Raw genomic sequence first — 121,896 nt, forward strand, 5'->3', positions numbered from 1 at the left:
CACAAATGTAATATATGACTTATAAGTCCCTATATCAAGAGTGATGTGTTGCCATATATGACATCTATGTTATTATCACATATTTACATCTTCTGGATATGTGAAACATGTAAGATAACATGTATGAAATACCCATAATAAAATGTGTATATGTACATAAATATATATATAATGAATTTTCATACTGTATAACTTTTTTGGTAACAATATATATTTAATTCATATACTGTATGTACATTTATTAAAACAACATACATATACACATCCTTTAAGCTTATATATGTTTTTCTTAATAATTTCTCATAATTTTTTAATTTTCTTACATGTTTTACATGTTCAAAATTCATATATGGAAATTCAATATATTATATTTGCCCTACAGTCAAGTGTGCATAAGTTTTAAGTACAGTGTGGGATTCTGTTGGTTGAATTATATTGAACATATAATATATTTACACTGTGTAAGAAGTGTACACTGTGACAAGCGATCTGTTTTTATTTGTTTTTATTTGTAAAAACAACTTTTGCATTTGGATATTGAGACAATATTACATTTAAATAGCAACAACATATCCAGCCTTTTCTTCTCCGTCTAAATGCAGCGTGATCCTGTGTCTGCCACAGAAAACCTGACACTTGTTAGAAGGCACCAGAAAATAACAGCACTGTGACCAGGTCTGAAGTTAAAATGAGCACTGAGTGCAATGGATACAGTACCAAGGACATGAGCTAAATATAGATCTAACGTCGTGGATTTAGGCCCAGATATCTACAGTATAGTTTATTATTACCTTGTACCTCGTGCTTGAAAACTGCTTTACATTAGAATTCAATGAGCCCACAGCGATATGAGTCTCTCAGCTGCTTTTAGTCGACACTCCACCAAACCACAACCTGAGTGTACTGGACATGGATATGAAAACAACACCCAGGCTATAAGACAACAGAACTGTTTTAGACACACATCAACTGATCTTTTTGGCAACTTGGGAGCAGAGGAATCAAGCTGTAAACACAAAGTTTACATATCATCTTACAAAAGCATTTTATTTTAGCAAACAAGCTTAATTGAACGTCCAGCAAATTCCAAGCAACATTAGCATTTATTTGGAGTCATGTTTCTGCCAACGTAGATACTCAAAGTCAAATATTCAGTGTTCAGGTCTTCACTAACTCGTGAGGGAAATCTGTGGCTAAAATGCTCCACTATGTGATCACTACCATATTGTCTTTCATTTGGTGCTGGGCAGGTTGTCTGCTGTGGGCTCATCAGAGCCTTTTTCAAAATGACTCTAATATGAGCAGGTGGCCTTCAGCTAGAAAAGTGAAGTCCCAGGTGTAAAACCAAAATAAAGAATTGAAAGATTCTTTTAAAAAAAACACACAGATGTAAGAGGAACTGCAGAATCCGGTGCTGATTCTCTTTGGGGTTTCCCTCCAAACACCTTTCACATTACACACACTCCATGTTTCCATGGTACTGTATCCAAGACACGATAGAAAGAACATCAGTGCTTTTGTCAAGTGCTCATTTACAGGCATACTTTTTTTCGAGTTATTATTATTATGAAATTTCCCCCCTTGATACACATAAATACACAGTTTAAATCTTACCCTCCCCCCCCCCACCACCACCACCACCACCACCACCTTCACCCCACAAGTGCTGAATGACAGAAGACACATGGTGACACTGGCCTGGCTGGTCTGAGATCTCCTGGGCCAATTTATAACCTTATTTCCTACAAGACATGAGTGTTATTCACTTGTTAGGGGGCCCACAGCCATTTTTCAAACATGGCAATAATTTGGTAAAATTACACAGAGTCACAGTAAAGCTTTTCAGGTCCAGATTAATGCATCAGCCAAACTCTTCAAAACAATCTAAGAATCTTTAAAGAAAGGTTTGACATTTTGGTTCATAACCTTGCTCACTTTCTTTCTGAGAGTTAGATAAAGAGGATCAATATCACTCTCATAAAAGCTACAGACAGAAGATGGTTAGATTAGCTTAGCATTAAAGACTGGGAGCAGAGGAAAGCAGCTAGCCAAGCTCAGTTCAATGGTAACAAATCCACCTACTGCACCTCTAAAGCTCTTTAAACAACATGTTATATCTTTGTTCGTTACGTATAAAAAGAGTGTAAAAATAATAAGCTGTCATTTCATGAGGGGTTCTGACGTCGTGGAGTCTTGTTGTTTTCATGCTGTTTAGACATGATGCTTGGAATTTTTTTTTTTTTTTCACATTGGGACAGAGCCGGTCTTTACGCTGAGCATCAAATATGCCATCGAGTATCATGCTAAAAGTACATTTTGTAAAAGATAAAATACACCGTATGTTATTGAAATATAGACATATCACCAGTTTGGCAGTGCTCTGTGAATAAATGTAGTTAGGCATAAATAGTGTCAGTGCTTTAGACTTGAACATTATTATTCTTGTCTGTTCGAAGGCTCTTTGTGTTTTTGACAGAGTAACAAAAGTTCAAAGGCACAAATGTGAAGCAGAATCAAATCAGACAACGACTTTCATCACCATCAGAAAATGATCCATTTGCTACTTAGTGTTTTATGGCTTTTTGCCATTTATTTAAGTGTCTGAATTATATGTGTAAACTTTACGCACAATGTAGTTCAAAACTTCTCACAAGGGAACCAAAATTATAGCATCTAAAAAAATACCACAATGCAAAAGGGTGATTTTCCTCGAGATGACACGTGTAAAATTGGTGAAATGAGGAAGAACTGACATTCAGTGAAAATCTTCTCGTCTAAATCTGATCTACTTATGTGAATCTAATTATTTTTTTTTTTTACAAAAGTGCAAGTGGGCGAGAAGTTGAGGAAAGCTTCCCAGTCCTGTGCAACATTTATTTGAAACACTACAAGAATAAATGTCTCATAGAAACGCGATCAGAAACAACTCATTGGTAAGCTCACGATCTGACTTCTGCCACTAAATAGATCTCAGTCGTAACTCCTCACCAACTCTTCAAAATGTCTGAATAAGAAAGGCAGTACCCAAGCAGCAAACACACACAACAACTTCTAAACTGTTCAAAACTTCAGAGCTGCAGAACGAAAAGCATTCAGAGCCTCCACCGCTGTTCGCAACAGGTCGGTGTTCACGGTGTGAGTAAACACACAATCCAGGTTTAAACCAGTGATGTATTAGTAAAGCTATGTGTGAAAAATACGCTTCACCTCATTTACATTTAGAGTAAGTCAAATAAAAAAGAATGTACACAGTACAATACATCAGTTCCAATCTAAGGAGAGGAAAGGTGTAAAAAACACTGGTGAGTCTAAAACTGCTCAGAGAGGAGATCACACAGTCTCTGAGACACAGAGTTCCTGCTGGTCCGGAGGGTGAGGCGGTACATCTGAGTAGGAAACACACACACACAGTTACACAGGCTGTATGATGAGGGGTGAGTCTGTGTGTGTGTGTGTGTGTGCGTGTGTTTGTCTTTACCTGTGCTTGTGAGTTGGGCTCCAGTCTGAGGAGGCAGCCCACCTGAGAGTTCTTACTGTGAATGACTCCAGCTCCCACAAAGTTTTCAGGGTTTGGATCCACTCCGTCGAGCAGAGCGACACCAAAACCTATTATCTACAACAGAATTTACAGAAGAGAAAAGGAAATGAAACAAAACGAAACGAAACAAAGTTTATGAAAACAATTTAAATTCTCAGAGTTGGTGATTGAATTTCCTGGAGACACCTACTGTAGAGGGAACTACCACAGAGGTGGTTTTGAGTAGTTTGCAGGTGTCTGTCTGTCTGTCTGTCTGTCTGTCTGTCTGTCTGCCTGTCTGCCTGCCTGCCTGCCTGCCTGCCTGCCTGCCTGCCTGCCTGCCTGCCTGCCTGCCTGCCTGCCTGCCTGCCTGCCTGCCTGCCTGCCTGTCTGCCTGCCTGCCTGTCTGCCTGTCTGTCTGCCTGTCTGCCTGTCTGTCTGTCTGTCTGTCTGTGGGCAGATTTTGTCAGTGACGGCAGATGTTTAAGAGCTGAGCAGTTTCTCTTGAAGAACTGAGCAGTTTCTCTTGAAGAACTGATATTTTTACCTTGGCCTTGGTAACATCTGTGTCCATTGGGTGTTTGGATTTGAAGATTTTCTGAACCTCTTGCTGAGGACTGAGGAGACAGAGAAGTGAGAGAAGATAATTACTCATCTCCAGAATGAGAAGGGGCAGGGGAAAAATAACATGTAACTGTAGACTACTGTCCACTGCAAGACTTGCAATATACACAACCTATTTGAACCTCATTCTGTTAATATTACCAATATTTCTACCTAAGAGCGAAGAGCAGTCTACAGCAGTTCATGCTCTGTGTCACAAATGAGCATTACACTTTTAAAACATTTGACTGAGTGTGAATCCAGAACCAAAGTCAAATAGATGATTCCACTAGTGAGGATGGGCCACACCATGAACTACAAAAACACAACATTCATGAGTTCTGGTGTTGCAGAGTGATGCTTCTTTTACCTTACATATGATCTCTGGTCAAGTACAGGGAGTCTTTTACTTATTTTATATATATATATATATAAATAAAGCTACTGAATATACCAGTGAATGTGACACTCTGCAGCTGATAATAAAACAGCCTGCTACCAGACTGTGATGCTCAGTCTCAAGGAGACGAAAAACAGATTTGGATAAACCAGGTATTTTATCAACTTGGAACCACATCTGAAATAGAACCAACTTCAACATCTAAAATTAATTTGTAGTTAATATGTTGATTATTTTTTCGATTAATCGATGACTCCATAAATGGTCTATAAAGTGTCAAAAAAAATGAAGAAAAGTTAACTTATTTAAATAGTTGGATATGTCAAACCCCAAGAGACTTTGTTTCATATCATGAGATTTGAATATATTCACATTTTAGAAGCAGGCATCAGTGAACTGTTGATATTCTTTGTGCACATTACATTAACACCGACTTTCTGATTTGACCGTTAGTCATAAAACAGACGTGTTAGTGACATTCAGATTAATATTGATCCAAAAAAAAAAAAGATAAAAAAATTAAAGGAATCTGCCTGCAAACATCAGAGACAAACAGCAGCTGTTTTCTGCCTTTTCTGATAGAGACGTAGGCCCTGTTCAGACCTGGTATTAACCTCTGTCTCAGGTGGTCCGATCACACACACAAACACAAGCACATTGACAACACACCTGTCTGTCTGATTGGCTAATAACAACAACACATACCTGTTTATTTGCATATAGAGCGGGAAGTGAGATCTGCTCACAAGTGGTCAGATACACGTTAACACCAGGTTTGAACAGGGCCAAATATCAGTTCCTGCTGATAACGAATTGATAATGCAAAGTGAATCTTACGCTCCGAGCTGTTTCCAGCGCTGGAAGAAGTCCTGGGACGTCATCTCTGTGGGCTGGAAAAACTTGTTCAGCATCACAGGGAGTTTCACTGCGAGGTTCTGCAGAGTTCCACCGTATCTGTTCACACACACGCGCACGCACACACACAGTCAGAAAGGAGCAGATTTTTAACTAAACACCCCTAAAGAAAAAAAATAAGTCTGGATTCAGACACCAACCTGAACTGGACATTGAGAACCGGTGCATCTGTGAAATCTGACACACACTCGATGTTGAGGATCTGCTGCACCTGAGCCCCACCTTCTATTATGGGGTCTACTGTCTTCGCATGGACATTCAGCTGTGGAGACAACAATCAAGGAGTCTACAAATACCAGAACTGAAGTGAAAAATATCCTAAACTGCGAAGCAGTAGCAGTACTTGTTGATTTAGTTGTGTTAAATAAACTCTACCACTCCCTGTGGCAGAGCTGCAGAGCAGTAGAAAGGATATGAGTATTGAGTGAGTCAGGACTCGTCACTGATGAGGAGAAGCTGAGGAACTGGGTAGAGGTTTTGTTGCCGTAGAAAACATACATTCGACCTGGGGGACAACAGAAGAAAAACTGTTGACTTTTCACATCCACTACATTTAAAATGATATCCAATTACTAATCCCATTTCACATCTGATTCTTCTCATCATCGTCTCTAACACTTGATGCCTGTCAGAAGTGTCCTTTCAAAATAAACTTAAAACTGATGAAGGCTGATGAGAAGAACTCAAGTAAGTATGAGACAGCCGCTCACCCAGGTTCTGTCTGTACTCAGACTTCAGTCCAATCTGCAGAAGCTGGTTCTCAAAGATCACACCGTTGTTCTTACAAACAAACCTGGAATTTACAACCACACAGTTACAAATGTACAGAGAATTATGAGAACTTCTATTTCTGCTTAATTAAAAATATTTTTAAGTTTTCACTTCGTCAACCCATTCAAAGACACGGAAAAAAGTGGAGATACAGTGTTTTTGCAGTGTGAACCATACAAGAAATTAAAAGTCACCTCGGCCTCTGCAGTTGTTAAAGTATTTATAGAATTCTTTAATAAAACAATTTCGGAACTTGAACTTAACTCTGTATTTGCAGAAAGATTTTAATCTATTTTTTCAAATTTAATTAATGAAGTTGCTAGTGTGATATTTTCAGTTTTATGCCTCGTCCTTTCCTCATGCAGACATATCATACACAACAAAACAAAAGGTTAAATGCAAATTTAACGTGGCTGAATTAAATCCCCCTTTCAGAACCATGGACAGCGGCACTCGGCTGAAACACTGATTTGTAAACTTTAGTATTTTATAGTAGTGAAGTATTTAATCTTAAATGTACATTGCTATTTTATTGCTTGCACTATAGACTGTTCTTACACTGCAGTGCTTCACTTAGGCCCTGTTCAGACCTGTTCAGACCTGTTCAGACCTGCAGCAACATCCGTCTCTGATCACAGGTGGACAGCTCTAAATTCAGGTGTGAACCTACCCAAGACACATTGAGGACACATTTGAGATCTGATCACGCAGACCACATTCTGACGTGGTCTGGACCACGTGTCCACATTCTTTTAGTAGTATGAACACAAGTGTGTCCTGGTACACATTGAAGGACTGACCTCTCCACTGACGACTTCTGACACTGATTAGTCCCAACACAGTCTATAATGAACCAAAAATACTTTACCATTTCAAATGGATAAAACCTGATTTCATTGTAGAGCTGTGTGCTCTCTCTCTCTCCTTTTCTTTCACTCTCTCTCTAAGACACATTGACAACGCACCCTTCTGTCTGATTGGCTAAAAACATCAACACATACCTGTTTATTTGAATATAAAGCAGGAAGTGAGATCCGATCACAAGTGTTTAGAGCTGTCCACTTGTGATCAGATCCCCTGAGACGGATGTTAATGCCAGGTCTGACCGGGCTTTACATATCCCCACTGGAGATAAAAATAATTAAGCAGAGGCTGGGATATATAGATCAGAGGGAGGGGGGGGAAAATCAAATCGCATCCAGTGTGTAACTATTTCCAAACAGCTTAATTTCATCAACCAAGCTCACAGTTTCTTCCCACCTGAAAAAGTTTTCCTCAGACACGTCAGTGGATGCGAGTGTAGAGCTGTCAGAAAAGACATCGACCAGAAGACTGGCACCTGTTGAGGGGGCTGAGTTTAGATTCAGCAGGTCTGTGAAGGACTGAGTTGAACCCTGAGAGAGAAACATCAGCAAACACCAGCTTTAACATACAGTATCTACATACAAAGCACACTAAGTGTATAGTGTTTTTATATATAAATATTTGATATCAATACTTAAATACAAAATAATTAAGTATGAGGCCACAGTGTCAGACCAAATACGCAGCTAATCACTGAGGGCCCTATTTAATTCTCTGCTTTCTAAAGCATGGACATTAAAGTCAAACTGAAACTTATATATGAATATGAACCATAATAACACCACAGCTACTGTGTGTTTGAGCATTTCACATGCTGGTGGTTGACAGTAAACAGAGAGTCGTAACTCTTAGGAAACACACTGTCAACTTCTGTGAGGGGCTGCTGATTGAAGAAGTTAACGGCCTATGAGTGCTGATAGATAGAGTTAGCTATCAACTGCAATTTGAGGTGTCTGTCTCTTTAAGACATCCAGCGTCTGTGATTTCTGCTAAAGGTTTTATTTCAACAACTGCTGGATCACCTGAAGCTCCAGCTCACTCACATGTTGTGTTCACCCCCCATCAGGATGAGCAGCACTGTTGGTGATTTAACAAACTATTTTTAGTGCCCACCCACACAGATTCTGAACCAATCAAATTACAGTACCAATGAAATTTAATTTCTGTTTGACTTTAATACAGCATAGTGTGATTATGGTTATATGTGGGATGATTTGATTGATGGATATCTGCTCACAGAACCCAGACCTCTTCAATTCCTACATAAGAATCACTTGGTTTAATCATGCAATAATGGTAATGGTGTGTGGCACACAGAGACATTTCCAAAAGATCAAGCCACATAATTAGACAATATGAGACAAGAGCAACTGCCACTTCAGTGGTATTAAATAATGATGTAATTCACTGTGTGTTGTTTCTAGCTATCAATATACCATGGTCCCAGCAGAGAGTATGATGGGGCTAGAGGAGGCAGGGCGAGGTCTGTTGGTAGGAAGAAGGTCTGCCAACAGTGAAAGAGAAGACTGACGGAGAAAGACAAGGAGCAGAAAGAGGAGAAGAACGACAGGGGGTGGAGATAAAAGGGAAGGAAGGAGAAAGAACAAGTGAAGGTGAACATCAAGGAAATACTGAGAATGAAAGAAAGTGAAAGCAAAGACCATAAAGCTGTAAGCCAGTTATGAATAATATACAACAATATGTAGAATACAACTGTTACAATGTTTGTGTCACGCAGGCTTGTTCAAGAGATCAGAGATGAATGTCGCAGTAGAAATTCTGAGGTGACATTTCTTCACTTGTTAAGAATAAAAGTTTTTCCTGGGTGGTGTTTGTATAAAAAAACCACTCAAGCTTCTCCTGACCAGATTTCTACCTGTTCCAACCCTCCTCTGGAGTTACCTTGTTTGTGGGTTCAGTTTTCTCACTGTGCTCAATGTTGCCATTGACATTCCTCCGGGCGTCGTTGATGTCAGGCAGGTTGCCTGGGCCCTTCTTCCTCTTCAGTTTGGCCAGGATCGAAGACTCTCTCTCTGGGAACGGAGGCATCTCTTCTAAGACTGTGGCCTGAGGAGGGACAGAGAGAGCGAGACTATGATATAAAGCCTTAGGCCTGGGGAACATAGCTACCGGTCCACTGTACAATCAGCAATGATTTTGGTATTAGATATGATATGATACAGTATACGATACAAAGGGTTTTGTTCTCACTGTGACTTGTGAAGATACGGCACATAACCCTTAAGTATAGAATAGCACAGCAGATCCCAATTTAGGGTTATGCAGGATAATAATGCTCAGTACTACACTGTGCAGGCTCAAAATGCTCCAAACAAACTAGCAGGTTGTGCGTATTTGTTTGGCAAGTAAATGTAAAACAACTGACGAATCAACTCTGACTGCAGCCAAGCTCAGGTACAAACACAAAGACCTGATTCAGACTCTGTGTAGTGTGCAGTGTCTGACCTGCATTTTATTTCATCCTGACATCCTTGTGGCTGATCAAGTCATTTTCACAGAAGCTTCTGTTGAGCTCATTTAAACAGAACATGACGAAGCTTATCTGATGATCGATTTATTTACTAGATGACAGCATTAACAACTAAAAACTATGTCATTAAATGTGTGACATTTGCTGTGTGATGAGGAAAATCAGCTGTTTCTCCCTGAAAGTTAAAGTTTTATAAATATGTAGTAACTTTTTAATCCTGACGTTTGCAGAGGTGGTCTTCATTTGGGGCAAGACTGAGGGTTACCATGACAATATGACTGTTTATTATTCACTATGGATGTGAGTTAATATTACAAATATCAAGTGATTCCAATTGAAATGTGGACAAAACTTCAGAAAAGATGATGTGATGTTACTTTACCATCACTGTAATCATATCAGATGATACATCAGATTTACTGTATGGAGGAGGTTACAGTAAAGGGCATGAGTTTATATGGGTATATGTTGGGAGGCAGCCACTGTGATCTTTGTCTGCAGCGCTTTAAAATCATGAGTGAGTGAGACGAATAGACGAGAAAAGGTGTTATCAGTATTCTGTCCACTTTCTGCATAATTCACGAACCAAAATGTCAGTGCTGGCAATGCAGCTGAGCCTCAAGTACTCCACAGCTCTCTGCTGAAGCTCTACGTCGGCATTGCGGAGCTGGCTGTCCGACCGCAGGACATCTTGGATTGTGGCCTTCACTTCCGGAAACAAGTTAATGAACTTGATGTAGGCCGAAAGCAGCAGGGCCCGAGTCGGCACAGAGCAGAGATGAAACTTGGAGTGAAGGAGGTTGAACTGGACCAGAGGGCTGAAGGAGAAAACCCAAATGAAACAGTAACAATAAAACCTCTTAACAGGTCAGCTCGAGAGCTGTCACAAAATTAAACACACAAGACAATACTAAACCAATATACCCAGTTTTAGACAACATTTGTTTATAGGTTTGGTTCACCCAGATTACAAAAATATTTTGCTGTGCTGTGAATATCACAAAAAAAATCTCTAATCAGATACATGAAAACCTGGGAAACCATCTGTAGGACTAGACACAACTTGAGGCAGGTAAGAAAATATTTGCTTTTATAAACTGGGGGAACAAACAGGAAAGACTTGAGCTGAAACATCAGCTGAACTGAATGATATGATTGTCAGAACAGTGGACTGCACTGTGTGGATGCTGTTTCTACCTGGAGCGTGAGTCACCAGCAATTAGGTTACCAAACTCTCCCAGGATGTAACCCCCGACCTTCACCAGGTTCTCGTGGCAGGCGGGAGCCTGTAGTGCCTACAAGTGTTCACAAAGCAGGACATTAGGAACAATATGGAAGAAAGCACAAACTGCCATCTACTGCAAGTAAGATTTTGAATGCAATAGGTGGCAACCACTCAGCCAACATGTACAAGTGGACCTCACATAGTGCAGCTACAAGAATACAATCCCTCATTGGCTTCCCACTGTGTATTCTTTGGTTATTTCTTATCTGTGATGGTATAAATCTCCATGCTCACCTCAAAGACAGTCTTGGCAGCATAGCCTTGGACATCATCTCGATTTATGACTATCTGGATGACGCGATACCACACCTCCTCACTGACGTAGTCACCTGCGATGCGGATGAGGTTTAGGATGGTGTCCACGTACCATGTGTAGTCCACAGCATATTTCTCTGCCAGGATCGCCACCTTGAGCACCTGAGGAACAGAAGCAACTGGCTGAGGGCGAGAGCAGCACACAGAGAGGAACTACATGGTGTACAGGCCTGGACTGAGGACCCACTATCTCCTCTCTGATCGAGTAGTCGGCGGTCTCCAGATAGCTCAGCATCTCTGCCACAATCTGCTTGGCGTTGCTGCGGTCACACATGGCGTAGAGCAGATCCACAGCCCGCTGACGGACACTCACATCTCGCTCTGTCTGCACAGAAAATACACATGGACAGAAGATATGAAATGACAGACGTCTCATTACCATAGTTAATCAATTTGACCAAACCACAACATGAGAACCAGGCTGTCGCAAGTTGTGGTTTGTTATGCACAGCCAAACAGAGACAGAAACATCCCTGTCTATGTTTTGCTATTAATATTTAGTACCCAAATATTGAAATGAACAGAATCTTTTGACTATAAGAAGTGCAGTGATCTCTTGATGTTGATCAAGTTCACAGTCATTAACTGAGTAAATATATAGGCACTTATCCTACCACCATCTTATCCTTATCACTGAAGTTCCTTGCAGAGTCTCCTCTGAAGAGTTATTCACAAAGCTGCTCAGAGCAACTAAAAGAACATCTGAGCTAAAAGATGATGTGTTTAATGAATGACTGACAATATCTACAGTGAGTGGCAGACAGGTGAACTGACAGGTGAACAGTCTGTCAGTGAAAATGAAGAAAAATTAATTGAATTGATTGAGAAAAGGATCAAATTAAATTAGACAGATGATGGATGGTTAATTTATTTAATTGCCTGAATATTTTATAAACTGTGTCACAGATTTAACATGTAACAAAAAAATCCACATATATTTGTCAAGTAGATTGTATCTTAAATCAAACACCATCTGCATGCTGACACAATGATACTTCTCTTCAAAATACAAAAACATATCTTCATCCCTACAAGTAGAACCAATTTGACCAAGTGATCCAGCAAAGGTCAAGGAATCAGTTTTTTATTATTACAGTTAGTGTACAACAGTCTAGTCCGTAAGTATTAGGACAGTGACACAGTTTTTATGATTTGTTCTATCTGCACAACAATGGCGCTGAAGGGTAAATTTCAGCTTTAATTCAGGGGGGTTAACAGTCCCTCCATTTTCAAAGGTTCAAAAGTCTCAGGCTCAATGTGGCCTGTCCCCTTGTTGTTTCATGACAAATTAAGCAGAATTATGCAAAATTACAAAAATCTTGTCACTGTCTAAATACTTATGGACCTGACCTGTATATTCAATGTTGCCTACATTTAACAAACTGAAACTTAGGTCTAAAAAGCCAAAAGCCTGACAAATGGCTATAGTACTTCAACTTCCACAGCGCTGTAAACTGTATTTTTCCAGTGTCCAAGTTGTGGAGAGTCATCATCTTCAACATTATTGTTTTGTTTTAATTTGTTGGCAAGCTGTTCTCATTAATTTACCTGCCTGTCTTATGAACAATTAACAATTCATTTTCTTCCACCCTTATGGAAGATAATTAATAATTAATTCATAACCACTGAAAAAGAGCATAATAATTCAAGTGTCACATTTCAAACTCACTGATCAGATGTTTAAAAAAAACATTCAAGAGAAACCATCAGGTTCTAGAAGAAGTTATCCAAGCTCTACACCTCATCATCACTTTCACATTAATCTCCAAAAGCGTATATAAAGGCACAGAGCTGGTGAAGGACTCACCTTTAGAGCATTGATCACAGTTTCTATGTGCGTCTTCACTGCCTCATGAGAAAACTCAGAGCTGGCCAGCGTGCACATACTCTCCAAAGCCAAATAACGGAGGTTGGTTTCCCTGTGCTGCAGAAACTGGCCCAGCTGGTTACAGGCTCGTACCAACAGGGTGGGTTCGCTTAGAGACAAGAGAGAGAATCTAGCTTTAACATCCACAGACCCACGAGTGTCCCACAACACAGGAATGTGAACTAATGACAGAATATGAACCTGTCGTGGTGGATGATGAGGGAGATGGCTTCGAACAGAACTGCGTTCTTGGCGTTGGAGTGCTGGACCTTCTTGGACTTGGGCGGCTCCTGGGCTTTGTTGAGGATGGTCTCCAGACACTCGGTGAGACGACTTCGCAGCGCTGCATCCTCTGCAACAACACAGGCTTTGTTCTTAACACTCTGCCAACCTTCACTTTAACTATTGTCAACATCCCCGCTTCCCAAAACTCTCAGTATGAGGGCTTCATTATACATTTACTATAATACTATAATAATGATGAATCAGATCACTCTATGTAATGTCACTTTACAAAGAGAGACATTACAGACGTCAATGGGAAGCCCACGTGGCTGGCTTTCTGCTGAATGTCTGAGTGAGCACAGGAAATGTTTTTGACAATTAGATGATTAGATAATTATATAAACAACAAAGTGAAAAACGCACGCCTACCTACACCTCTACAGCTGTCTTACTTATATGATGTATCTTGTTTATTCAATCTGTGCATGGCCAGAAATGTAAAGGGACAATTTGTCCAGCTTCAGGTCGTCCAATAACAGAGGTGCACAGAAGGGAAAAACGAATACAAAGCAGACTGGATTCAGAATGATGTGTGGCAAACTGTAGAGAGATAAATTATACAGTTATCATCATGGGGCAGAGATGTGTTCTAAAAAAATGTGATAAAGAGTTAAAGAGGAGGCAAAGTGGCAAGTCTCCCAGATTTCCATCCAATAAAATAAATCAACCGGAACTCTGGCTACGAGTCGACACCTTTAAGTGCAACACACATCAGTGCTCACACAACTGATGCTGATAGACTGCAGCTGGGATATGCACATCTGGAAAGAAAAGGTCATGAAATAGATTAAAATGAATTATATCTATGAATGTAAGCTCCGGAGAAATATTATATCTCTGTATTGGAGGCAGGATTTCTGGAAGAGGATATGATTCAAGCTTCTCCAAAACTACACTTAGACATCTCTGCAGAGGGGTGTGATGAGTAATGGTAGGTCAGAGGTAGAGGTTCATTGGGGAGCCGACATACACACCTCCCATATCTCAACTGTGTGTTGTGCAAACCTGTGTGTGCATGTTGACTGATATATTCAACTCCTGGCGGGAGGCGGGTTCAAAACGGAATGAATGAAAACAATCGATAACATATAACATATGTGTGTAAAAAAAACAGCCACCAGAACAGGCACACGGGGTCACCTGGATATGTGGAACCTGAGGAAGCCTTATTCTGGCTCAACTGTCAATCTAGGGACTCCCACAACAGCTGGGTGTCCACTATCCTGCTGACTACTGCACTGGTATTGGCAAGCTGTGGTTGCACAAAGCATAAGGGTGATGCTAGAGCAGTGGTTCCCAACCTGTGGGCTGTGGCCCCCTGGTGGGATGATAGGAACTTTTATGTTGTTGTCAGCTGGACACTTTGCTGCCGGAGCACATTGTATACTTGCTTGCTATCTTCATTCTGATTGAGCGCTAAAAGTGGAGGATCAAAGTGGAGAGCAGCAAGGGGAAGAATTAAAAGGAAAGAGTGAAGAGACAGATGGTGAATCAACAAGTGATCCACGAACATGTTTGCCTGCTTTCAGTTCAGTCCTGAATGTTCGATCGTTATCATTGAAGTAAAAATTGCTATAAATCACATTATTTGGCCTCTGTATTGTTTCTGAAATTTTCAAGTGAGTTGGAAAAGGTTGGAAACCGCTGCTCTAGAGAAAAGGTAATAATGAAATTATCAAAATGGGTCTCCTATACCTACAGTAAATTTGATGAAAATGTGGCCATTAGTTACCTGGTGGAGGAAGCTGATAAATTGACCTGGCAGTAGGAGAAAAGGCAAAAACAAGAAACGACACAAAGTAGAATAATCAAATCAGGAACGATCATCTGGGGACCATGAATATCCATAATAGTATTATTATTTTTAATCTGGCTGGTGGTTGTTGAAATGTTTTGCTGTTGGAAAAAATAAAAATGTCTGTTGCAAAATTTTAGAACAACTAGATGTAGGTGATGGAACTGTATGTTTCCACGCTGGATCATTATTTCCCCTCCACAAACACAGGACTGTACTGTACCACACCTGGTGGAGGGTAGCACTGTAGGAGGCGCAGCAGTTTGACAGACAACCACGGTGCAGCAACAAAGTAGTATGTATAGTCCTGTAGGTCGATGGATGCAGAGGTCACGATCTGGACAGGAGAGAACAAGATAACACAGGTCAGATTTTTATCTCTGACCTCAGAGAAATGAAGTCAATGTGTGAAGTTAGAGAAACACACTCACCCTACTGAGCCGGGCCACAGCCAGTGAGATGGAGGTTTTGAAGTCGTCTGGACTCTTCTGTGCCAGAGTGGTGATAAGGCTGGTGGCTGCTGTGACCACTCCCTGAAAACAGAGCGACAGCATTTATACAAAACACTGTGTACCAAATCTAAATGCCAATTCTAAACAGTATGTACTACAAACTGATTGTTATAGCAGTTAATACACTAAAAACAAATCAACACACTTTTTATACTTTATTTTGTTGAGCTGCTTCACCGCCGGCAATAATTTATTTCATTTTTTTCCAGCTGTAGGCATCTCCATTTCCTTTGTGCTTTCAGTATTCTGCTTTCTGATACTAAACGCTGAAAATCTGCATAGAATCAGCACGTTATATGGAAATGGGACATAAGTACAGTCTTACCAGGTGCTGATCATTAAGCAGATGGACCACTCGTGCTGTCCATTCGCCCATGGGCACCAGGTCAGGAGACGTCCTGTTGAGTCGTAGCAGACATAATGCTGCACTCTGTTTCACGCTGTCCATGGTGTCCCTGATAGAAGCACAATACATCATCACACATCATCATGACCCGATACATACACAACATACAGTACAATTCAAAACGTCACCGTCACATTGGGAATCCTTAAGATTTCAGCCCCGGTTGATTTGCGGTTACCAGTGGCAACAGTAAGTGCATAATCTTAAGGATTACAGCTTGAAGTCAAAAATTGATTTTTGTAATTGCCTTTGCAGTGCAAGATGTTTATCAAATACAACAAAGAGCTACTGGAGTCCAAGACCGATATGAAACCACTGACAAACATTTATCATTTTCCATTGATGAACGTTTACAGTGAACGAATACAACACAAACAGTTTATACTGATCAACCACTTACATTATAAGGATCAAACAGCTTGGGACAGACTCATTACTATACAAATGCTGTTTAATAATTAGCTTATATCTCCTATATCTGCTTACAGTTTATTTTGGTCTTTTCATACATGTTAGTATATGGAAAAATACATTTTAAACTGTTGTAGCCCTGTACTACAAGCTGTCATATGCTGAGGCTCTCTTCTCACTTCTGTGTACGAGGTTTTTGGCGCCACTGAATAATGATCTGCCTGCTAGGGCAATGAACTGAAAAAGTATCAGCCAACATTTACAATTTCTCACCTCCTTAATCTTGCTCATGTTGGTTAATACTTCCCCCAATATGTGCGTTCATGAACTTGTCTTCAGTCACATGCCTCAGCCTCGTCTAACTAACATTAGTGCGCGTTCACTCAGAGCAACGCTGACGATATGGATGACACAAGCACAAACACTGAGCCTCAACCTGAGCAGCTTCTACCTTACAAAGAATAACGTGTCTGTCGTTTGGAGACGTTTTGACTTCAGTGAAGATGACACCAAACAAAAACTCAAATGCAAACACTGCAGAAAAATGTCAACGATGACAGGTAACACAATCAATTTGTTTAACACGATCACATTCCTGAATACAAAGAGTGCGTGGCACAAAATAAGAGAGACACCAATAAGCGCCAAAGTAATTGTTCATCAATCGTAATCAAGTTTGTGATTTTGAAGCCATAACACCCAGCTCTGCTGCCTGCTCTCCCAGCAAACGTTCATCCTCACCGCCACGGCTCACTGAGTTCTTTTACCTCCTGCTCTGTGTTTTCACCCTGAACACTCAGACCAGGCTTGGAGCAGGAGAGGGCCACAGCACAGTTTATGTTAATATATCAGTAAATAGCAAAGCTGACCATTGACATTACTTTATATTCATGTAGTAATTACACAAATGTCAATGGTAATCTGCATGAGAGATAAAGAAGAAGGAAAAGAATCTGGTTAAAATAATCATCCGCTTATAGTGATCAATTTGACCCAGATAAAAGTGATCACTGTGAGCAGTTTCCACTGTATTTTGTTTGAGACTTTAATTTAATGTGAAACATAAATTAATGTGTATGTACAAACCCTGCCACCAAAATGCCAGGAATTTCAGAAGCAAAAGCTTCAGCCATTTCTCTGCTGCCCACGTTAGCGATGCAGTGCAGAGCCAGGTTCATGAAGGTTGGATTGCGGCTGGCCAGGTCATTCTTAATGGCGTTGTTGATGAGACGGATCAGGTCGCTGTTAGAGTTCACCAGCACTGAGATGAACAGGTACCCCTGAGAGGAGACAAAGGAAAATGGTTTTTAGCGCCATTCTACCAAATAGCGGTCAACAAGCTCTCAGCTTCAGACACTTGATGAACATGAAGATAAACGTACAATTTGTTTCTCTGTGTACTTGTTGGAGCTGAGGAGGTTGACGGCCTCCATGTGTCCAAAGTCGATGTCATGGCCCAGAAGAAAGATGAAGAGCAGCTTGCAGACATACTTTTTTTTACTGTAGCCATCGAGAGCCTTGTCCCCTGTCCACACACGTGCAAATATACACACGCACATCCACACCCACACACACACACACACAAAGATGGATTTGAATGTCTACATGAACTTACAAACACAGGGATGTTGGTGGTCTGTCATTTTCTTATGAGCATGTTCATTTTAGACCAAACAGGTGAGTAACAGAGGAAAAGAGAGAGGGAAGTTCAGCTGAACCCAACTTTCATAGTCAAATAATCCATGGCTGGAATGCTCTAAGTATTGTTTAGGATATTTAGAGTTCATTCAGAGTCGGCACCAGTTTTTTATCAACACTAAAGATTATTCCTCTTGTTTTCCTTCAATACACCCTGCCTAGAATTGTAAGAAATGTGTTGTTGTTATTGTACTGTAACAAGGTGGAGGCCTGTAATCTGTAAAGTTACTCCTTGGCGCTTTCAAAAAAAGCTCCACAGGATATAATGTATTAGAAGTTTATTTTTCACAACTTTAAAAATGGTAACTCTGTAACCAGACGCTTGGTCAGAGTGAGTCAGAAACTGAATGCAGGGAAATTACACAAGTTGAAGGGAAGCCCAACAAACTACAAAGGACACTAAATTTCACTATAGACACAAGGATGTTTCTTTATACAGATTGAGGTTTCCCTTCTATTTTGACTTTGGCTAATGAAAGCAAGTCTGAATTGGATTATTTCTATTAATAAAACAGCGGTAAAATTAGAAAAACATTCTTTCAAAGTTTTTTTTCTGCTAAAAAACTGATCTGACATTGATCTGTTGCAGTGATTGGTCACATTTCTGCTAATTCTTGTGATCGTATGCAAGCTAAATCCTGGAGGGACTTGACCACGGCTGTGTTTTTGTCAGTGTTTTACTTCCTCAGTTTTCTAATTTTCAGTTAGACTGTAGCCTCTGATGTCCAGAGAAATGCTACTACTGTAGCTGTAAAAGCTGTTGCTCTTTATAATCACATCAGACCCTGTACCACACTTGAAACTGTTCAGCACATGCATTAACAGAAGTCTGAACTGGATTATTTTTTATGTGTGATTCCCCATGAGGCACTAAAACACAATAGCCCATGAGTCTTTATGTTTGAAGTGAAAGTGCTTGTTGAATTGCCAAAAAGCATCTGCAACCTCTTCCCTCCAAACCTTTCCAGTGTTGTATTTGGTGCGACTGTGGATGGCAATCTTTATAATTTTAATAATCGTTTATGTAGAAGGAAAAGTCAAGCTCACAGGACAAATAATCATCATCAGGGAAAAACATTCTTGACATAATGCAGGGCGGGGGAGCACATAGGGAATATATTAGAGAGAACACAGGGCAGAAGGCTGGGCACTGTGAGCAGAGGAGACAGCTTCATTCTGGAGCAAACTAATTATAGGCAGCTTGGAACAGGTGGCAGGAGAAACAACACCAACAGGAGATTTAGACAGACACATTCACAGTGAGGTGTGTGAACCTCTAACACTGCAGATGTAAAAACAGCCATTAAAAAAATAGGGACAAAGTCAAGACACAGTCACGACATGAGTTGGCGAAACAGCAGCAGCAAACAGCAACAGGAAAACTGATGTCATAGAAAACCAAGGTTTTTAGACCAATCAAAAAAAAATCCACCAGGTTTTTTTACGTATCAGTCTTTGAATGGAATGAGAACATCGACTCGTGGCCTGTCAGAATTGTTCACCTACCTTTAAATTTGGACCGGATGTTCGCCAGTTCTTTGTTTATCCTCTTAATCTCTGCTTCTTTACTTTTACCTGCAAGACATTTTGCATGTTATGTAGTGAGAGGAACAAACTACACTTCCTGTGTACATCATTCGTAAAAATTGACATCACTCAATGCAACCTCTATGTGTTCTGTATAGGGCACTGGAGCTCCATTATACACAAACATAATAGCTACACTCATTGGACACTTTATTAGGTACACCCACAGACTCAATTCTTCATAGCGTGGATTCAACAAGAAGCTGGCAATATTCTTTAGAGATTCTGGTCCATGTTGACATGATAGCATCATGTTGCTGCAGATTTGTCAGCTGCACATTAATGCTGCAAATCTCCCATTCAACCACAACCCCAACATGAAGTGGAAGCCATTAGAGAGCCCTGAACTCATTGTCATATTCATGGGACCAGCTTGAGATGACATATGCTTTATAACATGGTGCTGGAAGTAGCTGCTAAAAGACGGTAAATTATGGCCATAAAGGAATGCGCATGGTCAGCAACATTTTTAACGATGCTCAATTGGTATTAAGGGGTCTAATGTATGGCAAGGGAACATACCGCACTCAATCACACCACCATCAGCAATCATTTAGTTTATAACAAATTCTAACCCTACAATCTCTGTATTCCAGCAGAAATCCAGATTCATCAGACCAGGCTGCATTTTTTCAGTCTTCAACTGTCCAGTGTTGGTGAGCGTGTGTCCACTGCAGCCTAACAAACACTGGATGTTTTTTGTTTTACACTATGTAAACTTTACAGACTGTTGTGCATGAAAATCCGAAAAGATTATCAGTTCAGCAGGTCTGAACAACAACTGAACCTCTCCACCATGTCTGCATGCATGTATGCCACACGATTAGCTGATTATATATTTGCAATAACAAGCAGGTGTACAGGTGTACCTAATAAAGTGGCCACTAAGTGTATAACACACATTGAAATACATAAAAGTCATAACAACATCTCATTTGCAACAATGCATTTAATAAAGAATTAAAACTTTTTCCTGTAATTATGACACCTGTATCTCATAACCACGAGATCTGTATGAGAATATCATCTCATAATTACAAGAAAGGGTTCTCCTATGAGACATAGGCATTGAAGTTATCAAATGTTGTGGGTCAGATTTTTAGAAAAACTTTAACACCTATGTCTTGGTTTTGAGGAAACAGATGTGTCCTCCACTTTTTGTCTTTTATCAGAGTGAGTCTTCATACACCACCCTCTCCAGCCCTGATGCTACATAAGTATCAAGCAATAGTAAAGTGATAAAGACCTGTGGTGACTATATACTGAATCCATTTTACTGGAATTTCATAGCTATGGAAACAGTTTGGGACAAAGTGTACTTGCTGATAGCTGCTGACAGCTTTCATACACTGAAACAGCAGAACTTCTGAACAAAGCTGTGACATTATCTTACAGGAGCTGAGACTGGGGAACTGACAAGACGAGCAGATCAGTAAGAGCTTTAAGTGTGGTTGTGATTAGACATTCCCAACAAATACAATGCCTAAGCAGTGTTGGCATTGACATGTCACTCACTATCTGATAACTGTTCATGCTGTCCTCAAATAATTCTCTCACAGTTTTCAAACACATATGTCATGATTACAAGAAGTCAGTTTTCTCTTAATTGTTAGACACAGACAATAAAATTGCAAGACCTTTATAAAACAATGAAACAGTTTTGTGCTGATTACTATTACTACCACTAATTTCAGAATCGTAACCCCAGTATGTAAAAGTCAACTAATAATGATTTATTTTTTCATTTTGTTAGTGTCAAATTCTCAGAACAGTTCTAGTGAGTGACTCTTAACTTCTTGACAAACAGATCAAGGCAGTAGCTTTATCAGACCATAACAAAGGGGACAGTGGAAATGACAACTTGTTTTTGCAACAGTACCGCCCTGCAGAAATACACTTGAATGCACAATGAATATGTGATATTTATGTATGTGACCATAATGGAGTCTTTAATTATGTATAATTCTTCTCAGACAGACACCAGCGTCTGTAAAGGTCTCCATCTTGAAAATATTGGGAACGTTAAAGCTCCAGTTGGGCGGTTTTTTAAGAGGCAAACCGGGGGAGTCTAAAAGTAAAACACACCAGAGCTGTCCTTAGTTGTAGCTGTGTACGTCCTATAGACGTTACCTTAAATATCCCTCAGAAAGTCTAGTGCCACCGTCAGCTATAACGTTGTACAGAAATGTGTAAATGGTGTTAAGGAGAAGTCGTTATATTTCTGGTAGGAAACTGTTTAAAAACTGTAGAAGTAGCAAGATAAACCCGAAAAGCCACAGACTAACAAAAATGCCAGTTTGGCGTTATCTCCACTGAGCGGTGCGGTCCACGCCCTTTGACATGACGTTAGCAGCTGGAAGCTAGCAGCTAACAGACGCTAGTCTATGCTAGCCAGCTGAGCGGTTGACTCAGTCCACTTTGACAAGTTAAAGTTACCAAATGTGTGGGTACCGTTAGAAATGGCAACAGACACGGTTCTTGGCATGTTCAAGAAACCACCTGCCAGATCGATAATGCTGGTCAACGTTACACCGGCTAACTTATAACTAGCAAATCAAGAACTGTCTATGGATGTGATAAACAAACTTACAGTTCCTGATGTCAGAGATGAACACGGCCAGGCCACGCATCCCATCCCCTTTAGACACTGCAGGCATTTTGTTCGATCCCTGTTAACGTTTCTTCAGTTTTTAAAACAGCCCGACAATATAAAGTAACTTTGTTTCAGAGTTGTTTTGCTCAGCAGCTAGGAAGCACTGTTTAGTACAGGGATCCCCGATATGTGACGAAGACAGGACCAAGGCACGCTGCGGCTGCGTTCAATGACTCCCGAGTTACGCCTACACCCTCGCAGGGCCGCGTTCCATACATGTGGAGTCACCAACTCAACCGAGGCTGCGATTCCTCCAGGTGGATCTATCTGATGAGAGATTGTTGTGTTGCAGACATAACCTCAGCAGCCATAATTATTTTGTTGCTGGATGTAATCAACAATCAATAAACGGTTAAAAAGGTTTGACCTACACCCTCTTACCAAGAGGTTAAACTCCTTGTAAAACATTAATTGCAATGTAACAAAATAAATTGTGATTAAAATGGTCATGGGGCTTTTCATAATTATAGTAATTTAGTAACAACAAAAATGAAATGAGCCAAATGCTCTGTAAATATCTATATTGGCCTTTTAATATGCTGTCTCAACTTAAAATTGCATTTATACTGATCTTCTACTTAATAATAAAAATATTTGCATCTTTAACAAAACAAAAGCTTCCTTTGATATATTTGATTCAGTTGCTATACTGTATGTTACACTGAACAGGGGATTCATTTCTTGGCAGCAACAAAATCAGTTAAGTTTATCTGCGGAAACTTGAGCCCTTTTCAGACATGGAAGTGGCATTGTTAGCTTTACCCATCATTGGGTGATCATTGATGATTTCATGTTATTGAGGTGTCGATCACATGTCTGAAGTGTCTTTTAGTGTGTCTGTCACTGCTTTATTAATCAAATGGCTTTACTAGCACATATTTTTGGCTTGCTTTAACTTAACAGTGTGTATTTCAGACATGTAACATTGACCTTGGCTAAAATAATAAGGCATGCAATTCTCAGCAGGTGCAAAATTTGGGTTGCCAAATACTGCTTCAGTTTCTCTATGGAGGCCAAGTAATCAAATAGGGTACCCAACCCTACCAGTAAATTTCATTCATGTAACATTCACCAGCAGTTGCTGAGCCCCACCCCTTATGTTTCTATACAAGAAATCCCTGGTGAGCAATTGCAGCATTAAGTCTTCCTGGGTAACTCTCTACCAGCTTTGCACACCTGAATTTGGGAATTTGTCCCATTCTTCCTGAAAGATCCTCTCAAGCTCTATCAGATTGGATGGGAAGACTCTGAACGGCCATCATCAGGTCCCCTCACAGATGTTCTATGGGGTTTCAAGGTCCCATATTATATAAAAGTAGATGTCCATGGGTTGTTTGATTATAAAGCAGGTCTAGTTTCTATATTAATACTGTGAAAGTATCAAAAAGCTCAGTCAACAGAGAAATTCACACAGCCTATATTCAGAAACTGAGCGTGAAAATAAGCCATCAGGACTTCTGTAACTTTGTGATGTCACAACAAACAGTCACTTCCCTAAGCTGTGCCCCCAGCACAGCCCACCTGGACCCACCATCCAACCTTGCAGGATTTGGTTTCTCTGAGTGTTTACCTGAAATCTGCTATGTTTGGCCTCTCCAATGATCTTTTCATCTTTAAATCTTTTTAACGCTAATTTTCTATTTGAGTTACACTATTACAGTTAGACTGAAAACCAGCTATTATTGGTGGTGTGTGTGTTGACTGCAAACTTGCTTACTCACAGTTAAGGGATGAACCACCACCTGGAGTCACAGCCCCCAAGAAAGAAAAAGCTGCTTGATGACTTTGTCTCCATAGCTGATCACCCTGATGTCCCCAGTGACCACACTCCCCTGGCTGGTCTCCACACACACTGGCACTGTACAGGTCTGCCCTGAGGGTCATGCAGCTGACAAAAATGAGCTGGTGGCTCAACTTCTCTGGATGTACATTAGTCAGGTGGTGTAGTATTTTGTATTTTCTTCATCTGACAACCAATGACCTTCCAGGGTACAAATTTGATGGGTTACATGTTAGAGTTCAGCAATTGATATGAATTTAAATGCTAATAAATATATATAATAATATGTTACAGATAATGTTACAGCCTGGCTCAACGACTGTGACAAGACAGGGGAGACAACACAAGCTGGCAGCTACATTTAAGCAATTTATTAAAAAAAAAAAAAAAAAAAGAAGATTCAGGTTGACCAATATAACAAAAGTATCAGTACACAAAAGAAAGGCCACAGCTATCATATAGTTTGCCATGGAGAGGGAATCTCCAATAGAGCGCCAGAGACCTGGGCTGCAGAATGAGGGATGTTTTTATAGCTGAGCAGGTGTGGCTCATGAGACTGGACCATGGACAACAGGAAAAAGAAACAGGGACACCTAGTGCCCGGGTGGAGGGGTCGTCACATGTCATACTGAGGATGTAATGTGATGGTGCATTCCACAAAGTGACAAGCGTATAGACGACAATGGACACAGAGTTACAAACACATAGAGATCACAGAAAATCAAACACAAAAGAAGAGGTTATCAGGTGTTCGCATAGAGTAGACACAGACCAAGGTGCATCTGTTCAGTACATCCTGGGATGAAATGTCCATTAATAGTCTTTCAGAGAGCAAAATGATTGAAGTGGGGGAATACAGTATATCAAGTGTGTATCTGTGTGGCAAAAAGACTGTGAGTGTGTGTGGCTATGCTTGTTTGAGTCCACAGTATGTTCCTTTAAAGAGTTTTGCCTGCTGCTGGACTAGTTCTTCATGTCCTGTTGTTGAGATTTTTTTCCTCTAAGAGGATGCACGCAGTAAAAGGTGATGATGGTGTCAAATGGTATTTTGAGCTGGCTGACAATGACTTCCTTTATTGTCTTTCCTGGATCATCTGGGTTGTTTTTTTCTTGGATTCCAGAAAAGACGAGATAGTGTCTCCGCTCGCATGCTTGACTCTTTCATTCATTTATTTCTGTGGATTCATAAGCTCACCGCTGTTTGTGATTGAATCCATGTTCATTTCTCTAAAGGCATCTGAATATTGTTCATGCTCAAAGGTGGCAATGTTTGTCCTGAATTTCAGCAGACTCTTCCCTCAAAACCTCAGCCTCTTTTTTTCAAACCCTCCACCTGCTGTAGCAAAGCAGACACTCTGTGTCTGCCTTCCTTTTATAGTAACTGTTACAGAGGGAGTCATTGCTCTCCTCTAATTGAATCTTTTCTAAGTGCTCAAACATCCTGGACTCTGCTTTCTGTCTGAATTACTGCCTGTTCTAGAGCCATGTCCTGTCTTCTAAGATTCTCAGTTTGTCTGAAATATATATTTCTGTATTATACAGTTGTTTATTTGCTAGCTATATATATATAATCAGAGGTTGTGGTCAGTATTCAATGTAACCAATCAAAGGTGTCCCCGCCTCCAAAGTCTCAAAAGGCAACTTGACCGGAGAGTGAGTGTTGACCATTTTCTTCCTTGCCAGGATTTCATGAGCATTGAGACCTATATACTATGAATGCCGAAAAATAACATAATTATAAATAGATAAATAAATAAATAAATACATACATACATACATACATAAAAAATGCTATTTCTTCTTTCTTTCTTTTTACATTTATTTATCTATTTATTTATACTTGTCCTTTTTTGTCCTTTTAATAAAAGCAGATTGTAGCACTGTAGCTTTTTACATATATTTTGCTTATTTTGTTTAGGTCTAATATATATTTTTAGAATTGAAATCAAATTAATTACTTTTGGGATGTGTTTAGGAAGAGAAGTCAGTGAGAGGGAAACAGCTGAAAAAGATGGACTCTCAATGTCAATGTTAAGAGAAAGCAGACGAGGAGCAACGTTGTGCAGAGTAACAGACATGAGAGCAGAGTGAGTGAGTAACAAGATAAAGGCAAGAATAATGAAGGAGGAGAGCTTTCCGATGTAAATACAGAACAGACCCCAACCGGTGGAGAAGACAGACAGCACACAGGGTGATCAGGTGTAGCCACAGTCTGAGTGTCAGACACAAACATAAGAAAACAGTGGGACAGAGAAAAGGAAAAGGACAACAGTGCACAACAACAGAACACACTGACTACAGAAAGAAGCAGGGCCAAAAGTGTGCAAAAATTGTGATGACAAGAAAACAATGGAACAAAATGAAAACTAAATATGGGAAGAAAAAACTCACTCCCCATCCCATGGACTCATAGCATGATTGACATCAAAATAATTCTCAATTTTTCTATCCCTCAGCACACTGCATTTGACAGATGTAGGGCTGTTTATAGTATCTCAAAAAAGAAGGGGAAAATCAAAGGATAAAAAATGTGTTATAAAGTGATTCACTGTGGTGAAGTTACATGCCATGAAAATCAAAGGTGATTAAGACCATTCAGTGAAAGACTTGTAAACAGGAAAGACTCCTCTAACCAATGGTGTCAACAATTATTATTATCAAAGACACCTGTTGAAGAGATGGTGGCTGGTTTCGAAGAAAATATCCCCCAAGGTGAAGAAGAGTGCGAGGCTCCGTAATGACATGATGCTTGAGCTCATGCTGACTGAAAAAGTAGTGAAAGAGAGTAGCAGCCATGCATCATGTAAAGGCAATCTTCATCAAGAGGCGATCTTCAGCACTTAGATCCTTCTGTTGTACATTTACACACAGACGCTGGAATAAAGATTTTAGCTGAACATTTGAGAAAATCATAAGCCATCACCTTCTAGACTGATGCTACAGGGGGTGTGGTGCAGAAAATCCCCGATCAAAAGAAACAGGTCTTAAGTTATGCTCTAGTTTTGCCAGACATGGGCAAAGATAAACCTCCCCTGCCTGTCGCAGAGCTGATCTCCATCAGCCGTTCTACTCTATGTATTTCCATCATGAAATTCAAGAGGAAGTTATCTTATACAGCACAAAGACAAATGGCACAGGTTGAGACTGATTATAGGGGCTCGTATTAACAGTGTGTTTATATCCTTCACCTTGCCAGAGCATTTGAAATAGTATCTGCACAAACCGATCTGTTTCCCAACTTCACTGTGCTGTGTCTGTGCTCTGCCCATATCACAAAGGCTGTGTCACAAAAACAGACAGAGGCACACGAGAGTATACAATAGAGCTGAACAGTTAATCGGAATATAATTGAAATCGCAATAGTGCAATATCCAAATCGCAAGAGCAACAACTTTTTTTACAGAAGACAGAAGAGAACATGTTTGTTCAGTACAAGACCCAACAAAAATCACATCATCGTTATTTTTATCTATTTTTCAGTGAAGATTAAATGCAAAAACTGACCATTCCAACTGAAATTGTGACACATATCATAATCGCAGTATCTGCCAAAATAATCTCAATAGGACTTTTTTTTTTGCATATCGTTAACAACATTCAGTTTCACACACCTCCTCAACTGCATGTGTGCACATATAGGAGTACCTACACTACATTTGGTAAGAAAACAGAGCAAAACATGAGTTTTGCAAAGCCAGCACTGGAAGAAAGAGGACATGTAATGAAAGAGGAGGAAAACTCCAGTGAGAAAACTGCTGCCAGTGTTTACATGTGCTTTTTAAATCAGATGGGACCAAGCAGAGTGTGACATGCTGTCAGAACCATTACCTCTGTCCTGGTGGAAGGGAGAAAGTGGGAGACCACATCATGAATTATAGTAAATATATCACTGTCATTTTCATATTAATGAGTTAAAGTTTTTTTTTATCATAAAAGAGGTTAATACTTCTAGGCAATGGGAGTACGACGTTCTAATAAATATGAACATTTTCTTTTATTTTAAGTTATTTAAACATTACAATTTAAAATGACCACTCTGCTATGGAAGAAGAGGGACACAGAGGTGGTCACTGCAGTTCCTTCACAGATTAAAGGGCGTAGCTTCTTTATCCACTGTGAACTATAACTATCTGAAGTTTCACTCTTCACTGTGACATTAACTTTATCTAGCTTTTTAAGATTCATAACAAGAAACCCTCAGACACTTAGATTCACTCAGTTTCTGGACAGGATAGTTCGGCAAATTCTGGTGTATGTATTAATTGGCCAATGATTTATGTTGTTTTTGCTGGTTTCATGTTGCTGCTCATACGTTCATTGCGGTGCACACCAATAAATCATTACACAGCAGGTGGGATTTTGAACTCAGCTTCCTCGTCACAAGACCATTTTAAACAGAGATCCCATTATATTGCTGTTAAAAAAACCCTCATTATACCAACTTTGCTTGTTTACACTGAACCAAACAATCCTGCATAATGTCGCCCCCGTGTGTGGAGAGACAGCATGTCAGTCTTCATTCAACATGTAACACAACAGTGTCAGTGTCTGTCCTTCCATGCCAGCTCTCAGATGTGGGTCTGGCTCTGTGGCTGCCTCTGCTGCTGGTTTAAAGGTGGTGCTGCAATGTGATGGTGGGGGGTGTGGTTGGGTTGATGAAGGGGGTTGGACTCATACATTAACGACATGGAGTAACAAATGCACTCAAAAAATCATCACTCATTGGATGAACTCAATTAAATTGTGGGCAGGATTTCCATCCAATAAATATATGTAGCCCAAACTCAAAACAAGTACATCTATGCAGTATAATGTATTTGAGTTAATCTAAGTCACTTCTTTATGTTGGTCCAACTCAAACTAAAAACATCCATGTAATATAATTTCATTGAGTTACTTCTACTCATTTGTGTCAAAGACAGCTAAAATAAAGTAACTACATTAAAGTAGATAAAATGATTTGTGTTTGTTCAACCTAAAAAATTATAATTAATTGGAAATGAAAGTAGGTGAGATAAATGAATTTGATTCCCCCCTCCCTTAGGAAACACATGAGACCATTCAGTGCCTGAACACACATGAACTTTTGTAACTTTTGTTAAGAAGGGTGTTATAATCAAGTACCTGCCACAACATTTTCAAAACTTCCCAAGCCCAACTATCCCAAATGCCCCACAGCTGCAAACAGTGATACTACAGAGGTGGACGCTTTGCACCATTCTCAAAACAGGATGTCATTGGGTGGTTTTGATACCACAATTGATACAATTACATGGATAACAAACCCTTCATTTTTAACAAATCGGAATACTAACTGAAGTACAGTTAAGATATGAAAAACTCTGTACAATTCAACGATAAAAGTCCATAAACATTTTTGCAAAATGACTCCCTATTTTACAAATGCAGTTCAAAATTCAACAGGCTTAGACAACTGCTCCAGGCAATAAAACATCAGGGAGGAGCAATTACAGAAGAATGCTCTACTCCCTATGGCTCGCTGTCCAACCAAAACCACATATCTCCAAATTTAATGTTTTTGAATTTTTTTGACCAGGTTTGGTTCAGACTCAGTTCAGTTCAGACTCAGTTCAGTGCAGACCAGGTTCGGTTCGGCTCAGTTCAGACCAGGTTCAGGTAAAGCTCAGTTCAGACAATGACAAAACAAAAACAAGTCCCCAGTATCAGTGTTATTTGTCACCTGTGCCTCATTTTACACAAACAGCTTGATTTTCAGATGCTGTATTTTGGTGTTGAGCCTGTTTCCATCCAGATTCATAAGGACGTTCTGGACAAACTCAAAAGTGTATTTCAGGCTGTCTGGGAAACTAAGAGCCAGGGCATAAATTAGCCCAAACAGTAAGATGAAAGCAGTCATGGCACTTCCCACATTGGTGAGGACTTTCACGCCTTCAATGACAACCCCTACATCGCCTGGCTCCCCGAACTCATATCTTTGGAATGTGCAAATGCCCATAACTGTGGTGGCAATATCATTCTCTGCATCCTCAGCAGCAGAGGGCTGAAAAACAGAAACACACAACACTCATGTTACATACAAAACTCTATTTATTTGCACAGAGCCAAGTTGCAAATAACATTGAAAATACAAACATTGAAATATTGATGAATACAGTGAATATTGATGCATATTGCAGAGGTCCATGCTGTAGAGGCAGAAAAATGGTGAATATGGGTGCAGAGGCGAATGTTGTGAGACTCAGCTCGTGTGTGCAGGAGAGCTGAGAGACATTCTTGGAAGTGTCTGTGTGTGTTAATCTCATTTCTTTAGAATATAATTCAGATTCTGTATTGTGTCGCTGTTTTCACATTCAGGTATCTGCTGTGTTCTACTGTCATGTTCGCTTCGAGCTGTATACAGGTGCATCTCAAAAAACTAGAATATCATGCAAAAGTTATTTTATATCCTCAGTAATTTCATTTTAAAAATGCAACTTTCATATATTCTAGATTCATTACACATAAAGTAATATTTCAAACATTTTTGTTTTAATTTTGATGATTATGACTATTGAAAATTATAATACAAATATACAGTATCTGAATGTTTAGTGAGTGACATTTAGTTACATTCATCTACACAAACAACAGTGAAAACTGTTGGAATTATGAAGAGTTGGTACTGCTAAATGTAGATGTCAGTATTCAGTCAGTCATATTTAAGGCTCATCTATCCCCATTATTCATGCATTAGTGATGATAAGGTAAATTTACTGGTGGTACTAAATGTCTGTGAGCTGACATTATAATTTCACATCACCTACATAACAATGTAAAGTGTATTGACATTAATCTAATTCAGGGAAGACTTCTAGGATGAGGAGGACCTGCCGTGGCCAAACAGACTGAGTGTTGTGCCACCCAGTTCAACAGGATGGAAGCAGCTGTGATGTAATTGTTGTCAAGGTAAGCTGAGGAGATTTTGTAAGATATGTTTGTGTGAAAAACAATTTAATTCGAACCAATTTAGGCAAATGTGAAGGGAAATTACAAATCTGTTAAAGGTTTTGTGAGGCTGTTTTGTCAGGGTCAATGTCATTTATATGGGGTCTCAGTGACTATCCAATGAAGAAGAAACACCCACTGTAACAGGAGTGTGGTTTGTTTTGATGGCCAAAGCAGTGATGGAGGACTTCCCTCTGATTCCAGATGTTAAATTTGAGACATCCAACAAGGACATGAAAAGGGAGAGGAAAGATCTGTCTCTCCAAATCCTAGAGGCATGTACATATACTGTAAATCACAGTGTATACTTAAGAATCCATTAACATAATATATGAAAATAGAGCTGCACAAACCAAACCAAATCTTTCTTTTCACTGTTTATTTCCTATTTTATCACGTATTTTCAGGTTGTGGTTGATGAGGGTGTGAGGGATGAGAGTGTGGGTGGGGTGGGGGGCTAATTTAGTTGTTTGATAAACTTATCAAGAACGATTGTGATCCGTGGTTCACTGTGCATGCAGAGCCTGTATGTCATTCTCTAGCAACAAACTCCATGTGTTCAAGAACCCTTAAAGTGGAGTAAATTACTTTATTTAAGTTAAATAGTAACTTTATTTACCTCAACTGCAGAAGGTTAAACATCTTTATTATAGGCGGGTTTTTATTTCTAATTCCCTCTGTTATATAATTGGTCATATCTTAGCTGGAAGTCTTGTTTTGAGCCACTCCCGTTTGCCCTGTTGAAATCGCTGCGTTACACTGAAAAACTCAACACTCCCTGTAACAGTTTCAAATTAAAAGCCTTCTACCATTTCTTAACAGTGCTTTTATTGTGAAACATTTGCAGACATACCATATGCAACAACAGCTGGACAGGATTAAATAATGACAAAGCTTAGTGGATCAGAATGAATTAATCATATACTCGAGATGAGTAATCTAGAACAACAGAGTGTTTGAACATAGCCTGATTATACTGTTGAATCTATTGTCAATGATGGCCCAAAGCTATAGAACACACCATCTCTGTCAGGGGTCCCGGACTTATTTTACCCTGAGAGCTGCTTTGACAAAATAAAAGGGTCTGAGAGCTCCTCATGGATTATATTAGAGGTTACATTTATATACATATCGTATCAAAACACTCAAACTGATGTCCAAAACAAATCAGATGAATAAGATCGTGTCATGTTTCAGTCAGACCTGAACACACAGACAAGAACACCCCTATAACAAACCTCCATAAATCAGATTAGAAACCGGAGAAAAAAAAGTAACAGTGGTTAGTACATGAATGGTATATAACGAACAGGAACTTAAAATAAATAATTCACTGCACTTCGTTTTCCAAAATGTAAACAAACATGGGCTAAAAAAAGCTTCTACGCTTTTTCTCCGCCCTGTATCTAGGAACTAGTTTGTGTCGACCATTATTGGACACTCTTTGAATTACTAAAATAATAAGCAGCAAGAAAGTTGTAGCATGACTTGTTTGAGTTAACTCGCCTTACTTTACATTGCACGTACTGTGATGTGACAGTTTCTCATGCTCATATCGTGATGACAATGCTGAAACGATATATTGTGCAGCCCTAATTGATAATATCTTGTAATTTATTGATGGTCCCTAAGTGAAACTGTAGTTGAGAACAAGGTCTCGGAGTTGAGCCAACCATCCAGTGAAACTGAGTAGGAAGACAGTAACCATGGGCCAAACTAAAACGTCAAATTACACGTCATGTAAAGTTTTCACAAAGATGGTTTCTGTCATTTTAGGAAGTTGTTATCATGCTTACATACGTTTGTTTTAATTTGATGCTAAAGAGGTGTGACATCATGTTTGACAGCACTCATTGATACTGATACCTCGGCTCCACTGCCTGATCACTACTGTTCTAGACTCTGGCTCCAAATGACATCACCAGTGTCTGTATCTGAGATATTTTGGCTTCATTTTTGTACAGTGGGAGGAAGTGGAGACGTGTCATCCAACTTTATGTCATTGGTCTGGTTCAAACACCCAACCTAAAACTAACTTCACTGCACTCTATTTTCACCCTGGTTCATTTCTTTCAGTAAAGACGTCAGAAGACATTAATTATTTACTTACATAAATTTATTTCCTCTGTGACAGCAAACAGTTACTGTCCGCAAGTCTTCAGAAACTGCTGGAGAAACTGGGCTGACAAAACATTTTCACTTTTGAAACAAACTGAAAACACTCACAAGCTTAGCAAAAGTGAGGCCACAAACAACCCTTCATGCAACACCCTCTCTAAATGACGGTCGTTACAATAGCACTGGCTCCATTTTCAATTTCTTTTCTTTCTCTACTGGCGGTTGGAAAACCAGCTCAAAGGTTTATTACCAACTCTTTCTATTCTAAAATGATATCTGATGTTGTCAACACAACTTGTCTGGTCCTTTAATGCAACCAAACAACCGTACATGATCTCCAGAAAATATATTCTCATATATTCTGGCCAGCACAGTAAATGTCTGCAAAAAGACATCTGTCCTCTTTCATTCATGCTTACAGTTCCCTGATATATCCTGTATGCACATGGATTTTGGTGTAATTTGGAAAAGTATTTTTAAATTAGGAGGAAACCTCTGAATCAATTTTCAAGTATTAAGTATTGGAATGTGCAATGAATGGTCATACCGAATGCTTTCATATTTATCATTGCGCCCTCCTATGGTCGACATGGGTCTTTTTTTTCTGGAGCTTTTTTGCGTGCACTACAACCTTCCCCTTTAAATGTCACCTTTGCACTGTTTATAATTTATCCTGCATAATCTTATTTTGATCAAGAATAATAATAATAATTATGCTTGGACCCCTGGAAAGCAACCTTGATGCTTGGACCCCTAATAAGAATAGAAATGCAAACCAAAAACAATATGGTGAAAGATTGTTGGCGGTGCACTCAGGCACACCTGTGGGGCTCTGTCATCCAGCTGCACTCAATGTTGTTTGAGATCTGGGAGTGAGGAGGAGGGCGAGTCAGACAGTCTACAGTTTCAGATGTTCTGTGTTCCACATAAGCGACACCAGTAGCGGCTTCTGTGGTACTTTACTGTGCCGCTGATAATGTAACTTTATCACATACTTTACCACAGGATCTGCAGTACTTTATAAGATGTTCTGTGATACATTCCTATAGAAGATGTGGTAAAGTATTTAGATTATTTTTGGTACGACTGAGTACAGATTAGTATATAATAGTTATTTACAGGAGACAGTACAACAAAAAGATGTGTTATGTGTCGTTACAACCAAACAGTATATGGATTAGTTCATATTAGCTCAGCTAGACATACGCATGTAATCTATAATAGCATAACTACAAGTTTTTCAAACTCTAAAATCTCAGCCTGCTTCTAAATGTATCCATTTGATAGCAAGTACATTTCATTATTTTAGTCACTCGGTGACAGTTATTTTTCTAAATATAATATTTCTTTTTGCTTCGGTATCAATCAGAATTGAGAGTCCTACTGGTAATTATTATAGAGAGGACAGAACATAAATAATAATTTTAGTAAGATTGAATAGAAAATATATACATTTCCAATAGGACTGTGAAAGTTCAAATAAAACCAAAAACATTTCCTATTAAGTGGATAGAATATCCTATAGGATTTGCAGACTTTTATAGGAATACTAATGGATTCTATTGGGGAAGATAAAAATCCTAAATGACTTTTTGACTTGGGATATGTGATGTCGAACATCATATAAAATCAACCTTAAGTTAAAACAGTCATTAAGTGACAGTATCAAGTGTAAGAAATAGATATGCCTCACACATAATTTCACATACATATATTAAAAAAATGCTTTTTTAAATAATCTAAATAGATGTACAATTTTAATAAAAAGGTTACATATGCATCATAAATGTATTATTCTATGGTTTATGTTCTAGCACATTAACTTATAGTCAGCAGTGTGTGGTACATGTATGCTCTGTGGCAGCACATGGTGCATTATGGTAGATGTTAAAACCAAGAGCTGTATTTGTGATGCATGTGTGGCACATCACCACCGGGCCTGTGGTACATCACCAAAGCGTTTACTTTATCACACTGCATATCAAACAACAGGAAAACGACAACAATATTTTTCAGTATCACAAGAAAAAAAAAAATTTGGGGTGGGTCCTGGGCTCTGATTGGGCTGTCAGTCAAATCTGGCGTCACTGAGTGGACAACGGCGGGGTGCTGAAACCGTGAGGGAGGGAGGAGTTGGGTGTTGCCTCGGTCTCTGAGCTAAAGTCCAGGATTCCCAGTTGAGATTCAGCCCCGTTACACGTCGAGGAACCCGGTCTGCCGTCTCCACCTTCTCCTGAACTCTGCGCCGAGTATATCTATCTGTCTGACGAACCATGGGAGTCGAAGGCTGCAGCAAATGCATCAAGTACATGCTTTTCTTCTTCAACTTCATCTTCTGGGTAAGGAGCGTGTGTTTTTTTTTTTTGTTGTTTTTTTCTTCTCACTCATTGTGTTTGTTCACGTCGCTGCGCCGCCGCCGCCTCTTCTTCTTCTTCTTTTGTCGGTGGCGGTTTAAGGTTTGGCTGCCGAGCCCTTGATGAATGAACGTTGCTGGATAAATGAACATCGTCACATCTCAACACGCTGTGGCCGCGTTGCCGTTATTATCTGCTGGTTAATCGTGTTACAGCTTCTTCGCCACTAGGGGAGACTATGTCGAAATTAAGGGGAACCAATACGAAGTGCTACAAAGGCATGTGTTAATTACTACAGTGAAAAAAAAACACAAAGTACCAGAGGAGAGTCACCTCAGGTTCTCAGATAGAATAGAATTAAATGGGGAAAATATCGTTTGTATACCAACAATGATTCAAGTCTACAGAATAGTTTTAGTTTGTTGTGACACAAACACGCGGTTCAGCAGTTCTGGATCAGGTTTTAGGCCCCGGACAGAAGCTCAGAGACCAAATAAGTAAGACTGATAAGTGGACAAATTTGTCAGATTTTTAGGCTGCTGTTTTGAAGGTTTGGAAGATTGCTTTGTTTGAATTAAATCCTCCACCCAACGTGTGTGTGCGTGTGTAAAGGGGGAAACTCTTGGTGGTTTTCATTTGGTGAGTCAGGGCTCGGTGTTGAGTGATGGCTCATGGAAACATTTGAGGGTGTTTAGTTTTTACCTTCTTATGTAACAGCGGCTGTTTAGTTTTTTCTAAAACAACACCTTCACTGATCTCCTTCTATTTTGCTTCTTTACTTTTATTTCTTTGGTTGTTTAACATCAAACTGTCTTCGCCTAAACAGAAAAAATTGACTCATATTTGCTTATATTTTGTAATGGCGTAATTAACAATGAGCTCAGTGTAAAGCAATCTGATTGGAGGCTGCTGGTTCAAAACAGGGAAGAATAAAACAAGCTTAATTTGGGATTCAGACCAAGTGCTGTTGTTCTTGAGACAATAAAATATGTTGCAGACACTCTAGTTGGAGGAACAGATCAATGAATTTAACGGCTCCCAGATGACAAAGCAGCGCTGCACAGTGGTTTAGATAATGGTCTGACACAGGATTGTACATCTTTGGAGATTTATCACAGCGACAACAATTTTATTTTTTGTTCCTTGCAGGTATGCTTAGTCATTAGAAACACGGTGTTCAAGTTACAAATGAATACACCAGGAATGTGTGCTTGCATGAATTGATTGACCATTGCAGCACTTTGCCAGATGATATTGCATTGCCCTGTAGCAGTAGTTGAGCTTAGTTCAACTTTTTTGGCAGATGACACTGTGTTGTTTTGTTTTACCACCTGCTGCCACACCAGACAGGCTCCATTCAAATAAATGAGGGGTCTGCACCAAATAGTGAGTTCTAACTCAGGGTGTCCACCAAAAGGTTGTTAGGCGTGGCAGCTGCCAGACAATAAACAACTTTTCTGCACCCTAGGGTGCTCAGATTTGTTACTGGTGTCAGGGCCGTATGGCACATGTCCCGATCTGCCCAATGACCACTCCACCCGTGGCTGTTCTTGTTCTAATGGCATTACCAAGGATGGGCTGCTTGCAGCCTCCGTGTTTGGCTCCACCCATAAAGACAGTTCAGCTGATGCTGATGGGATTGTTGTTAGTTTAGCAGGTATTTGGTCATAAACCAAAGTCCTGGACAAATATGAATTTTGAACAAATGTTGGCTCTAGATGAAAACTTCACCAATTATATGATCATATATTCTATAGGGATGAGAATGTCTGAACCACGTTTCATATCAATCCATCCAATAGTTGTCAAGACGTTCAACTAAAAGCATTTGGATCACTACAGTCAAAGGGATTATGCGTACCATTAATGTCTGAACCACATTTCACAGCAGTTAACTCAATTATTATTTATGCATGAAATACCAAAGTGCTCGGCAGATATCCAAACACTGCCATCCACAAACCCATGCCACTAGCATGGATAAAATCATGAATGTTGTACAACATACAATTGTAAAAGAATGACCCTCTATTCTCTTATTTACTCTGACAGTCCAATCAGAACAAGATTACAACATTTTGTATTTGCAACTATTTACCTACATGAAATCATCTGGATCAAATTAACGTGCATACATCATCATTGTGTACAAAATGGGTAGAGTCACTTCACAACACTTCGGTGTTATAGTGCTGGAAGCTCTACAGGCTGACATGTTACAGACAGTTTAGAAGGAAGCCAGTGATGATAGTTTCACAGTGTTGCAGTCACCATGTTGTACAATTTTAACATGCTGCATTCTGGTGCGTTCATCAAAAATTTGTGTTTTCCAGTTATACATGCATAACATTTGCTTTGTCATTGTGAGTCAGACAGCTGCAGACGTAGCTGTGAAATTCTCAAAAACTAGTGAAAGCTCAAGTACAACCACAAACTCTCAGAGCCCAAGGTCACTCCTCATAACCCAAAGATATCAACAGAATATTTCCCGTTTTTTCTTGATTAAGTAACTGTACATCATCGTTTCATCATTTATTTGTGAAATGACTCATTCATTTGTCCTGTCTTTTTTTTTTTTTGTTATATTTTGTATGTCTCCACGTTTGCATGGGCTTTTCAGGTTAATAAATATTCTTAAACCACATTGTTTTGCATCTATTTGTAAGAACATTTCTATAAAAATGTTCTTGATACCATGAATAAATATAAGATGGTATTCAGAAACTACACTAAGTATTGTAGGGTACATTATAATATTGATTATTTGGCTATAAGGGTTTCTTTAAATTGCAGTATTTCCTGGAGGCATGTGAAAGCAAAATAGGTTAGCCACAGTTCTAGCCCCAAGAGCCCAACAGGAAACGCTGTTACTCCTGATGACCATCCAACACTAATAGCCATTATCAGTGATGAATGGCAGCTAAAGTGCTGGTGTGGAAAAGTGAGGTTCTTTATTCCACACTGCTGCACTTTTCTTCAGTCTCACTGTTCAGGGACCAGAGAGTTAATAATAAAGCTACAACACCATGGTTATCTAGTGTAGATAGTAAAAGAGAAACCACCCAGGAATCTTTAGACTTTAGACCGTCCACTCTTGTGTTTGGGCTCACAGTGTCGTTGCACGTCTGGCTCCTTGAAGAAAAATGGCTGTCAGACTTGCCCCAAAGTGTAATGTGCTGGATTATGCCAGCACTTTCCGAGAACGTCCCCATTACATGTCATTTGGCTGAAGCAAAGTGCCATTACAACAAAATGTCTGTGCTGAGAACTTTTCAACAAGGTGGAAAAGTTTTGGTGCTGCTCCTGTCACCTGGATCCGGCCTTCAAGCCCAGTGGTCCATCCTGTGAGTGGTTGAACGAACAATCACTGACGCAGACTATGTGTTTCCACTCCTGACAGAAAAACCAAAATCCATGTCAGTATGCTCAAATGCTACTTTTCCAGAGAGAGTAAATGTCGGTCTGCTGGCTCCTGCTGAGCCGGTGGTGTTCATGTGTGGCGTTGTGTTCATTGTCAGCTCTCCCTGTCTCAGCTCTCCAGTGTGATAGCTCCTAAATCCACCAGCACTCCTTGTTTTTGCATAGCTGATTCGTTTGCAGTCCCTAAGAGGGAGGGCGACATAGACTGAACAACTAGACTTAGCTAAATTTGTAACAAAGCTGGGTGTGTTGTTAAAAGAGCACTGGCAAGTCCTTTCCCCGCTTCAGGCATCATCACACTCGATCATTTCCTCCATGCTGTTTGGGCTGTCAGCTAAGCTAATACCACTGAAAAGGACCAGCTCCCCCTGCTATGTATACGGAAGTCTTGATCACCACAATACGTCAGACTTCCTTTGTCAGATAGTGTAATCATAGATGCATGCGCTGATCTCTCCTTCTGTAGAACTCTATATGAATTACAAAATAGATTCAGGAAGTCACGTTGAACGGAGACCTGTTTGTACATGACTGATCATAGAAGTAAACGAGCAGATTGAGGAAGGTTATGTGGTTTGATTTTCTCATATCTACAGAAAGCATTCGACACAGTGCACTGTAGGATCTTTTTTTGATGAAGCTTAAGGCTCTGGGTCCAGTTGCACAAAACACTTTAAGTTTTCTATTTTAGTATGACACTTAAGGTTTAATCTCTACTTTACTGAGGGAGTTACTTACAGGTGTCACACAGAAACTCTTAAAAGGTAGATTTTCTTTATTTATTGCCATAAACTTGTTGCAGTTAAGATGGAGTAAGAGGTACCTTAAGTTTTGTTTACTTTTGTTGGCTAAGGTCTTTTGTACAACAGTTTAACTGACTTTAAGCGAGTTCTTAATTTGAAGACTAAGATGAGGAGAAAGCCTTAAATACTTAAGTGAACATTTTAAGGAAACTTGGAAGCCCATGGGATATAATAATTGAGCTGTTTTACTACAGTCTCATAAAGATAAATTGGTGTTCGAGCAGTCTGGTCGGTGTTATGCTAATCAGTTGGTCTTGTTTTATAAAAATCAATAATGGAGAACTGGAAAAGATCATTTCATTTTCTAGAATAGTATTTTTTTGTCATTAGAAAATTATGATTTTGGATTCTGTTTTTTCAGTTGAATGTTGGATAGAAAAATGGAAAATAGAAAATTAGAAATCTCAGTACTTTTATCTCATTTCATGCCTCAGGTTGCTGGTTCCAAGTTAGTCAGCACAGTAATCACAAGTCACTTGCTGGTGGTTGTTGCAACATCGTAATGCGTACTGTGTGAACGGCTCCACAGTTCTGCAGTTGACTGTTTTGTGGGAGTTTTCAGCTGAGGTAGTTGTTTCTGGATTTAAGATGTTTAGAGCGTCCATCAGCTTTTAGAAGTCGTGGCGCCTCTTTCCGTTTCTCCAGCTACGGCCACAACAGCCAAAGGCCAAGCTTTTCCAGGAGAGTGTGTTTGTGAGATCTTCTGGCTCCACAGTTTGGAAATCTGGCTTGGAAAATTACTTGTGCATTCATAAAGTGGTAGTTGCAATAGATTAATTATGTGAAATACAATTCCCTCATTAGTCCCAATTTCTCTTGGGACTGCCATCCGGACTCATCTTGACCATTGTGTCATACAGAGCTATGTATGCGCTCTGAGTGGCTCTGTCATTCTCATGCTGCAGATCTGCTTTTAAATGATCTGATTATTGCATAGAACTAATTCCTCAGGTAAATCATCTAAAGTTGCAAAGAAAAGAAAATGTTGCTGCTTTGGGAAACTCCTGCAGCCAACCTCCACTGTAAATAGCCAGGCCTGCCACCCTTTGTCTCAACATTGTTGGACCAGGTCCTGGTACTTCATGTCCATCCCCTCTGAGGACTCTTTGCATCCGTGGTCCCATGGTTCAGTCAGTTCAATGAGGGTGATCCTCTTCGCCTTCTTGTACATATGACACTGTCAGGCCTTAGGGATGACTTGGGAAAGTGTAGTTTTCTTCCCAAATCCACCCTCATCTCCCACGATTGTGCCGGCTACAAGAAGCTCCTCTCGGTCTTCTTGGAGGAGAGTTGCTTCTTCATGTGGGTCTGACAGCTTTGAGAGAGTGTCTCAGTACAGCTCTATTACAGGTTATCCCTCCATCTTGGAAAGACTGAACCTATTCCGTTTTGATCTAAAAGAACACTTGGACAGACCCAAGAGTTTTGTAGTGAAAGTTGGAGAAAGAAGAAAGAAAGATTTTGTAGAATTAAGAGTTCTTTTAAAAAAGATATTTAAAGGATTATGGATTTTTTGTAATTGATGGTATGTATGTATTTGTCCGATGTTGTTCTTGTCATGCTGCTAAAGCCAACACAGTGATGCATATTTGATCATTTTCAGGAATTCTCCAGTTAACCTTTCATTTATCGTATAATTACTTTAAAGTTATGAACTTCATATTTTTGAACCAGGACTTTCAGTATTTGGATTAAGTAGCTTGTGAAAAATAAGGTGTGTCAGATGAAGTAGGCCACATCTGTTTCTTTAATGTGTCAGATCCATATTTACTCAGCATGCTGAGTATGAATATTAGAATGAACTCTGTATCAGAAGATACTCACTGTTGAAGGACCTGGATTGAGACTGGGGCCAAAAAAAACTTAATCAGGACATCCCGAGGAAATACTATATTTTGTTTGGAAGCCATGTTCATTTGGACAGCGTTGGCGTACATCACTTTTTGGTCATATGTGGGTTGTGTGAGTCACAAAGAAGTCTAGACACTGATAAGAAGTGCTAGTAAAAAGTGCCTTTACTGTGATTGTGTTGCAGCATCCCTCTGGCTCCTGCTCTTTTTAACACATTAGCCTGTTTAGTGTTATTGGCTGCCCTAAAGAGCTTTTCAGAACGGATCTGTCAGGGCGGACAAGTCCAGTCCATCTGTAAAGATACTCTGACCGGGCTGTGCGGTTACTGAGCGGCTCACCATGGAGGCCGGCTCTTTAAAGAGGAGACCTCCTGTTTCCATAAATCACACTGGACACTGAGAGGGTTAAGAAATGAGATGGGTTGGGGGGAGGGGAGCGTCTGTGTGGTGGTAGAGGAGTTTTATGGGAACACCCACCCCCCCACTCCCTCTCCTCCAGCATGCCCAGCATTCTACAACCCCCTGTCCTCTGGGCTGGTGGCAGAAATAGTCTCTGAGGGGAAAAGCTGGCAGGGAAACTTGGGCTTTGCTGATCTAACACGTGGTGATATCTGAATCAACTTCAGAGTTTCACTCTCATATCTTTGTTGCACTTATTCCAACTTGAGAGTGACTCAGTGTGAGGACTCAATATGAAGAAGCAGCCTTAGTAACGCCCACACTGTTAGCAGACTGTGGTGAACATGATGATAATGGCCCAGGTGTTTAGACACTTTACTTAGTGTGAAATGTGTCAGAACAAATGCAGTGGGTGAATGAACAGATGGTTGGATAATGTCTTTGACATCTGAGACCAAAGTGATTGTAAAAAGAGAGCAGGTAGTCTATCTGCTGTGTTAGTGGGTGTTAGCCTTTAAGTAAACCCATTAACTACCTGCCATAGACAACTTATAATATTAATGATTAAGTTTATTTATACAGCACTTAACAAAATAAGTTTGGAAAGTGCTTCGTAAGGATAAAATAAAACAAGCAACAAACACGTGGAGGCAAATTACTCAAAATAAAAGAGATTAATCAAACTCCTTGTGTGTTTTGTGATTGTCCTCTTGTCTCTCAGTTGTAATTTCCTGACAAAAGACATGATGATTGTCTGAATGAGCTTCCACCATCATTTTACTTTTCTCACTGTGTACATGTTCATTTCTAATATTTTCCACTGGCAAAATAATCCATCCTTTATTACCAGTTCTAGTTGTTTTGAAATGCAATGATCAGACATTAGCTTTGGGGTTAGCATTAATAGTGAAAAGGGGCTGTGACTCAACCTCAGACTTTTCTGAGAAACTACTGTTGTAATAAAAGACGAGTATTTCCACTGTATTGACTGAAACTGTAAACATGCGAGACACGAATATATCGACTTTTACATCATTTAGGCGGAATGAATGCAACACCGTACGTTACTGGCTCATTGGCTGTCTTCCACTGTCAAGCTATGGCGTTAGCTAGCACTGTGGCTAATTAATTTAGCAGATAAACAGCAAGTGTGCATGTTATTGTTCATTCACTTGCTGGCACAACTCTGCTTACACAACTGCTGTCAGGTTTATTTAGGTTATACAGAAGGACAAATGAACTGCCATTAGTTTATTATCATTCAAATGATATATTGCACTTGGAAAAGAGCACACAGATCCACTAACACTCAGCAAATCACGCAAGCACCCGTTTTTACCCCTTTTTTGTACAACCTGTTCAGAGCGGGAATGTTGTGCTGATACTCCTCTGTCTTGTCGCTCTGTATGAAAGGTCCCAACACGGAATGGGGGGTGGGCCATCTGTGTAAAAGGGAGGGCTGGCATGGTGGACAGACGCTGACAGTGTTGCGTAAGTTCACTCGCCGAAGGAGCTCAAAGTTCAGTTCACACAGATTAAAATGGCCTAGTTTACATTCATTTCTACTGTTTCTTTAAATGAGCTGGTCAGAGCGATTCTTTTTCTGTAGAAACTCCTCCTGCCCATCCAACCCCAGCTCCCGATCACTGCCACGTTACTGTAGATTACTATAAAATCATGTGTCATAACTGGCCCACTCTATATACCATTTTCTTTATTATGCAGAAAGTGAAAAGAAGAGGGGCAGTTAAGGTAAACTGTAGATGCAATGGAAAGCTTATTTAGCCATCAGCAGTTCAAAAACGATCACAGGCTGGTTAAGGCTCCACCATTGGCTTCATGACAGTCACTCTGTTCTGTTCGGTTCTGTTTGCATACCGAATGCCATAAGTCCTCAGGTGCCGCAACAAGACGCAGTTCTTCTACTGATGTTTTTTGTTTGTGAGAGAGAGCGCGAGAGCGAGGCTAGGAGGGGCTGAGCAAATCCATGTGCTGTGCACAGCTCTACAATTAAATAAGATATTAACAATTAGAAATAGAAAATCAGTATATGGCGGTCAACGTAAGAAAAATAATGTATGGGAAACATACACTTATGTGTAGGAATATGGTCGTTCAACACTTCACAAGATGTAATTCCAAAGGAAAGGGCTGTTTGACATCAAGATAAAGTGGTGAAAATTTCAAAATGAAGTGTGCACTTCAACTGATATTAGCTTTTTCAGTAGGCATTATTTTAAAGGGGCTAAATGTGTTTTTGTGGCTGACCCCGCCCACATCAGTACATCACTCCGCCGGTACTTCTGCTGCTTCTCTAAACTGACAGCACGCCGATCTCAATCTATGAATAATTACCTCACATACTCCCCACGTCAAATCAGACTATCCCTTTAATGCCTGGTCTGAACAGGGCCTCTGACACAAACACCACAGATACCTTGATTATGTCTCAAAGGCAATCTCATGGATTTGTGATTAACTCGTTTATTAGTGTCTCACAGAAACAAGTGCCCAGTGGATATATTTGTAAGCCACACCCTAGTAAGTGTGGAGCTAGCTTGGGCTGGTTTTCACACCAGTTACTTGAAACCAGTTGTTGAAATCATGGATTTGAACAATGCTCTGTCTGGGTTCTCCCTCTATTCATCATCTATACAGATGCTGTAAATTAAAGCCTCTCAGAAATCTGTTTAAATCCGAGTTAACCACCATCAAGCATTTCAGTGACTCATCTTAGTGGTAATTCACGTGGTAGGGAGGTGGGGAGTTCTCTTAAAGTCAGTAAGTTACTCTGTGGTATGTGGTGTGGGTGGGTGTGTGTGTATGTGTGTGTGTTGTGCACTCTCTCCAGTTATGGTGTTTATCTGGTTGCTAGGCAGCGGCTGGCCTTCGCTCTGGAATGGACCTCACTTAGAGAGGAGAGGGATGGGGAAGGAATGGGATGGCAGAGCCTGTTTTGGTTCAGACCTTTTCACAGAAACTCGTTTTGGGCAAGTTTAATTTAGATATAGACATTGTATATTTTGAATGTACTGAAGCATGAGTCTTATAAAAATCCAAAGCCATGTGAAGTGGGAGGCTTTCTGTTGTGTCTGTGGGTGGTTTATTTCACTGCTGCTGTGTGTGGCGATGCTTGTTCCTGTGTGTCTGCTGTGGTATATGCTAACTCTGGTTATATTTAGGATTTCTTTTTCCTTGGCCAAACAAATGTGCTCAGGAAGGCTCATGTCAGTGTAAACCTCCCTAAAGAACAATACATTTGAGTAACAAACGTTACATGTTGAAAAATGTGCCAAGTTTCCCCTTGGAAACTGGTCAGCAGATAAAGTAAGAATGAAACTGAACAAAGAGTTTCTCAGACGTTAACTTGTAGCTTGTGTGTTCTAAAATATTCACTTAGATAAAGGAATTGTCAGATATTTTTGGGAAATACCCTTAGTCACTTTCCTGCTGAGAGCTAGGCCAAGCTGAACTGAGAGGGTTCCCTGACATTTGCCTTTTAAATAGTTTGGCTTCAAATGATAGTTCTGCATTTGAGGAAGCATTAGCTTTCCTGTTCACCAGGAAATAGATAAAGCAGATATCTTTCCCTGAAACAAGTTGTTGTTTTTATGTCACTGAAAAAATGTAAACTAAGAAAAAAATATGTATATGTATATATACACACACACACACACACACACACACACACACACACAAACACACACACACACAAATCCACATGTATAGGAACATACTTGTTTGATACAAGACAAAACAAAATGATCATTCAGCCCTAATTTCCATGAAGGCCAGACAAGTTATTATTGTCATCTACTGAGCAGGGTCTGACATCTTCTAATCTCCAATGATCAGCTAAACAGTAAACTCACTCATTAAATGTGTGAAATCCCACCTCTCTGCTGTTTTTCCCTAAATGAAAAACAAAGTGAAAGTATTTTATGTTGTAAAAGCCTATTCTTTCAATATTTTGGGAAATGCCCTCAATCACTTTCTACCAGAGAGTCAGGCGTTTTCCAAAATGTTGAACATCACCTTTAATGGAGGTTTCAGCAAAGACAAGGCTTTCTTTGCATTAACTAGCAGCAGGCAGCTCTGTTTCATCCATAGTGTCCATAGTGTCCCTCAGTGACTTTGTTGTGATGATGCACATCATAAAACTGTTGACGTCCTTGGATGTGGATGTGGCTTAGGACCTCACTGTGTGTCACTCGGTGCCCAGCAAATGTGAAATTGAAAAAGAAAACATTAAAAACAGATTCAGTGTATTGAAATCTACTGAAAGAATTACACTGTGTTGTGCTGTATGTTGCAGCTTGCCGGAGGAGTGATCCTGGGTGTGGCCCTTTGGTTGAGACATGATCCCAAGACAAGCAACCTGCTGGGGCTGGAACTTGATGGAGCCCAAGCCCCCAACACCTTCTACATTAGTATGTATCTCATCTGTACTGTCTCCATCTGTCTCTGTGTCCGTCTTCACACTGTCTGCATCTTATGGAAAATCTCCTGCCGAACCCAGTGGACACAGTCCAGTGCGACACTCGGAAAATGTTGGTGTTTCTGGCATTTGTGTTCATTTGCTTTACTTCCACATGAAGACACCGCTGTTTGTCCGCCAACCAGCCCCAGTTAACTGTTACTAAGTGCATTCATTCAGATGAAAGTGCTCTCTTTTTTTTTTTATCCTTTTAATTACTCTAAATTTGTAGACTTATAAACACTGTTTTATGGTCAAAATGATCGTATCTGTTATAAAACTGCATGGATGCAGGACACCATCTGATAATGAAAACTCTGGTGTTTGCCATTTTATTTTACTGATAATATTTAATATAATAATATAATAATATTTATTTAATATAATATTTCATCACCGTAACCTCACAGATAAGTTACCTAAAAGAAATACCGTGGAACCAGAAAGAAGTGTCATTGAAACAGCACAGCTATGTCTTGAAACAAGTATTGATATATCCCTTCCGTTAATATTATCAAATACAATATGACAACAAGTGCAACAAGTAACAGTGTAATGATAGGTCTACATTAACTATTAATGACAAGAATAGGTGGATCTCCTATTGATTAACTTGAAGATAATATTCATTATGAATAAAGTAAAGATAAAAGCTTACATTTATAAGACCTAATAAATAGTTTAAACAGTAGTTGCACTCCTGTAAACACATAAAGAGTCTGATGGGTAGGTTTATTACTTTGGGACACATTATTTAGGGATTAAATTAATTACATATATAAACATCAGCCAGTGGGTTACATGATAGTCATAATGAATTGTGAACACTCAAACAAACTCTCGTGGACACTCAAGGAAAATGGTGTTGTGTACGAAAAACAGTAGTTTTTTTTTTTTTTTGATAACATTTTACTTTTCAGACACAAAGCATTTATTTTTGTCAGTGAATGTGTTGAATAGTACCTTTGTGATTCATTTGAATTCAAGCAAATATCTTAATTGTAAAAATCAAGTTATTCCAGGGTCAATAAAAACAACCAGGTCTTGAGCTGATGGCTGGGTATGTCAGTTATCTCCAGGGACAACACTCTGGTAAACCGTGATGGGAATAGTTTACACTGTATGTGCACCTGCCACAGTTTGTGGGACTATGGTGACTTCAGATGACTCATAATGAACAGATGCATAGATGTGAAGAGCACATTGAAAAGTTACTTTTGACAGTTATGTGAGTTTGTTGGCGAGGTGTCATCTGGTTTTCAGAGAGCAGGCTGGTGTTTCTGCTCTGTCCAGTTAAAACTCATTCTTTCTTAAACGTGATATCTGTGCTTTACTGAGTGTCCGGTGGTGACGGCCCATAGCTGTGTGGGATAACCTGGATTTTTTGGTGGGGCCACCCCCATAAATGCGAATGTCTGTGGCTGACAGAGTGAGTGATCAAGTTACACCACTGGTTGGCCAGCCAAGTGTTGGAGTTTCCCCATTGGCTGTTGCTTTTTCAAAATGATTTAGCACAAACAGTTTCTATTAGGGGTGTTGTCAACTTAGAGCATTTGTCGCTGGATTTAGAGACTTTTTTTTTTTTTTTTCAAAAAAGTTCAACACCCAAATAAAAGTTTCTGTGAGAAAAGGATCAAATCCTCACATTCGAGAATTCATAAGAGATTGATCAGTAATAATTTTCTGTTGATCAACTCATTGATAAATTGACTTGTCTCAGCTCTACTGATGCATTCACACATACAGTGTACAGAGCTGACCCTCAGTAACCTGGATGTGAGAATATTAGACTGGCGTCAAATACATTATGATGAAGTGGAGGCTACCCCGCCCCACCCAGGTCACCGTCGACTTGTGACCAGGTCTAACAGAGGACACACAGCTCATCATATGACTCTATAAAAAGCTGGCACTCCCACACGAAGTCAGCCGCTGTCATGTCTCCAAGTCTGGAAACCAGCATCAACATCCAACATTAGTCCAATGAGCTCCTCCCGTCTGTATTCACAGCCCGAGTTGTGAGGAAGAAGAGGGATAGGAGAGGTCAACAGGACAACAATAGGAAAATTAAATTACAAAATCTGGGAGAGAAAGAGTGTGTTATATAAAAAGTGAGGAGGTTTGAATCGTTGTCGTCCTCTGGGGCAGCAGAGCTGTGTTCAGTGTAAAAAAAGAGGAACTACTTGGGGACTTTCTCTCAAACAGCCTCAATGATTACATCCTACCCATTACATAAAGCCTCCCTCTCATTCCAAAGGAGGGGAGAAAAAGTTGGTTCAGGAAAAAATTCCTCACCAACCCCCCTCCCCACTTCTCCTCCTCCGTCTTCCCCCGGCCCCACCCCTCTCCCTCCCTCCTCTTTGAAAGTTTTCCTCTCCTTCACTCCGCTCAGTTTCTTTCCACTGTCGCTCCCCATTACTTCCCCATCTGGTTGTGGTTAGTGTTCGAGTCGCGCTGTCTCAATTCTCCTTATTTCTCCCTCCGTCTTTCCCTCCCTCCCTCCCTCCCTCCCTCTATCTCTGTCTGCCCTTTTTTCCTCCCCTCCTCCCCTCCTGTTTTCGTCTCCTGCTGCCAGGAACTTTTCAATATGAGGTCCTACATCTGCTGCTCTCCTTTCTCTCACCCCAACCCACACACACACACACACACACACACACACACACACACACACACACACACACACACACACGCAGAGTGGTGACCAGCCTCCAGCTTTTCTACAGAATTAAACACACACTTTTTAAATACCCTGAAAATCACTTAAATCTGTTCTGTCCCTACTTCAAAACAACAGAAATGAACTGAACTACAGCAGGATAATCAGTTAAGGTTAATCAGATAGGAGGTTTAAGTGAAACTTTGTTTGAAAAAAGTGTTTGTGTTAAAACTTAATGTGTCAGTTCCCGTAACGTCATATTATTTTCCAGTTAAATCAGTTTTCTCAGTAGAACAGGAGTTGAGGGGTCAGTTCCTTCAAGGTTACATAATCATTACAGCAATTGTTGCATAGCTAGCAACTGTCACAAGAATGCTGGTTGGGACGAGTTAGAAATGCTTTTTATCTGAGAAAAGGTCAAAGAAAACACACACTGAGCCTCAATCATGAAGCTTTTTATTTCAGACTAGAATGAAAGATTTCAGGGAGTTAACATCAATAGGATATAAGCTGCTCACACTAATGAGCTAAGGATAGGGTGTCACTGATCTTAACTTTCCACTTTGATAACACAAACCTAAGTATCCAATAAAACAGAAAACCCTACACAACAGCCTGCCACTGAATCCCTTATAGTTTTGTCAGGGCTATGGCAGAACGGTGTTGTTGTTCAGGTCTTATTGGTAGTGTTTTATTAGACTGTTATACTCATATAGTTAGTGTTTAATATAGGTTGTACACTACAATTTAGATAATGTTGTGAAGAAAGTACTTGGAAGCTCTTTGCATACAACCCAGTGGCAGACAGTAGTTGTGCAATAAGAAGGCATTTATACATTTGAAAATTGATTTATAAATCTATAATTAAATAAACAAAATCTGTAACCTTTCTAAATTTGAAAAATTTATTGATGATTAATATTTAATTTATGAATTATTTTTAAACCTCTTTTTATTGCTCAATAAAATATCAAATAATGAATTACTTATTTACTACTACACACTTATTTATAGATTAATACATTTATTTGTAAACAACAAATTTATCAATCCCCTTTTTTTATTGTAGAATTTGACGCTCAGCTTTAAAAGTAATGTAATGTTATTCATCATCTTATAATGTTACATTTAAATGTCACCTCGGTTTGTTTGTGATTCCGTCGGGTTTGTGATTTTATAACAGTTTTAAAAGAAAGAAATTCAATATTGGACATGTGTAAAAAAGACTTGTATTTGTAAGAATAAAAAAGAGACGGTGTGGCTAAAATATGTGAACATATGATATAAATAATGTGAAGAAGAATGGAACTGGCTGTTTGTCTTCCTGCTTGGATGCATTTTGTGCAGGTGAAGAGTCTGGACTTCACTGCTGCATCTCTAATGAAAAACGCGGTTTTGTTTGCCGTTCAGTTTAGACACAAATATTTTTCCTTTGGAGTTCAAGCGACACACAGCGGCTTCAGCTCCACTGCCAGCAGCAGCCTCTTCTGGTCAACGGGTCCATCAGCTTCGTAAAGTAAGTCTTCTTTTCTAAGGTTTGCAAACTTCCAAATTATTCAGCATAATGATTTAAAAATGAGAGGCAAAGTGTAAGTATTAATTGTTGTAAGCTAGTGTATCTATCCTGTAAAAACCCACCAGCCAATAAAGCATAATGGCTGACATTAGCTAGCATTAGCATGCTCTTCTGTAAAACATACCATTTAATAAGGTAAGTTCAGTTTGCTATCAATAGAACCCTTAAGTCATAGTTTGGTAACTTGTTTGCACAGCTAATACATTTGTAATATATGTGGTTTTATTAGGTTTCTGGAGACACTGCAGATCATTGTATTTATTAGTGTATATTTGGTATATTTTTGTTGTATATTTCCATAGATGTTTATCCTATAGATGTTTATCTTTCTGCTGTGGTAAATGAATTTCCCAGTTGTGGGATAAATAAAGTTAATCTAATCTAATCATATAGAAACAGTGTTAATGATAGTGCTGCAGTGCTAGGCTTCCTCTCCACCACCATCTGTGCTTCACTGCAGCTCACAGTGCAACCCCCCAGCCTCCCATCATCCATCAGGTGATGTAAATTTACTCTTATATCCAGCATTACCATGTATGAGGGAGGTGGTAAAAATAAAGCATGACATAATGTCTACAGTATGTGGCTGAAAATACTAGTATTCCAGTCATCAGTGTGCTGGTTGGTGCTTAGATTATTTTGGTTTCAGTGCACTCAGCCATAAATATTCTGGTGGTTAATATAAACCAGGCAAAGAACTCCTCGTGTCATTATGTTATAGATGAGATACATAGATGAGTAATTGTACAGCCATGCATTATCAGTGCATGTCTTAAATGCATATAGACAATTCAACTAGAACAGCATCGGTGAACAATGTTCAGCAGTAACTACCACAGCATCAGAGCTTTTCACCGGAGGCATTTCACTCCCTCATCCTCCATTTTGCAGCGCAGCACACTGGGTTCTCCTTCCTTAGGATTTATCGCCTGTAAATATAATGGGAGTGTGGCTAAAAGTGAAGCTGTCTAACACAGCAGCCCAAACCTTGGAATAAATGGGACGGCGAAAACAGGAAGACCTCTCTGTGTTAGACAATACAGTACTGCAGAGCCACAAACTACGCATTCAAAAACGGCCAAGTTGGCGCCTCTTTAAAACAGGTTTAATAAAGATGCACATCATTCATGTAAGATTTATTGCTGGGCTTTTGTATTGGACTGCATTAGTTTCAGTTAGGTTTATAAGTATTTATTGGATTTGAATATTTCTTCCTATCAGCAGCTAATGGCACTTTTTAGTCACATGGCAGTGGTCGCTCAGTACTTCATAATACAAAAAAAACTGGCTTTACACATTTTGCACATTGTTTTTTTTGTACCCACATCTTAAAACTTGTGAACTACATAATCTGCTTTTCATTTCAAACATAACAGCAACAGAGTTGTTCAAACCAGTGATGGTGAGCTCTCACTCTCTAAGTCTGCCTTTATCAAGGGGAAGCCGTCATTTGGTTTCTGAGTCAGTCAGTCCCTGTGTATCATGTGTTACATGAATCAACTATATTATCACTGAATTTAATCTCAGCATTTTTTTCTTTACAACAGCATTTGCCTCGGCCCCTTAATGGAGTCTTTGAGAGAGGGCTACTCCAGGTCACCGGAGGCTCTGGTGCTGTATCCTCCTCTGCATCGACTCCCCCTCTGCAGATCACAAAGAATGAAGCAGCTGCCTTTATCTTGCACAGCATTCATGGTTCAACACAGGACATTAGTGTGAAACCAGCAGAGATGTGCTGCCCAGTGTCCAGGAGGAGAATATTATAAGTCAACACAAAGTCGGACCAATTCTACTATTGATATGCAATTTAACCGAACTGAAAGAGGTTAAATATTCACTCGCATTTGTTTATTTGTGATACATCAAAAACCTTGTAGGAGACTTTGGTGAAATCTGGTGCATCTACCATTTCTTCTTAGTTTCTGTTTATGATAGAACTGCATGATGTGAAGCTTCTCTCTTTTTGTCAACATTGAGGACATGGTTGTCTTGTTTGAATAAACAGGACCAAGAAGAAAGTGAACTGTTATATTCTTCTCAATGTTGAAGGATCGTTGCTCGGTTAATCTTTCTGTTTATCAGATGGAAAAAACATCTGGCATGTCTCTCATGGTTGTGTATATTTTGATGTGGAGCCAAGATGCCTTTTTAAACAGCTTGTTGGGGTTTCCACAACTTCAGTTACTTATATTTGTACTACAGGATGTGCCTCATTGCCTGAACAGCAATTCATCAATATAACAGTACAGTTTGTATTTATATAGGATGTTTGTTATTAGTTTGAGGCTGCTGCTGCACGTCCAGCTATTAAACCGCTATCTGTTTCATATACTATGTCTGATCTGAACTGCATAAAATGGTCTTATATGACATGACGCGTTTGTGATTAATGTCATCACCAAATTGAGGCCTTCCTTTTAACAAACCTTTGTAAACTCCTCTTCAAACATCAGGCCAGACAACCTGCCTGTAAGTGGTTTTGCTTAGGGGGTTGTGACACAATATTTAAGTTAAACTGTTTAAATTAAAGTGCGGTTATAGGTATTCTTTGTGTAAATATAGCCAACTTGTGTAGAATAACACGAAATTACTAATTCAGTTTTAATATTGTCTCCAATATACCGTTTAGCAACATATGAATACTTCTACTATTTGAAAGTTGCAAGTGTGTGATTTAGAAGCAGTGAGGTCTGGGATTAAACTGCTGAACACTCAGCATCAATACATACTTAATAACCTTTGTCAACTAGGCTTTTATTCTAATTGCAGAGGAAGGGTAATTGGAAGAACTCAATATGATTATTTATTATATTATTACTGCCGTCCCCTCTGTTTCAGTATGCCCATTTCTCATCTCTCTCTGAATCTGGCTCCCTCCCCCTTCTCTCTCTCTCTCTCTCTCTCTCAGTCTAGCATATAATAAGCAGATCATTCCCTCTATACAAATACAACTCCTGATGTTACTGTAATATATACAGTTACATTTCTACATTATTTCCCCACACATTGATTCAACTATAGGGTCCCCAACCTGCAAGTCCCTTGCTCTTTGAAAAATAGCAAATGCGCCGCTCCACCCTGTTTGCAAACTGCTAACCATGATGATGGAAATATTCTGCCTCAGGGTTGTGTCGCAGCCAACGACACAGGAAACACTGCACAGACAGAGGGAGAAATGGATTCCACTAAATATCAGCAAATCTCAAACAGTCTGTCAAACAGTCAAACAGTCAAGAAACTGAAAAGAAGCTGAAACTACTGAAAACATTGATCCAAACTACTGAACCAAACTACATTACTTGAACTACTTCAACAGGCGGAAACCGTCACAGTCCCCTGACTAAAACATCTCTGACCATCTGAGGGTAGGTCTTAAACATGCAGCATGTGGAGGACAGACTTAAAATATCTCAGAACTTGAAGCGAAGAGTGGGTGAAAATTCCTGAATCAAGAATAGAAAGACTTTTACACTTTTACCGGCTACAAGTGTTTACAAGCTGTTTTATCAATCGGGGGATTACTCAGCACTAACTCACCACATACTGACTGACCTTTGCACAAACCGCAATAAACAGTTTATAAAATAAAAAAGTAACAATTCATTAACAGGGAGGTTTAATATCACAAGAATTTCAAATTTACAGATGAAACCCTGAAAGAAAAATCACAGGTTGACCAACAAAAATGTTTTCAGATATTTTCATGAAGTGTGCACGTGTGTGTTGTGCAGTGCATTTATTGCAACTGCATCCTCGATTTTACAACATATCACCTCCAGAATCGAAATAATCTCTGAACCGATGTTGGTAACATTGGAACAAATAGTTTGGGAGTTAATTCTAAAGGAGTTTTAAATTGAAAAGACAACCGGACTTGATTATTTGTCTGGGAAGACGTTTCACCTCTCATCCAAGAGGCTTCATCAGTTCATGTACGCATCTGACCAGGCTGGGACTGGTCCAACTTTCTGGTGTGGAGACCCAGGTATTTAACCTCTTGTGGGCGTTCACAAGGCTGATGATGTCACTGGTTCCCTTTTGTGCTCCAAGTGTCAACGACAGTCGTTTGCATGTATGTCGTTGGTGGAAAGTTGGTTTCGACTTCGTTAGTGCTCTATTGTGTTATAACGACAGTCGTTGGAGTCACTTGGGATCAACGTTCATCGTCCACACCAGAAAGTTGGACCAGTCCCAGCCTGGTCAGATGCGTACATGAACTGATGAAGCCTCTTGGATGAGAGGTGAAACGTCTTCCCAGACAAATAATCAAGTCCGGTTGTTTTTTCGATTTAAAACTCCTTTAGGATACTATGACCTGGACAAATGAGAATATGCACATGCTAAGGAGTTAATTGATACTATAGATTTCGATGAAGCAAAGATGAATCACTTACAGCAGGATGTCTTGCAAAAAAACTGATTTTTGAAAATTTGATCAGCCCAATTTCACCTGCTGAAGGGAACATGACCAGAGATCAATTCATATTAATTTCAGAAAGAAAATGTGCCGTCAGTAATGAAAGACTGTGGAACGAGCATCTGAAAATGTGCACCAGATTCATCAGTGACGCTTTCTGAGAGTTTATTTATCAAATGGACTTTAACAACACAATTTTATAAAATGTGTAACTGAAAATAAAAAGTAATAACTTTAATGAGGCTTGGTCCAGACTTTATGTGTGAACCTTTGTGAAAAATCTAATTAGAAATCCTCCATGAAACACCACACAGAGTTTCTCATGTCGTACATGTCTGGACCGGTGAATAAATAGTAACCTTCCGAAATAAAACAGGGAACAGGAAGCAGCAGAAAGGAAGGCTTCGCTGTATAATAAACAATAGTCAGATGACATCAGCAGCTAAAGTAAATGCGTGTGGATAAAACATGTGGAGACACATTGTTTCATTGGCTTAATCATCTGAGGGAAATTCCACCTGTCCATTCAGTATGTTGTTTGCAGGAGATGAACTAACACAGTTGGCTGAATTTCAAGGACATAGGTGGCGGTAGTTAGTGTACAGTATGTAAAGCTCATTGTAAAGGACAAGTAGGATTTGATCAATCTCTAGTAAATAAAAATATACAACAAAATTAATTAAATTAAATGACATTAATCGCCCTCAATATCTGACCACTTGTAAACATGTGACTGAAGCGCCATACTTAGGTCACATGATGAAAACCAGTCATATCCATGACGACTGGGCAAACTGCATCCCCCCAGGAAGACTGTGACGTGCAGTAAGAGTGGACCTTGAGTTAAGATTTTCTTTCTTTTTTTTAAATGAAACGCAGTAAATTTGTGGTTCATTATATATTGCAAGTGAAAATATAAATTTTCCACCTCTTCAGTATTGTGATTTTAACCATGCCAGCAGCATCGTGGCTCTGGGGAAATCAGAAATCAGAAATCTGTTGTTTTCCCACTTCAGGTCAGAGTGCAATATCTTCATATTTTGAAATATTCCAAAATGTTGAATAAACTGATTTGGAGCTTTGTACAGACATTCATGGCATCTAGATTGGTTGGTTTGGTTAATGCCACCAGCAAGTCAAAGCTGGAGTGGAACCAAATGTGGTCCAGACATTTTGGTTCCCAGAGGATAAACTGTAATAACTCTGTTGATCTCTTGACTAATGTTAGTGCCAACAGGTCAGAATTTCAAAACGTGTGTCTGATACTTTAGTTTATGACTAAAATACCTGCAAAATTATTGACTTCAGCTGTACTTTTGTTTATCTGCTAAATCTAGAAGGTGGGCATATTACCTGCTTTACAGCAGCATGCCATTGTGAGCATGTTAGCATGCTGTCACCACTGCGCCTGAGTGTATTCTAGCCTCAAAGAGCTGATAGCATGGCTCACAGTTTAGTTTGTTTCCAGCCTCAGTGAAGATCAGGGTGTACAACAGACAAACAAACAAGTTCATGTGATGTTTGTGTTTTAAACAGCGATGCACTAAAAGGCAGGGTGAGACGTCTGCAGTAATAGGGAGGGGCAAGAAGTGATGAGTAATACAAAGATAATTCTAGCAAACTTCTGCAGTTTTTTTTATTTGTCCGTATCACACGTGTCTGATGGAGCCAGTATGCTCCTAGTCTAATAACTTACGCTTGATTAAACACAACCTGCAAGTCTGTTTTCCTTCGTTTTAAGTGTGTAACTTCATTAATTATGTACTGGGCTCTATAATCCTAAAACACTGGTGACCTACGCTTAGTCCAGTGCCTGAACGAGCACAGATGAGACAGTGACACTCCTGTTGCTTTCACTACGTCTCCTGATGATGCTGCACTCGCTGGGAGAAAAGTCCAACCTCAGGATGGTGTAGTGAGCGAGAGTTTAAAGCTTACCACAAGAACACTTACACCTTAAGGAGGAATAAAGATTAAAACCTAACACTAATAGCAATGTAATGCTAAGTAGTTTAGGATTTCTTATTGCTACCTTTTATTACATGAAATAGCACATCATGTTGTCTTTATATTTGTAGCGTCTCATGGCAAAGCTGTAACAGGGAGAGTCTTGTAATCAATCAGACGAATAAAAGCAGGAGAAAATGAAATCAAGACAGACAGGAGGAGAGATTTAAGTAAATGAAATTATTGAGAGCATAATTTTGAAGGAGCAAATGTATTACACAGAGAGGACAGATGGGTGGTGGTGTAGCAAGAGAAGGAGACACTGAGATTGCCAAACAGCGTCGCAGGATGACTGTGTCAGACCAGAGAGCCACAATACCAGAGATTGAGAGAGCACTTGGTCAGTCGCCAACATATCAATTTAGAAATTAGCTTTAGTGTGTGTGTGTGTGTGTGTGTGTGTGTGGGTAGAAGAGGGGTGGGGGATGGGGTATACGAAGTACAGGACCAGTTAGTGGTCCAGAATCAAATTATGTCTGAAGCTACATTATGTCTGAGCCTGAATACAGAGAGCCGCATTCTCAACCTGATACGGCACAGTCAGACCGTGGGAGACTGACCCGCTTCTCACTGACATCAGTGTGTACTTCAGGTTTTCCGTGTTTGTCCTGGTGACATCAGTGTTTGTCTGGCAAAAAATTATTTAGTCTGATAAAGTAGAGGTGTGTATTTTGTTATTCATGTAGAACAAAAATGCTTAATGATATTAGATAACCAATTTTTCCTCTGTCGCAGAGTCATGTGCATCTCTGAGGAACGTCTTAAGAATCAATAGTGAAGATGTAACTCGGAAATTAACCAGTTAGATGTTGCTATTAATGCTAAGTAAGCATGATAATCCCAACTCACGATCCAAACCAGACAGTCAGCTGGCTAGATAGGTAGCATGTGAGGCCAAACCATGTGTTACACTGAATAAAAGATGAGGCTAGTTATTGTGCCTGTCTACTTTGTTCATAGCAGCAGCCTCTAGCTGCTTGATCCAGAATTACCATGACACTGTTGTTCCTCTGGCCAACAGGAGTTACCTGGATAAACTTAGTAGTGTTGTAGAGTGTGTTTGCTTTAATAGAGGCAGAAAACGTGATGTGGTGATGACTAGTGACGATACCACTATCAGTATTGTCAGGAAAAATGCAATTATTAAAAAAAAAAACAGACTTTTGAGGGCATAAAATGAATATATTATTATAAAAATATATTTTATGCAATTCATCCATGTGATAATATGTGTCATAATTACTTGTTTATCTAATATTGAACACTTACGGGTGTGTGAGCGACTGAGTGAGCGTTGAACGACAACTTTCCCCATTGGTATTTCAAAATGTATTGACGCAAACAAGCAGTGTTGACAACATAGTGCTTTTGTTGTTAGATTTCAGAGCACTTTAATGGCTTTTTTCAAAAAAGTATCTAACGTTAAATCTAGAGACATTTTTGACAAACCTTAGCTACTTCCCACAGAAGAGCGAGAGTCCCGCCTCTCTGTGTGTCTACCCTGGTAAATGAGGCGGAGCAGCAGTTTGTTACCCACACAGTGGCTGTGCACCACCTGAGATACAAAGCAAGAAAGATAGTCCGTCTCTTCTAACTTTCTCTCTGAGTGATGATTTTACAGTAAATGCAGCTGAAGTCACAGCTCAGTCTTTGTCTTTGACTAGTGTGTCCTGTGATTTTGTCAGATGACGTCGTGGATTTTAGCAACAGCTCGAAGGGGGCCGCTGCGTAACATGTAGTCTTAATGAGCCACATTTCAGCCACCTTTTCAAACTTGTTGCGTTGCCGTGACAACAGAAACAGAAAAACATGTCAATAAGAACAGCTTTATTGGGAATTCAGCTGTAAATACGACCTGACTGACCTGATGTTAGTTGTTTACGATGGTTCCACAACAGTTTTCAACTACATCGTCAATCACTGACCGTACGCCGCCCAGTCATATACTGAGTTTTGACCTGGTCTTGTTTGTATATTGTTGAGGTGTTGTTAAAGCATCACTTGTTAGAGTAACGGAGCATGAAAATTAGCCCCAACATTTTAGTTCAAGAAGCTCTTAGATTCACATTTCTGTTTTCATCATGGGCGTGTTTGTTTATTTAGTTTGTGGAAGCATCACTAGTCTTCAGCTAATGCTAATATCTCACATTCCTGAGCCTTTGATCTGCACATGAATGCACCACCAATTGGCAGTTTACTTCTCAAATGTGTCCTCACATTAAACAGCATTAGCACAGTGTTAAAAACCAGAGTAATCACTGTAATAAATGATCTCACGCAAACACTCTGCTTGTAGATCTTTTCTTCATGTTGACTGCAGTGAATGGAAACTAAACAGCTTTAAACCCAGTTAACAATGTAGGAGCGCAGTCATTTATATTTATAGGAGTAAAACCTGCAGAAACAGCAGATTGGTCTTCAGAGAAAGAACAAACCAGAAGTGATTTTCTGTGGATTTCTCAATAAAGTTTCTACTGAACAAATTCAGAGAGAATAAATATTTTATGACTTCTCTATTTGTGCTTTGAATTTATATTTAAAACCACCAAATATTTCAAGTATAATAATGTTCCTCCTCTATAATCCCATCTTTCCATCCTGCTTTAAAAAAAAAAAAAAAAAAAAAGAAAAAGTAAACTGCTCAGCTTGGGGTTTACAACCACACACCTCCTGCGATTAACACAAAGCAGACAAATGACTGTCCCTGAAGAGACCGTTGAGCACATTAACACACATCTTTCTTTCCACGCTGCACCCCTGCCTCCATCCTCCATAAAGTCAAATATTTATCTCCAGACAGTTTAACCAAGAAAACATGGACGTCTCTACAGATACTGTGATGTAAGTGTGTGTGTGTGCGAGGAAAGGAGGGAGCAAATGCAGGATCTGTTTCACGCCCTGGATGAAAAACAGCGTTGTTGAATTATGGAGCAGGAGCTTTGTACAAGAAAACAAAAAACATCTTCCTGTGAACATGACTCATTGCTTTCTACTGGCATTGCACCCCCTGTTGCCCATCAGATGTTATTGCATGCATGTAGCTCTTAAAGGGAAACTACAAAATGAAGTGATTTGTTATTCATTGTTTGTATTAAGTATGCTGAGTATCCATGCAGCTCTCTTATTTAAACCTGTTAATGTATGTGTGTTGCCATGGATACTAATCAATCAATCTATACTGTCTGTCTGTTTTTCCAGGTGTCCACATCCTGATTGCTGTCGGCGCTGTGATGATGGTGGTCGGTTTCCTCGGTTGCTATGGTGCCATCCAGGAGTCTCAGTGTCTGTTGGGAACTGTGAGTCACAGTCACATTTAAAGGCCCCTGTGGGGTTTGAGACCTCTGTGGAGCTGTATGACGATGAGTGGGTCATGATTCTGTTTATGTCATGGCCATGACACGATACGCAGTCCTGCCAGTGATTTCACACCGTTACACTGATCAACATGTGACGGCGCTGTGTCGAGATTAGCTGCAGTACATCAGCAAAGGCAGAGAAGAATGAGACTGTGAGACAGTGAACACTGATGTAAACAATGTAGGGTTTAATTACTTGAAATGACACATTTGTTAGACCTCAAAGATACACAGAGCGTTTTGTTGAGTAACACGTGACTTTTGTTTGTTTACAAGACACAGGGCTCCTATAACTTATAAAACCTTGTTCTGTCTCATTATGTAATCATGTAGATCCTCAGTAAGCTAAATCCTTAAATGGAGCAGTTATCTGATGTCTCTGTCCTCTCCTGCAGTTCTTCGCCTGCCTGGTCATCCTGTTCGCCTGCGAAGTGGCAGCTGGAATCTGGGGCTTCATGCACAGAGACACAGTAAGACTGCAAACATACACTAGAGGAGATAGACATGTAACATTGAGCCTAAAAGTACAGTAAATACAGTGGCTTCAGAAAGTATTCAGACTCTTTTTACATTTAAATGTGTTCTACATTTACATTTGAATGGATAAAATTGCCATTTTGTCCACCGGTCTACACTCAGTGATCCACAGTGAAAACATGTTTTTAAGACATTTATTAAAATCAAAAACTGAAATTTCATTCAGTACTTTGTAGATACCTCTTTTATGCTGCATTCATCCTTCCCACAAAGCCCTCATTCTCCCGGTCCCTGCTGCTGACTTTAGCTTTAGAAATGGTTTTATACCCTCACCCTGATCTATGCCTTGACACAATCTTATCATGGAGGTCTACAGAGAGTTCCTCGGACTTAATGGTTTAGGATTTCGCCTGACATACAGTGTGAATTGTGGGACCTTGTATACACAGCTGTGTGCCTGTCTGAACTATGTCCAATCTGTGCAGGTTGCCACAGGTGGACTAGAATCAAGTTCTAGACACATCACATTAATTTAATTAATTAAAGCAAACAGGAAGCACATGGTCAATTTACTTTTGTAAATGTGAGGTTTCAGTAAAAAACATGTTTTCACTTCTTTGTGGGTTATTGAGTGCAGACTGATTTTATCCATGTAAAATTAAATCTACAACACAGTAAAGTGCAATAAGAGAAAAGGTGTGAATAGTCTGAAGCCATTTTAAATCTACAGGATATGTGTAGGTCCTGAAGTTGAGGTTAGATATCGTATTATAAAACAAAGGCTTCAAAAAGTCTGGTTTGTATATGGTGTTTTCAGATATCCTGGATTATTATGCCTGAATTATGAAAGAACCCTTAATCAGACTTTTATGATATCAGACAGACTTGTCTGGAAGATTAGTCATGGAAAATGACATTCTGTATCAAGCAGGAAAAAAGTTGTTGAATGATATGTTTGGGTTGATTTATCATATTGGACGCTGCATCGCCTTGACGATGCTGAAATGATATATTGTCTGAATGCCCTGTTACTCTTTCTTGAAAGTCATTTGATGTTTGTCATTTTTTTCTGAGCAGACACGTATGATTTTGAGCTTGTACTCAGTTTGAAGTTTGTTAAGTTCATAGAAACCTCCTTGTTACTGTTCCAGGTGTCAAAGGAGATGATCACCTTCTATGACACTGCATATGACAAGGCCATGACACAAAGCCTCGCTGACCCGAACAACAAGCAGCCTGCTACCGCTGTGCTCAAGGTCTTCCATGAGACGGTATGAACAAACACTATACATTTATATTTTTTAAAGATATAACTTATGATAAATTATATTAAATTAAATATATATTTTCATTAATTTACAAAACCATCAACTCAGGTCTTGAGGTCTATTTTATGTGTCTAAATATAAATAGCAAAAACCCTGCAAGACTTGTAAGGGCTGGGACCCTTCAGCAGAGCAGCAGGTGTGCAAGTGACCTAGATATATATCAAGTGTAATACATGCACCTTACCACAAGGCAGAGCTGTGCTGAATACAGACACTCGCTGTCGCGACAATAGTTACACGGTCAAGATTTCGTGTTTCAATGTGGCACGAGTTTTTCCCACATTAACATAATTAACCTTTTTACTTGTGAATATATGTATATCTAACACTGGTATTGATCTGTACCTCAGGGCTCCATTTATTTTCAGGGGCACTATTTTTCTCTAAAGAAATTACATTGATGTATTAGAATTTTAGCGTAATATCCAACATAAATCCAGTATCCACTATCTGAGGTCTTTCAAAGCTCCTGGTGAACCTCTCTATGTTCTTGCTGCTTTTTTTTCTAAAATTACAAACAACAAAAAATGAAAAATATCTACAACTCTAAATAAGCTGAAATCTGTAGGTTGTGAAGACAGAAACAAGTGGCGGCCTGATCAATGTTCAAAGACATAAGACAGGACTTTAAGGTCCATATTTTCCTTTTCTCCTGTGTTGTATTTGAAGTGTTGATCCATAAGAAGATATATTTGTGGTTTTAAGAACCAAAAACCATCTGAATGTAGTTTTACATCTCCTCTCTCAGGCTTCTCTCTCGAGCTCTAGTAATAACAGGTTGCTGAGCCAATCAGAAGAGAGGAGGCTCTGAGCCTCTTCTCTTAATGATAATTTAATTGGCTCACAGTTTTCTGAGTGGTCCAATAAAAATATAGCAGATATCACTCAGAGAAACCAAATCCTGCAAGGTTGGATGGTGGGTCCAGCTGGGCAGGGCTTGGGGCATGCAGCCTCTGATAAATAAGCAGGCATAAAAGTTGTAATGGTTAAAAACGATGAATGTTGGAGTGAAATTATCAAGGATCACATGTACAGCATGTTCACTGTGTTGTTTTTGTATTTCAGCTGAACTGCTGTGGTAAAGGCCTGGGGACCTCTTTTATAACAAAGATCACGGACACATTAGGCATGACCGACCTCTGCCCCAGCGGCTCACAAAAAGTTGTAAGTGTGATCGTCCATCTCGACAGTGTTGTCACCACTTTCATGCAACAACAGCCCTGGCCAGACTGTGGACAGAAAGCAACACTGGCATTTCAGATTAAATATTAAAGGTGAAGGAGGGTTGTACAGCACCACGTCATCACGGTGGTGTGTTCCTCAACCTTTCCATTGGGAGCCTGATATGCAGATGCAGATAAAAAAAACAAATGGATTTGAAATTCAGCTGAATTTGTTCATTATTTGGAACCAACATAATGCTCTTAAAAATACAATAAATGCTCACCTTTCACATAAACACCGGACACCTTTACAGCTCTCAGTGGTCATCAACCTTTTGTGAAGAACGGACCTTCCACAAAGCAGACATCTTGTCTTGTCAAAGCACAGCTGGAGCGAATAACAGCAAAGACTGCTCCGTTCCTTTTAGATGTACCAGTAAGTTATGTCAGAAACAATAGTTCAACAGGGAAATTCACATTCTTGCTGAGAACCAGATGAGGAAATTGATACCACTCCCATCAGTACAGAGCTGGAGCCATGAGACGAATCATTACTGATTTCCTGTGGATTAAACTAACGAGATAAAAAGTGTTAATCAGTGTGAACGATGCTGTTGAGGTACAGCTGATGCATTTTGTAACTTTGGACAGAACCAAGCTGCTTCCCTTGACTTCCAGTCTTTATGCTAAGATAAAATCTGGCTCCAGCTCCACACTTAAAGCACCAGAATGAAAGTGGTTTCAATCTTCTCATCTAACTCTCAGCAAGAAAGAGGAAAAACATAATGTCAAACTGTGTAATGTTGTCAGTTACACATGTTTGACAACTCAAAAATGTCTGCTATGAGAAAGGTCTACAGGGTCAGGGGCCTGAAAAGGTTGAGAAACAGTGATGAAAATAAGTGGAGTGTATAATCCAACAAAATGTGTGATGTAGATGAATAGATAACTTAAGTTTCTTCTTACTCATCAAATTAAACAAACTAGCCAGAGAATATTTGTCTTCATTTATAGATTTATTGTAAATGATGAAATTACTTTTATCAGTGATAAGAAATATCATGCTTGTCTTGGCAGCCATCTTTATCCCAATTTTACACAGGAAAAGCTGAAAGAAAAATCGCATTTTTCATTTATTGTCACTGTGTGTTCAGTTTTAAACAGATTTCCAAACTTTTACATCATTTCATCTGCAGACTCCGTACAATTTTCACACCATTTGAACAATCACTGCAGGTGTTTTGAGATTGAATTGATTCATAATTTATCATTGTTTACACTGAAGCAAAGATTATAAAAGCTTATAAACCCTCGACCCATGAGACCAAACTTCACATGCCTGATCTTAGTTTCAGAGAAAAAAACAGTCAATTACGAGATATAAACTTAACTTTTAGCAGCACGTAGAGACTGAATGACCCAAGACTCAGAACTAACATCCAAACAGGTTCAGCAAATTTGCTTACAGTAGCTTAAACTGAGTTTAATTTACAAGTATTCATGTGAAATTGACCTGAACAACACAACTATACAAAATGTTTAATTCCAAACTGGAAGAGTATCAAAAAAAGAAGTGCTCACCTTCCCGTGGCGCAGTCCAGACTTTTCATGTGTGAACTTTTGTGAAGTTTAAAGGAGCTATTTGTAAGTTTTGCTAGTGTTACACACAACATTAGCATTAGCAGCTGTTTACTTACCAGACTAGAAGAAACGTTGTGAGTTCAGCATCAAACTTCATTCCTTTACTCACCAACAGCTGTCTCCAGAGGTGGAAATCAAACCTATTGTTTTGCCTCTATTTCTATCACTTTTTTTCTTCAACTGAAGTTAGCATGCTAACCAGCTAGCCCTGATGCAGCCGGACCATCTTGTCTTTCTAATACCAAGTGACTGTAGTGTCCAGAGTGCTTGGGTTCCAGCGGCTGTGGTGCTTGGAACACTAATAATAATATTGATAATAACAATCATTTCTTCTATTCTATACCTCGGTCTGACATCAACACTCAAAAATTACCAGAATTCTTAAGTGGTGAATCTGCCTTCATGGTCAGTGTAAACTACATATGTCCTGTGTGAGAATAGAACAGGCATAGCAACAGTTACTAATGTGACAGGGCTTTGTAAACAGTCTGTTAAAGATGTCAACAATTATGGTGCTGTGCTCTTGCCCTAAACTCTGATTATAGCCCCTAGTGAAAACTGGTCACTGGAATAACTGTGGAATATAGCTTAGATAGTAATTAGCCAAAGTCAGATATGGAACATCAACATGATACTGTTGTTCTGAGCTGATTTAAATTAATGTCTTGATGTTTTTTCCTTTGCAGAATTGCCACCACAGGATCAACGAGTTGTTCTCAGATAAGATTTATCTGATTGGTATCGCCGCTCTGGTGGTTGCAGTTATTATGGTGAGAATTTGAAGCAGCACATCACAGAAGTAACAAACCCTTCAATAACACAGTGTATTTCTTCCTTTAATTTATCCAAAAGCAAACAGGTACATACTGCATACCATAACACAGGGCACAAGATATTGTGTGTGAGATTGTGTGCCATGGCAACGTTGAATCCTTAAATCTGTTGTATTTAACCACCACCACGTGCTGTGTAGTCATGGCAGTGGATGTGTGCAATAAATAAGTGATTATTAGTAAAATGTATAGAACAGATAATATGTATACATTCATGCTGGTTCAGCTGCATCACTTACCTAAAAGACACAAGTATAGTTAATGACTCATATTTCTTTATAGTACAGCTGAGTAACTGTTGTTCAGTCGTTTGTTTACAATTTCTAAGTAATGTTACCAAGACTGCATTTTAAAGAAAAAAACATGGCAGCAAAAGAGAGCGACCAACAGGTAATTCAGAGCTGCCAGGCCCAAGTTTGTCTTCGTAAAGAGCAACAGTTTAAATATAACGTTATTAACTGAATCATTTAGACTGTGTGAGCCTTCACATCTGTAATGTGTTCAGAGCACCAAAGTAGTCAATTTAAGTACTTTAGTATTAACTTAAGTCATCTTCTATGGAACATTTAACATATTTATTCCTCAACTGGAGAACAAATGTTTTGTGTTTGGTGTCTGTCTGTCTATTATGACATATGATGTTATGGCTCTATATTAAAGGATGAGACTCGTGCTATTCTAAATCTTTAGCGTTGTCAACAGATCCCACAAAAAGATCAAAACCAACGTGTTAGTCATTAATCAATACTTTCTGACTTCTCTACCCTGTCAATGACACTCAGCCTCATGCCAAGTGGTTCCTATGAAAGAGGTCACAAATAGTTTGACATTTCTTCCTAAAACAGCTGGTCACTGAGTTTTTAGCTAGCGTCACTGAAACAGGAGGAAATGGTACGTTTAGTTGTGACTAATTTCAGTACACATTTACATGTTTCTGGTAGCAGTGTGTGTGGGACTGAGTCAGAATAAACCACTTTTACAGGGAATTATGTGGTTTGACTGTTTCTTGCCAAACACCAGCTGGGTACAGTCAGTCACTGAGTCATTGAGTTCCTCAATAAATAGTTCCAGCATGTAACTCCCTCTAAAACCACACATTGTCATTTTTACATAACTGTTTGTGTACAGATTAAAACAAATAAGTGTTAATTAGTGAGTTGGTAGGTGTATTTTTAAAACATGCCTCCAGTCTTTATGCAAGAAATGCCAAAATTAGAGAGATGTCAACCTGTTTCTTTAACTGTTAACTATTTCTTTGGATAGACCCCAAGCTGGTCTGGGGTAAAGGGGAGTAACAAAAGAGTAGTTTAGGAGCTCGAGGAGTCATATTATATTATATGTATATATATGTTCTCAAAGATTTATTGCCAAAACATGAAGCACAGTATAATTTCAGGAAGAGCCAAGGCCAAAATAACAAATGTAACAACCCTAACTAGAAACAAAACCACAATACTGAAACTAAAACAAAAGAAAAGTTCACAGTACTAATCTCCCTAACAAAAAAAAAAGGGTTGAAATAAAATGGCAGCTCTCCCCTACAGGGCTCCTTGGCAGGGTTTACCAACTACAGTCAAATGAAATCATACAAACGGTAACCAATAACTGAAATTCAACAAACAAAATGGTAACAAACAGCATGTGGCAGAGGGAGTGACCTCAGAGGGCTGGACCAATTAGCTGCAGGTCCTGAGATGCAACTAATAATCATGAGCTGAGGCCTACAGAGCCTGAGGAGCAGCCCAGTAAATCAGTTATGTAATCATCCTTCATGTCTGTGTCCACCCTCAGATCTTTGAGATGATCTTCAGCATGGTGTTGTGCTGTGGGATCCGCAACAGCCCCGTGTACTGAGGCGCCGGGCTGCCAGCGTCCTCGCCAATGAAGGAAGGACGACCTCTCCGTCTCGCTCACTTTTCTTTTCTTTTATAAGCAGGAACCGTCACATATTATTGCTTGCTGGATTTTAGTCGGCTCGTTGAGAAGACAACATAAACCATCCTCCATTGAGCGTTTTAATTACACTGTCAATGATTTTGTTTTTGTTCGTCACAGATGCTGTTATGCATAATTGACCAGTACTATCCTAACCTGATATGTAGATATTATATTACACTGTCACATTGAATTACTTCCACCAGTCCTGGTGCTCTAATCCTTTAGGGATTCATTAGTTGTTTACTGCCTCCTTGCCTATGAACATGCTCTTATATTCTTGGTTTTAAGGATGTTTTTTTTCACTGTTTTATGTATAAACTGTATATAAATATATATTAACAGTGCTTTATGACTGCATGAGCATGGATACTACAGTAAATTCTTGTATTCTTCCTGCACTATGCTTATATGTCTTGCCCTAGACCGAACCAGATGATGGTGTATAAGACCGGCACTAGTGTTGGCCTCACCATGCTGCATAGAGGTGAACATACACAAACACACTTCCCCGTCCGACAGATCATTGTCTCGGTTCACATCCACATCAATGAGAGGATTTATACCATCTCTCATGTCTTTAGGCTAAATATGAAGCTACAGCTAGCAGGTGATTAGCTTAGTTTAGCAGAAAGACTAGAACAAAGGGGAAATGAGTGCTGGAAGTATTTTTCTCCAGGTGCAGTGACGTCTGGAGTCTTGTCATCGTGAGTTGGCAGGTGGAAAGTCGCACCGGGCCGAGAAATAGTTCCAGCAAGTCGCTCCCCTTAAGTGTTACCCATAATAATGCCAAACAGTCATATTCAACTCCCCATATTGTTACATTTGTCAGATTCACAAATGAATGGTGTTTTTCAGGGCTGTTGTATTAGATTAGATATTTCAAGTGTTCATGCTTTTGTATCTGCTCCCTTCAACTTTATTGTGTAATAGTCTCAGACTACTAACTGCAGTGCTAATATTTGTGGTAGTAGAGGGCAGTGCAGTCACATGAAAACTGTTGATCTAAAATCAGACTTAAAGGTGCCATATTTTACACTTTTCCTGTGTTGTATTTGAAGTGTCGATCCATAAGAAGATATATTTGTGGTTTTAAGCCAAAAACCATCTGAATGTAGTTTTACATCTCCTCTCTCAGGCTTCTCTCTGGAGCTCTAGCAACAACAGGTCGGTGAACCAATCAGAAGAGCGGAGGCTCTGACAGCTGAGAGCAGTGACTGTTTTGTTGTGACATCATAAAGTTACAGAAGTCCTGACAGCTCATTATAAAGCTCATTTCTCAATTTCTATGTGGACTGAGCGCTTTGATACTTTCACAGTATTAGTAACCTAGACCTGCTTTATAATCAAAACACACATGGAAATCTGACTTCATACAATATGGGACCTTTAACTGCTGCTTTAAGTTCCACCAATTAGAGAACTGCCATCTGGCAACTGAACATCCAGTGGAATTTTTTATTCCACTACAAAGGCTTGAAGTATTTGGTCCTGAGGTCTGTTCCTGCTAGATGCATCTGCCACTGACACTAACTCTTCAGCACTGCAACGCATCATCAACTCACACACTCACCGAAAATCTTGCCATCTTGTGTAACCTCCCATATTATCACAGTGTGTGTCAACCAACTAAAAACCTTGTATTGTTAACATCTCTTACTTAAACTGAGAAACCGTAAAAGTGTCTTGTAATAGTTACAGCTCTGAAGTATTGTACTAATGAAAATAATGAAGGCTGTAAAAAGACAATGTATGCCTTTTTTTCTCTTTGTATTGTGATATCTTTGTCTGGTACGTCATCACAGGAGTCTGAACAGGAAGGGTGGAAGACTGTGCAAGTGGCAACTGAGAGGAAGTCGAACTGTCAATATATGTCAGTACATCAGCTGGTTTCTCCCCAGAAATCATTAACTAAAATATGACACCCATCAGTCCAGAATTCCCCAGTGATAAGGGCGATAGCTGTGTTTCTCTGTCCGTGTTGCTGCCTTTTCAATTTTGGTAACTGACAGTCAGGAGCCACTGCCATTTAGATCTCAACCCATCGCTACTCTCTAGACTTCGGTTTGCCCAAATATAAAGGGATTAAATGTATTTTACAAATAAACAGTCAGGTGGTCTCGTCTTTTTCTTTGGGAATCCTAACCGAAACGAATGAAATGTAAACCTACAGACCTACTTCTTGCACCTCAAGGTGATGGGGATAAAAGAAACAGAGCAAAAAGTAACTGAACTCATGTCGAGCTTCATCACTACAGTAGTGATACCTGCCTTACAAATATTACAGACTGGATGTGCAACAACTAAATGAGGAAACGGAACTGACAGACTAACAGATTAATTAAACTTCAACAAGTTTTTTTAACTATGTTACGTTCCCAGAAAGAGTAAAGGGATAAAGGGAAGTAACAATAAAAGATAAAGAACCGGGGAAAACAGAAACGAAACAGGAAACCAGATTCCAGAAATAAACAAGGAGGAACTTAATTCACAGTAAGGGAAAACTATAACGAAAAACTGGCAGTAGAGCACTGGGTAACAACAACCAACGTCAAACACACAAAAGTAAGACTGTATTTATGCCACGAGGGGAGTGATGCAAAAGTGAGACCATATGTCGCTCTTCCATTTGTAAAGAAACTGACTCATATTGTGATTTCTACTTGACTGTTTTAACTTGACTAAGCAAAGTACACACTTTGTCTTTTCCTGTTAACAGTGACTCACGTAATTGAACTGTTCATCATGAGTGATGAGTACAGTGTACAGTGGCTTCAGAAAGTATCCACACCCCCTTCACTTTTTACTGTTATTTTTTATTTTAAATTGATGAAATTATCATCAATCCACATTCATTAACCCTTATTAACAAAGTAAAAACATGTTTTTAGAAAATTCAGCAAATTTAAAAAAAAATCATAAAGTGAAATCTCATTTACAGAAGTATTCAGAACTGGGTGGGGGGTCCTCATGCAGAGGTTCTCCATGGAATTTAGAGGATCTTTAAGCCACTATACAATTAATGTGGCCCGATAAGTTCATAATAACGATATTATTGTGATATCTTCAGAAAATTAGAAAATAAAAGTAAAATAATCAGTCAAATTAATTTTTTAACTTTATTTATTGTGTGTGTTTTTTTTGGCAAATGAATTGGACATAAATATGAGTGTAGGGAGGTGGAGAGAGTTTGTAGAAATAACTCTACAAAAAGAACAATTAGACTTAATGGAGAGTAAAAAGGAAACAAGATGAACGGATCAACAAAAGATCATCAAGGCTGAACATCTGCCATTGTATCAGTATATTAAAGTTTTTAAAATAACTTCTATTGCTGTTGACAAAATAACAGTGTCATCAATTAGTATTAAAACATGAAGTCCGATGAGGAGACCATGTTCCCCACAGTCTTGGTTAAGCCTTCTTATTACTTTATCTACAAATAGCAGAAAGAAGAAATATAACTGAGACACTTGTTGCATATCTTTCATAAAACAATCAATCTTGATCTTTTAATGTCTCACTCAGAATCATCTGTGATTTGATATAAAAGAAGAGACAGAGTGCCAGACTAAATGGACAGCACTTGGTAAATGGAGAGCACTTATATAGCTCTTTTCTATTCTTATCGACCGCTCAAAGTGCTTTACAACACTTGCCACATTCACTCACACATTCATACACACACTCACACACTGGTGTAACAGCCATCGGGGGCAATTTGTGATTCAGTATCTCGCTGACAGCTGAATTTAAATCAGCATCAACTCACCCATACAGAAATGCAATATATGACACGTATGCCCCTGTATCAACAGTGATGTTGCCATATATGTTAACTATAAGGGGATATATTATTATCACATATATACATCCTCTGGATATATGAAGGTAGTTTATAAAGTTTACATACATGAAATACACATAGAAAAACCTGTATATGTACATATTAAAAATATATATGATGATGTTTTATATGGTATCTATAGGCTTTTATATGTTTTTCTTATTCATTTCTCATTAATTTTAACATTCAAGGAAAGTGGTCTGAGACTTTTGGACCCTACTGTTTATAATATCAGTATATATCAACTGGCTTTAGAATGGATATATATATTAACATAACATATGCCTACAATATAAGCATACATACATAAACATACATATTTGTATGGCCTAGACATATATGTCAATATATGAAATTGTTGCAATTTCTAAAAGGTTTTATAATTTTATTTTATATGTACATGACATGTACTTTACATACCTATGTTTGGAAATTCAATATATGTACATATATTACATTACATACAGTACATGCGTTTGGACTAAGTGGAGTCACAGGGTGTCCAGATACTGAAGGTGCTGTAGATTCATCCTGTTTACCCAAATAAAGCTTATCTGTCAGTGTGGTCACAGGTGAGAAATATTCACACAGAATGTGTCTAATCCAAACGAAACAGGAGAGCAAGTTTCCAACGAGCAACAGCACAAGTAATAATAATGATAATGATAACTTATATTTTTATAGCACCTTTCAAGGTACCCAAGGCCGCTTTACAGAGTAAGAAACACAAAGTAGATAAATAAAACAAATAAATAAAAACAAGACGAGAGAGAATAAGGATGGCAGTGATTTGAGGAGATGAGTGAGAGAGACTCCGGAGGCCTCGGTGAACAGATGGGTTTTCAGCAGTTTTTTGTAAATGTCCAGAGAGGAGGCTGTGCCAATTTCTTCCGGGAGAGAGTTCCAGAGGGTGGGGGCTGCCACACTGCATGCTCTGTCACCGAGAGATCGCAGTAATTCTGCACTTTGCCACCAGGGGGTGCACCAACCAAGCATACAATAAAGTACTGGTAAGATCATGTTCCACCACCTTCTGGTTGAGATCTGGTGTATAACATATGATTCACATTATTTTCATCAACCCACTGACCTCTCGTGTATGAAAGCATCTGGATTTGTTGTTCCTCTCCTCTCATTTACTCAGGTTTTCCCTTTAATTTAACACCAGTTTGTAGAAATGCTTGTACCACCCCTCTCAGAGAGCTGTAAAGTTACAATGTTCATTTGAGGCAGATATACAGTTGTACTTACTCACTGTATAGTATTGCAGTAGGCTCTATGTCAATAATGATTATACAGATTGATATATTTCAAATATATTCATAATTTTGTAAATATAAAATATCATAAAAATGTAATAGTTTTAGAAAACTACATATCAAGTGAAGCCACCTGAGGTTGCAACACCAGGGATGAGGAGCATGAATTTAGTTTTTCAGTTTGATCTCTGCAGGCATGACAACACTGCCAAACAGCAGCACAGAGGGAGGCCTCCTCCTCTTTGCTAGGAAAAATGAAAATAAAACAACATCTCTTCGTCAGGATTCCTAGGAACTCCTGGGAACATTTCCCCCCTTGTTGAATTTCAACCAAGGACAAAGTTCTACAGATTTTTCTATCAACCAGACAGAATTTCAGGCTTTAAAACCCCAGATTTTGAATCTGTTGCCTTTTTCTGCTGCTATTTGGAGCTGGCAGGAGATTATAACGGAGATTTAAGTTGGACATATTGTAACCACACGTTTTCCCTTTTCTATTGTTTAGTTGTGTCGCTCGCTGAAAACCTCACATCGCTCAAAAATAGGATAAAGCTGCAAATATAAACACTAAGCAGCAAACATTCATTAGACTATGAGGCAAAACAAAGACTGCGTTCACCACGGTGCCCTGCACAGTGAAGTCTGTTGTCAAAATTATGAGCCCAAATTACACAATCATTGAGAGCAAATCATATAAGCAAAACTCCACAGAAGCTTAATGGAAAATTGTATAGTTTTGCATCAGCAGAGCAGGACCCTCTAAACTTAATTGAAGGAATAGGTCAACAATTTGAGAAAATACCCCTCTTCATGTTATTTGTGTTCTTGCCTTTTTATATATTCTATGGCTCTTGCCAAGAGTGAAACTGATACCACCGTCACGTATGAAGCTGCAGCAGGATGTGGCCACACTCTTTCACCTGGCAACCAATCAGGACAAGAGTTAGCAGCTTTGTCCCTCATTAAACATATCCCTACCTCCGGTAGCTGCAGCATGCTACATATAAACTGCACTAATCAATATTTGTATTTTAGCAATAGATCAAATGACTCTGTGTAATGTGAAAGGAGTTGCTTGTGGTGGGGGCGCAGGATATTTTGGTCTGACTCTCAGACGTTTGGGGTCGACCCATGTCCATCTTTGGTTTTAGAGTTTCATTGCTATTGATGTAAGGAGATTTCAACAGGGTGTGAGCACAGCACCTTGAACACCAGTATTCATATGCAAAATACACCTTCGTAGTTCTATTTCCATGTTGTATGTTATGTTGCATGTATGCATGTCTGTGTATGTGCTGTTTTTTGCACTTTGGTCCATGAGAAACAACATTTTGTTCAGCGTTATACTTTGTATGTGGATGAATGACGATAAAAGTTGACTTGACTTGACTTCAGTGCCTTTATGTCTTTATTGTCATTGCACAGTTTACAATGAAAACAAGTTTTTCCAGTGGAACATACAGTAAACATAACTATATTCAGTAACATAACCTACAGACAACTAATAAATAGTACATGTGCTCAGTTCTATCGCACATAGGTAAATTGCACAGATAATATTGCACATGTTTAGGGTATTACTGTACAGGATACCACTTGTTTATGTATTTATTAGCCCGATTGTTCAGCAGATTAGTTCTCTATGGCACTTGGATAAAAACTCTGAGTGTGTGTGTGTGTGTGTGTGTGTGTGTGTGTGTGTGTGTGTGTGTGTGTGTGTGTGTGTGTGTGTGTGTGTGTGTGTGAGACTTTTTAAGGGCCTGTATCTCCTTCCAGAGGGCAGCAGGGTGAAAAGCTGGTGACCTGGGTGGGATGAGTCTCTGATGATGAAGACAGCTGTTCTGTAAATGTTTTCTAGTGATGGTAACTGAGAACCAGTGATTTGTTGTACCAATTTTAATTTTATGAGTCTTTGAAGAGCTTTTCTGAGTGATGCAGCGCAGCTGGCAAACAGCACCTGCATGCCATAGGTGAGAATAACTTGAACTTGACTTGAACTTGTCTCTCTTCTGCTCCACTGCACAGAAAGACAAGAGCATAGAAATGTGAACATATGACAGCAAAATGCAGTAGAGACTCACACACTGAGCTAAAATGAAATGAGTGAACATAAATTAGCTAAATAACATAAATAAAGTGCTTTTTATTTAAATATTTTTCTTTGGTTTCTTGGGGTTGGGGTGGGGGTCCCACTGGGGGGACAGGCTGCCCCTCAACGCAGGGGTTGGTGGGGGAAACACTACAGACCACAGAGAATGATCACCTGAGTCAGCACTTCCTCTCTGCTCAATGTAGAGTTTTCAAGTCTTTCAGCTCGTTGTTTTAAAGCCTCAGCTTTACTGCTTTGTTCACTCTCATGACTCCTTTGGCTTGTATTGGTTGTGTTTCAATAGGCCTGTATAAGCCAAGTTTCGCTGTGTACTGCTCCTTTATCTCTGCACATCATTTCTCTGCCAGCTTGTGTGATTAATGGCTGACAGTATTAGTCCTGCATGCTCTGGATTCTAACACCCACTCTCTGTCCTAATGAAAAACATCTCTCCCCCATCAGCAGTGAAAACAGGAAGAGCTATGTTTGAGAGAAAAGGGATTTAAAAATAACTCAAAAAATGTTGGAATACCTCAAAGATGCCATGTCTAATTTAAATGTGTTAAGTAGGCTGACTCCAATAATGTAAGATATTGCTGTTCATTTTAGCATGACACAGGAGATCTCTGATTTAAAGCACTCAGCATCAGCTAATATCTTTTTTTACAACCCCAGGTTGTTTATGAGAGAGGGGAGTAACAAATATAGATGATGAACTAGCAGTCAGCTCAGTATTTTAGTCTTTTACTGTCAGAAGCTTTGTTACTTCAGGGAGTTCTGGCCAAAATAACAAACGGAGTCTGCCCAATGTCAGTAGTAAATAAACTGTCAAAAAAATAAAAGTTATAATCCTGAGCCTGACTCTCTATCAACATGAAACACAGGAGAAAAGGGGATGAAAGAAAACATGGCACCTCTCCCCTATGGGGCTTCCTGACAAGGAGTCAAAGGTAGTTAAAATACAAAACATGTGAAACAGTAACTTATAAATAATAAACAACTGATGATTGATTATTGAAGAAACACTGAGTGGTTATACTCACTGGGTGAAAGCAGACAGCAGAAGTGGCCGAGAGGCCTGGAAGTGCAGCCCCTCAGCATTTATTAAGGCTACCATCAGATTGGCTTCATCTCCCCAGAGCCACCAACCAATAGTAGTGTGGAAGAGGAACTAGAGCTGAGGCCCAGAGTATAAGGAGCAACACAACACATATTAACACACCTTATCAGCTTCATATTCACCTATGAATGATTTAACAAATATATAAATATTACTAACTCATACCACCCTGTATAAATAAACCCAAAACTGTCCCTTTAATTTGTTAAATTTGTTTGCCAAAAGCATCTTGGCTGAGACAATCTTAGCTCATAGACTTTCAATAAAATTTTTGTTGCCTTTTAAGCTTTTCAGAAATGGCCGTGGTTCTGGTGAGTAGAGAACATGTTGTAGTAGAATTGTACGGAAGCCTGTAACTGCCAATTTTAAAATGAAATCACTTAATCAGTTTGACATTCTATTTTCAGTATATCTACATTTTATAATCTTAATTCAAATAAAATCTAACTAAAACTAACTCATCATTTTGAGTGCCACTAAACCTAACACTGCCACAATGATAATAACATAGAATGTAACTTTGACTTTTTATTTTCATTTTCAACTGGTCAGACAATATACAACCTAAACTAAACATCGCAAAGTATTGCATTAAACAAAAATGAAATTTTTCATAGCAAAGTCAACCATATGAAATTTACCTTGATGGAAATTACCATGAAAATTACAGTGTGAAAGTCCAGTTTGCCAATAATGCATGCATTTTTAAAAATAGTAGTAGTAGTATACAATAATATACTCTTTTTAATACCGTTGGAAGTAACCCAAAAAGTCAAAATAATCAAATAAGTGAAAATTCAACTGGACTGAATCTACTAATCTACTTTACGTTTACATTTTTGTGTCGCTTTATGTTACTGAAACAAAATAATGTCCGTTTTTACATCACAGATCTTGTCGCACACATGCTTGTGTTTATGCAGTAAATTGACCTCCCTGTGTTAGTGAGTGTGTATGTGTGTCTTTCTAAAATTACCAGTTAGATGCAATCCTCATCACATCCACACCCAAACTGAGAGTCAGTGGTTTCTCTGTAAGTTTGTGTGAAAGCCTCATGGTCTTAGTACTGACAGGCTTGTTTGTGAGACAGGCTGCAGCACTCCCTCCCTGAGCCTCTCCGTTCCCGACATATTACTACTCCTCAGACTCAGACTTCGTTTCCCACACCTCCCCAAAGAATTTCTCATGTTAGCTCTGGGTGATGAGTTTATTTCCACATTCCTGGGCCCTTAAATAACCAGCCCATTAACAGGAAGAGTGTGCTTATTTTGTAATGCTACCATTACTCTCATTTATTGGCATTTGAAATGTTGGGGAAATAGCTACATAACATCACTCATAGTATTTGTGGATACATGGAAACATGTATCTCTGCCTCTCATGAGTTATATTTGCCTTGTACCCTCACCTCAGTGATCTTCAGGAGGGTTTTTAGATGATGTCAGGTCGTTGTTTTTCAGAGACGTCACTTCAGCTGAGCTCAGCTTGTTGACCATCTGACCCTAACTCCACCCGATCCTCCCGGCCCCTCCTGCTGGCACCAGTCATCACTGAGTTTGGATGAGAATGATCTTGCATAAAATACCTTCATGATATGGAGGTTACTAACATTAATGACAGATACATTTTTTTAACACTGAGCATGACCTTTAGTCATGTTTGGCTGAAATCACTGATGATTCAAACAGATTTACAGGATTTATCTTTGTTCCTGTGCACAATATCGACCACCATGGAGGATGAATCCTAATGTTTGGTGATCCCTGGATTTTTCTTCTAGCACCACCATCAGGCCAAAGTTTCCACCTGTGTCCATGAAGACTTCCTTTTGCACCACGGCCAAAATATCTGCACTAAGTTGACTCATTTTTAGCTATGGTTTGATGGTTTGATAAATAGCCTGCTGGATAATTGCCATCAGGGTAGAAATTAGATTAGGGGAGTCTGACCCACCTGATTAAGAAGAGGTAAAAACAACAGTTCGGGGGGAGGGGGGGGTGAAACATTTATATATCCTACTTACCTGCAATTTTAAATATAATAATAAATATTTCTCATATTCATGCCAGGAAAAATCTTGTACTACGATTTCACACACCCCTAAAGTGGACCATACCATTTCATAACCTTGACATTAGTTGAACGTCTTGTCTGCCTCACACTCCATCAATGGCTAACGTCTCTTGTGTGTTGCATGCACAAACTGAGACATTGTAGGTAAATGTAGCAGTAGCTAACTATCTAGCTTTTTTAATACACTTTACGTTCATACCTAGTTTCTGAATTAGACTGTGTCAAGTATCTATGGATGTACAGATCCCCATGGTTCACAGATGATGACTGCTAATGACTATATTGATCTCTGACCTTTCGTCTAGCTTCATCATTATGTCAAAAACTCCCTGTACACACTGAAATGCCTGAACATTTGGGAACCTGCAAAATCTCTTTTTCCATTTGAGTTGGCAAACAGTAAAACTCTGGATCACAGCCAGTCTGGTCAGGAGTTGGACAGACCTGGTTAGTCAGTCTCAGCTGGTAAACCTCCGTCTCCTCCTGCTCTCTTTTATCACCCACACTATGTATAAATATAGCTGAATTTAATATTTAGTAGTTCTTGTTTTCATATTATTGCTTCTCTTGTCAGACTAACTGAACAAGCAGTAAAAAATGAGTTGATCATGGGTCATAAAAGCTACTTGTTAACCATACCAACAATAACAATAATTCCTGTGCTTCTGAGCTGAGATCATTCAGAAAAAACACAACATCACTAAAACTACTACAGCTACTACAACATCACTGTAGTGTGTTTGTTGGTGATACTCCTCGGAGTCACCAGAGTCATGCATGCATCCTACAGATCAGGACTTTAGTGGCTCAACTTTCAGCCGCAGGCCAAAATCTCAGCGTCATGAACATGTCACTGATCACAGAAGGTAAAAAAGTTCCCACACAGGTGAAGACAAACTGTGTCATCACACCAGTCACCTGAACTCCATCAATCCTGCCATCCACCATGCACTTCTGCAACATCCAGCATAAAGTAAATGATTCTACCTGTAACTTTATACATAGATTACATGAGTTGTATGTTTTCTGGTAAACTTTCACAACAGCCTCTCAGCTGGACATTTTTACAATATTCACCATTCAGTAATGTTTCTTTGATTTGTGTATAAGCAGATTACTGAGGGCACAGCAGAGGACTGTGACTCCAAAGTCAGCAGTTCTCTGATTTAGGCAACAAATGCATTTGGGTTAAAGTTAAGAAAGATAATAAAGATAATTGTTTCCAACAGCCTCTGCATAAACAAAGACCATGGTCGTCCTAACCTATTGCATCACGACCTTTGAATATTTGGATAGTTTGGTGGAAAACAATTGAAATACGTTATTATTGAACGTTTTACTGATATTCACTATCAACATGTCTAGCCTATGTTAATTAACAATTAAGAAAGTATGTTTTCAGAATTCTGTTTCCTTCATGAAGCCTGCAGTTGTAAATTAGTGTAAATAACATTTTTTTCTAGGAGACATATTGTGACAGCAGGTGGATTTTCGTTGCCCCCCAACCCTGTAGGTCCCGCCTACACTCAGTGCTGCTGCCATTTCATAGAGGACACGAAGAAGACCAAGTATCCCTGCCTGCAGTCGGACGAGCCGCGCCCCGCTGTCGGACCTACAACTTCAAACACTTTTTTCTTTTCTCTTCACCTGGGTGAAATACTTTGTTTCCCGCTGCGAGTATGAGTGTGGCGGTGGCGGTGGCGGAGGGCTGTTTTCTATCCGCCCTGCAGCCCAACTCTTCCTGCACCGCTTATGTGGTTCCCTCGGGCGGCCCGTGTCCGGACCCCGTCGCTAAAGCCAGGAGAGTCCAGGAGCAGGTCCGGATGCGGCTGGCTGAGAAGAAGTCATCCTCCCTGCCCAGACTGGACGACTCGCTGGTCGGATCAACAGGTGAGCCACATCCCGTTGAGATGGTTGGCTTCAAATTCGCCCCCGGTGCTTTGTCCAAGACATTAGCAGGTGATAGTTATTAAACTGTTATTACTGTTACAGTTTACATGGAACATATGTTAACCTCTATTCAAAAAAAAAAACAACAAAAAAAAACCTGCGGTCCAGGCAGCCCGAGGGGTCCTTGATGCGGTCCCTGGGGGATCCCAGCGAAAATAGTGGAGATAGAGTGGAATAATTTATTTGCATTAAAATTCCAATCATGACATAGTCATGGGTTTCAAACACTTTCTAAAACATCTGAAAGCAAAACTTATCAGAGCTGGGTCCGTGGAATGAGACCATATCAAAAAGGGGGTCTGTGGTCTAGTTTGTTTCACTTTTGGGGTCCTTGACGTGAAGAAGTTTGAGAACCGCTGCCTTCATTGATATAAATGGGATGGAGAAAATAATAGAGTACAGTTTAACAGCATCACAAACTGCAGCCATCATCATAAAGCTGTATAACACCTCTCTGACACAACATGCATGTTGTTTTGATAAACTAAAGCAGCTGCTGTCAGACCACTAAATGAATATTAGGCAACAACAGACAGGGTCACTGGTGAGAAAATAAAATTCTAATAAGTAATTAAAGGGCAAAGTTAATGGTGCAGAAAATTAAAAAAGAAAGTAAAGACTGGGTTAAGGGGTGTACTTGAACGTGGAATGTGAGTCAGTTCTGTAGTTTATTTATGGCCACCGCCTATAGATCGCACTCTTAACTGGTTCAACAATGTAGGCTTACACTTGGTGTCCTAATTTCACTCTCACTGTCTTGCAAAGGTTAGCTGAACCCCTCTGAAACTGATCGACCACAAGTTAGACTGTGTAAAGAGTGAATCAATAAGCCTCACCACTGGAATGAAGGCTTGAAGCTGCTTTGCTTATTTTTTTTGGCACGATGAAACAAGTTGTAAACACAACAGGGACATATTATATGTTATAAAGTTGTTGTGGTCAAAGCGTTAGCCAGCAGTCGCCCATTTAAACATCCAGCTGATACAGAGCAACGTGAGCATGTTGAATCTAAGTCTAAAATCCAGTCTCCTTTATCTCTGTTGTAGCTCATACCAACTCCTGAGGTCAGTATCTGACCCTTATGGTGTTAAATGCTTCAGCCTGTTCACCAGCTTGTGGGAAACCTTGTCTGTCTGCAGCCCTGTGCTGGACAGGCAGTGTACAGTAGGTTTATCAGGGGCTTTTGTGCTGAAAGCTGACTGCTGCTGCAGGAAATGAGGTTAAAGAGAGTAACGTTGTGCTCTGTAGAACCAAAACAATGAGATGACAAATGCTAAAAGGTTTTGTGGAGTTTTGGGTTACAGCTCTTGGTGGGTTCATCACTACGAAGCTATTCTTTGACGTTACACAGTCGCTGTTTGTTTGTAGTCTGTTGTCAGTATAAAATATTGATTAGTGCAACTTTGGAGTGGCATTTGTTTTCCAGCGATAAAGACCAAGGTACAGAGCAGTCATTTAATCTGCAAAACATCTAATGAACTGCACAAAACTCTCAACAATTCTTCATATTTAAAAGACTGAAACCTGTGAATATAAAAAAAAACCTAAACAGTTCATCATCAGACTTTTCTGTCAGTTGTTTAGCACGAGTACAGACTGACTTGTGGGTGAGCTGAACCATTGTTCTTCCTCCTATGACTTCACCAGAACCTAATATCCCCATAGTGCATTTGTTGCATAACAGACACCTAAGTTTATGGTAACCTTGTCATACTTGGTAAAATTGTTTCATATTCTGCAGTTCTGGCTTTTGTTCCTGCTATATTCCAACAGAACCAGAGATTATAATAGTGTCATGGTAACAGGTAGATGCTTGTATAATATTTTGTGTCGTAGTTTTATTCTACAGGGACTGTGACAGGTCTCTGTGCTGAGGGTGTACAGTGTTGTACATTGTAGTGTTTATCAAGACAGTCTTCCTGTAAAAAATGAGCCCATAGGTCGTTTGTGCAGCAGGTTATTACGATCCATAGTTACGTTTTGTTGCTAGGCGACATCTAATGGTCGTAGTAATTATGACAGGAGCAAAGGGAAAAGCGCGGTGATGTTGTATAAAGAGAGACAAAGTCCATGTCAGGAGAAGGTTGATGTGGATTAATGAATCAACAAAAGGAGTAAAGGAATATGACACAGGAGCGCCGTGTTTGATTTCCATGTGAAATATTAGTTTAACAATCGTCTAGTGTTGAGGAGGTACTTACTTTAACCCAAATCATGATCTTTTCCTGAACTTAACCAAGCCATGACCATTATCATAGTAACCATGGTGACGAAGGTATGTACGCCACTGCTGGTACGGTCTGCGTGTTTATTATTGTAACCATGACAACCAAGGTCTGGTAGACTCCTATGGGTTGTATCAGGAGGTTGAAAAAACTACTTATGTGTTGTCCAGGTTGAAGGAGTTGTTGTTTTTATCATAATATTATTTTCATGTTTATATTCTTACGCAGTCTATGGTGTAATCACTGTACCATGAACGCCTCATTGTTCATAAAGATGTAATGAAACATGACTCAACATCTTTTCTCTGGGGTCTGCTTGTAAGTTTGACATTCATTCACCAAGCAGCTCAGTAAACATTAAACTGTCACACAGTTTATTATGACTTTTGTCCTAGTTAAAGATGGAACAGTAGGTATCATTTTTAAGGTGTAAAGGGCATTTTTCCTTTTCTGAAAACAGTATTCTGAGTGATGACCACATCACTCTTTGTTGCAGTCTTGCTCCACTTTCCTGATGTAACTGTACACCACAGAGAGGCTTTAGGTTTTGATCCAGAGGGAGAACTCATACCAGCAGAAGGGACTTGGCTGAAAAAAAAACATCTGAAACCCTTTAAGCAATTCCTGTTACTCATGTCAGTCGCTTAAAAATAAATTCAGGAGAAATTCCTATTGTTATCTATCCAGGGGGGGTGGTGGGACATGGGGTTTTGGGGTCGTGGATCGGTTACACTGTGGTAGGAAATGCAGAAAATAAAATTTTGCTTCATTTCCTTCAGAAAAAGAAACAGGGTTCTTAAAAGATAATCCACTGAAATGTGTACATATGGCCAATAAAGAAGAAAGTAAGCAAAACTCTACATCAGTAATGCTCCAAACAAAAACACTCCGACTCTTCAGTTTACCAGGGTTTAAACAAACAGCCCTGATGATGTCATCAGGGGTCATCTCTGCCTGGGCTTGAAAATTTTTAACAGAAAACATGTGTCTCAACTGGAGGTAAAATAAAGTGTGACAGAAGTGGGCATTTAGGAAGCATGGAGGGTGTAATGAAAGACGCTATCCAGTTGCAGCATGGGAAATGTAATGTTTCTGCACAGATGTAAACCTAACCGGACAGGATTAAGCTCATTTATCAGTAATTATTTTGTCCATAGGATGCACTGAGCAAAAGAAAATGATATACATAATTCAGTGTCAGGTACCAATGTGTGTGGAGTGAACACACATACCACTACAACACTATTATTCATACAGTCAAGATCAATCCTCTCAGCATAAAACAACAACAGATGTTACAGATGTGGGAAATCTGTTACACAGGATTTATGCAGGAAACTCATGTGGAATTTGGGAAATTCCACTTCATCATTACTTTTTTTTTACTTTTAGAAAATCTCGCTCTTACGGTCACTTGACTCAGTGATCAGCTAAACAGACTCTCCTGCATTGTGTTGTGGGCTAACTTTAGCTCTGATAATAGATGAAACACATGGCAGGAACACAGGAACAGAGCTGTAGCATCCCTGTGTTAAAGCTAAACTGCACCAGGGGCGTGTGCTTGTTATCGGGGTCCAGTTCATCCCAAGACTGCTCTGAGGACTGACACATCACAGGACTCATGGCCAAACCATTAAGTAATTTCTCATGAATGTTCATCAGTTTATTCCTACATGATTAAAACGTCAGCTGGCTTTATGAAGCCATTGATTATAACCATAACAGTTCTTGATAGGAGATGAAAAATTTATAAATGAAAACAAATGAAAAATTATATTTAGAAGTGCATATAAACATTAATTCAGAATATTGATTTGTGCTTGTGTATTGTTCATCTTATACACACACTATTTGTGCGCTATGACTACCTGGAAATGTGTTTCCTGTTTTTTTTCCTGACTATGGAAAATATAATGATGACGGCAGGGGTTCCAGTCATGGGATGGTTTTGTTTAATAAATATTCACATGTTGCACAAGAATTGCTTTCCCATTATGACCCAAAACGTATTAAAGTGACACTTCAGTACACAGATCAAAGAACACCCCCTGGTCTCTGTGTTCACATAGGCAGATTTATGTAAGTGGCCAGTTGTCCTGCAGAGTTCAGATGATGCACATCTGTCTCAGTGCAGACCGGATAACAGGCTGGATCGTCTGTCTAAGAGGAAAGTACGGGAGAGGAAGGAGCAATCCCTCCCCCTTACTACCGCTACCCCTGCCTCTGTCTGATAAGACAGCAGGCCTCAGTTTGACCCATGACGGAGTCAGGATGTTGCATGAAAGCTGCATGTAAGCTTGTGTGAGATCTGCTCTAATTAGTATTATGACCAACTGCATATCCCCAGGTCATCATGAATCACTTTTCATTCAACTGAATCTCCTTTTGTTAAATAATAGAGATGTTCCTATATCATCTTTTCATTCATTATACTGATCCTGATACCTGAACCTGTGTAACAGCTGATACCGAGTACGGATTCCGATACCACTGCATTAAATACTTATTTTAACTGCATACTACTAGCCCTGTGGATGTGATGCGATTGCTGTTATTGTTGTATGGTATGGCTCAGGTTTAACATGAATGCCATATAATCTTTCTTTTTTTCTCACATAACAATTCCTACACTAGTTGTCACAAAACTAGAGCCACCCTTCAGAATGAAAGCTTTGCTTACTGTACACGTTGCCTTCTTACTGGTGGGTTTTCTAATGGCTAACACTGCACTATTTACCAGCCTACACTGTTCAGCTACAGACTATTAACAACGACAGAAGAATTGGTCTCCAAGGAAATGATGATTATGATGATGTGTTTTGAAAGTTGATAAAAGAAAGACAACTACACTCCATCCTTTGCATAATATTTAATTTATTTATTCATAAAGACAAAGTACATTAATCAACATCTGTGTATGATGTTAGCTGGCTAACACAGCAACCACAGCATTGCTCAGTGTGCAGGAGATCAACAACACCACTCTGCAGATTCCAAAATGACAACGAAAGATAAAATCGAGTGGGAATCAGTGCTAACATTAACAAGCTAAGCTAAATAGCTTCTACTTTTAGAAGGAAGGAATACAAACTTAAAAGGACAATGAGTCCATCCAAATGTTTAATCTTGTAAAGTGACAGACATCTTAAAATGCAAATGGTTGATGATAGTGTGATGTTTTCCAGTTAACATGCTTCATGGAAGTTGACACCATCTGCCAATGGGAAATGTCCAGCCAGAGGTTTGAGGCTAAGAAGCTGTTTCCTCAAAATATGTCCAAAAACTGTTATCCTGTTTTGAAACATTGAAAAATAACTAGTATTTTTTCTGGCCATTTTCTGACAGCGAGAGAGAGACCCGAAGGTTAGGGAAGAGAGAGAGAGAGAGGGAGAGAGAGAGAGAGAGGACATGCAGCAAAGGGCCTGAGGCAGATTTGAACCCAGGCTGCTGAGATAAAGACTGAGCTTAAATGTAATGCACTCTACCAGTTGAGCCAGTGGGGAGCTCTCAATAACTGTAGTGTTATTATATTATTATAGTTTTCATTTCCTCGCACAAAATGTGATTGAAAGTCTTTTAAACACAGCAGCAGAGCAACTGTGAAGTTGTTGTAAAGTCATGTAAAGATAGTGATACATGGGGAACCACTGAAACCACTGAGGTTAGGTTTGGATATTTGACGTGTCTCAATTTTAGAAAGCCTAAATAAGTCAGTCAGTGCTTTACCTGTCTGGAATTTGTTCTGTGTGACATGTGAAAGAGGATTGTCAGAATAGGATGAAGCTCACACTATAATCTGTGGTCAGTGTGATCTGGATACACTCCCTCCACAATTAAAATAAAAAGCAAAGGAAACAGATGGAGAGGGTGAGTGGAGTGAAATACTGCAAACGTTACACAAGCTTGTGTGGACGGGTTTGAATGAAAGGGGGGGTGGGGGGGGGGGTGCATGTTGAAGGACAAATGTAAGTGGGCTGATGTCTGATTCAACACGCCCTGAGCTCATTGACCACCCTGTGTGGGGAACATTCCTTTCCAATCTCCTCTTCACAACATGTTATCAGAGACTATTTTAGACTGGACTGTACTTCAGGTTCAAGCCTGTTGTGACTGATATTTGGCCTTAAGATTTGAGGCCTAAATGTGGCTGTTTTTCAATCTGAATGTATTTGACTCTTTAGAAAAGATTATTTTTTAATCAGCTCAGCATCTCAGGCCTGTCAGATTTGTAGATTTGTTCGTCCTGAGACCTAAAACAGACCATGCTGCATATATTGATTATGAAAAACATCTCAGAAGAGTTTTTTTTAATTTCACTTTTGATCCATTTTATCCACAACTGCTGTGGATAAAACAGCTCAGTTTGTAGTTGAGATAAGAGACAAAGGGCACAAGGACACGAGAAAGGAATGCAACCACAATCAAACCAACAAGGACAATAGCAAAGTTTCAGTCCAACATAACAGCAGGAGTCAGTTCTACACACAATCCTGTCCCCTTTGTTTTGTTAGCGACGTGTATGAGCTTTCTCCAACAGCTCAGGTCAGAATATTAAAGCAACAGTTTGTCATTTTGGACAAAAAGTTTATTCACTTTCTTTCAGAGAGTTAGATGAGAAGGTTTTTAACACACTCATGTCTGCATGCTGATTATAAAGCTACAGCCAGCAGCTGATTAACTTAGCACTAAGACAGGGGGAAAACTAGCCTGGGTCTGTACAAAAGAAGTCTCCACTGGTCTCCTGGTATCGTCATGGTAACAGAATAAGGAGTCAAAGGAGTCTGGTTCACAACACCCTGTCATTTTCTGTTTGGATTTAACAAACAGAACATAATTAGTGAGATGTAGTGGAGCTGGAAGGTGGATTTTGTTGTTTGAAAGTTGCCACTTAAGTTCCCAGCTACATAACTGTCTATTTTCATGTCATATGATATTATAAAAGGAATGGTCTAGACCCACTCTAGATAAACTCTGCTATGATATGGCGCTATATAAATCAAACTGACCTGATATAACCTTCTTTTTGTGCAAACCTTTAGGACGTTGTGGTTTTTTTTTCATACCAAACTTTTGCATTGTGTTGTGTAATTAACGTGCAGAGGGTTGAATGTTACACTCTGGTAGCTGGGTCTGGAGTTAGGACGGGTGTTTTCCACGCTGTTGGATAAAAGGTTGTTTTTGTGCATATAATGGGACAAACACTGGAGCTTTAGCAGAAGATGGGTTCATGGCAATGATAGAAAGTAGAGAGAAAGGCTTGGCTGCATACCACATCCTCATTATGGAGAACAGTGAGAGGAGCTGTGGTCATAAATCAGTGAAAGGCTTCTTGTTTTGCAGAAGTCAAAGAAGAAAAACTGTGTCAAGATGAGCTTAATCACAGTCATAAAGCTTTGACAGAGAAGTTGTTTAAAAACATACTTCAACTTCAGATAATACCACTCCCTTATTCTGAAATTCTTGTGGTACATGAATGGGTTCTTTGTTATGCAAGTTTCTAACCCCCCAAGATACGACTTACAATGTCTCCAAGAGTCTGATTTATATTTTAGGTTACATTGTGCTGAGAGAGTTGAATACTTTATCAGTAACCTACGGTGGCCCTGAGAGATCAAAACACTGCAACTTAAAAAAACACATGGAAATAGACAAAACCCCAAACAACTTCAGAAAATCTTCATCTACTCGACAACACGTGCTGCAAGTACGCAACACAACAGAAGTGTCTCCATGGGACACAAAAAACTGATGAACCCAGCTGTGTTATGATACATCCATGCAAGTGCAGAAACACTTCCATTGTGTTGTGAGTATTTGCAGCACATAAGTTGTCAAATTGAGAAGATGTTTTCTAAAGTTTGTGTTTTTTCTGTTTGCATGTGTTTTCTGAAGTTGCAGTGAGTTGAGCTCTCAGGGCCACCGTAGTTATCAAATAGTATTCAGAAACATACATAACTGTCATGGTTTGTTCTCCATACATACCTGCCTTCAGTTGTTTTCCACTCATCACTCCCTTGCTCACCCCATCTGCCAGCCACACCCACCTCGTCAGTCACTTCATTCACCTGTTCACTCAGCTGCAGCTCTTCAGCAATCAAGCCTGGTTAAAAGCTCCACTCTCCTCCACACTCACTGCCAGATTGTTCTTTGTTCCCATGAAAGACTTTCCAGCGTTTACTCTTCATCTGATCTCCCGGTTCCGACCCTGCCTGCTCCCGACCTACCCGCCTCGTCTCTGCCCTGGTAATTACTTCAGCCCTTCTGTTTTTGACCACGATTCTGCCTTGCCTCTTCCTGGTCTTCGTCTGCCTGTTCTCGGGGCTGCTCTGAGTCCTCCACCTCCACTGCTGCAGCGTGTGAGTTCTCCTCGTTTCCCCATTGATCATCGCTGGGACAGAGTCCTCATCTCGACCATCGTGAGTGTTCCTGGGTTACTCACCTGCTGGTTTTTCGGTCCTCTGCCTGGTTCCGACCTACCCTCTGCCAGGTACGGCTGCCTCATCCACAGCTTTATTCTGGGCCCTCGGATTTTCCCCAAGCCCCTCAAAGACTGCCATTCGCCTTTTGAATTGAACTGTGTTTACTTACCTGCATCTAATAACAATAAAAGTCATTACCAATCATCGGTCCTAGTCGGTGCTGCTTTTGGGTCCAAACCTCACCCATTACAGTACAATCTGGCCAGTCATGGACCCAGCGCGCCCCCCGTCTCCACAGAACCGCTTTGAGAGAATAGAGGACGTTCTCCAGCGGCATGAAAGTATGATGGCGGCCGCCCTCACCCAGATCCAGCAGCTGTCATCCACCCTTGCTCAGGCAGTTGCTACGTCGAGGTCTCCTGAACCCCCAACACCACCACCACCACCGCCGCCTCCTTCTGGAGCCATCACCGAACCTCGGGTCGGCGCACCCGAGCGTTACGCTGGGGATCCTGACGGCTGCAACCCGTTCATCACGAACTGTTCCATTTTGTTTGCACTCCAGCCCCTCACGTTTTCCACTGAGGCAGCCCGGGTGGCCTTCACCATCAACCACCTCACGGGCCGCGCCCGTCTCTGGGGAACTGCGGAGTGGGAGAAGCAGACTCCTGCTTGCGCCTCCTTCCAGGCATTCTCAGAGGAGCTCCGCAAGGTTTTTGGAATGGGAGTTTCTGGGTCGGACGCAGCTCGTGACCTGCTGAGTCTTCGACAGGGGAATCAGACGGTGGCTGACTTCTCGATTGACTTCCGCACTCGAGCCCGCCAGAGCAGCTGGAATGAGTCGGCCCTCCGTGACTTCTTCCTCCACAGTCTGGCCGACTACATCAAGGATGAATTGGTGTCTCACGACCTCCCATCAACTCTGGACGGGATGATCGAGCTGGCCATCCGAGTGGACCTCCGTATTCAGGCCCGACGCCGTGAGAGGAGACGGGGAACAGCCAGTGGGAACCCTCCCTCACGACTTCGGGAGACCGCCTCAGATCCTGGTGCCGCCTCCTTTTCCGCCCCCCGGCAGAGGCGTCCGAGCCAATGCAACTGGGTCGCACCAGTCTCTCCCCAAAGGAGAAGGAGCGACGTCGTCAGGCCAATCTGTGTTTATACTGTGGTCAGGCCGGCCATTTCGTCTCTCGCTGTCCAGCAAAAGCCAGGGCTCATCAGTAGGCGGGGATATACTGTTGAGCCAAGCTTCACCCAAAGCCTTCCCCAATCAAAGACCTGTGTTTCACGCCAGGCTCCTCCTCCCGGACGGTTCCCATGCCTTAGCTACATTCATCGACTCCGGGGCCGACGCCAACATCATTGATGAGGATCTAGCACTGCAGTTGGGGATAGACCGCATTCCCCTGCCTCATCCGATCCCTGCCAGGGCCCTCGATGGACACCTCCTGGGAACTGTCTCTCATCAGACCATCCCGGTACCCATGTTACTTTCAGGTAACCACCATGAGACTGTCCAATTTCATGTCCTACCATCCCCTTGCATCCCTCTGATTCTGGGGTATCCCTGGCTCCTCCGTCATAACCCCCACATTGACTGGGCTGCAGGGACCATCCTGGGGTGGAGCCCTTCCTGCCACCAGATCTGTCTGAGACACGCCAGCGTTCCCCAGCACTCAGCCTGTTCCAGCGTCATGCCTACCTTGTCCGGGGTTCCCCCCGAATACCATGACTTTCGAGAGGTGTTCAGCAAGGCCAAGGCCACATCCCTGCCTCCTCATCGCCCATATGACTGCGCCATTGACCTGCAGCCCGGCACCACTCCACCCAAGGGCCGTCTCTACTCTTTGTCTGGCCCAGAAAGAGAGGCTATGGAAGCCTACATCAATGACTCTCTGGCAGCAGGAATCATCCGACCCTCTTCTTCTCCGGCGGGGGCAGGGTTCTTCTTTGTCGAAAAGAAAGACAAGACACTGAGGCCATGCATCGATTATCGGGGCCTCAACGACATCACCATCAAGAATCGCTATCCACTCCCTCTCATCTCCTCAGCGTTTGAGCTTCTCCAGGGGGCCACCATATTCACAAAGTTAGATCTTCGCAACGCCTACCATCTAGTCCGCATCCGGGAGGGTGATGAGTGGAAGACTGCCTTCAACACCCCCTCCGGTCACTACGAATACCTGGTGATGCCCTTCGGTCTCACCAACGCCCCCGCTGTCTTCCAGGCCCTGGTTAATGACGTGCTCCGAGACATGCTCAACCGCTTTGTGTTCGTGTACTTGGATGACATCCTGATCTTCTCCAAGACCCGGAGGAGCACGTCAGTCATGTTCAGGCAGTTCTCAAGCGCCTCCTCGAGAACTCTCTCTTCGTCAAAGCCGAGAAGTGTGAGTTTCATGCCTCTTCTGTCTCCTTCTTGGGCTACATTGTGGCTCCAGGTAGTCTGCAGATGGACCCGTCCAAGGTCTCAGCAGTCACGTCCTGGCCCATCCCTGACTCCCGCAAGCACCTGCAACGTTTCCTGGGGTTCGCCAACTTTTACCGCAGATTCATCCGCAACTACAGCACTGTCGCCGCCCCCCTCACAGCTCTCACATCCACCAAGGTGCCTTTCCACTGGACCTCTGCGGCTGATGAGGCCTTCCAGACTCTCAAGGCGTGTTTTACATCAGCGCCCATCCTTCAGGTTCCCGACCCAGACCGCCAGTTCGTTGTGGAGGTTGATGCCTCCGATGTTGGCGTGGGAGCCGTCCTGTCTCAGCGGGCTGCGTCAGATCAAAAGCTCCATCCCTGTGCCTTCTTCTCTCGTCGACTGTCCCCTGCTGAGAGGAACTATGACATCGGCAACCGGGAGCTGTTAGCCGTCAAGCTGGCCCTAGAGGTGTGGCGCCATTGGCTGGAGGGGACCAGACTGCCATTCCTGGTTTGGACTGATCATAAGAACCTAGAATACATCCGGACTGCCAAGAGACTGAACTCCCGCCAAGCCCGCTGGTCCCTCTTCTTCACACGATTCAACTTCTCCCTCTCCTATCGACCTGGATCCCGCAACATCAAGCCAGATGCCTTGTCGCGACAATTCAAGGGGGAGGGGGAGGCAAGGGAAGAGGCCGACTCCATCCTCCCGTATCCCTGTGTTATTGCTTCCCTGACCTGGGAGGTGGAGGAGAGGGTGAAAGCTGCTATGGAGAATCAACCAGGTCCTAGCGCCTGTCCCCCTAACCGTCTCTTTGTTCCTTCGGCTCTGAGGTCTGACGTACTCCAGTGGGCTCACTCCTCCAGACTTACCTGTCATCCTGGAATACGGAGGACTTGTGATGTATTAAAGCAGCGCTTCTGGTGGGCCACGCTGGAAGAGGACACTCGTGAGTACATCAATGCCTGTCCTGTCTGCAGTCAACACAAGCCTTCTCATCAGTCCCCTGCTGGGTTTTTGCATCCCCTTCCGGTGCCTCGGCGCCCATGGTCCCACATCTCCTTGGACTTCGTCACTGGTCTTCCCTCTTCTGGTGGGAACACAGTCATTCTCACAGTGGTTGACCGGTTTAGCAAGATGGCACATTTCATTCCTCTCTCCAAGATCCCCTCTGCCAAAGAGACTGCTCAGCTGGTCCTGCTCCATATCTTCCGCCTCCATGGCCTTCCCACTGATGTGGTCTCAGACCGGGGCCCGCAGTTCACCTCCATCTTCTGGCGGGAGTTCTGCGCTCAGCTTGGGGCCTCCGTTAGTTTGTCCTCCGGTTTCCACCCCCAATCCAATGGCCAAGCAGAACGCATGAACCAAGAGATGGAGACAACACTACGTTGTATGGTGTCACGGAACCCCTCCTCTTGGTCCCAGCAGCTCCTGTGGGTCGAATACGCCCACAACTCCCTCACCAGCTCGGCCACTGGCCTCTCCCCCTTTCAATGCTGTTACGGGTATCAACCTCCACTCTTCCCGGCCCTTGAGGGAGAGGCCACCTGCCCCTCTGTCCAGGCCTTCATCCGTCGTTGTCGCCGCACCTGGATCCAAGCTCGAGCAGCCCTTCTCCGAGCCTCTGATCGCTACTCCTCATCGGCCAACCGGCGTCGCACTCAAGCTCCGACTTACCAAGTGGGCCAAAAGGTTTGGCTCTCCACCCGGGACCTCCCTCTCCGGGTGGAATCCAGGAAGTTGGCTCCAAGATTCATCGGTCCTTTTCCCATACTGAAGGTCATCAACCCGGCGGCAGTGAGGCTTCAGCTCCCCCGGTCCATGCGCATCCACCCCACCTTCCATGTCTCTCGCGTCAAGCCTGTTTTGGAGAGCCCGCTGGTGCCCCCCACTCCTCCTCCACCGCCTCCTCGCCTTATCGATGGGGGTCCGGCCTACGCTGTTCGTCGCCTGCTGCGCTCCCGCCGTCGTGGTCGTGGGCTTCAATACCTGGTCGACTGGGATGGCTATGGTCCAGAGGAGAGGTCGTGGGTCCCTGCTGGTCACATTCTTGACCCTCGCCTCATCACCGATTTTCATCGGCAACACCCTGAACAACCCTCCAGGTCGACCTCCTCCGCTGGGGCTACACATCGGGGGCCATCCGTCCCTCCCATGCCTGTTGACTTGGAGGGAGAGGGGGTCTCTTCCTCCGAGGAGGACTCATCCTCGGATAACGAGGGTGCCCTCCTCCAGACCCCCTCCGCCCACCCGGCTGCTGTGATGGACTGGTCTGGCTCCGAGGAGTTTTAGTCCCTCCTCCTGGCCCCCTCCTCCCACCCGGCTTGGTGCGTTTTTGGGACGTCGGGAGCCGTCCCTTGAGGGGGGGGTTCTGTCATGGTTTGTTCTCCATACATACCTGCCTTCAGTTGTTTTCCACTCATCACTCCCTTGCTCACCCCATCTGCCAGCCACACCCACCTCGTCAGTCACTTCATTCACCTGTTCACTCAGCTGCAGCTCTTCAGCAATCAAGCCTGGTTAAAAGCTCCACTCTCCTCCACACTCACTGCCAGATTGTTCTTTGTTCCCATGAAAGACTTTCCAGCGTTTACTCTTCATCTGATCTCCCGGTTCCGACCCTGCCTGCTCCCGACCTACCCGCCTCGTCTCTGCCCTGGTAATTACTTCAGCCCTTCTGTTTTTGACCACGATTCTGCCTTGCCTCTTCCTGGTCTTCGTCTGCCTGTTCTCGGGGCTGCTCTGAGTCCTCCACCTCCACTGCTGCAGCGTGTGAGTTCTCCTCGTTTCCCCATTGATCATCGCTGGGACAGAGTCCTCATCTCGACCATCGTGAGTGTTCCTGGGTTACTCACCTGCTGGTTTTTCGGTCCTCTGCCTGGTTCCGACCTACCCTCTGCCAGGTACGGCTGCCTCATCCACAGCTTTATTCTGGGCCCTCGGATTTTCCCCAAGCCCCTCAAAGACTGCCATTCGCCTTTTGAATTGAACTGTGTTTACTTACCTGCATCTAATAACAATAAAAGTCATTACCAATCATCGGTCCTAGTCGGTGCTGCTTTTGGGTCCAAACCTCACCCATTACACATAACGGGACAGGTGATGCCTGTCAGATCTAGTTTCAGTTCTGTCAGAGAGAGAGAGAGGAGACACAGTATTGTTTGACTATGGGGTTAATGGTGCACAGCCTCTCCTCAAGGCATTCATTGTGTTGCACTTTGCTGTTCATGTGAAAACTGATATAAACTTGAGAAAGAGAGAGAGAAGATAGAGAAGTTCAGACCTTGACTCTTCACTCACCTCCACACAAAAATGATTAACGGTTAAAAATTGGCTCAGTTCTACAAAATGTAATCTCTAACCTCTCCCCTCCACTGCTCATGAATCAGTCTTTTATACTTAGTCATGGATATTTCTTACTTCTCTTTTTCAGCTGTTACTGACTTGTTACCAAAGAACCATGTTTTTTTTAGCAGTTTTCTTTTTTTAAACTGATTATTCAGCAAGAAAACTTTCAACCCTTCCAGACCTTAGAAGCGCTCTAACATCTCTGGCATCTAACAGAGCACAAATGATTAGACTTTTACTTACAAACACAAGGTGCCTTAAAAGATTTGCAGCATAATCCATGAGTCTTAAAATGGTTGTTAAATACAATCAGAACAATCATTTCCCCCAATTTTTCTGTCGGGTTCAGAAGTAGATACCCATTTATTTTATAAATAGATGGACAGTAAATCCTGGGTTCTACCCCCAAATGTCTGCACGCATGAAAACCACATAGAACACCTGGAGTTGATGCTTTGAATTGTTGTTCTGAGTTTTTCATACTGGGTTACAAGAAATGCTACATATACAGCCTATGTCCAAAATGACTACATGGTCCACAGCCGTTCCTGCTCTGACTTGAGTGGGAGGTTAGATAAGCAGCTTTGGATCCTTGTACCTGTCCTGGGTTTGTCCATCATCTCAAGTGGCAGTGGAGACAGCTGTTGCACTTTTACAATGTTGACCATGCAGACAAATGTAGGTGTTCTTCATTTTTTCCTTCACCAACAGTGACAGTGTGGACAGACTTCAAACCAACTCCCACTATTGAATGAGATATAAATCAGATTTATATTATATTTCTTTAAATATTAAAGCAAAACATCTGATAAAGTGGCAAACCTTGTGCGAAAACATCTGGATTATTACAGCTGATTAGAGATGTAATGGTTTCTGTGTGGTTCTGTTGTTGTGTGAAGAGAGATCACTGGTACATTTGACATATTGTTGGTTATATACTGTGTGTGTTCTCCTGATTGTGGTGGTCATGTATGAGCATACCGCCCCCTGACCTCTGACCTGGTGATTCTTATGTTCAGGCATGCAGCCCCTCCCAGTGCAATATCCTCCCCCCTTCCTTCTGTGCTGCTGGACTGGATGGTCTCCCTCCACGACCCCCCCTCTCTGTGCAATTCACAGCAGCTCACTGTTTTGAGGTTTTACAGTGTAACATGCTCTTCAGTCTGAGTGGTCATACATGTGGTTACAGTGTGTGATCTATATGAGGTTTTTTCAGCCACAGTTCTTAATGTCTGTGTACATTATTTCCACCTGTGCAGTGAATGAGTTCATCTGTACCACAGTGCTTCTGCCCTCTGACTCTTTACATGATGTTATTCAGCCCCAGCCCGTCTCTGAATTGCCGCCCCCTGCTGAAGCCCAGTGGCCTGACAAGGCGTGCTCAGATTCCACAGTGGACACACCCATTCAAGTGCCTTTCATTCAGCTGCAGGGTGTCACCAATTAGATTAGATTAGATTAGATTAACTTTATTTATCCCACAACTGGGAAATTCATTTACCACAGCAGAAAATAAACATCTATAGAATAAAACATCTATGGAAATATACAACAAAAATATACCAGATATACACTAATAAATACAATATACACAATACACACGATATGTACATGAAAAAGTGCAAGTTTGCACATGGTCAGTGACAATAAATAACAATAGATGCTGCTTTGTTCCCAAAGCCACAGTCACACACTGCAGAGTCAGGTTTCTTTGTGTAGGCCATGGTTTGCCAGACTTACAGTAGTAAGTTTAGTTTTCATTCATGTGAAGTTCAAGCAGGAAGACAACTGTGAGCGAGCCTTATCTCGTCATCACACTGACGCTCCACCTCTCCATTATTATCCACTGATTCCAGTGGGTTCTGTCCTATCCAATGATGATCTTAGCTGAAGAATATTTAAACCACCTCGCAATGTTCACTCTCGCTGCTGTCACTGCAGTCTATACTGCTTGCAACTTTGCCGCTCCACCACCCTACCTCCACCAGTATTAAGGCCTCTCCCTCGGGGATCTCAGATTAATTTCTACATAGGGCTCTATCCTTATACGTCTCTTTAGTTGATGGGGTCAATGTCAAAGCCTTTTTAAAAAAGGTTTGCAACACTAAGCAGTGGAAAACTCAAAATACTTGAAACATTTAAAAGTCTGCATAGAGTCTGTACCACTTAGTATACGGGTTTGAATCCAGCCCGGGCCCTTTGCTGCATGTCACCCCCCCCTAACTTTCCTGTCTCTCTTTCACTGCAACTGTCAGATTAAATGCTTCTTAAAACTGCCCCAAAATACCTTTGCACCTACTGCACCCAGTATATATCAAGGTTAAAGACACTCAAACATCCTTCTCTCATCTTTAACCTTCTCTGCAACACATTTTAAACGTCGACGTAGCGGATGATACGGTACGGCTGTCGACCTATTGCTTATCTGTTCATTTTGACAGACTATGTTTGATCGTGATTATACAGCCTCATGATTTGATTACTGTCACGGCAGCAGCTTGGATGTGACTTTAACCACTGGGTTATTTCCATGTCCTGTTGTCTGAAAACAAAAGCACAAATATGCGTCAAATAGAAAAACCACACTGTGAATTCAGCTGCTTTAAAACGCAGTGGAGGTATAATCATGGAGGACAGAACAGAGGTTTGGGCAGACACTCATTATCTGTCAGAGGGTCTTTTTATTTTCTTGTGAGATTTAGTGTAAAAGGACGTAATTGAAAAGAGCTGACTTATGAAGGTGTCCGTTTTTAGAACCAGTCTATAGTCTTTAGTTCTTTATGTTTGAACCACAGAGATGTCGTTTTTCATTCATCTGTTGCAGGTGAGCTTGAAGTGCTGTGCTTCACTCATACGTCAGTGCATCTTGGGAGGACACATCACTTGTAAACAGCTATAGCAGCTCATGCTAACAGACCTCAGGGAGCTCTGGTTGTGATCGGTAGTCAGAGGTCAGAACATTCAGAGTATCTCCTGACACTGAAATGACAGACAGCAGCAAATCTGTGTGTTTACTCTGGAGCCGCCCTTTGGTCCGCTGAGACAAAAAAACAGCCACGTGTAAATCTGAACTCTTGGTTATCTAGTCCATGCACACAGATTAGTAAAGAGCACAATAAATGCAATGTTACACATTGAAGGCTGTGAAACGTCCAATGCCAAACAAAATATAACATCAAATCTACCCTTAAATCTAGAGAAACTGGGTGTTGAAATGCTCCCTTCCTTGTTCTCTGAGCCTTGTGGGCCTCCATAGTTTACACTGTGTTTATGGCCAAATGTTAACAAAATATGCAGTATATAAAGTTTAAAATTATATATAGAGGAGTGCATCATCATCATCATCTTAAGCTACTCTGGGTTTCTTTCATGATTTAACTATTGGTGAGTCTCTCTGTATTCAGTATCTTAATTAATTATCTTGTAGAAGCCCATTTTGCAGCAATTACAGCTTTGGGTCTTCTTGGTTAAGTCTCTACACAGCTGGATTTGGGCAGTGGTCAGCCTCAACCAAAAGAGGAAAAATGCAAATACTGGCTTAGTAACATTAGCCATGGGTACATTTAGATTTAACAGTTGAAGGAAGTATAACCACGTTTCTGAGGTCGGGTCTTCTGGAGAGCTTTGTGCAGTCACCGAAGCTAAGCAAGCTGCTGCTGGATGATCAGTCAACCCATCCAAATTGTAGACTACCTGTTTGCTTAAAGTCACATTCCTTTTTTCTAATTTTCCTGATGTTAAATACAAATGATGTGACGTGTGTGTGTGTGTGTGAAGGATTTGAAGAGGTTTAAAGGCACTCTTCACAGAGCCAAGCTGTGTAATGTAAAAAAAACAAGTAATGCAATGAAATTTTACAAGTTTAATAACGATAATATTTATAATAATAATAATGATAAGTAGACTCACTGGGAAGTATAATGGAGTCCAAACACACAATTTGGACCTGGAGACTCACTGACCCTGAATTATTTTTCCTCTCATGGGTGATAAAGTTTGACGGTTTATGTAACGTCTCTTTTCTATCAGTGCAGCTCAGGATAAGATGATGTGACGTTCTGAGCACGAATATTAAATCTTTTTTGACAATCTGGCACAATGATCAAAAACACTAATATTTCATCTTTCTACTTTTTGTCCAGATTACAGCCTTCCTGCAGGAAAGACCTTCAGCCATGGTTTCAGTTCCAGATCCATGATACACACACCCAGCCGCGTCATGGCTGTGAGTACCACCTGCCAGTACTGTATTACACCATGATACATGCGAGAAAACATTATTGAATACCCATCCAGCACAGATCAGTGCAAAATACATATAAAGGTATGGGACAAGTTTATCGTAGCTCAGGACAAAGACAGGAAGCAGGGGAAACCCAGCAACTCAAAGATTGTCCATGAACAGTCTTTGTCTTGGTATTTTATACTGTGTACTGAGTTTCACTACGCGGCTCTGTGAGGACTCACTGTAGTCTCCCAGCCAGAAAACTCTAAGCTTGATGGATGGTGTTCTTTGTGGAATTTAATCTTGCAGTCCAAACAGAAGCAAGAATCAGGTTTTGAGGTGATAACCAACTAAACAGTAGGAGTTTGGCTGTGATGGACTAAAGTAATGATCAATGATTGTTCAATGATTACTCTGGTTCATTACATTTTCTGACTTATTTTTGTGATTTTTTTTAAGTATATTTTTTGGGGCTTTTTATGCCTTTATTAGATAGCACAGTAAAGAGAGACAGGAAATGGGGAGGCAGAGAGAGGGGGAATGGCATGCAGTAAAGGGCCGTCTGATGCAGGATTCGAACCGGGGCCGACTGCAGCGAGGACTGTGGCCTCTACATATGGGGCGAATGCTCAACCTACCGCGCCGTAGCCTGGTCCGTAGCCAGGATTTTAGAAATGCTAGGGTCATGTGTTGAAGTCCCTCCAATGTCTCCTGCTTAATTATTTGGATTATTCAAATTCTATTTAGTTAGTAAACTGTTTGTGTAAATTCATTCCCAATTATGAAGACTAAAGACAGTTTTAGACTGTTATTTCAACAAGACCTTGCTGACAGGAAAACTTGAGCTGTGGTATTTCCAGTTTGGCATGCTGCCGACAGAAATCCCCGTCGGCGAAGTGGAAAAGCCAAAAGGAAGGATCAGCAGGAGTGAAACAGTGGCTTGGACTTGATGATGCTGAAGTCCTGTCAGACTGTACGGAAACATCAAATTGGAATTACCAATTGCAATTGTTGTGGAAGAATTCAAATGCCTTCTTCCCTTCGCTTCATGGATGTGGTTGGTCAAGTCCAACAGAGGAGAGCCGGTCTCAGTCTCATCTCAAAAGGGCTGCATGATATGCAAAAAAAAAAAAAAATCACATTGCGATTATTTTGGCAGATATTGCGATTGCGATATGTGATTGCGATTTCAGCTGGAATGGTTGTTTTAGCGTTTCATTTTCACTGAAAACAAAACATGTTGATGTGATTCTTATTGACTTCTTTACCAAACAATCATGTTCCTTTACGTCTGGAGAATAGGATTTGTAGGCCAGGGCATCTCTGTAGCACCACCAACGCTCATGGTGCTATCAGTACACAACAATATTGTGAAACATTTTACCAAAATAAAAGAGGAAAAGAGGAAACTCAGCTGGCATGACATCTGGGCCTTGGTTAAGTTTTGTCATCAGAGCCACTTATGATCTCCTACTCAAACCCCAGAACCTGATGCAGTGTTGAGGAGAAGACCCTGCTTGCTCCCTTTGTCAAGCACCTGCATCACTAAGGCACATTTTCAGAGGATGAGCCTGACACAAAGGCGTTACAGTTGGCAGCATTACAACGTTTTCAGACAGCTGGTTTCCTGGCATAGACGTGAACCACTTCAAACACAGACATCAGCAGGAAATGCCCATAACACTATTTGTATGAGCAGAGCAACCTCCAAAGAACCATATAACATCAAAGGATACAGGCGTTCTGCGGGTTTCTCAGGATTGAAAAGTGGACATGGACTTGGAAAAACAGCTTGTGTTTCCCCCAGACATTGTGACTAGTACACTGACCAGACATGGTCCTGTGGTCCACAACAGCCAAACTGGCATACAGTGTAGAACAGACAGTACCATGGGAAGATGGTGTTGAAGAAACTTATGAGAGTACAAAGACTAAATAGTCTGAACTGGCAACTGAAGGTGCCTAGATGGAACTGGAAGACCAAGATTGTCCCTGTAGAACTAGGATGCAGGACATTCGTTGCTACATCTACGAACAGTCTGTTGGAGAAGATGGAGGTGAGGGGGGCGCTCCATCCAACATGCAATCAAGTCTTTACCAAAAACCACAAAGAAAAGCAGCAATTGGCTTTGGATGAAAAGGAAAGACAACAGCTGGGCTGCGAGATGAAGACAGTAGGGTACAGAACTGAGGGGCTGTACCTGGGACGTCCTATATCACTGTTGAGCCATTTGGAGAGGTCGCAGCCTTATCAATGAAACGTCAAATGCTGATTCACCACAGGGATAAATAAATCAAGTTTTATTAGCTCTACTACTGCAGTTCCATATAATTTGTTAAATGAAAGAACAGGGCCAAAGATTTCTATATTACCCAGAATTATGTATCATATAGTCTAGACACCAATATTGATGGCCAGCCCAAGTCCATTACATAAGCCAGTGAAATACCCACCATGTTCACGTTTGACATTTGTTAAATGTTTAATCTAAACTCCCTCCGGGTTGCTAAAACACCCAAAGAAAAAGTACAGAGGCCGTGCCCTCAAGTGTTTGGCTCTGGCAGAAATGTGGAAGTGCAGCTTCATCACAAACTGGAAGTCTGACTAGCCATCAGACAAACACACAGGATAGCAAATATTAGTAGGAAGAGGAAAGAAAAACAAATCTGGCTTTTGTAAATACCATCCAACAGTTTACAGACTCACTTCCTCATTTAAATTTTGAGTTACACTGCACTGAATTGTTTGTGCAGAGGTTTCTTTATTAGCAACATGTTAGGTTCAGTCACTTTCAGTTTCGCCTCAAAATGAAGTGGTTTAGATCAGCTGGATGGACTGTTGGCTTGTTTACAATTTGTCACACTCTTTATGTTTCTTGTCTATTTGCTGGACAGATTTAAGTGTGTTCCAAGATCTCAAAACTCAGACAAAAGTATGTAAATAAGACCAACATTGTAATAAATATGAATTATATTTAAACTATAGTTAAAGTACAGTTTAACAATGGTTAAATTAGTGATCTAAAACATTATTTCTTCTCTAAAAGACTAGGGCAGTGGTTTATTCCTTGACTGGAGATCTGCGTGCCAAGTGTGCACACTACACACACACACACACACACACACACACACACACAGCGTCGAGCCAGTGTTGTGTATGAATAATGTTTCCTCTCTGGTCTAATTGTATCTGAGTCAGCGAGAGGGAAAATGGAAGCCCCACGCTGCCGACCAAATTCAGAACAATGTAAAGACTGAAGAAAAATATAAACAGGACATTTGCCTGTTGCTCTTAACCGGCCAGTCCAACAATGCAAAGGCTGCAGTGTGCTTCCTGCAGGTTACAGTGAGCAGGCTTTAATAAATGAGAGAAGGAAGAGCTGCTGATGTGGAAACTCTTACACTGTCTTTTACTGTACAGGACAGTTTCACTCAAACACTGTTTCTGCTAAAGACACCGGCGATATTTCTCTCTGTAGTGTAAGAGCTTCTGTATAACAACTTTTAGCTATGAGGAAGTTGACTTTTTGTCTTTTCATATTATAAAATCAGAAAACATTGTATTTATCTTTGCAGTGTGTCTGCTAACCTCTGATATCCCCCCACCCTGCAGGTTCCCACGGTGCCCCTCCACTCCTCTGGTTTCTCCTCTCGCTCTGCTGCGGAAACAAGTTCAAAGGTGAACCACAAAGGAACCAGCATGGTACAGAGCAACTTCCAGACCTACCAGTCACAGAGCAGAAGCAGGCGCTCTAAGTCACTGTGCCAAGGTGACCAGGAGGGGATTCCACTCACTGTGTTGGATGCTCCAGAGAATACCTCCTACCAAATCAATGTGCCTCCCCCAGGCACCCTTAGGCGCAGCCTTAGTGGGATACTGGCCCAGGAAAGAGGCCACTGGCAGGAAGAGCTGCCGTGTCAGTACACATACAAAGGCCCCTCCCACCGCACCATTAGCCGCATCACTAACAGGCAGCAGCACTACCAGCAGCAGGGCTCTGCCTTTGAGAGGGAGGGCTGGCTGGGGACGGGCAGGAGCGTCCCCATGGCAGGGGACGGCTGGGGGACACAGTGGCAGCAGCATGTGTCCAGGGCCAACCATGCAATGGGGGCGGGGCAGTACCAAGCCTCCCTCCACCGGGCTGCCTCACTCCGCAGTGTGAGGAGTGTTGGGAAAGGGGTGGATGTCTTGGATGGAGCATCGATACACAGCAATGACCCACTGGGAGAGTAAGACATGTTATTTTTTTAATTAACCTTGAAACATCTGTTTACTGTAAGATTTAGCTAAAACATCTGGGCCACCAGGGGCTTGGATCAGATTTATCTTTATATTTAACTATTTCTTGTTCACTTTTTCTGATTTCATAGACAAAATAACTAATTAATGAATGGAAAGAATAATCAACAGATTACTGTAATATACCTCTTTGCGTTTGTGTGTGTGTGTGTGTGTGTGTGTGTGTGTGTGTGTGTGTGTGTGTAGGATGCACGGTCTGGACATGGCTACAGCTGTCAGATATCTTTCTGAATCAGACACTGCCTTGCAAGTTCTGGGGGCTGCATACATACAACACCAATGTTACCATAGCAACGATGCCAAAAACCAGGTAACATGTTTGGTTATATGCCTGATATTTGGTGTATTTTATGTGTATGTATTTGATTGTCCATTTATGTGTCCATATGTGTGTTGTCACAAGCATTGGTAAGCTGGGTCCAAGCACATTGTTTTGACATATATGGATTAAACAACAACAACTAAGTACAAGAGTCACGATGTGTGTGAACAGAGTCAGGGAGAGAGAGGGGAGGAGTGACTATCAGTTCAGGTTAGGACATGTTGTTTATAAAGATTGATTTGTTACTTGATTGTACACATTCTGAATAAAGTAGAGTGATAGACTTTTGAACATTGGTTGAGTGAAACAAAGTTTTATTACGAGTTGAGGTCAAATTGACACACAGTATTAAGATAAAAAGTCATTTCTTTTGTGTGACATAATTCAGAATGGCGGAAATGATGCAAAATTATCCATAGAATCCAGGGAAGACATAATTTTCTTTCTAGCGTGTCTAGTTTGAACGCTATCTGCAAAAATGAAGAAATGGTTATTGTGGCACCGCCATGAGGTCAGTCAGTTGTGGGTAACTTCTTGAACGTCTTGCCAAGTTTGGTGTCGATAAATGTTTCACAGTTACAGACACTTTCAGTGGAGAATAATAACATCAAGAGAAAGTAGTTCCTGAATAAACGGTGAGTGAGCTGCTAAGTGCTCCCTGGCCTCTTTCTGATTAGGAGACTGCAGTCTTAACCACAGAGGCAACTCAGCCCACAGAAAGAAACATACCAAGATCACATTTTCATGAGGAGATGTGTAATTGGCCATAAAATAGTTCTGTCAACAGTTAAGAATGATGATGTACTGTTTGCTCACACTGTGGTAAAATTAAAGGGGAATCTGCAAGTTGAAGAAAGCAAATTAAAGTCAGGTGAAAGCAGTGTACAGTCTTGTGAACATTTTAAAGTTTGAGTGGAGTCTGTAGCCTGATGTACGTCTTTCAGGTCCGTACGCTGCACGGTGTTCCAGCTCTGGTTCAGCTCTTCACCAGTGACAACCGAGAGGTGCAGCGTTATGCCACCGGCGCCACGCGGAACCTCATCTACGAGAACAGTGACAACAAGGTGGCGCTCATCAATGCCGGTGGAGTGACGTCTCTCGTCAGCATCCTGAGCGAACCGGACGAGGAGCTTCGAAAGACCATCACAGGTAGTAATGGTCTTCTGGTTTCACACTGAATTGAACCATGGTTATGAGTTTGTATCCATGGACTGATGATTCAGTGATTTATCTTTATCTACAGTTTGTATTACCATCTTAAATTCGTTATTCAGACAATGAATCAAAACCTTTTGCGGCTGCAGGTGTCCTGTGGAATCTGTCCTCCAGAGACAACCTGAAGGAGAAGTTGTCCAAAGAAGCTTTACCAGAGCTGACAGAAAAAGTACTGATTCCTCTGTGCAACAGCATCCCACTGAACCCATCTGAGAGGGAGATCTTCTACAACACCACCGGCTGCCTCAGGTGACTCCAGAGAAGACCCTGCTCAGTCTGTTACCTGTGCCTAACACTGGTTTGAATGTTACACGAGTTAATCTGTGGATATCGTGGTAAAACATTCAAACGTTTGAATTGGTCACTTGTTGTTTGCTAATGAGCATGACACACACAAAAGGACAGATGAGGCTATTGGAAGTGATTCATTTTACAGCACTGTGATGAAAAGTCAGAGAGTCACATGTTCGTTAAACCAGAGACAGTTAGCCTTCTTTAGCATTCTTTTATTTCTTTGCTTAATTATATTATTGTTATTATCATTTAACTGTTTTTGGAGGGAAAACAGAGTATTATTATACAAATACAGACTGATGGGAACCCAAAAGCGCGACAATGAGGCAGCAGAGTCTCAAAGAAAGTTCAGTTTACTGAAGTAACAAACCAGGCAATCAGATAATCAGGCAAAAAAATCCAAAGGGGAGCAGGCAGGAGATCAAAGGTCCAAAAACAGACAGGCTAGGTCAGAAACAGGCAGCACAGGGCCAGTAACGCTGGACCACTTGGCAGTAAGACACGAGTCAATCTGGCAGAGAGCAAGGGAAAATGGACTGGTATATATATTGAGGGACTGATGAGAGAATGAGCCACAGGTTTGGAGATGGGGGGGAGAAACCAGCTGAAGGTGATTAGCAGAGTGCACGGTCTAATTGGGAGGCAGGATCTGAAATGACAGGAATGTTAGTGATGAGACAACAAAACTATGTGAAAACAAACTAAGATTTGGAAACAAAACTTCAGTGTGATTTATTGAACCAGCTCTTTATTCATTGAATCACTCTAAAGTATTTAAATCTCTTTTTACAATCTCTTTACACTGACATTACATATTTCATCTTTCATGCTCTGTAGCAGAATGTTAGATGTCTTATCTCAACGTACAATTCGGTATATATGATATATGGTACATATGAACCTCATTTTTATCATATGCAACTGAAACTACATTCAGGTTACACCTTATAAAGCATGATTGAGTCCCTGAGGATAAAACCTTAACAAATAAAACCTGTGCGTGCGTGCGTGCGTGCATGCGTGTGTGTGTGTGTGTGTGTGTGTGTGTGTGTGTGTGTGTGTCCGTGTGCACGTGTGTGTGTGTGTGCGTGTGCGCGTGTGTGTTTGTGTGCGTGTGTGTGTGTGGGGACAGGAACTTGAGCTCAGTGAATGAGAGGACGAGACAGAAGATGAGAGACATGCGAGGCCTGGTGGACTCTCTGGTGTCCTACATTGAACAAGAGGAGAAGGCTGATGACAAGGTAAAAGGATAAAAAAAACTCCTGCACTCAGTACTTTTTGACTTTGCTACACTGTACATAGTAATCATCTGAATCAAGCATCTGACCTGCTGCCAGCAACCTTTGTGAAACTGAAAGTGATGCTCAGTGACGCCTAAAAGAAGAAGTTGGGATCAGAATTTGATCAGATTTATTTTTAGCTGACCTATAATTAGGGTCAGGATCAGCTCAGGATATCTCTTGTTCCTATTGAACACGTGAATCTATAATAATTAGTGCGAAATTGAGGACATAGTTGAAAGCTGTTGTGAAACTGCTGCTATCAACTACTTTCAATGGAAAGTAGCTAAAGACCAGTCGAAAGGTCGCTAAATGTCACTTTGATGACATAATACACCAATTTACACATTTGTGACATCATTGTGTCATGTTTTCATTCAGCCTACTGTTAGCCAATTTCAGCCTTTTCTCTGTTTGCCTTTCTCCTTCTCTCTCTGCCTCCACCCTCTCTGTCTCTCTTGATGTTCAGGGTTTGGAGAATTCATTGTGTGTGATGAGGAATCTGTCCTACCAGCTCTACACAGAGCTTCCTCCCTCAGTCCGACTCCGTCTGGAGGGACAAACGAGAGCTTCCGCCTCCAGGGACAACACGACCATCGACTGCTTTACTCTTTACAGCAAAAAAAACACTGAGGTAAAATTCATCACACTGTCACCAATTATTAAATCAGCTGAAATCCTAAATAATGAATTCCGGGATATTCAAACATCCTTAAAAGGTGCAATGATCAATATTTTTATATTAAGAGGGTGAAATGATTATGTGTATGTGACTATGTGTATGTCTTCAAGTGACAAACCCACAGAGAACTTCCTAACTCTTTTATCAGTTTATTTTGGAATTATATTCAACACTAATTCTCATGTTGCTCTGTGTCTGGTAGATGTGTTAATAGACAACTGTGTTCTGTGACTTTAAAAGGTGATAGTATGTTAATGTTGATTTTAGACCTTCTTCCCTTTCTTCTTGTCTTAAAATACAAGGTATAGAGTTAATGGCCAGTTTCTGTAACTAGAAAATCAGACACAAATCAGACATTTTTCTTTACGTTTATATATTAGCAGTATACTGAGAAGACTCCAGTGCAATATCACTAAATGTTAAATGATTCAAAATTGTACGATCTTACAATAATTGTATTATGATAATTTTTTGTTTTTTATTATGTTTTTAATGTTTATTTGAAATGTAGAGGATTTCAGGAGAGAGCGAATGTGTAAGATAATTGAAATTAAGGGCTTTAAAGTGCAACTTCACTGCAACAAATGTAATTACATCTGTGATTTCCAGTTAAGGTTAATGTAATGAACAATGTTATAAAATAACCTGTGAACACCACATTCCTCACTTTAATCTTGCGTTGTGTCCATGTAAGGAACTGCCTGAACAAGTAAGAAACCAGACTGTTAGACTTCAGACAGATGGATGGATACAATAGCATCAGTAGACGAATGAACAGAAGCTGAAACACAGGTGCAGCAGGTTAGCAGGTATAGGAAGAGCTGCACTACCAATAACAGAAGGCACAGTGACTGTTCTCCAAAAATTACGCCACACACAATTTGCAATGCTAACACAAAGGCCAGTGCCTCTGACTTGGTGCAAGGATTATCTGTGGAAATTGGTGTCTCAGTGACTGAAGGACACTGGATGAAGTCAAACTCTGTTGGCGGCGTCCAAAAAGAAAATCAGAAATTACAAAACAGCAAAAAAGAGTAGACTTTGCCAAAGAAGATGAAAAGAGGTCTGATGAATATCAGCCTGTTGGGCAGATTTGACTTTGGAATTTATGGCCTCAAGTTTCCCGCCGGAAACTGGCTTTAATAGCTGATAACACCATGGTGGTGTGTGTTTCCTTGTTGTTTGTCCACACCTTCGGACTGGGTGTGTCCATCCTGGTGTGTGTGTGTGTGTGTGTGTGTGTGTGTGTGTGTGTGTGTGTGTGTGTGTGTGTGTGTTTAAATATTCTGCCTCTTCTCCACATTATCTAGCAGAGCACACAGATGCTCAGTCCCTATAACACTATAATAAAACAAGAGAAAAACTGATATGAGAAAACGGAATGTACTGTATGTTATTATACAATAAATCATTTTTTTCTCTGTCTCCTTCTCCATGGCAGCGTAACCAGAACCTGTCCATACTGTCTGAGGTGTCCCGACAACCTAAAGGGTCTGAGTGGCTTTGGCACCCTAAGGTGGTGGCGCTGTACAAGCTTGTTCTAGAAAACAGGGACATCAGCTCCACTAGCCGCGAGGCTGCTATAGGAGCGCTGCAGAATATCACCACAGGAGACGCCAGGGTAGGCTCTCAACGTCATAGACATATTAACTATGTGTATATTTAGATTTTGAAATTATCTGTCTATTTTTTTTTTGTTGCTTTTGGATTCACAATCAGCAAGAGAATCTCAGTAGAGGCTCATGTGATCTGTGTCCCTCTCTGACAGTGGTCATCAGTAATGAGTGGTGTAGTGATGGAGCAAGAGCGGATGCTGCCCATCCTGCTGGATCTGTTAGACACCAACAGTGACATGGAGCTGAGGTCTTTGACCGGCCTGCTGAGAAATCTGGCCAGACACTCCAACAACAAAGACCACACGGGTAAGACGCATACTAGAGGGTGTTCCTGTCTTCTTTGGGCTAGAAACTCTCCCACTCAGATATCTTTACTTTTTTATGATTCATTGTGTGGTAGATTTAATTGTAAATGGATACGATTTCTGCCAATCATCCAATAAACCATAGTCACAAAGTGAAAACATGTTTTTGGTTTTTGCAAATTTATTGAAAATCAAAAACAGAAATCTCACATTTACAAAACATATTCAGAGCCTTAATTCAGTAGTTTGTAGAAGCTCCTTTGGCAGCAATTACAGCTTTGAGTCTCACAGTCAGAGGACCAAGCCCCTTCGTCCCCAGTTACTCAGTTTGGCTGGATGGACAACTCTAGGAAGAGTCGTGGTGTTTCTCAACTTCTTCCAGGTCACAATTATTGAGGCCACTGTGCTCCTGGGAAAACTCCAACTTAGGAACATTATGAGTCTTCCCAAATATTGAATATTATAAAGGGACAGATGCCAATTTGGTAACTAACAATATGTAGATGGTTTTATTCTTCCTTTCACAAAAAATAGGAGAATTCGAAGTTCAGTTTGAGGTTACTCCTGGGTTTCTGTACATTAACAAACGATAAGAACATAAATTATGTGAAACACCAAACTCACAGAGGTGGACCTTTTCAAAGGATGAAATTACTGAAAGGTCAGAGCATTTATCCACAAACAGTTCAGACACCCTTCCTCTTTGTCCTTGCAGCAAAGAACATGGTGAACGTTCTGGTGTCCAAGCTTCCGAGCGATGGTCTTCAGAAAACACCATCCAGCGAGGTGGTGGTCAACATCTGTGGAGCCCTCAATCACCTGGTCACCTGCAGCTCCATAGCCGCACGTGACATCTCGTACTTCAACGGCCTGCCCAAACTGGTCGGCATAAAGTCATTCCATGATAGCAGGTAGGACTGACTTCCACTGTAATACTGAAAACAGAGCTGCTGCTGGAGGAGTAAACATTAACTCACCAATAATGTTCTATAATCTATGAAACCGTTTTTTAGAAAGAGGCCTTTTCCTCATGCTCCTTATACCAGAGCTGTGACCGCTCAGTGACCACAGTGTTTCCTGTTTATGACGTTCCTATCCCTTTTAACCACAGGTCACACAAAAATAGAACCTTTTGCTAATTTGTTCGTGATTATCACTGAGTTTCTCCCCTCTGTTTATGTTCTGGTATTTCCTCCTTGTTTCTAATTGTCTGTCACTGCGTCTTGTTTCAGCTCTGGGAGTCTGAAAGCTTCCAGAGCAGCCTCAACTGTCCTCTGCAACATGTTCCAGTACAACAAGCTGCACAAAGACTACAAACTGGTGAGATCCACAGCTGCTGATATCAGACATTCTACAAAATAATTTAAATATCATATATACACAGCTGCAAACACATCATCTTTGTAAAACAACCGGCACTTGAAATCATGGTTCAGGCCAAAACGGAGAAAAAGGGGAGCAACTAGTTTATGTCTTTATTGATGATTAATGAGCCGATTTTCTTTATTTTTATATTATTCATTGTTTGGCCTATAAAATTTCAGGTTATCATGAAAATGCTTTCCATAATTTCCCGGAGCCTAATTTGATGTCTTCCAATTAATCCAAAGTCCAAAGAGAGAATTTCTTGGGGCATCTAGGAGGCAGAGGTGAACACTGGCAGTGACTTCTTTCACATTACAAATAGTTATCTGAGCCATTGTTAATATAAAATTGATATATTATATTATATTATATATATATATATATATATATATATATATATATATATTATATATATATATATTATATATATATATATATTTATTGATTAGTGCAGATGGATTTGAATGTCGGTCTCCATGTCATAGTGCATCTACAGATGCACGTGACCTCACACTAGGGCTGAATAATTAATCCAAATGTTATTGAAAACACAATATGGCCAAGTGCAATGTCCAAATCACAGGAGCTGCAGGTTTTTGATGAAGGTAAAATGTGTCACAATATACCATAAATGAACCAATGTGTTGCTACAGACATGCCACCTACAGATCATAAGGGAACATCAAGGGAAAAATCACATCATCATCATTTAATAATTTTTTTCTGGGAAACTGGAAATGCAAAAGTTACCAGTGCCAATTACATTGTGACTCATATCGTAATATCTTTCAAAATAATTGTAATGTGATTTTTTTTTTTTTAATATATATATATATATATATATATATATATATATATATATATATATATATATATATATATATATATAATATATATATATATATATATATATATATGGTTCAGCCCCACCTCACACCTCTTTGTATAGTGGAAGCAAGTGTTTAACCTGATGCTGACAGTGGATCAGCCACTGGTTTGAAACACATCAGAGATGATTTGGAAGCACTGTGAACCAGTCATGGCACCAGAGCTTGTTTGAACTGCACCAAACAGGTTCAATAAAAATCTCTCTCCGCAGAGTTTTTGTTGGGCAGCAGCAGTGAGCGCTGTTATCTCTCTGTGTGTCTGCTTCTCTCAGTGTCATGGAAGAAGAACCATTCTTCAGTTTTCTTAAGATGAGTTCTCTGCCAGTGACTGGAAGCAGCCAAAACATCATTAATTCCATTCAGTGGTCTCTGCAGTGCTGTCTACTGACCTGGAGTCACCTTACTGAGAGGTTCTGGGTAAAATGAAATTGAGGCTCAAACAAAAGATCACAAAAGTCTTCAGTAAAACTTTTGGCCTCCAGTGTTTGTAAGACAGGCTTCCAAGACATTAACTCTACCCATTATATCTAGACAAGGGGCCCTGCTTTCTTCCAGGGCTGGTGGTGATTTCTGACTCAGTGTTTGGCTCAAGTCTCAGACTCAGTATCTGTTTTCCCAGTGAACCCTGGCACTTTCCCAGCAACCCCCCCCCCCCCCCCCCCCCCCCGCACTTGTATACTGTTAACAAAGATAAAAACCTGTGACAGCAAAGATGGAAAATACCACAAACTAACTTTGACACCTGAAGTATCACCATTCAAAAAAACATCTACATTCTCAAACACTAGCAATTAGAACCAACTCCACATCAGTGCAATAAAAAGATTCTGCGTGTTTGTTTTGACACCACTGTACACATTCACTGTAGCTGATTCCCTGTGAGCAGGCCTGCCATATAAGCTTGAGGTTGTAGTTTACACCCACACCTACAGTGCTGGGGATATACACATTTGTGATCAGAAAGAAAACAATACATCAGAAACACTCTAGTTAGCAGCCTAAATGGTGAAGCGGCAACTTTTGGGACTTGCTGTCTCAACACCTACAGTGAACTGAGATAATAATAGTCTCGTGCCTTCCACACTGTGTAGTGTTATGCTCATGAAATCATTGGTTCAGAGCTCAGTTTGAACTCAGACTCTCTTGTAATTAACTGCAAGCCTAACTTAACACCAACAGTGTCTTTGATAATTAAATGACATTGGACTTTGTCTATTAGTTCTTAATGTAGCCACCGCTGTAGAGAGCCAAAGTGAATTTCCAGCTTCGCAAGACATTTGGAAGACGTTGGATTTTGGTTACTCAACAACACAACTTAAGACCAACAAAATATAAACATCAGCTGTCATTAGGGCTGCACAATTAATCGAAATATAATTGAAATCGCAATATGGCCAAGTGCAACATCCAAATCACAGAAGCTGCAATTTTTTTGATAAAGGTAAAATGTGTCACAACGTTGTGCTTTGTGGGCACCATACATGTTGTGGTGCTACAGAGATGCCCCGGCCTACAAATCACATTCTCTGATTGTAAAGAAACTGTTTAGTACAGACCCAACAAAAATCACATCATTTTTTTTTTTTCAGTGAAAATTAAAAGCAAAACTGATCATTCCAACTGAAATTTCAAATGTAATGTAATGCAAATGTAAATATTTAAATGTAAAAATAATCGCAATCTGATTCTACACATACATGTAGTTCAAATATTCCTGTGCTCTGACTAACGTTGTTCATCTCTCAGAAATAATTTTTGTCTAGAAATCAAATAATCTGTTGTGATGATAATATCTTTCATTTGAGAAGATGTGCAACACTATTCAACAATTACTTAGTGTCTATGTCAGTCAGATGAAATTAACAGTTAATCAGCTGATGCCTCTGTTCACTATTTGGCACCTAAACACTAATAACAACGGTTCACCCTGAAAACATCTTTGCCTTAACGTTTTTATCAAATCAAAACATTATCAAACAGATGGTGTCTTAGCAACATGTATTCAGGGAGGGGGTATATTGGGTGAATTGCCTATCCGCAGGGAGTTTGAGAGTGTGAGAGAGAGCAAGCAGACAAAAGATTATGAGCAAGAAGCAGGAGACTGAGTTTCCGTCTTGGCCTCTAATTTCTTGGCAGATCTCGTTATACTCGCTCACTCCTAATGCTGAGATCTGAGAGCTGAAGTGTGGTTGTATGCAGCACGGTAGCAGAGAAAGAAACAAAGACAGAGGGAGCATGCAGGATCTGAACTGAATTCCCCAGATGTCAGCTTTACTTGGCGATCGTGCTGTTGAGCAACCAGATGTGTGACTGTCCATCTTTTCCACCAAATAGCACAGAGCAGATTCTGCTGGAGGTGTACATCTGTTTTTATTTGCTCATCAGCTGGGGTGGGTGAATGTGAATGTTCAAAGTTCTGTGATTTTTGGATTCGGATGCAGACACGTACAAAGGCAGTGAAGATACTCAGCAAAGGTCCAAAACTTGGAAGTAGGCAGGAGCACTGGGGAAAAACACAGGGAACAAGATCAGAAACCAGACGGGAACAAAAACAGTAACTACAAGCAGGAAAGTAAAAACACTGGAGAATGATGCAGGAGCAAAACAAAGAGCGGAGGAGAACACAAAGACTAAATACACAAGGAGGGGAGGTAACGAGACACAGGTGCAACAGATTAGGGTGGGGCGGGTAATAAAAGAAGCGGGAGGCAAGAAATAAGACAACAAAATAAGGAAAGTAATTTCAAAATAAAACAAGAAACAGAGTCCAGGCAGACAGTCCAGAGAATTGGATCCAGGTCTATTTTATCACTTAAGCCCCTTTGCTCCAACAACGGTGAGGTGAGGAAGGTGTGGATGAAGAAGAACATTTGTCTGCATCTTTATCTCTCCACAGGTCTCTAGATGTAGGTGTGGTATTTACTGCTCTCTCTGCCACAGAGACAGAATGCTAGATCATTAAAGCCTTAGATAAAGCTTGAATCAAACTAGCGTAGAGATTTTCCCCTATAGCTGTTATCTGTAATTGAAAAATATCAATTTTAATTAACCAATCAAGATGGATGAAAAAAATAGCCAAACTCCTGCTAGAAAGATTAGTTGGATTAATTACAGTCTTTGCCTGTAGCGTAACTTTAAATTAGATATTTAAGTGTATTAAAGTGACAGTTAACATATTATATTGATTTCAATACAAATATTGTTTGGTATACATAATTGTCTTGGGTGATTGCTGTTGTCTTAAATGGCTTTTCTTACTGATTGACAACCTCACTAATCACAGTCCTGTTGGTGCAGTGGGACTGAGAAGCCTGCAGTACTTAATGGTCCACAGAACACAGAACCAAAAACAACATTGCACCGTTAATAAGATATTCTACACTGATACGTTTGAATGAAGACGGGAGTCTGGAGTTTAATGGAGAGCAGGATGTGTGGGTGTTGGCTGACATTGTTCTCTAAATTTTTATCTCCACCAGATGGTTTTCTGGTTTATGAATGTACACATCTGCTTTTTAACCCACTTGACCTCCACTCCTCTCTTCCCATTGGTCCTGTTCCTGCCTCCCTCGCTCCGCTCTGGAGGCCTAGACCTTGTTGGCTTCTATCCATGCCTTATCTAGGGACACTTGGCTGTGCTAGTGCAAATATTTTCTCTGTAGCTGATACCAAATAGATCGCAGAGTCATGTCACACATTGGGAAATGAGTGGAAATGCAGATTTTACATTTTATGTTTTTATTACATGGGATTAAGAGAAAGCAGCTGGTGAAGATCTAGTCAAATTTGAATAATGCGAAATCTGTCTGGTGTTTTTACAGTAAACAGTAATGGAGTCAGGAGGTTACTTGAAGAACTTAACATGTTATTATTGGAAGGTAAATAATCGGCAGGACCCAAGTGTTCTTCATGTTTGCTATAAACAGGGAGGGGAGGGGCTAGAGTCGAGACCATCCCAGCTGAGATTGGGTGACAGGCAGTGACACCCTGGAGAGGTCACTCATCAATCTCAGGGCTGACACACGCTCTCATTAACACCTGCAAATCAGAATGACCAATTAAGCTAAACTGTACGTCTTTGGACTGTCAAGTCAACTTTATTTCTAGAGCACATTTACACAGCTTGAGCTGAACAAAGTACTTTACAAATGATTAAGATAAATAAAAGCAAATAAAACAGATGTACAGAATAAGTAAAACACAAGGAAAGTATAGTAACTATACTGTATACAGAACATGTAAACATACTACTACTAGACTGTGGACAGAGATTTACTGTGAAGCGGTATCAACTGCTTTTTCGCCACTTTGAGGCAGCACAACAAACTGTAAATGCATCACTTAGCCTACATATTATACCTTATAAAGTTAATTTGACGAACGTGTTACCAAACAGATGCCTATTTACTCATGCAGCAGATACATGATCATTCATTGTGTCGCTCTGATGAATGTAATCGGTCCAGTATTAACTCCCCTTATCTCCTTCTGTTGGTCTCCACCAACAACCTATGTTCATCAGCTGGTAGCTAACATTGTGTGTCTGTTGTTTGGTGTTGGGCAGCTGCTTTTAAAGTTACAGCTAAACAGCAGTTAGAGCATCTTTAACTTCTGTGATGTGAGCAGGTTGTTATTATGAGAGGGATTTTATCAAATTGTTCAAATCAATCTGAGGGAAACTTAAGATTTCTGTTTGAGAAATGATCTCTTTTTGACTATTATTTGGCAAATACTAAGAGATAACAATTAACGCAAGGACACAGGATTAGAACTTGGGAAGTGTATATTTTATTTCAGTGGGATGTGAAATGTTTTTGCTTGAAAACTGAACTAAAACAGTAAAGTTCTGGGCTGTAAAACCATAACAATGCTCAAGCACTGTAGAGCTGAGGGGAACTGTAGTTCTCTCAGCAGCTGGTTGATAATTCTCTGTGGCTTCATCTCTTCCAATGTCCCCATTCACATTATACATTGTAATTTATTCCAGTTTTAATATAAAGATATTGATTAAAGCAGCTTTAAAGGTGCTACCTGATTGATTACAGCATATTGTTGCTCTCCCATCAACTGTGTTGGATAAGGAAGAATTTAATAGTAGAAGTTGATACAGATCCAAAGTGAGAGGATAACAGGATTACACCAGCCTGGACACGAACAGGCGAAGCAGCTCCTTTTTATAGAATGATCTTTTACCATCTTGCTGTGGACTGTCAGGCTGATTATATTTGTTAATACCTTACTCCTCTAATGCCTGATGGTAAGGGTTTCTTATTGTAAGAGTAAGAAAAATCCCTATATCAAAAATACTCGTGCATGACTTTAAAGATTTAACAAGCCTAAAAACTTTTCTTTTTGTCTAACACAGTGACGACACTCCTCTACATCATGATCCCTGCTTCATCTCCTGGATATTCTACTTGTGTCTTTCATTGCTGGTGTCTAGTCTGGGCTTTGTTGAGTTTGAGTTTTTGTGTGACCACTCTCAGCAGGAATGGGTTTGTCTCTTTTGTGCCTTCTGAATGAAAGAGGAGTTTGGGTCAGCGGACATGGCGATCACTGTTATGTTCCCCCTGTATGAAGCCAAAACAAAACAAAACTTCCTTCACACTCCGACTGTCTTCACAAGTCACAGTGCAAACAAACTGGTCCAGAGCATCTGGTAAACCAGTGAACAGAACACCGTGAAACTTGCTGTGGTTGTTCATGGTTCCCAGAGAGCAAATCCATTCAGTATTGTAACTGTCCATGAGCTCTTCTTTAGAGCCACTCTCTGGACAAAATGAATATTTCCTCATCTTAAAAGAGACTGATCTGAACTTTATTGGGCCACTCCACCTTAAGAAACAGACCATAACGAATGGGTGGGGCTGGTTTGTGCTGTTCCCCTTAGCTCTACAGAGCATTTTGTCTTTGAAGTCATTGTCTTGGTTTTGCAGACTGCAACTTCAAAACAAGCTTCCAAACGAATACTAACGCTGCTCCGCATCTGCTGGGTGTGTTTAAAAAAAAAAAAAAAGCCAACATGTTTGCTGAAACAACTTTATAAGGTGATAATGTCGCTGATGATACTGTTAATGTTTCATTTTCAGCTTCTTCCACTGTCCCTGCAGTCAACACAAGTAATCAATACTGCTTTAACAAAGATAAAACAGAAAACAAAGGACAAACTTTAGATTAATCAGTTGTAGGTTAACAAAAAGCACTGGTTAATATAAAACATGGGGTAGCGGACTAGAATATACATTCAGCTAATAAGCAGGTGGATTCTTTATTTTTTCTTTCCTCGAACCCAGTCTTAGCCTGAACCCAACCAGTTATCTCTGTGATGCTTCACCATAACCCTAAGACTTCACCTCAGAACACAGCGGGGGGGGGGCGCTTGTCTTTAATCAAGAATCACACACTGTATATAGTGAACTGTTGCAGGGTCACATTTGCAAAAGCTCGGTCCCCTTTGCATTTGAAGTAAGTTTAGTTTGTGGCTAAATGCAAAAATACAGAAATTGTGAAGGTTAGCCTTGGGTTTTCCTTTGTACTGCTTCTTAGGTGATTAAAATAATTTAAAAATTGTTAAAAAAAAATTGTTAAAAAAATGGAAGGTGTACTGACATTAAAATCAGAGTAAACATAGCAGCAGAGTTTTAAACAAGCTGTTCGTGAGTAAAGACTTAAATATGCAGATGAAAAGTTGGTGGTACACGGTAGCACAAGCTGAGTGTAAATGTCACTGCATCGTTCTTCTGGAACATGTTTACTGTGTTTTGTTGTTGTTGTATTCATATTGTTTCTCTGTGTTTTTCAGAAAGGATTTGCCAGACGAGACTTCACAGACGCCACCATCTAAACATGTGACATGATTCTTCCTGAGTTTCTGACCTCTGGATCAAAGCTGTTGTGAGGAAGAGAGGAGGAACAACAAAAGGTTTTAATGAGCAGATTATCTCACAGTGATCGACTTAAGGAATGGGAAAAATGGACTGGATAAACTGGAGTGATGGACTTTGAGTTTGCCCTCTTGTAGGTGGTTGTTAACTTGGCTTAGTTTGCAGAAGATTGACTGTCATGACGGGAACTTGATGGTTTCCACAAATCAAAGTGGCTTCACCCCCAAAATTACCGTATACTGTGTGTGTGTGTGTGTGTGTGTATTAGGGTTTGACTGATATGGGTGTTTGCTAGCACTGACTCCATTTGTTTTGGACTGATGTTGCTGATATATAATGGTACACACACACACACACACATTAACTCAACATCTAGTCAGTGTGTGGAGTGTGGGTGAAGCAGTGTGGACAAAAGTGGAGAGGGTAGGTGGAAAAAAATGAGATAAAGAGAAACAGTGGAGCAGAGAGAGCAAAGTCAAACACACTTTCAGGGCCCTCTGCACATTGCATCATCTCAAGTTCATTCTGTTTTAAAAACGAAGGAATTAAGCAATCATGCTATATAGAAAAGTATGGAAATATAGAAACTAAAGTCTTTTCTGTCAGGTGGAAGAACCTGAGCTTCTTGGTGATCAACAGATGTTCTGAGGAAACGCCAGGTGCAAAACAAAGACCTCAAACCTGCACCATAACTGTACATATTATTTCTTCTTCACATAGACTTAATTAGTGCATTGACTAACTCTTGAGAATGAAGATTCTTTGCTTTTTTTTTTGGATGTTTTATGAAGAGGTATTTGTGTGTATTATTAAAACAGTAAACAGAAAAAATATATTTACACAAAACAGTAACAGTGTTCGCCGTCTGTTATAAATGTGTAGAGATTAGCCTGGATGTTAGAGTCCCAGTTGTGCCCTGACTTTGATGATGATCAGGTCAAAATTTGAATTTGGTTTGGTTTATGACCAAACACCTGAAAAACGAATGACATTTCCATCAGACTAGAGGTGTATGAACAAATATTTATCGATGAATTTTCAAAGTGAACTGACTATACTGACTCACCATTGTCAGTGAGCGAATCAGCAGCTTTTAGCAGTGGAGCTGGTGACTTGCAACACTGTTTGTACAGTAGGTCAGAAATAATAGGCTGGCGAGCAATTAACCTTATGTACAGTGCTGCACTGTATAGACTAGTTTTGTACTGAAATGAATGTGACAGTTTGCACTAGTAACAGACTGAACATGTTACTGTAGACAGTCGGAATTCACGCTGAACATCAGCCCGTGTGAATGTCATTGCTTTGTATCTACTGAAGTGCCTTACCTTACCTTGCCTTAGAGAGAAAATCAAACAACCTACATAGAAATGTCATTCCTAATTTCCACCGTTGTGGGACCGCGCTGATTAGCAAATCTTAGCATACTTACATGCTAAGATGATTAATACGGACGGTAAACATTATCTGCTAAATATTAGCATGTTGGAATTGTTATTGTAAGCACGTTTACATGCTAACTTTAGCATTTAGCTCAAGGCACCACTGTACTTACTGTAAGGCCTCAGAGTTGACAGCTGATGGCTGTTTGTAGGTAAAATTATCTATCTTAGATATTAACCATCAAACACATGGTTTAACCATTTACATTCAGTGTGTACAAATGAGCTCTTAGAGGGGTAGAGTTGCAGTTAGGTTTTAATCTACATCGAATCTAACACAGTATTAACCAATACACAGCAACGAAAAAGGATCTGGAATTTCCAATGAGGTGACTCATGACCTTGAAAACTATACTGTATGTGCAGTGGTATGGGTTTAAAGATGGTAAAAATTGTGTTATTTAAAAAAAAAAAAAAAAAAAACACACACACTTCTACTCTGCCCCATATAATCAGTCCAGTCAAAAAAAAAACTTGATTAAAAAGGAGAAGCCTCAAAATAATTTCTGAACTGTGATGGGTGAATGACTCAAAGAGTAAACAGGGGGATTTCTGCGGATGGGTGTGTGGGAGAGAGTTGCCGTCAGACTTGGATTTTATCTGACAGGATACTGCAGATTCCACAGAAGCTCCACAGCATTTAAATGGAAGGGAGGACAGGAGGAGGGGAGAAGGGAGGGGCTCAGCCAGACCTGGTTCTGCAGTGGGAAAAACACAGGAGAAGGGCTTCAACATAACCTGAAACAGAAAATGAGTAAATATTATCCACATCCATTATGCTGCTGGAAGTTATTTTCATGAACCTTTACATCCATTCTCTTCCTTCAGTTTGTCAAGCAGGTTAAGCTGCACCAATGAGGACAGGAAGTTAGATCAGACAGACCAGCATCATTTATGGAGTACGCAGTTGTTTTAAATGTGCTTTTTGTTATTTTGGCTCATAAATTGTTTCCCTTGTTCTGTAATTTTGTAGTCCACATATGCCAGCAAGTTTACTGCTCATATGCTGTTGTTACTCTACACAAGGCTATCTCCTTACTTAGGTTTTGATACTTTGAGAAAATAACCAATTAGATTTCCAAAACAGTGTCAGTTATTCCAGATAGTGTATTTTCGGAAATTTGCTCCTAAAATGTTGAGACTGGAGGTCATCTCAGCAGCTTGTACTCCAGCTCCCAAGTAGACTGGCCTGTTTATGTGCACCTTCGTCCTGGGAAGAGGAGTCTTATTTCAACAAAGCCCTTTGGTGATTTACTGCTGGCTCTGCTGTCTAGTATTTTAATGTATCTTCCCCTTCCCTTGTGGAAGATAAACTTTGGTCTCAGAGTTGAAATATAATAGTTGTTGTTGTCAGTTTGTCTGGAGGTAAAGGTGAAAACATAATAAATACATGTTTTATTTGACAGTTGAACAACAGTGTTGTTGTACCTCTATGGATCTTGGGGCTCTTATATGTTCAGATACTAGAGAGGTCCTGAGCTGATCTTAAGGATCAGTATTGGTGCTGATCCAGGCATAGGTTAATGGATCAGTATCAGCTAAAGTACCACAGCTCTAAATCCAGTCCTGTCATTACTGTACTCTGTGTTTTGTCCACCTCAGCCTTCTAGTGTTACAGCTCATGTTTTTTAAGATGCTCTAATCAAAATCTAAAGGGTTAATTAATCACATGAAAAATCAAAGTGACCTTTAAAAACCAAAACTATGATTAAATGAATAAAATTTTTTGTGAATGAATAAAAACGATAATGTGAAAGACAGATGAGTGGACATGTTTTAATGGAGTCTTATTCAACATGCATGCACCTGTGGAATCGCACACTGTAGCTCCTGATTAGCAAAACTACTTCTTCCACTGCTCAAAATATCTGTTGTTCAGAAGATGATGTAGCTGCTTGACCTGTTGCACAACCATCAGAAAGAAACACTTTGCAAAGTTATGTCTCTGTCAGTAATGTTAACTGATGTGAACAGTTCTTGGAAGAACCATATTGATGGAATAAATAAATCTACAGTCCGCTGAGAATTAGAGAAGAAGCTACAACAAAACAGCTGAGACAGTCTATGAAAACACGCAGGCAGCACACTGATATTTATAATGAGGTAACTTAACGATCAAGTGCTGTGGATGTAACATTACTTTCAGTCAGCGATCTCTAGTGTTGCTATGAGGAGTGCATACATTCTATATTTAAATCATTGTCTTATGACTGACTCACAGCTCTGCAGTGAACAGCTGTACTAGATTATATTAGCTAGACTAAAACTAACAAAAATCAAATGACTAAAATTTGAATGAAACTGATATAAATTTTCATCAAAACATTAAAACTAAATCTAAATGAACAGTGTCATGTAACAATTCTATTTGCATGTGTGTTCCCTCTTAGTATCTGTTT

General features: G+C 40.5%; 3 protein-coding genes and 1 long non-coding RNA gene across 6 annotated transcripts; 2 read left to right on the forward strand and 2 right to left on the reverse strand.

The window, feature by feature from the left end:
- Positions 1-1,625: 1,625 nt before the first annotated feature.
- LOC130170185 (AP-2 complex subunit alpha-2) lies at positions 1,626-22,537 on the reverse strand. 2 transcript variants are annotated; one of them, XM_056377363.1, is made up of 23 exons: positions 22,313-22,537; positions 19,642-19,710; positions 17,820-17,962; positions 17,524-17,717; positions 15,946-16,075; positions 15,540-15,641; positions 15,337-15,445; positions 13,230-13,380; positions 12,969-13,137; positions 11,349-11,486; positions 11,081-11,263; positions 10,759-10,856; positions 10,148-10,379; positions 8,973-9,137; positions 8,507-8,596; positions 7,467-7,600; positions 6,146-6,228; positions 5,850-5,940; positions 5,576-5,698; positions 5,358-5,474; positions 4,065-4,134; positions 3,479-3,613; positions 1,626-3,386 (listed from the first exon to the last, which is right to left on the reverse strand). In XM_056377363.1, exons 1-23 carry the CDS (start codon positions 22,377-22,379, stop codon positions 3,309-3,311), a joined length of 2,871 nt encoding a protein of 956 aa, XP_056233338.1. In that variant the 5' UTR covers positions 22,380-22,537; the 3' UTR covers positions 1,626-3,308. The 2 variants fall into 2 exon arrangements, with proteins under 2 accessions (XP_056233338.1, XP_056233347.1); XM_056377372.1 differs by lacking the exon at positions 8,507-8,596 and having other exon boundaries at positions 22,313-22,536.
- Positions 22,538-35,358: 12,821 nt separating this feature from the next.
- LOC130167507 (CD81 protein-like) lies at positions 35,359-70,040 on the forward strand. The gene is made up of 8 exons (XM_056373775.1): positions 35,359-35,578; positions 46,381-46,495; positions 60,397-60,494; positions 60,950-61,024; positions 62,183-62,302; positions 63,425-63,523; positions 65,850-65,933; positions 67,788-70,040. The coding sequence occupies exons 1-8, from the start codon at positions 35,513-35,515 to the stop codon at positions 67,848-67,850; spliced, it is 720 nt and encodes a 239-aa protein (XP_056229750.1). The 5' UTR covers positions 35,359-35,512; the 3' UTR covers positions 67,851-70,040.
- Positions 70,041-74,441: 4,401 nt separating this feature from the next.
- LOC130172525 (uncharacterized) lies at positions 74,442-77,875 on the reverse strand. The gene is made up of 3 exons (XR_008828277.1): positions 77,655-77,875; positions 76,170-76,303; positions 74,442-75,054 (listed from the first exon to the last, which is right to left on the reverse strand). It is a non-coding gene; the product is annotated as an uncharacterized LOC130172525 (long non-coding RNA).
- A 1,982-nt stretch (positions 77,876-79,857) lies between these two features.
- Positions 79,858-121,255, forward strand: LOC130166724 (plakophilin-3-like). 2 transcript variants are annotated; one of them, XM_056372456.1, is made up of 13 exons: positions 79,858-80,278; positions 98,823-98,905; positions 102,519-103,135; positions 103,392-103,515; positions 104,472-104,676; positions 104,832-104,991; positions 106,169-106,277; positions 106,786-106,950; positions 108,440-108,619; positions 108,767-108,920; positions 109,635-109,830; positions 110,152-110,239; positions 117,974-121,255. In XM_056372456.1, exons 1-13 carry the CDS (start codon positions 79,999-80,001, stop codon positions 118,013-118,015), a joined length of 2,403 nt encoding a protein of 800 aa, XP_056228431.1. In that variant the 5' UTR covers positions 79,858-79,998; the 3' UTR covers positions 118,016-121,255. The 2 variants fall into 2 exon arrangements, with proteins under 2 accessions (XP_056228431.1, XP_056228440.1); XM_056372465.1 differs by having other exon boundaries at positions 79,858-80,209.
- The last annotated feature ends 641 nt before the right edge of the window (positions 121,256-121,896 follow it).

This window comes from Seriola aureovittata, chromosome 1, assembly GCF_021018895.1.
Source record: "Seriola aureovittata isolate HTS-2021-v1 ecotype China chromosome 1, ASM2101889v1, whole genome shotgun sequence".
Classification (NCBI taxonomy): domain Eukaryota; kingdom Metazoa; phylum Chordata; class Actinopteri; order Carangiformes; family Carangidae; genus Seriola; species Seriola aureovittata.

Excerpts from the sequence above, each read along its gene's own strand:
- LOC130170185 (XM_056377363.1), bottom strand. The coding sequence starts at position 22,379 with ATGCCTGCAGTGTCTAAAGGGGATGGGATGCGTGGCCTGGCCGTGTTC. Across the intron at positions 19,711-22,312 it reads CATCTCTGACATCAGGAACT|GTAAAAGTAAAGAAGCAGAG; the intron begins GTAAGTTTGTTT and ends AATGTCTTGCAG. Across the intron at positions 10,857-11,080 it reads CTGCCAAGACTGTCTTTGAG|GCACTACAGGCTCCCGCCTG; the intron begins GTGAGCATGGAG and ends GAACACTTGTAG.
- LOC130167507 (XM_056373775.1), top strand. The coding sequence starts at position 35,513 with ATGGGAGTCGAAGGCTGCAGCAAATGCATCAAGTACATGCTTTTCTTC. Across the intron at positions 35,579-46,380 it reads TCTTCAACTTCATCTTCTGG|CTTGCCGGAGGAGTGATCCT; the intron begins GTAAGGAGCGTG and ends TGTATGTTGCAG. Across the intron at positions 46,496-60,396 it reads CCCCAACACCTTCTACATTA|GTGTCCACATCCTGATTGCT; the intron begins GTATGTATCTCA and ends CTGTTTTTCCAG.
- LOC130166724 (XM_056372456.1), top strand. The coding sequence starts at position 79,999 with ATGAGTGTGGCGGTGGCGGTGGCGGAGGGCTGTTTTCTATCCGCCCTG. Across the intron at positions 104,992-106,168 it reads AACACCACCGGCTGCCTCAG|GAACTTGAGCTCAGTGAATG; the intron begins GTGACTCCAGAG and ends GTGTGGGGACAG. Across the intron at positions 110,240-117,973 it reads TGCACAAAGACTACAAACTG|AAAGGATTTGCCAGACGAGA; the intron begins GTGAGATCCACA and ends TGTGTTTTTCAG.